At 40.5% G+C, this 121,896-nt stretch overlaps 2 protein-coding genes across 3 annotated transcripts; both read left to right on the plus strand.

Annotated features, from left to right (window-relative positions):
- The first annotated feature begins 13,147 nt into the window (after positions 1-13,147).
- On the plus strand, positions 13,148-45,935 carry SEL1L (SEL1L adaptor subunit of SYVN1 ubiquitin ligase). Its single transcript, XM_063160167.1, has 21 exons — positions 13,148-13,280; positions 20,339-20,376; positions 20,735-20,957; positions 24,114-24,281; positions 24,865-24,970; positions 26,677-26,839; positions 28,305-28,358; positions 28,440-28,499; positions 29,119-29,200; positions 29,508-29,662; positions 30,404-30,460; positions 31,447-31,515; positions 33,909-33,986; positions 35,127-35,189; positions 35,971-36,058; positions 36,308-36,456; positions 37,029-37,194; positions 38,569-38,643; positions 40,226-40,398; positions 40,651-40,779; positions 41,989-45,935. Exons 1-21 carry the CDS (start codon positions 13,169-13,171, stop codon positions 42,190-42,192), a joined length of 2,412 nt encoding a protein of 803 aa, XP_063016237.1. The 5' UTR covers positions 13,148-13,168; the 3' UTR covers positions 42,193-45,935.
- Positions 45,936-53,561: 7,626 nt separating this feature from the next.
- Positions 53,562-121,350, plus strand: STON2 (stonin 2). 2 transcript variants are annotated; one of them, XM_063160168.1, is made up of 7 exons: positions 53,562-53,632; positions 68,417-68,622; positions 69,070-69,315; positions 75,477-75,674; positions 107,529-109,364; positions 115,410-115,612; positions 116,881-121,350. In XM_063160168.1, the coding sequence occupies exons 2-7, from the start codon at positions 68,535-68,537 to the stop codon at positions 116,962-116,964; spliced, it is 2,655 nt and encodes an 884-aa protein (XP_063016238.1). In that variant the 5' UTR covers positions 53,562-53,632; positions 68,417-68,534; the 3' UTR covers positions 116,965-121,350. The 2 variants fall into 2 exon arrangements, with proteins under 2 accessions (XP_063016238.1, XP_063016239.1); XM_063160169.1 differs by lacking the exon at positions 53,562-53,632 and adding an exon at positions 54,006-54,103.
- The last annotated feature ends 546 nt before the right edge of the window (positions 121,351-121,896 follow it).

A 121,896-nucleotide genomic window follows, 5' to 3' on the forward strand; every position in this document is an offset into this window, starting at 1 on the left:
ACTATTTCAATGTAGTATGAGCCCAACCTCTCTGCCCAAACCCCTCAGACACCTGCTGATTGACTAGACTAAGCAGATTACATGAAGAATTAATACAAGTTTTACATTATTGCCATCACCTGTTCAAACTGAGGAGTGTAAGTGTCCATGTAGCCATTGCTATCTACATAAACCCTTACTCCCTGCAGCCCATGAGCATTACGGGCTATTGGATCCATGATATGATCACAATCTTTGCTTGGATATTAGATCTATGATATGACCACAATCTGTAAAGAGTCTTGTCTTCTGACTGTTCAGCTTTCCATCTCTGTGAAACCATAATAAATCCATGATTTGACAATGGTAGTGCTGAGTGATTGCTTCAGGTGACCTCAGAAATGTCACTTACATTTTTGGAAATCAGACGCTACTGTAAACACTTCTACCCACATTCTCATGAATAGCCTGGTAAATTGTCTATTCATATAAAAAGCAAAAAACAAAATAAATGACTGTCTTGACCAGGATTATTAAAGAAAATAAATGAGGGTAGCAAAAGTGATTTTCTTTATGCAACTCTTTCAGAAAGGAAAAAGACATTTTCAATTAAACTAAAAAGAAAAAAGTAAAGTACGATCTCTGTAGTGCATGGGTAGCTTGACACAAAGTAAGAGAAGGAAAAGGAAAGCAAAAGAATGTCAAGCACTACCCATTTGTATATTTTCTGTGGAAAGATGCATGCTGGTGATAAACATAATGGCATGTGAATGGAAGTGAGGCAGTGGCACAGTGCCAGGCTGGTTTGTTTTATTTGAGAAAGCACTGAACAGTGATGTAAGAGATCATTAACTAGAGAAGCTGGGAGAGCAACTCACAATAAACAATTTAGTCTCCAAATGTAGCTCTTTTACTATTCAAACTGTCCACAAAGACCGAGCTATTTTATAGATGTTTGCTGTTTCTACTTATCCAGACAAGTATTTCCTTCTAGTCCATACCAAAAACACAGGTCCTGGTAAGTAAAGGATTCAGCACTCACAATGACAGCACTGTGACTGCTCAGCAAGTCAGCTGGCATTGCTACTGCTCCAGTTTAGCTGCATATGCTAAATTCCTTTATACAGAACTAAAACTTCTGAAAGTTACATCTCAAGTTACATCTAAATGTCTGGGGTCATTTGTCCCAAAATTTATTATAAAAACCCCTGCTCTTTCTGTACGCTTCACAACGGATGTGAAGAACATGTCGCCACAGCATTTTATTGTAGGGTTAGCCATTTTTTACTTATTTCTGCAGCTCTGCTTTAAAGCACACAGAGAAAAAGAGAATTTAGTAGACAGTCTGAGAGACAAGACAGGTAGAATTAGTCCTTTTTGTTATATGTGCTCTGTCCCTTTCCTATATCCTTTGAAATTCAATTTCTTGTTTGCTGATTTAGCATCTCGTAAAAGCTTAACCAGAATACACATAAAACATTTCTTCTGTAAATCTGAGATTTATCTTTTCAGAAGGCAGGTGTAAGTGCAAGAGAATCATACAGCTACTTTTCTAAATGTAACTTGATTACAGACCTCATACAGCTCCCAAAATTATGGCATGGTGATATCACATATCAGGCAGGTAATTTTATATACATTCACTGTAGTTCACATGCATACTCTGTTTATTCATAATAAGCTGCAGCTGTTGAAGTACTTATGTATCAAAAAATAAAACCATCTGGGGTTATGCTCTGGGATTTTAGGAACCTGATGGAAAAGAAATGGATTTTCCCCCACAATGAATCTCAATGGAAATACAACCACTTTCCATGAAGACTGTGATTCTTTGGGATAGTACAATTCTACCTACATTACAAGTCACTGTTAGGCACAATGTTCCCTAATAAAATTGGACATACTGCTTCATAGTATCATACTTCTCTGCTTTCTGTAAGACATACAAAAGTAAAGGCACAAAATAGAAAATAAGGTTTAAACATTGTTCAAATCTTAGGTGCTGAAACAGAAAAAAAAACATTTGCTGTAATTTGGCACTGGAGAACAGATGAGATAAAAGTAATAGAAGATTAAAAGAAGACATCTGGAAGCGCTCAGGAAGGACTGTGCTACCTCAGAATTAGAATATTAGCAGTCATTAGACACCATGTATCCCCTGACCTAGAGAAAAAGAAAATCAGAGAGCACTGTACTCTGTACTTGCTTCTGGTCTAATAAATTTTTCCTCATAATGAGTTTCTTTTCATAAAATCTGACCCAGTAAAGCATTCACCAGACTTTGGTTTTAGGTACAAGTGATACCATGCATTTCTAGGACACTATTCACACCACATAAAAATTCACAGATTTCAAAGTTTGCTTCAGAACATCAAAATAATTAAGTTCCTTAATGATTAAACCCATTACTAAACCTCTAAGGCACATGATTTCACTGGCACAGTGCTAATCATCACGGTGCTTTCTAACATGATGCCTTCTGTCCTGGAAAACCTGTCTCATTAATTTAATCTTAATCTAAGTTTTTTTGCAGTCCTAATAGAAATTGTACAATTACTTTTAATTCACATTTTAAAAAATCAAAATCTCTTATTTTTTTTCTTATTCAAAAGTACAAATAAACACATTTGCAAGAAGAGAGAAAAATGTTTGACTGCAGCACCTACTTTTACAAAGCTATAAAGAGATTTTTAATGCATTAGAGGTTTTAGAATAATTATATTTCCAAGAGATTACTCAAGGATTACAAAGCTCTTTCATATATACTAATCGTAACCTAATAAATATTTCTAATTTTACAGATGGGATAATTGACATTACTGACATTTTCAAATTAAGTCTCCTATATTCAAATTACTTTAGTCACATGAAGAACTGAAGGAATGCAAGGATCTTTGAATGTCAAGACAATTTTTTTGGAACCTATGCATTGACTAAGCTAAGAATTATGAGAGTTAATTTTTGGGAATTGTGGTCAATATCATGAGACCATGGATATCATTGGGAAGAAATTAACATCTATGAAGATATTAATAACAAATAGTAGTTTGACTAGTGTCTGACTATAAAGCTAATAGCATTGTGGTCTGCAGGTTCAACTGAGAGGAGGGCTAGAAGTTTCTGCTCTAAAGAAGTTTCTCATTAGCTCATAACACCGAGCCCTGGAACATCGTTGCTGTGCATATGGGTAGTCAGTCACACCAAAGTAGAAAAGCCACTCTTGGACCAAGCGTGAAGTCAAGGCCCAGTTCAGTAACAAATCATGGAGCCTAATTGTTTCTCTGTGAACTTTGGGTAAATCTGAGTTTAAAGCAAGGAATCAGCAGGCTACACTGCTTTTCAGTCACAAACTTCCAGCATGGTAGAGGAAACAAACTCAAATGGCTCTAGTCCATTACATCCAGAAAGGTGTAGGACATGTTTGCAAAGCAGCAGTTACACCCACTTAACCACACAGCCTCAAATATCTAGGGCTGTCTCCAATCCCATTTTGCTTTATTTGAAATATGTGACAGTAATACTGATACACAAAGAAACTCTGACCTTTGAACTGCTCCTCCTCCTGAGTCACTAAGAAGATATTGGTATCGCTACCTTACTGTTTCACACAATAAAATATCCTAGACAATACATATCAAATAACAGTGCTGTCTTGATATTAATTTTATTTATTCTCTTTAAAGTCTCAGTGTCTTCTGCCAGTCCTCTGCACTAGTAAGTTTTCATCAGCAAGTACAGTATACATTAAATGCTGATCTATTTCTGCCCTCACAATACACTAGTTCACTTCAGCAGTCAATAAACAAAAAGAAACAAAGACATAAAATTTGGGATAAAAAAGCCCATTAAGTGTTACAAAACTGGAACTGGATGCACTTGGAATGTCAAGATTCAGCTATATCTCCAGCAATACTGAAAGACCAGTTTTAAATCAGACAGCAAGACTTAGCAACAGTTAGCTGGAATGTGTTACATAAAAACTACATCATTCGTGCTTCAATCTCAAATCAGAAAAGTGTGCTATTTCAAAATTAAATTGTTTTGAGTTATAAACTGCTTAAAATTCAAAAGTGAAAACAAAGTTACCTAGTGCATCCCCTTCAGAGAAAATAAACAAACAAAATTCTAAAAACTAAAAAAAGAACAAAACCCACCAAAAACTTACAAGCTAAAAAACACCAAAGTAAAAGTAAACATAAAAAAGAAAAGGATAGAAACCTGAACTGTTCCTCATGTTTTTGGATAAACATATGTCAAACATGTTTAGAGATTAAAATGTCTGTCTCTGAACACTTGTTTTCATGATGAGGAAATCAGCTATTATTTTACAACTTGGTGAGGCAGATTATGCACAATGATGCCATATGCTCTTTACTGTAATGAAGTCAATTTTGCCCTGCACTGGCTTTCTTTGTGGTGTTCACCCAGAGATTTAAACAGCTTTATTATTACAATACCACGATATCACTCCACAAGTTCTTGTTCAGTAGAGAAGTGGTGCATTACTAATACCATTTCACAGTTGAGCTATGTAAGTCTTGAGAGATTAAGGCAAGACTTCTGAAAAAGTGGACTCTGAACCAGAAAAGCTTTGGCTGTTATTTTTACAGAGTGACAGAATGGGGTTGAAAGGGATCTTTGGGAACCACGCCGTCCAACCCCTTTGCTAAAGCAGGTTCACCCAAGCAGGCTGCCAGGATCGCCTGCAGGCGGCTTTTGAACAGGAGGTTCCGCAGCCGCCCTGGCTTGCCTGTTCCAGAGCTCAGCCACCCTCCCATCAAAGGAACTTTTCCTCCAAAGGACGGAGCTTCGGTGTTTCAGCTGGCGCTTGCTGCGCTCGCCCTGGCGCTGGACACACGGTCCCTCGGGACAGTCAGCAGCAGTAGCCCCTTGGAACCCGGAGTTCCAGCAGTGTTCAGGGTGTTTTCAGACACTCAGAAGGAGACCCCTGGGTAAGTGTAATCGGCAGGGAAACCCTCGGACACCCAGTAAAGCCACCCTTCCAGCCTTCCTTCCTTCCTTCCCGCCTGCCTTCCCCGACCCCGCGCCGCCCGCACCGGGCCCAGCCTGGCGCCGCAGCGACACCTGGCGGCCCCCGCTGGCACGGCGGGCGGCGGGCGGGGAGCCCCCGCCACGGGCCGAGGTCGCGAACGTGCACAAATAAATGTACCCAAACAAGGGTACACAGGGCAGGCACGCGTATCTGTGGAACATGTAGATATGCATACATCTAAAATTTGCTAATAATATGTTAGCAACAACCTTAAAACACTTTCTGCGGCGTCCAACTGTCACAGCTTCCAGAAGATTCGAGGTACCTAAGTTAGTACTCAGCAGGAAATTACAGCAGAGAGGACCCCCAGATAATTCAGGACAAATCTAGCCTACATTGCAGGCACATTTCTTTAAATTGTTATTTTACTTCAGTGTTTAGAACAGGCACTGCTGAGAACAGCACCCAATTGCTAAACCAAATGTGGCATGTATGGCAGCAGCAGTAGCACAGACAGCTTTATGCTCAAGTCAAAATTATTCTTAAACCTGAATTCCTCCTGCACAACAAATTGATATTTGGATCTCTAATCTAGTCAGTTTATAGGCAAGGATGCTGAAGTTTGCAACATGAACACTGAGCTCCATCAGAACTGTTTGTATGCTGTGGCTTACAATCAGCTAAGCAGAAAAAAACCAAGATCACAACAGAAGTAAGCTGGTCACCAGTGGTCACCAGCTGGTCACCATTCCTCAGGGAACGTTAAGGAGTCAAAAACCACTAATATGCCAAACATTTAAAACTCACAATCACACTAGAGGAAAAGGAATCTGAAGTGCAGTTAGTACTCCTTCCCAATGTGAGAATCATCTGTCCTTCCATGGTGTGAACTGATGGATGCTTGCCCTGAGCAATCCATTGGAAAGCTCAGACTCCTGGAGCAGTAGATGAATAACCTGCCTTAAATCACATCTGACTGGCAAAACCTTAACCTGAGCACCATAACTCTGAAGCCATCTGTGACACCTGTGTGTCCTTTAACAAGGTACAAAATTTATGAGACACATAGCAATAAGAAAAATTAATTCCAATTTATTTCCCAGCCATTCTTACAGAATTGTCTTACATTCCTACAGACATTCTTACAACCATCTCACTTTGTAGCTTGCACTTTTAATTACAGTTAAACCATAAACAGAAGCAGCTAAAGCATTAGAGGAAACAGCCTTTTCACCAAAACAAATATTTGCAAAATAAAATAGGTTGGATACTTTTCCATTATTCTCTCTCTAGACATCTCATCACTTAACCGTTGTTAGAGCATCAGGGGCTGGACATGAGAAACACAATGAAACTGACAGCAGTGGAAACTTCATGGGAATCAGTGTGACAGTATCATTTGGTGGCAAGGTGCTGTTCCATTCCTGAGGAGCAGAGCCCAACTCATGCATTTCAGTCCTGGCTTTCTACTAGTCCCATTTTTTATATCCCAAGTTAGTTCTCTGATTATGTGCTTCAAAGAATCTTGCTGACATCTATTAGAATATCTGAATATTCTAATATCAAATATTACATTATTTTACACATAAATTATTTCTACATACATGTTTCTAAATGCACACAAGTAATAAGCATTACCATTCTCTGTTCCCAAATAATCTAATCTAAAAAAAAAATCCCCTAAACATATTCGTTATTTGAAAGTATTTGTTGAACCATTTTTCTGAATAAATTACACTCTGCATGAATGCCAAGATTGTTTATTTATGACTGACAGTTTAAACCTTGTGATTGTTTTGTTTTTTCTACCTGAATGACTCACATTTTCTAAGCAAACCATTACAAGTCCTAACTATTCACATTTAAGAGCTAACTCTGAAAAAGCCCAAGAAATAACAGTGTTGGCATACCGTAAACACAAATTAGATACCTGAGAGTTGACAGAAAGCTAGGGGATACTTAACATGGCAAAATATTATGTTTTCAGAGATGCACTTTTCTTCATCTGGTATTGTGTACCTCCCAGAATTACATGTCCCAGCTCTGGACATGTTTCCCAGTTAATACCCAGCCCTATTACCGTAATAAATATCCTGTTCCTTTCCTGATCACTAAGCAGAGCTCTGGCTTTGGTCTTAGGCCTGCAGTTTGCACAAAAACTTTCAAAAAAAAGGGCTTACAAGCTGGGAAGAAAAACATCAAAATCAGGTCCCACTTACCCTTGAACCATTTCCATGCTGTACTTGTTATCTTGTCCTATTTTCCCTTGAAAGCTTTCAGTCCCGTTGAGGTTTTCTTCCTTTTAAGTAATTCAGGCTACTCTAGAAATTGCCACTAAAATAACTGACACTGCTAAATCCATAACTGCAACTGAAGTGCAACATATATGAAAATTGTAGCTTGCAGGCAGCATTAGGTTTAATTTTCATCTGCACTGCAACTCGTACAACACTTCTCTGGAAATCATGTGATAAACACACTCATACACAAAAAATCACGTATGTGTGCATATTTTAACTTGTTTATCACTAGCCTGGACAAAGGGATACAAGTTTGCTGGTGATTTAAAACTGGGAGGAGCAGCTGGGGAGAGGAGGGGAGGGGCAATGCGTCATCAATGCCTATTAGTATCTCTAACATGGCTGTCAAGAGGATGGTGCCAGACTCTCTTCAGTGCTGCCCAGTGACAGGACAAGGAACAATGGCCATAAACTAAACCACGAGAAGTTCCATCTCAGCGTGAGGAAGAACTTTACAATGAGGGTGGCAGAGCAACAGCACAGCCCAGGGAGGTTGTCAGGTGCCCCTCTCTGGAGATACCTCAAACCCACCTGGACAAGTTCCTCTGTCACCTGTTTTACATGACCCTGCTTTGGCAGATGGGGTGGGCTAGATGATCCCCAGAGGTCCCTTCCAACACTAACAATTCTGTGATTCTGTTCAGTAGTACAGAAAGGGAACAGACCATCATTTGCAATTTCCAATTATAGACACTTAACAGTGAGGCTTTCTTCTTTTCTTCATTTTGTTCCATTTCTGAAAATTAGGGGCTAGAATAAAATTCTAAAGATTTTACACAGCCTTAAAACAATAATCCAATTTTTTCTAATTATAAATACTGTGTTTTCACCAGACTTGAACACAAGTCAGTCTGTTGTCACTGTATCTCCAGAGTGGGCTAGCATTTGTTTTGCTGTAACACCTGCAAACTCATTTGTGCTTGCTATTCACTGTCAGCTAAAGACAGGAGCTCAAGCACACAGACAACTGGATAACATTATTTTTAGTGCAAGCACACCAACTGTTCTTGCTGGAGGATTCCCACACTAGGCACCAAGCTGAAGCTCTCAGCACAATTTGTACACAGAAGAAATCTATATAAACAACTCAGTCATGCCTTTGGGACTCTAACATTACAATTGTGGTGAGCATCAATGTAATGTAATGTAATGTAAGCTCAGGTTTTGTTAAATCCTATAGGAAATCTCATTGAAGATAACTGGAGCTCTTCCCTTGAGAAAATGAACAGGAAAAAAAGCAAGTGATAGCAGTAATTCAATAACAGAGGTAAAACCAGAACGAATACAAAAGCAGCATGATTCCAGGACCTTAAATAAACAAGAGTATTTTTTCCTCTATGCAAGTGTAAGAGTACATGGACCGTAAGAGCATCTGGTTCATTAAGCTCTCTAGTTAAGGACCGTTCAGTGTAATAGAAGTAAGGAGTAACAAGGAAAACAATAAAGCAATAAAGGAAATGAATACACAAACCTTAATGAGCAGGTAATTAGGTAGACAAAGAGCAGGACGTTTCAGTCGCTGATTGATGGGCTGTTAGAAGCAACTACCTAGACACAGGCAGGGGCAAGAGGGAAGGGAGAGCAGAGGAGGGAACAGAGAAGAAATCAAGACTTCAAGACTATGATGGTATATTTGAAAGTCTTTGTGAGAGTGTACCAAAACCATGGAAAAGTAAAAAGAACTTGTGGGGCTTATGCAAAAATTATGGATTCATTATGAGAAGTGAAAAATGTAAGGAAAGTTAGAGATATGGATGGATAGCAGAGAAACAAACACTGGATGCTTGTCTGAGCCATATAATCAACATGTGATTAGCACGTGATCAACACAGTGTATTCTTTCTTCTTAATAAATTATATTACTGACTTTGCCTTTATAACCTCACTCTATCCTACCTGAGTGCTACGATGTCCAATTTCCAGCAGCTGGACAACACACCACAGCTCACCAGGTTTTAGATCCAGGTGACAACAGAAAGACTAGAATACAATTGAGATCTGAGTGTCAGCAACAGGGGAAGGGATCATTCCCCGCTGGGAATAGGGTGTGTATTGGTGGGGTCTAAATGTCAGCAACTGGAGCAGGGACTGTGGCTCACAGGGCCCCTATGTTTAAGTGCCAGCAGTTGGAGCCACCAGACTGTTTGTATTTCCCTAGGGAATTTAACTGTGCATACACCTGTGTGCATGCATGTCCATGTGTACACACACATACACTTTGCTAGCCAATCCTAAGCTGGAGTGGCCATGAAACAGAAGACCTGGAAAGACTCCAGCTCTTAGTCAGCAGCTATCTGAGGGACAGAGTGTGCATGCATGGACATTGGATCACCATCCAGAGAGAGATCTAATATCTGAGCAAGTGTTTGTTCTTGTGAGAACAGTGCATGAGTGTGTGCATCTGTTCTGTACTGAAGATCAAGCCAGACTCTCTTGAAAAGTAGGGGAGGCTCCAAATAATGGGTGAGGACCATGAGCCTAGGCATGGATGTTACAGCCCACACTGATATTACAGAGATCTGTGAATGCTGGTATATTTGGGAAGCTAGAAAGCAAGGGCTGATGTTTTCATTGATGAGCTTCAACCCTTACCATTTGGAGAGGAGAAACAGGCCTGAGCTATTTGCATTTCTGTCTCTGTGAATGCAGGTAGTTCACAGTGTTGCCTAAACCCTGCAATTTGTTACTGGTCCAGACTGGGTGACAGCTCTTCAAGCTACATCCTTCTTGTTCCTCTTGACTGGTGTCTTCACAAAAGCCTTGGCAACAACCTCTTTTCTAACATATACTGGAAGAGTCTTCTTTCCTCTCTTCATCACTGCTTCTCTCTCCCTCATTCCCTGTGACTGGGCACTTGATTTTACAGACCAGGTGATAGGAGCCATGTAAAAATGTTCACCTCTTCTCCCTTAGGTTCCTTAAATAACACCTGTGTTGTGTCTCTTACTTTGCATATAGGCCTTGCTGGAATCACAACCCTCCAGCTGCCATGAACACTGGAGATACAGAAGTATTGTGCTCCTTGTAATTGTTTTCTCAGAAACTAGTGTGCAAAAGCTTTAAAAAAGGCATAGTATTTTTTTTTATATCATTAAAAAGCTATGAAAATATATCTACCTAAAACTATAAATTTTGTACACTCATGTAGAAAACTAAACATTTTTTTTGCCAGAAACATCTGTCACAATGCCAATGTATTTTAGGACAGAAATCTTCCCTGAGAGGTGTCTGAAGCTTTCTCCTTTTAGTTTTTCTGAAGCAGGCTGAAAAACTTTATGAGAACATTCTGCAAAGAGAACTCTTGGGAAATTGCTGTTCAAAATCTACCAAGCTTCATACCTCTCCCACTTGTGCCATTTTTTATTAAAAAAAAAAAACACAAGAAAGTTTCTGCAATCAAAGTAAAAAGGAATGTTGGTACAACACAGATAGTTGTATGATCAAACTGCATAGAGAGAAGACAAGGGAGAGAATATGAGAAATAATCATAAAGAATACATATCACTAAAGTATTCCTAACTTTATTCCTGCACTTCCATTCTCCTATCTAGAGAACATCCAGTATTACATCATGCCACACAAGCTAGGCAGTACTTCACAGGTCAAATTTTAAAATCTCTTGAAAATTTATACCAGCTAATATTTGAGAAAACATACCTAAGAGTACCTGAAATGCAAAGGATGTAATTTGGGCCCTTATCATTTGTGTGGTCAGTTGGACTGCTGCATAAAAGACCACAACATTTTGGCACAGAATAGAGAGGAAGAACACTGCAAAAATACCTAAGACTCCATTCAAAGCTTCACAGAAGAAAATGCAAAATGGATTAAGAAAATTAATGGGAATTTTATGGCTGCTGCACACATAAATGGAAAGGCAGCAATAAATTTACCAGACCCTTAGAGTACAGAATATACTAAATTAATCAGAACCAACTCAGTCTGCAATATTATCTAATTTTTGTTGTTTGGAAGGTTATTCATTAATTCAGAAAAAGAAATCTGTTTCCTCCATTGAATTTTTCCTCTTGTTCCTCCAGTTCACTTAACCCCACACACAGAGCTTTAGATGTAGAATAAATTTGGTTAGAAGTGACCTCCAGAGGTCATCTAGTTCAATCCCTGCTTGCAGGAAGGCTGACTGGGTCAAGTTGAGGAGAGATTTGTTCAATGAAGTCTTGAACAGCTCATGGCCGGGAGTCCATAAGGGCTCTGGGCAGCTGTGATGGGTTGACCCTTGCTCATCACCAGGTGACCACCAAAGCCACTATATCACTCCTGTCCTCAGCTGGACAGAGGAGAGAAAATATAAGGAAAGGCCTCAGGGTCGAGATGAGGACACAGAGAGATCACTCACCAATTACTGTTAGACTGCCTGAGCAAAACAGACTTGACTTGGGAAAATTAATTATGAATCTAATCAGAGTAGGGTAATGTGAAGTAAAACCAAATATTAAGGACATGTTTTCCCCCACGCCATTCTTCTTCCCGGGCTTTATTCACAAATTCTCTACCTCTCCCTCCTAGTGGCCCAGCGGGACAGGGAAAGGGGGTTACAGTGAGTTCATCACTTTCTGCTGGACCCTTCACACGACTGCAGCTACAGCATGGGCTCCGTCACATGGGAGACAGTCCTGCACAAACTCCTCCACATGTCAAACTTGGGGCTGGTCTGAGCACAGACAAGCGCCCTGCTGAAACCCCTTCAGACCTATTTCAAAATGGCACTCCCACACCTGTGCGGCTTCGTTCTGCCGAACTCTTTAGCCGTGTGCGCTGTGCTGCAGCTAGAAAAAAATTGACTGGTATTTCAGTATTCTGCTACTTAGAAACACAACCACTCCTTAGCTCTATCCAGGGCGCTTATACGCTCTCTAGACACCTCCTGTCTGCAGGCGTTCCGTTGCCGGCGGACCCTGCTGTGGCAGGCAGAGACTCCCTCAGCCAGCGCAGGGTGGGACAGCACTCGCCACAGCTGCTGCCCCTGTGTGCCATGGGATAAACAGCGGCTGGCGGCCACTCTCCCTGCAGAGCTCCCAAGTGCAGCGCTGTAAGGCTGAGGCGGCTTGACACTACTGAGACAGAGTGGGGAAAACGCACTTTATAATTCAGCACAGCACTGTGTAACAGGACAGTCCTGTGACGCGGTGACATTTACTGTGTGACAGGTCAGTCCTGTGACGCGGTGACATTTACCACCCAGCCATGCTTCACTCCATTAAAGACTGGGTTCCTAGTTAGTTCCCTCGCTCGTTTGCTTTTTTTGGCCCACAGAGAGATGCAATCCCTATGAGAAGCGAACGCTTGCGTCCCACAGCTGCACTAAAACTCTTTATGTTTCACATACTCCATCTATACTGGTTTAGGAAGGCAATTTACTGCTGTTTCGAAACTCCTAGACAACGAGGCGTACCCCACACCCCGGAATTCTGCGTTCTGGAATGGGCGGGGTTCAGGACAGCGACGCCGCGCTCGCGCCCTGCGCCGGTCGGCGCGAGGAGTTGTGGGTGACGTAGTCCCTGCCCCGCCGCGGGCCCCGGGCGCACACGCTCCCAGGCGGCGCCGCGGCCCTCGCAAGGAACTGTGGGTGCTGTAGGACCGGCGCACGAGCCAATGGAAGGCGCCGTTTCGGAAGGAACCGCTGGCGCAACGGCCCTCGCGGAGACACGTGCGCCGCTATTTGCTAACGGGAGGGCGTGGCGCCTGAGCCGGGCCCCCGCCGAGCCAATCGGAGCGGGCCATGTAGAGCCGGCCGTTCCCCGGGGTTGCGTGTGCTGCTGCCAGCGGCCCGTAGTCGGCCTTCAGCGCGGCCGCTGATTGGTGGCGGCGGCGCGCTGGGCGGGGCGAGAGAGCCGGAGTCGGGGGCGCTCGGCGCGGCCCCTCAGAGCCCAGCGGGATGGGGCGGCGGGCGCGCCGGGTGGCCCTGCTGCTGTGCCTGGCCGCGCTGTCGGCCGGAGCGCTGCCCGCGGTCGCAGCGCTGCCCGCGGTCGGAGCGCTTCCCGCGGCCGGTGAGTACCGCGGCCCGCCTCCCTACGCCCCCCTGGGCCCGAGCGCTGACGGCGGCATTGCCCCCCGGGCCTGCGGCGGGGGACGGGGGCGCAGAGGTGTCTGTGCGGGTCCTGACGCCTGCAGCGGGGCGCGGGGGCGGCGGCAGCGGGGGAGGTGACCCGGTGCCCTCGCCGGGGCTTTGGGGTGCGTGGGGGCAGCGCCGACCTCGCCGGGGCGCTGAGGCGGCGGAGCGGAGCCGAGCGGGGGGAGCGGCGCTCCTGTCACCTGCGGGGCCGCGGGTGGCGGGACCGGGCAGGCTCGGGCTCGGCCTCGCCGGCGCTGCTCCGTAGGCCTGGTAGGGGTGGACGCATTGCTCACTGCGGTGTCTGCCTTTTAGCAGCTCGTTGGGAGCCCTCTTCGTAGTGCTTGTACTGCTTAGGACCGAAATGAGGCGTTTTTTCTCCCTAGAACGCATTTTCTCCCTGAGGCGCTGATAATGCTGATTTCACCCTTATTAGAACGGTTTTCTCGCCTCGATACGTAGAAAACATTTATGCGTCCTGTTTTATGTCCCCATAATATTTTTTTCCCGTCCCTGTTTTGTTGTTATGCAGCTCGGGTTTTGTCTTTTGTCTGATTCTCATGTGTTGTCATCTACTTCCTTTCCTGGGGTTTCTACCTCCCACACCCTGCTTTCCACCATGGGCTGGTGGGGGGATGTGCAGTGCATTTATTTATAAAGCCACAAGCCACTACCTTAACGACAGCCATATGCGGTGCTGCTGGGGATTTGCTTTTACACTGTTTCAGGAGAGTAACTTAACCTTTTCGCTAGAGGTAAGTTCAGTACTTTTGGGTTCATTTTCACGCGTGTCCAGTAGGAAGTTGAACTTTAAAGTAATATTAGTGTATTATATGAGCTTTGTAGGTTGCTCTTTAAGCTAGCAGGGCACTTGTGAAGTTATGGAAAGAATTCACACAAGTTCTGTGAAACCAGAGAGATGCAGCCAAACTTTTGAACTATATGCTCTCATTTATAATGTATGTGACGAAAAAACCTAAAGTGAGATGGGGCTGTGAGTGTCAGATGAACCATCTGTTGAGTACGTGGAAGTTAGGTGATAAGGGCTAGTCAAGTGTCCATCAGTGGCTGTACTTCCATGCAGCTCTCCTCCCTTGACTGTTAGTCCACTGTCACAAAGTTGTTTGGTGGGCATGAAGTTCTGATAGTTTAATTCAGCTTGTATGAGCAAAATATTTAGATTCAGTTGAACTAATACACTTAATAAGCCATAGAAAGCACAGTACACAGATGTAGGGTTAAGAGCTGTTTACAAACTAAAATTGCTACTGTGATGTCAGACTGTTTACTGATGTCCACAGTTAATTAGGATAGGATGTTGGGAGTCCATAATTTGGCAGAAAGCTGTGAGAGGAATACATTTCTTGCCCAGTTTTTGACAAGAATCGTGCTGAAAGTTGTCCTCATTTCATGCTTTGATTTCCCAGAGTAGCAGTGTGACTTTGTCTTTGAGACTGGTATAAGTCTTGGGACTGTGTATTAAATGTTTCCTTGAATGTTTAATTGTTTCTAGTGTCTGGTCTGCAAAGAGACATCTGGGATGTATGATGGGAGGAATTTTAAGAAGAATGAGTAAAATTGGTCTGACTATGACATTTCCTAACTTTAGGAAGAGTTTTTAATGAGGACTTTTTTTTTAGTAGTGAATATTTTAAATTTAACTTGCGTATTTTAAATATAACTCTATTGTAATAAACTTCATTTTAAATCAATTTATTGAGAACTTGAGTTGAATGCAAGAAAATTCAAGCCTAAGGGAAGGGGCACTGTATTTTTTTAAACATGATATTGCTGCAGATTATGAAGGCATTTAAAATGGGGACTGAGGAAAGACGTTAAGAAGCACTGGCAAAAGTAGCTAAAAAATGTTAAGCATGTGTGTGTTCTCCAGATGAAACTGGCTGTCTTCTGGTCACTGCAGGAGTGATGGCCTTCCCCTGCTGATCACTCATTAAGGACATTGAAAAAATCCTCTTTTTTGTGATTGCTGATGTTATTTGATTAGTGGGATTGTTTCCTCTTGTTCACTAAGGGGTAAAAATGTTCTCATTCTGCCTGAGGAGAGGAAGTGGTGCTTCCTCTGACTCCTACGTGTTCCGTGGCTAACTTCAGCAACAGGCAGATGTTTTTATGCTGTCCCATTGACTGGTGGGACAAATGAGTGCACTCATGTACCTGTAGGGAACTTCAGTACCTGTTCTTCCATAACACAGAGCTCAGTGGTTTTCCCTCACCTTTCTGTTTTTACTTACCTGATAGAAAAATATTCCCTAAACTCTTTGCTTTGTTGCCTGGTTGGGAATCTCAGTTCCTACTGAGTACCTCCTGGAGAGTAAGCTTTGTAACCAGTTAGCCAGCAATTGCAAGGACACTGGAAAAAAGATTTTTATTCAGGGTGAGCGCTGACCTATATCTCAATCTTGTAGTTGAACTAAAATGAATATGTTGCACAGATTGTGACTGGGAACAATTTACTTGCTGCCAAGGATACTTTGGAACTATTCTTGCTGAATAGGTGGCACTTAAGGATTTTACTTAACTCGCTGCATGTTTTAATGGGAATAGCATCTATGCTATTGAGTCTGTTTCTGTGCTGAATATATCAGTCGAAAAAATTGATGAGAAGCAGTTTGAGGTAATTTTTTCCTTTAGATTTCCTTCTTTCCTGCCAGAACTGGATAAACAGAATTTGCTTTCTCTTTCAATTTCTATCTAGTCACTTGCACAAAAACAACATTGAAGGAAATTGCCAGAAATGCTACAGAAAATCTCTCAGGGGTGCTCTAAAGCAGTCACTGCCAAACCATTTCTGTTCATGCACCCCTCTCTCCAGAGAAAGATTTTTGAGCATGCATTTTACATGTATTTTTTTGTAAGTTAAACATCCATATACTCTTGTCCTGACATGCTATGTGCCTCATAAGACATGCACAAAAACACAGATGGGAGAAGAATGAAAGAAAGGTGGAATGACGGCTGTATGAGAAAAGTTTTCTGTATGAACAGTCTGAAAGGTATGTTGTTCCTGCGGCCCCGTGGGTTGGCTGGCATACTCCCCGAGGTGAGCACACCACTGGGGAGATCCCTGCTCTCAGCAGAAGCCCCCTGTTTGCTTTGTTGTCACGGTGTTTGAGGCTTGAAGAGCTCGGCAAAAGCTAGAGGGAAACTGACAACGGTAATCAGTTAGGGATTGCTCAGAGCTGGGGGAGACTCCTTCATTACTGAATTGTTGGCTGCTTCCTGAGTGTGGTTGACCGGTTTAACATTGAAATTAGTGGTGTTTCTTGTCTGGCACTAGCAGCCCTTTAGGTTTGTGGGGTGTCAGTTATCTGTTCTTCTAGCACAGCAAAACTTTGGAACTGTTGCGCTCCCTGAAGCTAATGACGTTATTGCTGAATCACACTGCATAGCTCTGCTGGTTTCTACCCTTCTCCCCTTAGTGCTCTCTTGAAAGCAGTAATTCCCACAAAATGGTAGGAGCTGTATCCAGCATATGGTAGGAACTTTTTCTTTAGCATAGGCTGCCAGAGCACTTTTCCTATATTTACATAGCATGCTTGAACACTGGCCTTTCTAATTGAGGAAAAATTAATACTTCTTAAAGCTGATTTTAGTTATATATGAGCTGGTGGATGGTTGAAAAAAGATTTTGGTTGGGTGAAGTGCTTTAAAGTCGTAGCTGGGTGTGAGAGCACCCAGCAATGTCTACAGCTCATCACTGTTTATAAGGGAAGCATTCTGTACAACATTGTCAGCTGCACACTTGAGCCACAGGTATCTTTGCCTACCTTTTCCTTTTAATAGATCATTTTACTCCCTAACTTGTTTTACAAATTGTGAGATTAATTTCCACTAGGCCTTTTTAGAGGAGGTTTATGGAATTACACAGCCTTGGTAACAGAACCAAATGATAATAATAAAAAAAAAAGTTACTTTTTATAATTGAAGGGTGGAAAAACAAGCTAAACTATCAGCTTTAATCTCTGAAACAGGTGCATAAACATAACATCTGTGACTTCGTTCAATAGCTCAGCCTTGACTAATAAACTGTTCTTAGGCCCAGCTGTGACCTTTCATGGACCTTTCATTAACACTTTCAGAATAGTTTGAACAGTTTCATAGGAGTAAACACACTTCTGTAAGTGGGTGCGTGTTAGTCAGCACTTCTGTGAAACAACAAGGCTGTAAGTGATCTCTCCTTTAGTCATACTCTTCATTATCTCTGTAACCTCATCTGCCTACCTTAGAAAAAGTCTCAAAGCTAAGAAAAATTAATATTTTGGTTTTGCTTTAGTGCCTTTTGGAACCACTGTGTGAAAACAATCGTTCAACCACAACTTCTCAGTAACAAAGCTGGTTTCTTCAGAGAAAATTTAAATGATGCAATAGAATGGAAATAGGTTTATTTACTCTCAAAGAAGAAAGAGCAAACACTTACTGAGCTCTAGCTGATGTTGCTCAGGTGTCTCTTGACTTTCAGTTTAGTAAACCTTTTGCATATGAAGCTACAATAAAATTGTTCTTTTATATGTGTGCATAGACAATATAACCTATTTATATTTGTTTTTGTGTTGTCTTTTGACATAAAGTGAACCTACCACTGCAGATTGAAATCAGTTAGTGAAGCCTTTTCTGAAATGTTAGAAAGCTTTAGTGCTGTCAGGCGTATAGGCTGGTTTAGTACAGACAAAAACAATCAATCTAGCTGTATAGCTGTTCAAAAAACCCCAAATGTATTACCTACTGCAATAACAGGTACTTTATAAGTGCTTTGTATATATTAGAAGGAGCACACAGGCTACTGGGTAGGTTACCCTTAGTTTTCCTGCTCTCCAGAAGCATGTCTGGATATCTTGACAAGCTCTGAAGTTTGTAGGTAGCCTTTGGTCTAGATCAAAGTTATTTAGGATAATAGAATGTAATATGTGGGAAACATGGTAAATGACAACTTCATTCATAATTTCAAAATAGAAACACCACCAAGTATCCTAAATGTATGTGTACTTTTACTGAATTTAAAGACCAATTGTCATATCATGATCTGGAGTGTCAAAGTTCAGTGGCAGAACTACTTATGATTTATCACAATCACCCTTATCTGTTTGGTTCCTCAGGCTGCTAAGCCCTGAGGTCTCTACCAAAAATGCAGCTAGCCTTGTTTGTCCTTATGCCTCATAGTGTTTTTTTCCAAATTGGTGTTTGTTCTTATGCTGTCTTGATTTCTCCTTGCAGGGTGTGTTTCATCTGGAGTGCTCTGCTGTCTCCCCAAGTTTTTCTGAAGTGTTCTACACATTTTCATTTTCAGACCTGTAGAGTACAGCTGCTTACCCACATCAGCTGTTCTAGATCCTTTTTAATTCCATGACTGCTGGCAGTCAAACTCTTTGAGCTTTACATCCTCTTCACCATCCTCAACAGGCTGTTATTTATATGTCTCAGTTGTACTCATCTCATCACCATAGTTTTGCAGCTTCACTTACAAGTCTTCACATTTTTTCTTAATTTCTGTTACGCTGTTGCTGCCTAAAGTTGAATTCTCCCTCATCTTTTCACTTGTTCGAACCAAAGGTTGTACTTCTAGTAACAATATGGAATCCAGATTCCAGAAGGCAATTTCCAAGATTAACCCTTTCATTGCAAAGGTTATAGTAGTAGGCTTTGAAACATGACCAGATGACGTGTCATGTTTGGAATTTGTTGCTTCAGAGATGGTTTATCTCTGGTAAGTCACTTTACTTGCATGAGAATGAAAATTGTGCAAGTTTTGTTTGCTGCTAAGTGCTTGCAGGAGTCAGCAGAGTTCTGTAAACTGTTGGAAGTGTTTGTGCAGGTAGCCTTTCATGGCTAACTGTAACATACTGAATGTATCTCATGTACGCGGCATTCGTGTCTATCAGTTTAGACACCTTTTCCAGTCACAGTGCAGGTCTCCAGCCCATCTTTGCTTTGCCACTGCTACAGGGCATTGTGCACCCAGAGCCTCAAAAAGGAGGATTTCTAAGCCTAGGAGGAGTTAGTGGCAGCTTTGCTAAGTGGTCTCTTTGTTTTGAGCTTTGATTTAATGTGAGTTGGGTACCAGAGAGAGGGAGGCCTGTGGCATCTTGTTTCAAATATAGGGAGGTCTGTTTGCTGAAATGAGGTGGTGTCAGATACTGATGACTCTGAACAGTTACATCTCAGTGATGTTAATTTTATTCCCATCAAAATGGTAGCACAGACCAAGTTGTTTGAAGTCCATTTTAGTTAATGGAACAGAACAATTGCTGCAGAAAAAAATCAGGAAAACAATGATAAAGCTGTCATAAATAAGCTTTTCTAATTATCTTCACCTTTTCACATGTATTCCTTTAATGTCTGCCTAATAGCCTTTCTTGTTTATCATTTCTTCCCCTTCCAGTCTTCTAATCAAATATCAAATAGCTTTTAGACAAGAGGGATGACAGTTTAAACAAGACTTGCATTTCTTGAAGAGTATCTTAAAGACAAACTAATTCCACACAGTTTTGAAGAGAAACCTCTATATAAAGGTTTGAATATGCTGGTCAGGCAGAATGAATTGGAATTCTAAAAAGGACAATGTTTAATTATAAGCATGGGGGTATGAACACAACTTTCTGGTCACTACTGAAGCTGTTGGTGCTAAGGCTGATTTGGTGACTAAACACTTTATGTTCCACAGTCCTTTTTCACTAGATGAGCACCTTTTTAAGTAGTTTACTTGGACTTGAGCCATTCAGACTATGACTTGGGTTTAGAAAAACCACACTTTTTTTTCACTATGGAACACACTTGTGTTTGCATAATTTAAGGAAGAGAATCACCTCTGAAACATTTGATTCCTCCTCGTCACAGTTATAAGGCTTTTCTGAAGTGTATTAGTCAACTTAGTACACTAGAATATTTCAGAACTATGGTACAGCATTGTAAATAAAGCTTTTATTTTTGAGGTAGTTACTAATGGAAAAGCATTTTACTGACTTATAATGTCTCTTCTAGATGAAGAAGGAAATCAAGATGAATCACTGGAGTCAAAGGTGAGGAGATAAGTTTCTAGTCATTCTGATTTACCTGTGGAGTAAGAGCAAAGGTCTGAAATTCAGAACAATAATTTGACTTTAGATTTTAAGTTTTTCTGTAGTTCTTGCTGTCTCATTAATTTTTCTGTGCATCGGAGAAATTAATACTGGGTTACAAGTTGGAAACATTTTTTTTTTTAAGACCTGAAAGGGATACAGGCAATGAGAGCTGATAGAGGTAATAGAGGTAGCTCAGCTTAGTTTTGGTTTGACTGTTTAAATTATTAACTGTATATTTTAAGAAATTTTTCAATGGATTTTAAGCCAGCTGCTGCTTCTCTCTAATCTTCTAAATGATGTGGCTGCTTTCCTTCAGACTTTGTCTGCAGAGGACCAGGTAAAGGATCATTCCACAGGAACTCGAGTGGTCGCAGGTCAGATCTTCCTTGAATCTGGGAAATCAGACTCTCAATCAGAGAATGAAGAGAGCTTTCACAGTCAAGAAGAGGAAAAAGAGAATTCACTGGAAGAGTTGAACTCTCTAGAAATGTCAAATCTATTAAATAAGGATTTGGAGGAAGCAGAAGTACAGAGTCCAGGTAACTGCTCACTGACTTTTGAACAAGTGGCAGCATAGATGAGTCTGAGTAACTCCAGCATGTGGGTGAACATAAACAGTAATTTTGAACATATGAAATAACAAGTGTCTTAACCTCTCTGCAATGGAGTGGTAATTGCTACCTTTTTCATTAGAAATAGCATCAAAATGTTTGAAAGGTACTGTAATTGAAATGAATAGTTATTTTCAGATGCATTTGAAAGAATTTTCTGTTCTTCTTACTGTTTCTGTCTTGCTGGAAAGCTTTAACCATCAAATAGAGAAGGCCCTGATTTCTTCAAATAGAAGTCAATTACAGATTCTGTGCTCTGTATGTACACTAGCAATACAAAGAGGAATTTGCATCAGTCTTTTTCAATCCCATGGCTGTTTGCCTGGTGAGTCAGTTGACAGAAAAGGAACAAATAGTAATGTAAAGACAAGCTTCCTGGAACAGCATTGAGAGCCTTAGGGCAGCATCTGACCTGCATGTTAACTTCAGCAAGTTTTTAAATATAGGTATTGTATTGGACTAAAATTTCCAGGAAATTCTAATATGACTTTTTTATTACACGATTTTATGATTTTTTGATTTGCAATTGGTAGTTGATAATAACAAGATGGCACAGTTGAGTACCTTAACCTATGCAGCAAACTTTTCCTTTTTACTTGTCCATAAAAAGTAAATCTTCAATATTACTGAAAAATACAGTTGTGTTGTACTAATGATACTTATCTTCTCAATTCACATTGAAATGTCAAAGCAGAAGCTATGAAATGAGCTCTATCATGTTATGACTGAGTGTTTTCTAAGCTGTTTCCTTGTTAGAGCAGAACTAATATCAGTTTGTGGAAACTCAGTAATAGGCTTAACCATTGCTGTGTTGTTTGATGCTGTGTTGAACAGGAAAAAAAGTATGTAAAATCCACTAAATATCTTTCTGCCAGAAAACAGTGAGCTAAGCACCAGCTTTAGTCAGTGCAGTCTATTTCAAAAGTGAACTTTAAGATACTTTTAGTCTCATACAAAAATATATCCAACTGACTGGCTCCTCAGAACTAAGGTTTTTAACTACCTATCAAACATACTACAAGTGACTTTCAACAACCATAAGTTTAAGTCTTGCACAGTTCTTGGAACTTGTTAGGAATTAAATAAGCAGTGTGAATTGAGGAATTTTCATTTAAAAAAGCAATTCTAAAAGAAAAGTATATGATTTCTGTTAGGAGAGAGGAGTGCTAAAGGACAACTTTACAAACGCTTTAACTGAGCATCTATGTGAGGTACAGATGTTACACCTCCAGATGAGCTACTGGTGACAGGACTGCATTAAGGGACATAAAAGCTTTTCTAAAAACAGTTTAGCTACTGTGTGTGGTCACAACATTGCATGGAACAAAAGTATATCCTGAAAAGTTCCATATATGTTTTATAGGATATAGAACAAAATAATCACTTATTTAGAATTAGTGCTAGTAAAGGTTTGAAGTTTCTAAGAAGGCTATCCTGCTCTCTTCTGATGAGTGATGAGATCGTGTGTAAAGAAAATTATATTTCTTTAGTTATTGCTATTTTGTGTTTTAGGGTTTTATAACATCCAAGTTCCATACTAACAGTTTTTGCTGAAAATTGCTCACAAGTTTATAAAGAGCTGGCAATTCCTATTGCACTTACTTTCCTTATTTGGAAGAATCTTACAGTAATATTGCCAGTACTTATAAGTAATCTATAATTGGTTTCCTGCAGCTTAAAGTATGAAACAAGACATATGTAAATTAGGACAAATATAATTAAATACCATGTATTTTATTCAGAGATAGTAAAGAGGGAAATTGCTTCTGGAGCATTTGGATTGACAAAAACTAATTTATCCTCTGGGTAAATTGTTTGCCTCATTTAGTATTTATCAATATCTAAGCACATAAATAACTGTTGTGAACATTAACCTGTGGTTGCATTGCTGTGTTGCTCTTGGGATTAGTCTCTATTATTATTTGGGAACAAAAACAGCATTATGGTTGAATTTAGAATTTAAAAAAAATGCAAAGAGGGGAGCATTGGCACGGAGTAATTTCATAACTGTAGTATGCAGCTACATCTCATGCAGAGCCTCTGTAAAACTGCTTTCCACACAGGAGACAAGGTACAAAACAGTACAAATAAAACCAAGAGTTCTCAAGGAGTGCTCCTGGACTTGGAGCTTGTTCAAATGACAGTGGTGAGAGGTCCCATAAGTTGTAGTTACATGAGCCCTTAGCAGGAGCTTGTATATTACTTTGTAGGGAACAAATGTCTGAAATTATTCTGGGCTAGTTGCATATTAACACATGATTTTTGACTACAGTTACTGAAAATAACAGTTTCTCTTCTGATGTAATTGACTTGGAGTGATGTGGTAGAACCTGTGTCAAGTTAGGAAGAGCAGTTTGAACTGGTCCAGCTATACCTGAAGACTTTCTTTTGCTTCAAAAAATCAACATGAAATATTTGAATTAGTATAGTCTTTAGATCTTTCAATTATAAACCCTCAAAGAACTAATTTTCTCTGTAACTATAAAAATTAAGTTAATTTGAAAAAACTCTATAATTGACATTGTCAATTGCATGATTTTGCAAATGTTTTCAAATTAAGCTGAACCCAACTGTTGGATTTAGCTTAGTGAAAGAGGAAAGCTTTTATAAAAGTCTAACTGAAATAATTCCATCTTCAAAACCTAGAGAGAGAATTCTTAGTCTTCATAGAAGATTGATTTTATTTTAAAATATTGTGATACTGGAATCGGTAACATTTGAAGTTTTAGTGCATGAGAAATGATAAAGTGTGCTGTTCAAAGCCATTTTGAATGCAACTAAATATATTGGCAAAATGAAATAATGATTTTAATCTTAGTATTTTCAAGAGTAGAAAATTACCAAACTCATAGTGATGAGAATCCTTTCATCTACATCATAGTGATTTCACTTAAATATTTTCATATAGTTGTGTGTTCAAGTGTACTCCCTGCTGATACTCCAGTACTTTGAATATAGCATTTTGTCATGTGTGGTGTTGTGTCGTGATTGTGCCTAAAACCAACATAGGAGCACTTTTCTGTTTGTAATATATGATTTAAATTGAGAAATAAGGGAGAGTAATTGCTGGGTGTGTATTTTCAGTTTTGACAGCTATTGGAGGCACTGCAGATGGTGAACCTTGCCACTTTCCATTTTTGTTTATGGAGAAGGAATATGCAGAGTGCACTGCTGATGGGAGGGAAGATGGCAGGCTGTGGTGTGCAACAACCTATGATTACAAGAAAGATCAGAAGTGGGGCTTCTGTGAATGTAAGCAACCTTTTGGCTTGTTCTTGTTCAAGGAATTCTTTTTTAGGCTCGTGTTTCCAGTCCTCTTAATGCTCTTGATTTCAGCATGTAGAAGTCTCTGGCCACTTCATACCATAATAAACAGTAGTTATAAAGGCAAAGTTTTCATGATGGAAGAAGTTTTAAAAAATGCCAGTTCCCAGACCTGATTTGGAAATTGTGCAATGAAGGCATCTATAAAACTATTTCTGAGGCTGTAGGAGGATGGGGGTTTGACAGTGTTGCCCATTATACTTCCTGATTTGTTGCACAAAGGCAACCCTTCTCTAGGAAATGTCCTTCTGAAGGAGCAACCTGCACAGCTTGCTTTTGAGCAAGGAATAAAAAGAACATTTTATCAGCAAGCTTATGCATGAGACATCACACAAGAAGAAATCATCTGCTAATATGTCAAACACATCCATTAGAGAGCCTTTTGTAATCACTTTGTTTGTCTTCAAAAGCAAGTTTCTGGCTGTACTTACCCTTTAGAATGAGAAGGAATTTTGAGAGGATAGTCTTCAGTGGTATAATTTGAGCTCTTAATGTGCACTTTTTTTTTTAGCTGAAGAGCAGTCTAATAAGAGAAGGCAGATGCAAGAAGCTGAGGATGTATATCAGATTGGAATGAAAATCCTTAATGAAAGTAGTAAAAAGGCTCAGAAGAAAGTGTAAGTATACCTCATCTGCCACCACAGGAGAAGGATGATATGGCTGGTCACTTTTGCTTAACTGAAAAAGAACTTGAATGAGATGTCCTGAGATTTTGAGCTTTATTGGACTCAACATCAAACCATGCAGTGATAGAAGATAGATAGTAAATACAGGGTATTTAGAAAAAAAATTATGCCTGCATTCCTTTGAATGCAGTAAAAATTGTGTAAGATTAATTTCTGAAGAGTGGGTGTCATCAAAACATTGACTTAATGCAAGGTGATGATTCAGTTCTCTAGCTCCAGTTTATACATGGCAACTGGCCAGGAAAAAAACTGAGAATGGGTTATGAGATAATTGCCCTTTTCACATGCTTCTTGCAGTCTGGTTCTCATTCTGCTTCAAAGATGAAGTGGGAAAAATTGGCATCTCTTGTCCTGCTCTGTTTTTTCTCCTGCTTTCTGATGCTTTTGGTCACCATAAAAATAGTATTAAATTTAAAATTAGCAAATCATTATAATTCTAATCATTAATTTTCATAGAAAGAAGAGGGTAATGCTTGTAGACAAATAAAACAATTAGAAATTAGTGTTCTGTTCATTCTACTTCATTTTCTGAAGGCATCCAATTACTGATTAAATAGCTGTGGACTTATCACTGTAATTCAGAGTTGCTACGTTAATTTAGATCTTCCTCCTATTCATGTTGACAAGTTCCTCAGTAAGTGGTGACTTCTGCTTATTAATATGTGAGGACTATAACTATTTTAGATTCATTTGTGGAAATAAGGGAGTGTATTTCCACTTTGTCAGGGAAAGTGAGGAACATCTAAAGTTGTCTGCACCTTGGCAAAGACAAAGAGAGGCAATACCTGTTGGATTCTGAGTTATATTTTTTAGTATAAAATAGTGTAAGAATTCTAAAACAATATTAGGTGTTAGTTCTCTTGTGCACCTTACACTTTCTTAGAAGATGAACTTCTGTGAGGAACCAGGTATGCCTCAGTCTGTCCTAAAGAACAAGAACATGCCTGAGAATTGAAAGGAGGAGAGGTAAATGAAAATCTTGGAATGCTCTCAAGGGTCCCTGAGGCTAAGCTGAAGCAGCTTGCTGCTGCTGTGTAACCCTGTGTAAGGTTAGGAGGTTTTTAACTGCTGTGAAATTACTTGGAAGGGCTACCAGTTCTGAGAGTGGAATAGAAAGAGGAGTATCCAGAGATCCCCCTGTTTGTTAGCATGACTTTTTCAGCACAAAATTGATCACATATTCTGTTATCTTGGGCCCAAGGCTTGGTGTTTTCACTGGAGTGGTTTTGTACTCAGATTGTAGAGAATACATCATCTTTTTCAGGCTGCTTCTCTTTACTGTGATATACAAGACTGTTACGGGAGTGGTTCTACTGGACACCTAGTACAGAACTAAAAATTGTTGCTACAAAAATATCATTTCAGCTTACATTTCTTGTATGTCTTAGAGGAGAGGAAATGCATACTGCTTTGCCTATGGAGTAGAGCAAACATTAAAATTCAGCTTGTCCATTAACTAAATCATGTGTTGTTGCTTATGTTGATGATTTGTACCTAGAAGAAATGATTGTAGGTAGATGCATTTTTGGAAAATAAAGGCTAAAACAGAGGAACAAAACCCTCTCCAGAATCTTCAGGTTTATAAATGGAATTTGCTACATTGCTCCAAGTTGACAAAGAAATTGTTTTCTCTTAAGAGCATATCAGTATCTTCTGAAAGCAGCTGACATGAATCATACCAAGGCCATGGAGAAAGTGTCTTATGCTTTGTTGTTTGGGGATTACCTGAAGCAGAACATCCAGTCATCAAAAGAACTATTTGAAAAGCTAACGGAAGAGGGTTCTCCTAAAGGACAAATGGTATGTATATCCTTAGATCCTACAGGTGCTTCTATAGGTTTATAAATGAAATAATATAATCTATAAATACAGTGTTTTAGATTGTACTTCCTCTAGGGTGCTTTTATAGATGGCATCTGTACCCTCAAAGTAAGCACAAACACATCTTCTGTTGGAATTTTAAAATGCTTAACTACCAGTAATATGAGATGATGCTGGTCTTTTAAATTTTTTTCCCCTGTTACATGGCTGACAACATTGGATGTATAAGTCAAAAAAACAAGTATATGTAGGTGACTCCAGCCAACAAACCTTCTGAAACTGTATTTTTTATGTGGTTTTTTGTGCAGTGTTGTGACTTTTTATTTGCAGTTTTATCTGAGATGACACCAGTTTATAATCTAGGAAATAAAAACTCCTAGGAACCTTGACATGTATTTAGTAGATTGGGACTTGCTTTGTCTCTGTGGCTTTAAACACAGAATTATTCATGCTTACTGTTACAAAATGTCATAAAATATGAGTGTTAATGATTTTAATATCCCATACCTGCATATACTTATTGTTTAGTTATCACTTGTTTTGGAAATGTTAGCTTCTTAAGGAGCTATTAACTTTCTCTTCTCTTTGGCTGCCAAATCTACAGCTGTTCCCTGTTTAATGGTGGAGTATCTATTTACTATAGAAAGTAGGAGCATGTTTTCTCTACAGACTTGATCTCTCAGTGATGAACTTGACTTTTACTGATCTAAAATTCAATACTGTCTGCATGAGAATTTTTGTGTATGCTTTCAGATTGCCTAGAATACTTGTAGAACACTGAAACATAGACATCTTTACTTATACACTAGTTCTGTGCTACTAGTTTCTGTTCTGAGCTACCAGCTGTAACAGGTGTGATAGGTAGAGCAATAACTATGTAAATCTTAAGAACAAAAATAACTTCTGAAAGAACATCAGATAAATAGCTCAGAGCATTCTGATTGTGTATATTTATAGTTGCCAGTAACCAGTGGCAGAGCAGATGCAAAACTGTGGATTTATAAGAACTGTGAATCCAACAGTACGAGTCTTCTATGCAAGGCTTTGGTTCACAGATGTTTACACTGGTGTCTGAGGCAAGCTGGGTACATGAATGACCTGACAGATACTGCTCAGCTTCACTAGAGGGTCTTTAGACTGGGACACTTTGACTGTTTGGGACCTTTGGATCTACACTTGATATTCTGAGAAGTAGTAGTTTGCTTCTTACATTTGATTCACTTGTCTGAATTCTGGTGCAACACTTAATTTATGTTAGCATCCTAAGCAACTGAATGATTTTGAAATGTCATACTTGGAAAGGGGCAGGGAAGAGCATACATATAGGCAGCACCAAACTGAAGGTAGAGCTTGGCATACTCTTTGCAGCTTTGAATCTCTGTGCCCATGTATTCCAGGAGAATTGATCTGTGGTTTTTTGAAATGTGTGCTTTTGTATTTCTAGGCACTTGGATTTCTCTATGCGTCTGGCCTAGGAGTCAATTCGAGTCAAGCTAAGGTAATTTAGAAATTTTCAGTGTGTGGTCTTGTGTTTTCTCTTAGGGGCTGATGTTAAATAACCAATGATTTTTGTTTTAAGGCCCTGGTGTATTACACTTTTGGAGCTCTAGGAGGAAATCTGATTGCTCATATGATCTTGGTAAGTAACATGGTTAATAACTTTAAACATGCAAGAGTGTTTTTGTACTTCTGCGTTTTCAGTGTTATGATTTTCTTTCATATGAATACCCTGTCCAAATACTACATCATTTTGCATGCATTGAGTGGGCAGTAGTATCTTCCCCATTATTAATTTTTAATTCAAGGATGAGTCTGCTCATTTTAAGCTATGCACCACTATGAATTTAGATGGAATTTGGATGTTTAAATCTCTTGACTAAAATAAGAATTATCAGACTTAAAAATTTTGTAATCAAATGAGAACTATGAAAGAGATCATTATAGAAAATGCTGGTTTAGTCAGTATTATGGTATTTAAGACAAAGTGCAGTATGTAAATAAAAGGCTTTACAGGTTCACTCTTAAGCATCATTCTACTTATTTGCTTTTTCTTGAGTGATATCTGAACTATACTGGCCATGTTTAACCTTTAATAGTGTCAGTCATTGGTTTTTTATGTAACTACAAAGGACTCATGGCCTCTGTCCAGCCTATTGTCTTGTCAAATCTTGATCAAGTAATGTGAAAGAAGTTTGTAACATTGCAGGCAGTGTATTCTCAAGTAATTGATAGTCCCATATTTGTCATTTCCTTTCTAGGGTTACCGGTACTGGGCTGGGATTGGAGTCCTTCAGAGCTGTGAATCTGCTCTCACTCACTACCGACTTGTAGCTAATCACGGTAACAACTTTTTACTGGGGTAACATTCTTGACCTTCTTTGTCCTTCTTCATCATTCAACTAGAAGATACTAAAGTACTTCCAGAGCTAATAATATCAGAAATTCCCTATTTATACTAAACAAGTTATGTTTCTGCATTATGATATGCTATTTTTATCTGTATTGAAATGTCTTGGAGGGTACCAAAGTAATTAATTCTTTCTTGAGTAACAGCTTGAAGCTCTGTAGACATCTGGTTTTATTAAGTTATGGTGTAACTTTTGTATTGAAAAAAACTGTCTGAAAATTTATCTCATCTCTTTTCCAGTTGCTAGTGACATTTCCTTGACTGGTGGCACAGTGGTTCAGCGAATTCGCTTAGCAGATGAAGTAGAAAATCCAGGAATGGCAAGTGGTATGCTAGAAGAAGACTTGATCCAGTATTACCAGTTTTTAGCAGAGAAGGGAGATGTACAAGCACAGGTAAGATTAAGTCCACCTGATGACATTCAGACATTTTCAAGAATTACAGGAACAGCTTTATGGAATATGGAAAGACATTGGAGTTTGTGTTCTATTCATCCAGAATCAAGCTGTTTCCTGTTTCCCCCTTAGTTTTTATGTGAAGAGACTTATGTTTTAGTGTGTTTAAGGTAGAACTTGGACAGAAAATGCAAACTTTTTGAAAACAACTTTAGCATCTTAGGAATGAGATCTTGGCTTTCACTAGAAACCAGCAAGACTCTTTCAAGGATAGCTTCAGATGTTGTGCAGGAAGCTGGATAAAAGTACTGGCCTTGACAAGGAATTTCAATTTCTCACTGGTCCTGCTCTTGCATATCTTTTGCATGCTGCAGTCTGGATCTCTTCTACACACAGTCTAGGAGGGGAGGATGCTAACAGAGGCAAATTGTCGCAAGCCAACTTGGTCCTATATCATTTAAGACTTAGGTAGACAGGATTCAAATGAGCATTTGTTGCTTTACATCTAGGACAGTATGTTGCTTCTATCTAGGATAAATTTCCATTTAGGCTAGTGTGAAAAAGTAGGACTGTACTGTAGTTATTGAATCAAGTCTGTGCTTTCAAACTTTGTGGCATCTTAACTCTGATATTGTCTATCTTTGTGCGTGTAATTAGCTAATTAGCTCACCTGTATCTGTATTGCTAGAAGAAGTCCCAAGGGAAAAGTGACTTACTTTTGATGTAAAATTTTTTTTTTAGGTTGGCCTTGGACAGTTGCACTTGCATGGGGGAAGAGGAGTAGAGCAAAATCATCAGGTACCTTTTCTCTATATCTCTGATGCATATTATGCTAGGCAGAGGGGGAGAAAATACAACTGAGAAAGTGGTACAAAAGTGTGTAAGTACCATTGTATGGTATGTAACAATTTCAGTAGTCTTATTCAATAAAACTTAATCTTTATGTGACTAGAAGATGGAACTGATTTTTTTACGTAACTAGTTTAAGATTAACCACCTTAAAAATGAGAATGTCAAAAATAAAAACTTCTTATCAAGTAGTACTGGAGCTGGCTGAGCTGTTGTAAATGTGGTACAAACTTCATGATGCACTGGGCCTGCATTAGTGATGATAGTGTAGTTTGTGGCTTGCAAGAACATTTTGCTTCTGTAGACAAAACACTATAACTTTAAATACTAAAGATATTAAGTGGGCATAGAAAATAGAACTTCTGCAGATGTAAGACAAGCTAGCTACCTTGCTTATGGAAGTTAAAATAGCTAACCTCATCTTGAAGTATATATTGAAAAATTGAGAGCTAAGGATGTGTAGTCCTGAATACAGGAATTATTTATTAGTCATCATATTTAAAATACTTCCAGATGACTGTTTCAGGAGGGTTCAGAGATAATAGTGAGTGGTCAGAAGGAGTATAACCAATTTCTCTGTAAAAGTAGAATAGGAGTTGGCCAATCTCGTCTATTCTAAACAGGATTTGATGGTACCATAAGAAAGTAAGATTTAACTGTGTAGCTAGTAACATAGCATAGTAACAGTTACAGTTTGTTGGGTTTTTCCTCTTCTGTTTTTTGGAATACACTGGTTAGAGGGATTGCTGCTTAATATTGCAATTATGTAAGTGAAGAACCCTGTCACATATATTAAATTAAGTGGGATTGGTAACTTTACTCCCAGAAGAATGTGGTAACCTGGCAAACAAATCTACCTGCCTCTACTCCATTTGCAAGAAAAGTTGCTCAAATCATAGTGATGGTGATTAAAACACTTGCTTTCTTTTCTACAGCGAGCATTTGAATACTTCAATCAAGCAGCCAATGCTGGCAATTCCCATGCTATGGCTTTTCTAGGAAAGGTAAGATACAAATACTCTCAAAAGTAAGAAAACTGCCTTGCAGTGAAAAATAGAAAATGTTTCCTACTTTCTACTATCAGTCAATCTACAACGTGAATTCTGCAATTTAAGTATTGCAGTTTAGCTCCTATTTTGAATTTTTCTGCAAGATTTGACTGTTGTAGTGTCTTATGTCTTGTCTAAGTTTTCCTTTTCTTTAGGATTTTGGAGGTTTTTTTAATAGTGCCTGAACCAGGGTTTTGGTGTGTTTTGTTTTGTTTTAATCAAATAATTAAATATTTGAATGTCCTTTTTCTGTGGTGGAATTCAAAACTCTAAATAGGAAACTATTCTTTTCCACACAATGTGTAGGGGAAAACTAGGCTTCTCAAAACTTTGCCCATCAGGAAATGATAAGTTGTGAAGGAAATGGGAAGGAAATTCTTCCAGTTTCATTCTGTGTAGAGAATTGAGGCATCTGAGTCAGAAATGATAATAGGGCTGTACTTACTTTGCAGTAAAGCTTGAATCTCCCTGCAGGGTGGGCCTTTGTTTCAGTTATATCAGATTTAAGGGGTTTTTTGTCTAAGGGCAGATCTTACCTGACCAATTTGGTTGCCTTTTGTGATTGAGCGAAAACAATGGTCAGCAAGGGAAGAATGTCTGATATCAGCTATTTAGATTTCTGTAAGGCCTTTGGCATGGTCCTGTGCAACATCCTGGTCTTCAAATTGGAGAGACATGTATTGGAAGGGTGGAATATCTGGGAAATAAGGAATTGGCTGGATGGATACAGCCAGAGAGTTGTGATTATTGGCTCTATGTCCAGGTGGAGGCCAGTGACAAGTGGGGTCCCTCAGGGCTCTGTCCTGGGACCAGTGCTCTCTAGTATCTTCACCAGTGGCACACACAGTGAGATCAAGAACAGCCTCAGCAAGTTTGCGGATGCCACCAAGCTGAGTAGTGCAGTGACACAACAGAAGGATGGGAGGCCACCCAAAGGGACCTGGACAAACCTGAGATGTGGGTCCATGAGAACCTTGTGAGGCTCAATAAGTGCAAATGGGAGGGCTGCACCTGTACAAATACTGGTGCAGACTGGGAGATGAACTTACTGAGAGCAGCCTTATGAAGAAGGACTTGGGGGATCTCATGAGTGAAAAGCTGGACATGACCCAGCAGTGTGCACTTGCAGCCCAAAAGGCAGACATCCTCCTGGCCTGCATCAAAAGAGGAGTGGCCAACAGGCTGAGGGAGGCAATTCTCCCCCTCTACTCTGCCCTTGTGAGACCCCACCTGGAGTACTTGGTCCCGGTGTGTGATCCTCAGCACAGGAAAGACATGGACCTGTTGGAGTGAATACAGAGGATCAAGATGATCAGAGGAATGGAGCACTTTCCAGTGCAGACAGGCTGAGAAAGCTGGGGGTATTCAGCCTGGAGAAGAGAAGGCTCCAGGGAGACCTCACTGCAACCTTCCAGTACCTAAAGGGGTCTAACAAAAAAGAGGGAGAGCAACATTTTGCACAACAGGTAGTTATAGGACAAAGGGGAATAGTTTTAAACTAAATGAGGAGAGATTTAGGCTGAGTTAACATTCAGAGCCAAAGCTCTTTATTCAGAGGGTGGTGAGGCAGTGGAATGGGTTGCCCAGAGAAGTTGTGGGTGTCCCATCCCTGGAAGTGTTCAAGGTCAGAGTGGTTTGGGCCCTCAGCAACGTAGTCTAGTGGCTAGCATCCCTGCCCATGGCATGGTAGTTGGATCTAGATGATCTTTAACCCAGTCTGTTCTATGATTTTTAATTTAAAACACAATTTGCAGACTGCTGGCAGTGATTATAGTGCACTACTGCTTTGAGGGGTATTTAGGTCACTTGTCTGAGATCTGGGTTGCAGACTACCTTCAGCCTGCGAGGAGCTAAATCCTTATTACTCCATTTGAGTACTTTCTAAGGTTAGGCTACAGTAAGCACCAGCTCTAGGTCATCTTTTTCAGGCTGTCATTGTAGTAGAGGATTCAAAATTAATATCCTTAAAGCCTAAAAAAATAGCATAATATTCTGTTCAAGGCACCTGACAGAAGAGATTGCAATTCCTGCTTTCTCTATTGGTTGTTCTATCACTAGTTATTGTTGAAGTTAACTGTGTTTAGTAACCAATTTTTGCTTTGTTTTTGCAAAGTATTTTGACTGCCAATACAGTTTGATTTCTACTGGAATTTTAAACTGAATTTTACAGCAGAGAGATGTAGAGATGTATTTTCTGCTTCTGGACAAGTTTTAATGATTATTCAGTAGTGTGATACAATAATTTAAGTACAGTAACTCCCTCTCAATACGTAATGTGAGGATGCTTCATGGTCTTCATGCTAAACTGACTACTTTGGCTGTTCTTCAATAATGGCTTTCTCTTTCAGATGTATTCAGAAGGAAGTGATGTTGTACCTCAGAGCAATGAAACAGCCCTTCAGTATTTCAAGAAAGCTGCTGATATGGTATGATTACCTGTAAGGTGAAACTACAACATGTGCACTAAGTTGATAAGCTCTGAAATGCTGAAGATGCTTGATGTGCTCTTCCATGTGCAGACACCTATTCCCAGCTTCTGTCCCAGATGAATTAGCCCATAGTCTTGCTTGCCTAAGATGTCAAAAACAGCTCTGACCATGGTGCTTCATAAAGCTCTGTTCAGTATAAGGAGTCTAGCTCTCATGAATAGAGTCTGACTCATTTCATAATTATGAAATACTGTCCACCTAAATAGTTTGCAATTCTGTGAAGTGCTAGTGTTTGTTAATTTGAAGTTGTCTTGTCACAGGAATTTACAGTGCTTCTGTTAAGTGAATATATAATAGTTTTATACCTCTCGTCTCATTGGACTGTTTCCTCTTTGGGATGTTTTTTGATCATGTTAATCCCTTGTATCTGTCTTTGATATATCCCTTATGGTAGTGTTTGTACAATTAAAGCATTCCAGGAAAGGTGTTCAGCATATGAAACACAATAGATTAAGTTCTGAAGAAGCTGTTGGAGGATAACTGCCTTCACGGTTCTTATATTCCACACTCTGAATGCTGTTCCACAACTCTGTGCTAAAGTGAGGATCTCTCAATGTGCTCACCCTGCATTGACTGAAACTTTCTGATGGGTCCCATTGCCTGTCCTGGCACTGAAGTAGTGCCATAGTGCCTGCTTTTGCATGGGCAGTGGTTAGCAATGTAGCCCACAGGACAGCCACCATTTCACCCTTAACATGGGTTCTTAGAGTTCCTGGAGTTGTTTGGGGAACTTCTGTAGCACCCAAAACATTTTGAAGTTGGAAAAACTAAAGATAAGTAAACTATTAATGTCCATCTTTCTAAGGTTATGGGTTCTACATCTTGTATGACACTGTAAAAGTGCACAGTAAACTTCCATAAATAATAATGAAAGCTTTTCCCTGTTCATCTGCTGCGTAGTTACTGAATAAAAGTTACTGTAAATGCTGTTTCCTCCCTAAATAAGTATTACTAGGAGCAAAAACTTAAATTCTGTTGAGTACTGTATGTTTTTATGATGTTCAAGACATACCAGATTTGAAAAACATAGATGTAGGTTTTGCCTTTCTTTTCAGAAGTCTTTTTCTGTGTTTTCAGGGTAATCCAGTTGGACAGAGTGGATTAGGAATGGCTTACCTCTACGGAAGAGGTGTTCCAGTGGTAAGCTTTTGACAGTCGTCTTTCTAATCATAGGTGATTGTGTGACTTTTTGTTGTCAACAGATTTTTTTTTTTCTGGAGGGAAGTACTGTGGAAAGCTTAATTGTGAAGATTTCTGTTATGCTGAAAATTCCTTGAGGAAATCTCTGATGTAAAAAAATGCACTATGGAATTAGCAGCCATGAAAGAAACTGAAAAATCCTGACTTTGCTCTCAGAAGCTTGAAAATGTTGCTTAAGCTATTAGAAATTAATAGAAGTGTGCATTTTAACAGGAGATTTGAGCTTGTCTCTAATTTTCTTGTGAAATAAAACAAATCCTAACTGTCCCCATTTTGTGACTCTTGTGAGAGTGGAGGAACACAGAAACTTTTAATTAGTTAATTTGCTTTATTGCTTTTCCCACAGGAAGGTTTCTTGTCAAACATTTTATATTTAGCTATGCAGACAGATACTCAAAATTTGAAGTGGCCCAAAGTTGAGGAAATAAGTGTTCCAGAACCAGAACAGAGCTTCTATTCTGTTAAGCTTTACTGTTCATAGCAATGCTGTGTGTGGATGCCAGCTTTGAGGTAGCTGCAGAGTTACAACAGGCTAAATATCATTGTCGCCTATTTCATTTTTTGCTTCCAGATTTTGAACAGGGGAATATTTTCACTGGAAAATCTTGCTGTGATTTTTGTGTAAAACAGATATGTCCTTTCACATATGCACATGCATATTATCTCTCTTAAAATTTGGTGTATTGCAAGGCTCTAATGACTGGACCAAATCTTCCTGCAGAACTATGAGCTAGCACTGAAGTATTTCCAGAAGGCTGCAGAACAGGGATGGGTTGATGGACAGCTTCAACTGGGTTCCATGTATTACAGTAAGTGGCATCAAAACCATTTGCAGGTCTAAGCACCTGCCCTTTCAGTCACTGCTCACTAGGTGGCATTAGAAGTGTGTGCATACTCTGCGTGTAGAAGGGGCTTGCTACATTGAACTTGTATTTCATTCTGGTTTTTCCTGACTTTTTCCCAAAGCTTTTCTAGAGTAATTTTGAAGAGTAATAGCTGTTTCATATAATGCTGCTTTTCAAGAGGAATGAATAGCAGTGATTTAATCTTTCTTTTAGATGGCATTGGAGTCAAGAAGGACTATAAACAAGCTTTGAAGTATTTTAACTTGGCCTCCCAGGGTGGCCACATTCTGGCTTTTTATAATCTGGCTCAGATGCATGCTACTGGCACTGGAGTGATGCGGTCCTGTCATACTGCTGTTGAGGTAAGGTCAGCTGTTCATCATCATCAATAACACTGACTGGCAAGAGATTGCCTGTAACCACATCAGCCTGTATAGGATGTTTCCATTTCAGTGACTGCAGAGTCAAGGCTGTCAAAAAGGAAAGTGATATATTAGCAAACTTGTTTGTATTTCATGAGAGAAATCTTTGGCTTTTTTGTTATGTCAGGTTTGTATTCCATTACTAACTTCAGAGAAAATCAAAAGAATGCAATGCAAAGCAACAGTAACTTATAAGTACCAAAGTCTTCTTTTATACTTAGTTTAGTTACACTTAAACTAAGATACTAAATAATTCTGAGTAAGCATCTGAATTTTACGAGTTGCTATCTTTACTTACTAAGAATCTTACAAGTTGCTAAGCATCTATCTGCTTAGCAACTTGTGTCTTAAAGTAAGCCTGTCTTGAGCGGTGGAGTTTGCTTGTCATGTTTTCATGTGAAATAGAAATATTTTGAACAGGCATCAGAATGTTAAAGTGTTACTTCTTGCAAAACCTAAATTTTTGAAGCTCCTGACAACCAGTATCCTCCCCCTTCCTTTTTCCTCTGCAGTTGTTTAAGAATGTCTGTGAACGAGGGCGTTGGTCTGAAAGACTGATGACTGCCTACAACAGCTATAAAGATGGTGATTCAAACTCTGCTGTGGTTCAGTATCTTCTTCTGGCAGAACAAGGCTACGAAGTTGCACAAAGCAATGCTGCTTTCATACTTGATCAGAGTAAGAATCTGAATATATACTAAAAAGGATTTTTCTGGAGGTGGCATGTTAGAACTTTAATGAAGCTCTTGTCCTTTTTCCTCCTCTTCACACTGGAAAGCAATCAGTTTTCATTTTCACTTCTAAGGATGACTTCGTAGACTAAAAGTTAAAATACATCTAATTTCTGACTTGGGGATTTTAAAATGGCATAAGCAGAGAGTCTTTAGAATATTGCACAGTGCTAAAAATTCTCTGGATTTCTGAAGCATGGTTGTAAAAGCAGGGATTGTATTAGGTTTACTTTTGACCTGTACTATGCCTAGAAGTCTGTGTCCATTGTTCTTTCTCTTATAATGCATTTTCTCAGCACTTTCTTCTTTGGGTGACTTTACTGATGCTACTCGTGAAGCAGGGGTGAGGAACTGGGCAGCTGATTCTCTTAGATTTGAAAAAAAACTCGTCCCATGTGTCTTACTGGAACTATATGGCTCGAACTTGGATTTATTAGAGTTTCAAGTCATTGGTGGACAGTGGAAGTACAATGGTAAATCTTTGTACAAACTGCAAAACCTAGTATTTTAAACTTTCTCTTAACCAAATCTGGGTCTTCTTGCCAGCTTTATATCTTAGTGTTGAAATCACCTATTGGTTCAAGTTCATGTTTTTTTAAAGGTGTCTGAGTGAATCATCTTTAGATAAGATGGAAGTGCAAAGAAACAACTTTTTTCCCCAAGTTAAAACTCTGATTGTCTTTACTTGGAGATTGATTTAAAATGACTTGATGTTTTATACAAAATCTGTCAGCTGTGGGACAGTACAGCTGAAACCATAGTTATACTTGAAATTCAAGTTATAAATCCTTTGAATTGTCTGATAGTTCATGAACCTTCAAAGTGTGACAAGACAACTTCTGAAGTAGCTGAAGCACTGCCATGTAAGGGACTGCAGTGTGGCTGGTTAAGGAGTTTAAGCCTTTGTTTTACCTGACTAGTCCTGGGTTTCAGATGGCCAAAACTACAGCAGGTTATACTTCAACCGTGTATTTTTCAAAGTCCAAATTATGTGCTCTTAAAACTTGCATTTTCTGTCATTTCTCAAGTATGCATCAGAATCTCCTACAGCTGGGATGGGAAAGATGCTTAGTAAGCCATAGTTCGGTATGAAATGCTATAGTTTGTTCCTAGCTCTCTTATGTGGGCAGATAAATGGAACGGCTGTATAAATGAAATGGATTTTTATAAGTTTCAGATGCATTGAATCTTGTTTGTTCTATAATATGGATTGCTTCAAGTTTTTAACATATTTCAGCAGACTGAAGATAAGCAGGGGGTTTTTTGTGGTCATGTATGCATAGGCCATGGTTCTTTTTAACTGGGTTATTTTCTTCTTTAGAAGAAGCTAGCATAGTAGGAGAAAATGAAACCTATCCTCGAGCTTTGCTTCACTGGAATAGAGCAGCTTCTCAAGGTATGTCTGTACCTCACAATTCCAGTCTCTTTATGTTGAGGAGTACATTCAGTGTAGGTTTGCAGCTGCAGTGTGAGCTGCAGGTTGAGCTCTGGGTGAGTGGAGCCCAAGGCAAGGAGCCATACACTGCCAACCTTTTTCATAGCAAGGGGCCTGGGGACCTGTGGCCCAGGCAGGTGACAAGACACAGCAGGAGCCAAGGGCCCCAGATTTAAGTATGAACAGACTGTGAGGGTATAAAAGCCCAGAGATTCTTTTGTTTGGAGTTCCTCCTCGGAAATACAAGCTCAAGCTGTTTTTTTGTGTTACTGTGCCATTATTAAATTGTTTAAAAGATTCTGGCATCTGAGACTCTGCTCTTGGAACCCCAGGGTCAAACCATGAAGGGAAGCTTGTCTGACTGTGAGAGTGGCACAGGTAGGGAGTCAAGCACCCATCAGCCCTTGCAGCCAAGCACTGCGAAGGGGGAAGGAGCTTCAGTCCCTGCAGTGCCAGTCTGTATTGGTGGGAGTGTGATGGCCACAGTGCCTCCCAAATGATCAGACAGGAAGGTTTCCTTAATGTTTAGTAGAGCCAATAATGTCTGATTTCATCTGTTTTGCTATGAAATATGTAACGAGGGAAAGTTTACTTCCTCCTGTTAAGAGAAGTTGTATCCCAGATAGGATAGTTGGTGTTCTTTGGTCTATTTTTAGCTATAGTGTCATTACAATGTCCTCTGAGCCTTTCTGTGATTATAAAGACTAAAAGGACTAAAATACAAATGTACTTTGTGTTTCTTTTGTTGTTCCATAAGGAATTATAGAGCAGTGTTAAACAACATTAGCAATGTTTGCACTGACTTTTCTAAAAGTGTATATGCTTGGAAAAATAAATCGAAAATCCTTCAGAGTAATTTGTTGCTTTTCATCATTTATTAAGAAATGCAATTTCCTATTCAAAGTAAGCACTGATGAAGAATGCATCCTTGATGACCAAACAACACAAATTTAAACTCTGGTACTTGTTTACCTACCCTAAGATAACCAATGTGAACTTAATGATGAAATATCTTGAGATATCTAACTTGTAAAGGGATGCATCTACACTAATGTCTGTCTACTAGTTTTTAACTTTAGAGCAAGACTACCATGAAAATTCAGACTGTCAGGGCTTTTAGTTCAGAATTAAGAAATTGAGATGATGGCATTAATGATGAGACACTATTTTTCAAATTTCCAGTGTTACTGCTTTAAAAAGAAAGTTGAATCCTTTAAAGGCCATATAGCAAATGAAAAGCTTTTCTGTAGTAAGGGACTGATCATGAACATGTTGCAGATTTTCAGCTGATACCGCTATATATCAATAAAAATGTTGGTAGGGTTACTAGGAAGAGGTCTTACCTGCAGATAGAAATTTGCTGTGTTTTGGTTAGCTTAACCACATTGTTAAAATAAAAGCTGTGTATGTGAGGGGGTGGTGAAAGATGAACAGTTTGTACACACTGTCAAAAGTAATACTAATGCTCCTACTGCATCTTCATGGGAAGCCAAAAGGTTTACTTGCCTAGTTATTTTATCCTTTTTTGTTGTTTGATTTATAGGATATACTGTTGCAAGAATTAAACTTGGAGATTACCATTTTTATGGGTTTGGTACTGATGTTGACTACGAAACTGCATTTATTCACTATCGACTGGCATCAGAACAGCAGCACAGTGCTCAAGCAATGTTTAATCTGGGCTACATGCATGAAAAGGGGCTGGGCATCAAGCAGGTGAGTGAGCTGTACACTGAGAGTCTGCTTTGTTAGAGTACGTTTGCTGATACTCAGTTAAGTCCACAACTAGTGGAATGAGCATGTCTCCCAATACGTTCACCAATAGGCAGTGGACAAGTATATTGACTTAACTATGTGAAGTAATGATGCATAGACACCAAAGGTAAACATATCTTAGGAAAAAAAAAACAAACTATGGTTAATTATTCAAGTTCTTCAAAACCGTGCTTTGAATTTTCTTAACTTTAGGATATTCATCTTGCAAAGCGATTTTATGATATGGCAGCTGAAGCAAGCCCAGATGCTCAGGTTCCAGTCTTCCTAGCACTTTGCAAGCTTGGAGTGATTTATTCCTTGCAGTACATACGAGAAATCAATGTAAGTAATGCAGAGTTAAAAGAGAAGAGCAAATGTGTTTTCCATTTTTAAAAGTAGCTTAATTTGTAATTTTACTTAAGTAGAAGTATTGCTTGAACCTTCTGCAAACTTAGGATAGATTTGTTTTCTACTGTTGTATATTAAGAAAGTCAGTGAAGCTTTTGTTCCTATTTGTGCAACTCTGTGAATCTGAAATGTGCACAGGCAGTGCTCTTCTGCACTGTTCTTTCCTTGAAGAGAATTTCTCAAAACTGTTTAACTGTTCTTATCCATGACCATCTGCTATCAAAATGAAGCAGATTTAACTGACATAATTGCTTAGGGGAAAAAAAATTATCCCTGATTCTTATGCTATTTTATATTCAGCTGTAACAACCCCATTATACTTGTGTTTGATCTCTGTGGGGGAAAAATGTATTTGTATTAGATAGTTTAGGTATTTTGTATTGTTTTTCCTGAGTGGTGGACCTGAAAAAAAACCTGTCTGGAATTAAAGTGAAGTCTTTCCAATATTTCTCAGTGTTGTGACATCTTACTGCCTTTTTGGTTTTTAATGAATAAAAATGGTATGGAAGTTATTACTACTTAGAGCAAATGCAGTTTCAGACAATTCAGCAGTTTGACAAATTATAATAGTATTGAGGCTGAGGACAGTCAAAATACGTAAATCAATTGGGCAAATACCCACGTAGCACTCACAGAAGCTGGTATGCAGAGCGCAGATTTTCCCAGTTAAAAGTCTGCTGCTGCAGTTTTAAATTGGCAGTGACTGTATGGTCAGATACAGCGGTGAAGCATTGAAGTGTGTGTTAGCTAATCCTTATGCAAATGGGATCTTACAAAAAGGCTCTTCAATCAAAATTCCCTGTCCATTACCTGCACAAATCTCAGCATTGTACCCCACAAGTGTCCTGAGGCTTAATGCTCTGTCATTCATGGGAAAGCCACAAAACTCCATCGTGAAACTTTCATCTCTAAAATAGAAAGTAGAGTACCTCATTCTATATAGGATGCCTCTTAGTCTCAATGGTGTTTTAGTTCCTGGAAAATAAGAATGTTGCTGATGTGATACTATTTTTTCAGAGAGGAAAAGAGCCACTAAGTTTTAAAACTGATACTTGTACATGAAAAGTGTTACAAGTCAAATTTAAAATCAAAGTAATTTCCCATTTGTGTTCTTTGACATGATGTGGACTTTTTCTTTCTTAGATAAGAGAGGTATTCTCACACATTGATATGGACCAGCTGCTGGGGCCTGAGTGGGACCTCTACCTGATGACCATCATCGCCTTGCTCCTGGGAACAATTATAGCTTACAGACAAAGGCAGCACCAGGCAGTTCCCAGAGCAGCAGGACTGCGGCCAGCTGTGCCTCAACAGGAACCGCCCCCAGAGCACCAACCACCACAATAGCAACAAGAGCCTCAGTCAAAGAACTGGATTTTTCCAAAAGGAACAATTTTCATTGTGAATTAGGACTTTGGATCAACAGTCCCTCCCCCAAAAGAGGCACAAAGAAGTTTAAAAAAATCTTTGAAAGCTGCTTAGAATGATGCCTTTTTTCAGGGATAAGAAAATTATTTTGAAACTGATTTGAATGTTATTTCAGTGCCAATGGAATAACACTATGGCTTTTTTCATGGAAACACAAGAGTGCTACTACAAAAATGTTGCCTGCTGTATCTAGTTCCTCTTTATTCAGTCCTTTTCATCTCCCAGAGAGACAGAAGGCTAGCAGTGGAAGGTTTTTGCCTGCTTGATAGCAGTTGCCCTTTATAAAAGTAATAATTATAAATTTATGGCAAATTTAAGTCCAAGAAGCTGACCTATATTCAAATTCTGAAAAGACTAGGGCTGTTGGGAACTTAAATTCTGATCTACATCCCAAGTATTTCTATAGTCCTTATTTCATTTTTTTAGTATTTCTTAACACTTTGGTCCTTTAGGCTGTCTTGGATGGTTCAGCATAGATTATGGATAAACCCTGTAAAACTAAGCCAGCAAACATGCTACTCTCCATTTGTGCTTTTTTGGTTTGGGTGTTTTTCTCCGTTCCCCTTAGACAGTTCTCAGCAGTCAGTATGTAGCCCATAAGGTGGAGTGGGACAGATGGGGTCTGTAAAGTTTGTCAGTTGAAAACTGTCCACACAGCACCCAGATCTCACATACGCCTAAAACTTTTCAGGACCCTGTGTACTTTGCAGTCCTTCATGACATGAAAACATATTGGTAGAGTTCCTAAATTTAAATTTGTCTTGACTAAGAGGCTGAGTCTAGATAGCAGAAATCACCAGTATTACTGCACACACCGAAGAAAGGAGAGAGCCAGAAATCTCAGTGAGTTAGCTGACTTGCTTTTGGAGTTGGAAGTTCTGTGCTTGATTTTCAACAAACCTGTTAGTGATTTGCACTGCAAGAAAGAAATGTGTGTACCTCATGCATGCATCTGCTTAATGCATCTACAAAAAAAGAGCCACAAAAATGCATGCTCTCTACAAAAGGGCATGGGCTTATGCCTGTGATGCTACTCCAGAGCCACAGGGAGTGTTGCAGCTGTTGCCAGCCTCTCTTGTACCTGGCACAGAGGAAAGTCACAAGTAATGTCTTCTGGCTGGGCCATCTCGAGGGCCCTTTGTAACAAGAAAATCCAAAGAGAAAGAAGACTAGTGGCTTTTTGATGCCACCAGGTCAGTGTAAAGGCCTTTTAATGGGTGTAAAGACTGTGACCTGTGGACTGATTATTTAAGACTGCAAGAGGAATCTTCACTTTGTGACGAGTTTCATTGAACTATATTTTCTGGGGCTGGGTGTGGGAAGCAGTGGCAGAATAGTCTAGGAGCATGAAATGCATAAGTGTCTGTTCTTATTTTCCAATGGTAGTGAAATTTTGGTTTCTGTACTAGCATTAAACCCTCTGAATATGCTATCATAAAGCTGAATGAATACAAATGAGGAGGCTTTAGCTGCTTTCTGACAGAAGCTGTTGTGTTTAAGGGGTTAAGGGCTTCTTTTCATGCAAATGTTTTTCCAGTGTATTGGCAACAACATATCAATACACTTTATTTAGAGTTGAGAGTTTGGTATGGTTTCATACTTGGTACATGTGCAAGGAGATCATTGCACAATAGGCCTCTAGCTTGGGATGGAAGATAAACAATCCATTCATTTGTAAATGGAAATGTCATGGATGACTAGTATTAAAGGTACTAGTATTATAGGTAGAACTTCTCAGTACTTCACAATGTTTATGCTGGTCATATGAAGACAAATCTTTTTCATTGCAGTGTGGAGGGTTGCAGCATGTGGTAGAGGAATGCCTTGTTCAGTCTCAATCATCATTAGCAGATGAAACAGTATTGAACTTACATGTAGTGTCTTATATGTACAGCATTCCCCAGCTGCATTTCTAAGATATCTGTGACTTCTGAACACTCCCTCTGACATATTTTGCCACTCTCACTTAATAACTCGTTTTAGCTTGGCATGAGTAAATTAAAGATTATATGGAAAACATTTTTCAGTTAAATACCATTCATTCATTGGTATTGGTCTCTTAGGCAATTTAACAATTTTGTTACTGCTTTATTAAAATGTTTTGGTTGTTGATCTATTAGAACTAAATTCTAAAAGCTCTCTTTTACTTGCATGAGAATCTCTCATCACTGCTGCTATGTGACAGTCTTGTAGATGACTTTCAGTGAATCTGATGCATTTTTACATCCAAGAAATCAGCAGAAGAAAACAATTGAAGATGAGCAAGTTACTTCATTTAAAAAAATGCTTTTTTGAAGGAGCAATAAGGAAGTCTTTCTCCTGCTTTTTTCCCTTCCACCAAATTACTACCACTAACTTTTCAGATGACATTCATTTGAATGTGGTGGTAGAAGAAAAAGGTACTTACCATAAATAATGGCAAGTTAACTCAGGGATTAAAGATATGAATAAGTTTTCTAAATCAGTTATCTACACCATGACTTAAGTTTTTGTGACAATCCCTTACTACTCTGTTCTGAAACTTGCGTTTTGAGGAAAGTATATTTAACTCTTACTAGCAATATGTTCCTTGTTGTGTACTCAGTTAATCAAGCATCTTTTTCTTAAAGAAGCTGAGTTGCTCAGTTTACTGAAGTGAAGTACTTTTCCCTTTTGGTAGGACACAGGTTATCTTAGATGCAGGAGTATTTTAGAAGGGAAACTTGATTTAAGAGAAACCTTTCTGGGTGTGTTCAGCATGGTTTGAATGAAAAGTTGTATTCTTTGTGTGTAGTAACATAGGCCAGAGCCTGCCTATTTGACCTTCATAGACACATGCTCTTCTTTCCTTGCACAGAAAATGGAACTACAGAGCAGTAAGTGTTATTGGTGGGATTTTTATATGTAGGAAGACTGTGGGAAAATATGAAGAAACGCATTATTCTGCATCTCAAATTATTAATCAAAGACATTAGCTGTTCTTTCTAGTTAAAAGAAACACTGAACTGTTGAGAAAACAGGATTTTAGTTCATCACTGGTGAAACTTGTCCCAGAGCTATCTGTTGAAATAATTTTCTTGCTTTATATTGTCCATAATGGGACAGTGTAATAGAAGGTAAGGCCTTTGATACAAACGTCCTCATGAGACTCTTGCAAGATAGTTTTACTCACTTTTTAGTTATCTTCCGTAAGTCAGCTACTCTTACTAAAAAAAAAAAAGTTTTAATTTGGGGGGAAAACATTAGGATACAGCTTGTGAAAGGACTTTTTAAGACTATGCATTATCTAATTTCCACCTATTATATGCTAGTTTTGGCCTATAAAAGGGGATTAGACTCACCTTTGCAAGTTGCTTTCCTTTTAGATAGGCAACAGTGAACTGAAATTCTATTTTTTTGTTTCAGAGAATATTAAACTGAAAAGATTTAGTTTGATTTGAACTACTGCAAATGCATATGGCAAATAGGGACTATTTGGGGGGAACCCTTTGTTTTTATCAGCTACAGTTCTTTAAAAGGGTCTTGTAGGAGTTTTGTAAATTTATTTTGTATTTAAAATCAGTATAAAGGCTGGTCAAATGTAATATAATTGTGTAAACAAATTCTGTTAATAGAAAGATGTACAGATTCATTTTGTACTGTATCTTTAATCTTGTGAAATAAAGATACCACCTGTGTGGTCACCCTCAGTGTTCACAGTGGTTATGATGACAGAAGATGTGAATTGCAAGTCATATGCACTGGTATGTGCCACTGCTCAATGCATCCCTTCCTATAAGGATTCTCATACTTTCCCTTCCATTCCTTAGGAAGGGCACAGAGAGAGGGGGAATATCTCCAGTTGTGCTATAAACTTGTCCTCTATGTGTGTGTATGTGTGAGACAGTGTATGCAATATTAGTACCTTGGCTGGTAGGCACAGCCATGTGAACTGCTGTGTGATTCAAGAGTAGTGACCAGTAACTTCAGAATTACTGCTGCATTTTCAACACTGATCCAGGGATAATTCAGTCAGTTGGAATGGATACTGGGGGAGGGACTACTCCAAGCTGAGAGATTTGTTTGTTTTGCAGGTTGGTTTTGACCCAATCATCCCTTAGGCTCCACCTGTTGAGACCAAGTCCTCCCTTGTTAAATTCATTAAGTTGATGGGCTTTCCAGCATGCTTGTTCATTGGGGAGAAGGAAAATAAGGACAGTGGGGTAGCAGTAATACCTAGGAAAGGTATCAATAGGTAAGTGATCCTGAGCATCAGCCCAAATCACATAGTTTTCTGAAGTATTTGGAGGCTTTCCATGTTTTCTGCTCCTGCCAGTAGCACTTGTTGCAGGTAAAAGCAGAACTGCAGGTATTAAAAACCAGCTTGAGTTCAACTAACAAAGCTCAAGCTTAATGAGGTCATCCCTCACCTTCCAAAAAAGTCCACTATTTGAGATGTGAGTGCTGACATACTCGGCTGAGGTGGGGTCCAGTAGATACTTGATTTTATTTGTAGCCTGTAGTCAATGTGAAGCTGTGTTCTGTGGAGGGAACGGAGTACCAGGTAACTATATGGTGTGGTGTGGGGGAGTGTTTGGGATTTCTGTAGCTTGTTTGTCTTTAAGAGCTCCAGAATAATGTTCTTGAAAACTAGTATATGTGGTTTGGGTTTGGTTTTTATATTGCTGTATTTTCTATGTTTTAGTCTTGAGACTAAAGCAAATTAAAATATTATTAGAGAGTATCATTTCTAAACCTACAAGACCTGTTTGATTAGAATGTGTTATATCATGACAAAATGTTCTTCCTCTTCTCTAAACTATCATGATAGTATTGGAATAATGACTTTGATTCCCTTTTTTTATAAAGAATAATTGAGGAAAAAAGTCACTCTAGCCTACTTACTGTCAAAAATCTTCAGACAACTGTAATCAATTTCTTCTAAAGCCAAGAATGAGGGAGGGCAGTGTACCATATATCCAGATAATGAAAACTGTAACATATAGTGTTAAATTTTATTATCAGAAAGAAAAGTAAGTGGAGATGGAGTACCATTGTAGTTGCACTTCACGTAGTAAGAGAGATGGATGTCATTTACCTTCCACAGAGATGGGGTTGCTCACATTTTTATTTCTTTGGTATCCAACTTTTTGAGCTTTCCATATAACGTGTTACAGTTTCAGATTTTTGAAAATAACTTTGAAGAATATCAGATTTTTGTGTTGCAAAACTGAATTGTGTTGCAATACTGAAATTATAGCTCTTCAATTCTTCTGTCAATCATTTTCAGTATTTCCTTATTTTTATATGCTTGTTTTTCTTCATTCTTCCTCCTAAACATAGGCTGTTATTTATAAAATTAGTTGTTCCAGTTCCCATCTGTTATGTGGCTCCATTTCTGTACAGGATTCATACCAATGTTTTTATTGCTTCTAATCAACTACTTTTGCTGGGGGGAAAAAAATGTTGTACCTGGGGTGTGTGTTTGTAGCCACAAGGGGGTGTTAGACAATAACAGCAACTTGGACTTGTTAAATACTTGAGGTCTCAAAGATTGAGAATGGAGTAACTTCCACACTTTGAGTCACTGTCATATCTTGGGAGAATGTATGTGTGTATACACACACACACACACACAGAGATGTAAGAAGTCCTTGGTTGCAGGAGCTTTGGAAACTTAACAAAATTAATAAGTCATTACTCTTATTTTTCTTATTTGTGGAGCAAAAGTTCAAAATTAAAAATTATTGTAGCTTCTGGTAAGACCTGGTAAATAATTACCTTCCCGTGAAGGTAATTCCATACCTTCCCAACTCTTTTAGTATGTAAATCATTCTGAAATGTGCCAAACTGTCTTCCAACATTGCTTGGAATATTGTGGGCACAGCTTCCAGGAGAGTGGTCTCTCTTGCAGTTAAATCCATATTTTCTTAGAGTACAAAATCTTTCCCACTAAAACAAGTGAAAATGTTTAGTAACAGGTGATGAAGAAATTTTTAAAAATCATTTTTCATTGAGATTGTCTGGTGCAATATTTGAGCTATCCAAATAGCTTGAAGACTAATTAAAAATGTTACGTTGTTTGTTTCTGACCAATCTTACTTTAATGTTTGTTAGGCTCCAGGCTTTGCTATATTTGCAATATGTGAAATATTATATTGTATTTGCTATATAATGAGCTTCTATTAATTAATGGCATTTTATGTTTTGCCTTTTATATTGCTGTATTTTCTATATTTTAGTCTTATTTAGTATTCTAAATAATTTATTGTTATCACTACTACTATTTGGAAAATTTCCCAGATCTAGTCAACAGCAATTTTAAAGGAAAAGTCAGTTTGCATTGCTGATATTAAAAAGGGAGATGTGAAAAAGTCAAACACACTTCATGGACTTTGAAGTCATTCTGTTAGCCGATGTTAAAATGACTGAAGAAATATGTGGAATGTTCCAGTTTAAGGGTTCTAAATTTGCAATATAAAAAGGTACTCCTTGAACAATTGTCCAGCTTTGAATTCAAAGGGTGAAACCCTGACAATCTACATGTTGGTGAGTTTTCCAAAGTGATTTTGTTATCTTCATTACTGGGGCAGTGAGATCAGGAGGACTTGAGTTAATTCTCTTCAGGTTGTATTTAGTTTCATCTCTAGTTTTCATCCCTAACTAAAGATTTCATATTTTTTACAAATAATTCTGTGTTTGACTTGGTTGTTGAAATCTGGGAAACATTGCACAGAAGGGAGGTGACTCTAGTAAGAGAATTCAGACCCAGTGAGATAAATGTGATCTCACTGCACGCAGCTGTGTTGGCTTTTCCTGCCTCTTTGCTAAACTAAAAACTTACTGAGTTTCCTTCTAGGAGTATGATTTTTTGGAAGACAAAGGGTGCAAGTAGGTAGGAACTTCTCAAAACGGGCAAGAAAGAAGGATTTCTTCATTGATGTAATCTCTCAGCTAACAAACTGAACATTGTATATTAACTGTTTGCTTACTCTATCTTGCATATTCATTGAATAGCTCCATAGAGACACAAAAAATACTTCAGGTTTTTTGCACATGTAATTGCAAAAAATTGGCCTAATTGTTATGTTTGGGTTTACAAGTGCCAAAAAGTTCACTCTTCACTCCATTTGTCATTCTTAGTTCAGTTCCAAAAGGTAGGTTGATACAAAATATTTCTAAATGTTTCTGGTGATACTAGTTCAGCATCATAATCACAGCTCTCATGTTTAGAATAAACAGTTTGCAAATAATCCTTTGGCTGAAAACTGAAAAACTCTATGGTAAATACTACTAAAACTAATAGAAAAGTAAACTAAAAATAAAACCCCTTTAAGATTTCAGATCCAGTGTCTTATTAATTCCGTTTGGCACTGTGAAAGTTGCTAGAACAAACAATATTCTCTGTCATTTTAAAATAATATTCCTTATTTAAACACAGCAAATAAAATATTAATTTCCACTGTCTCCTTGGGATTTCTAAATACTAAATCATAAAGACTTTCTTGCAGCTCCAGAAAAGAAAGACTTCAAATTACATAAAATGAGTATGTTTGAGCCTTTAGCTCTCTCTATGCTTAATATAAGCATTCGATGCTTCCAAATTTCTCGACTAGCCATTACATTCCTGGCACTGCTATTCTGCAAACTCTTCAGTTGCTCAGATTGCAGGCAGAATGAGCTCTGCAGATACTGGTAATTTGGTTTGCTGTTAGATGGCAAAACAAGGGTGTTGGTCATTGAGAAATGCCCTTCTATGGGGAAAATATTGTCTGTGAAGGGGACGTGAGGGTGATGGCTTGCCATGCTGGAAATAGTGCATTTGTTCCAACAATAATTGTTTTAAACTAATCTTGCCATTACTGAGGTGTGCAGTTAAACAAATCTCTCCTGAAGGATGTGGTCTTCCAGGCTGGGCTGTGGCAGCTGGAGCAAAGACCCTGCAGGTGTGTGCAGGTGGTCTGAGGTAAGGGAGCAAACAATCTTTTGGCACCACACATTTATTTTCTTCTGCTGCTCTGTGTCAATATCAGCTCACTGGCTGAGAAGTAGCACTCCTGTGAGACTCCTTTGTGATACAGTATAAGGGAATATGAATTACAGACTAAATTGTGGAAGCAGGTCCAGATAGGTAAAGAAAATCTCAAAATGCTTCTGTGCACTTCTGAATGAAGCCTCTGTTGGCACACCACTAAGGGTTAAGTCACACTGCCTTATTCAGTACGATGAAATATATTGAATTCTGTTAACTGACAAATTTAATTAAATTTGCAGTAAAGCTTGCATGAGAATCATGGTTTTGTATTGGAATAAAATAGCATCATTTTCCAGGGTATAATGAATTATTAATATCTTTATAATGAAATATTAACATTAAAAATTCTAGTTAGCTGTCAAGTTGAAAGAACAAAAAGTCAGGTGATGTGTATATTCAAAATAAATTAGAACTGGGATCATTCTAGCCTTTAGTTATTCAGTACATGTGTTTAGAGTTATGATTTCACATGCTCTAACCCTGTAGAATTATGGAATTATATCATAAATACATATTCAACATCAGTCAGAATATCAAGAATAGAATGCTGTATTTTTATGGTTAATATTGTCATATTGTAGAAAATGGAAGAATATAATCTTTGTTCTTCAAACCCAAACTATTTCAAGTAGGCAAATCAGAAACTCCGGAGTAGGTTTAATTTTTTTTTTTTCTTTTTTTTTCCCCTATGTCTTTACTTTGGTGAGGATAAACAAGTGTATTCTAACTTCTCTTTTAATTGTAGGAAAAGCAATGTTCAACCAGAAATTGAATATACTTATTTAAATAGGATAACTTTGGGTTTGACGCTCTGATGTAATAGAATGTTTCAGTGGAAAAAAGGACCTGTAATGACCATTAAGTTCAACTGCCTGACCATTGCAGGGCTGACCAAAAGTGTTTTCTGTGGTTTTGATTCTGAGAAGACTCAAGAAAATCTAAGAACTCGTATCAGGTGTGTTATCTGCTACTCCTTCCATTCCAGATCTTACTAGTAAAAGAACTTCAGAAATATAAAGCAAAAATTTCTTTCAAGTCCAAACAGAATAGTACTAAACAGAGTTGTCTGATGTTGTGGTAATGATGTTCCTAATTTGGATGGAATAGAGAGTGTAAGAGAATTAAATGTTGTAAAAACATGTTTTTGCTCTGCCCCCACCTCTGTCCCATTCCTCCTTTTTAAAAGGATGCTTAACACAGGGACTTCAATTTACCTAATATCAGAAAAATTGATGCTAGAGCAAATTTAAGCCTGGTAATCTGCGTAAAAGAGGACAAAGTGCTAAAAAAAAAAAAAATTATATGCAAGCCTTTTTCCTTTAATGACTACTTAAATGAGGAAACATCCCTTTCCTCAGCTCTTAAACCATCTAAAGGCTATCAGTAAATATGCTCTGGAGTGAAAAGAAAGCAAAGACGGAAAATGTATTTCTGGTGATTACAGCCTGACCGCTGACATTTCATGCTTTGTGCTTTAGCAATGAGAGATACAGCAACCACTGCAACTGTTGAACTGTTTGTGACAGTATTGGTAGCTGTCACGAGCCTTTGTGATTATAAGTTCAAATACTGTTGTGAAAAGTTACTCTGTATTAGCTTTTGCTTTTATTCAGAAAACAAAGAGGAAAAGGCGGAAGAAGCAATGGGGTTCAGAACTTGATCAAAACCAGGGAAGGACTGATGGCCTTCAAGTCTTTTCTAGCCAGGATTTTTCATAGTACAGTACGCTAGAGGTCAATAATGTAATTCTGGATCCTGGATTTATTAAAGATGGGGAAGATAAAGGGCAACAATTGGAAAACTAATCTGTAGTTCTTTTGGCTCATAAAACAATCCTGAGAAGAAACAAAGACACCAGTTGTACCTGAGTAGAACTATCCGTGTCCTTGTTGAATTTGCCCTGTACACATGTAAATGAGTCTGACAGCCAGCCTAAACCCATTTGGGCAGATTATTCAACTAAACATCTTCCAGGTGACTGGCTTTGTCTGGGCAATCAACATCTTCTACTGCAGGATGAACAGAGTCAGCAAGTCCCGTTGGGGAATGTGCTAGCCGTGTGCTATTTTCCCCCGGCCGCCTCTAGCTGGCACTCGTGTCGGCGCTTTGGGACGCGCCGTGTCCCCCGCTTGTGCCGCGGGGGCTTCGGGTCGAGTGTTCTCCGGAATGTGTGTCCCCGCACTGCTCTGCACCAGGACCCTTTAGAAAGCCCCTTCGAAACAATCAGGTGAACCAGACATGCCAAACTGCTGAGTGGAACATCACTTGTAATCCCATGGTTGTCTTGCACTTTGCATTTGAGATTTTCCCAGTGGTTTTGCACTTTTTAAAACTCTTTAGTTCACTCAGAGAAAAATAAAACTGCCATTTTCCTTTTTTTTTTTTTCTTTTTACAGTCAGTCCCCATTCCTAATTAAGGCTGTTATTATCATGTTTATTGCAAATGGTCAATAACATTTGTCAGCTTGCAAGGTTCAATTTTCTAGGAAGCTCTTTGGTGACTTGCTACTCCCTCAGCTCTCCAGAGTCGTTCTGTGAACCTGCTAATGGCTGTAAATGTACACACCTGCGCTCACGTTTGGGCTAATGGTACACATGTTCATTTTGCATAAGCTTCCTTTCAGCTGAAGTCTCGGAATGGTACTGGGGTTGCAAGTTAATTTCTCCATAAAGACATTTTCATATGCAGATTGCTCTCTGAACTATTTAAAGGCAGAAATAAGATTAATATTACCATACAATTTATATTATTAGGTTTGTAATACTCTTACAGTTTAACAGCTTAAGCACAATTTGGTTAATAGGCATTGTATTAACTTTCTTATACTTGCATTATCCATAATCTGCGAAATTCATCAGGGTCCAACAGAAGAAGTGAGGTTAATTTGTGTTAAAAGCGTGCACGCGAATTCACCAGTTACAAAAAAATAGCGCTGTATTTAAGCATGCCCGCTGAATAACCCCGAGCAGAAGGATATTTTGTTTGCATTATCGATTGTTATTTGCACATTGCTATTTATTTTTGCCCGTGGGCGAACAGAAACGCCGAAGTCCGTTGCCTTTGAATCGTACTTAGAAGCGGGCCCTAAGGAACTTGGAAGGGATCAGCGCCGGGCGTGTGCGGGACGAGGCGGCCGCTCCGCCGCCACCTGTGCGCGGTGCGGGCGCTGCGGGGCGGGCGGGCAGCGGGGCCGGGGCCGGGGCTGGGGCTGGGGCTGGGGCCGGCTCCGTGCGGGGCGGGGCGGGCCCGGCCAATGCGGCGCCGCCGCCTCCGGGGAGCGCCCAATGGCGGCGGCGCGGGCGGGCCGGGCCGGGGATGATCGCGCTGGGAGGGCGATCGCAGCGCCCGCGGAGCAGCGGCCGGCGGTAGGTGCGGGGAGCAGGGGGGTCCGTACTCTGCCTTCGGAGCCCCAGGGAGGGGGGGCCGCGGCTCGGGGCTGGCGGGCAGCGCTGGCGCGGTCGGAGCACTTCAGAAACTGGAGCCGAGGAGCCCTAAAGCGAAGGCAGGTGGCCCTGCCGGCGGAGCCGGGGCCGCCGCCTGCCCCTCGGTGCTTGCGGAGCGGGGCCGCCTGCGGTTCCCCTCCGCGCTCCGGCCCTTTCCCCGGCCGGGGTCGCGGCACCGCTCCCGGCCGCGACCCTGCGTACCGAGTGCGGACCCGTTCCCCTCGGTGCCGGGCTCCCTCAGGGCCTCTCTCCGCGGACCCTGCCGGGCTCCCTCGGTTTGCGCGGCTGTGCGCCTGCGAGCGGGCCGCTGCTCCTCGGCTGCGGAAGGGTTAACGCTCATTAGCAGCAGCGCGGAGAAGCTGCTCGTATCCACCTACCCCTCAGCTGCTCCATGTAATTACTCATGGTTTGGATTTTTTTCTTGCTTGTGTCCGCTGAATTATGCTGCTTTTGAAACGCTTTTCTGCGGTTCAGATATTGCAAGGCAAACAAAGATCTGTCTCTCATCTTTCTGTTGTCGTGTTTGAATATGCTATGTTAAATTGTAGGTTTAAAATGCTCAAATTACACATTTCCATGCAAAGTGGATTTTTTCTGTTGATATACGATCAGACAGCCTTCTCTCTGCCCATTTGCTTAGTTCATGTGTTAAGTATTCTTTTTGTGCTGCATCTCCACTTTTCTCTATTGATTTTTGTTAATTGTTTTGTGGATTAATTTATTGTAATCAGCCTCAGCTTTTCTCATTTTTTCTTTCCTATGGCTTAATCTGTTTGAGACTTCAGGTTTCCAGAGACACAAAAGTTTTTAAAATGCTCGACTGCTTGAGTAGATCGGGTGATGCTTTGCAGCTCGTGTCTTCTCATACTGTAGTTGTGCCTTTTGCTGGGAATATCCGTAGGATAATATTGCAGTATTGGTTTGAGGGCACTTTTAGTATTGTCAAGGCAAAAATTTGGCAAACATTGACATTTCTTGTGAATCATTCTTGTCTCCTGTGAAATGTGTATTTTGCAAATTACCAGTCTGGGCAAGTAAATTTCAAACTACAGGTTGCTTGGAAAATGATTGTGTTCACTAATTCTGGCATGTGACTCTGTTTTTGTTTCTGCTCTGCCAAGGGGATGGAAACATACCTTGCATTACACAGACAAGTGAGATCTGGACTTTGCCTTAATATTGTCCAGATAAACAGGTTTATTTTAATAAAGTTTGTGTTATCACCAAAAAGCTTAAAGAGCAGCTTCCCACATCTCTATGAGATGTATTATGCAAGATTATACAACACATTGGACTTTCCTAAGTACTTCATTTCTTAATTCAATTCTTCTAAGTTGTCTCTTCACCAAGATTTTTCAGATTTGATTGATTATAATTTAAAGCAGTGTTCCCTATGAATTACTTTGTTATGTGATGCTTTTTTCAGGTAAATCTTTGACCTTTTCTGTATATTATTCATGGCTTTTCATTATATTCCTATGATGCTTTAAAGTACAAAGTGAGTAGCAGTAACTTCCTAGCAGATCTAACATACAGATTTCCTTATATGTAGGAATACAGCTGGCAACTCTGCTCTTTTATAGTTTTGGTTTTTAAATTATTTTTAAAATATCAGTGTCATCAGGAGCATAACCATTAAACTTTCCAGTAAGAAAAAAGGGTCAGATGTTTTTTCTGCCACATGATGCAGTGTATCTCAGTTCTGACTAGTTGTACGCTCATATAATTTGTGTCCTTCGTTATCATTAGGAACAGAACAGCGTCCCTTGGTTTTTAACTGCAGAGCTTTCCTTGAGTTCCTTGTATCCCTCACTACCTCAGTGGCACAATTAATACTCTGTGGGGTTGATTTAGATTACAGTCCAAGGGATGCAAGGTAAAAAGGTAACAGCAACATCTCAGTAGTGGCCAACTCCCCATGTCGAGTCCTTGTTTGTGCTGCCTTGCCACCTATCTTGTGAAGAACTAGCAGCTGGTACAGTTCCCTGGTTGGGCAACCCAGACTGTGTGTGGGTTACAACCATATTGTGAGTGGGCTAAATACACCATGTTTATAGAGTCCATAATTTTCAGCTATCTCAAGTCTGGCATCAGCAAGTGAAGATGAGAATTGGTATCTAAGTGTGTTACAAACCTCTCAAGGTGTTTGGCTCTGCAAGGCTTCTGTTGCCCCTGAAGCAGTGACTTTTCCAGTCTGTGAGACAGTTTCCAAGGTGGCATCAGCTGTAAGGTCATGGCTTGTGGGCTCTCCTGCTCTGACACTTGGCTCCTGGTAGTACCCTTTCTTCATGCAGCTTTCAACCAGGTACTGCACTGAGGCTTTGTGCAGTAAGCTAACAGAATCAATTTTGAGTTGCTGAAGCCCTGTTAAAGGCTGTCTTTGCAACACCATCAGCTTTCTCTGGAAGCTGGAAAACCAAACAGGTATGAGGAACTAAGCTATAGAACTATAAGGATTCATGTGGTGGTGGCAGTCTTCTAACATAATCTTTGCCATCTAAAAGTTGTGTTTAACAAAGACAATCACTTAAACTCAGCTAGGAAAGGACAACCTTCAAAAGGCAATTCTTGGCCAGTTTATCTGAGCTATTGGTTGCATTACCCAAAAAAAAAAAAGTATTCAACTGCAAAACCAGGTTATTTTGTCCTCAGATGTCTTAGTGCATTTCTTTTGAGTCCATCATGACAGATGTTCTCTTACAGGATTGTGAACTCTGCTAATGGATGTAATAACTTCACAAGTGGTTAACCTCAAGGAAGGAATGCCTGTCATTGTGTGTGTTGGGTATGAGCATGTGTTCTGTTCAAGACTATAGCTGTAATTATGACCACAAGAATTTGAGTCCTAGGAAATTAGAAGCCTTACAACTCAGCTTGTACATCTGGAAACTTCAGGGATTAAATCTTTACTCCTTGTAGGTGTGAAAGATTCACCAGGACCTTAAACAGGCCCAGAAATCCATCTACATGTGTCTGTGTGGGTGAGACTGCTTCCCAGGAAGGGATTATGTATCCCCTATTGACTTATGCCATCAATTTTCACTGTCTTCTGAATGTTCAAATAAGGTGAATGGTGTGGAACATCCTATTTTTTTCAAAACTGAAAAGGGAGTAAAATGTCAGAAATTATGATTGAAAAAATTTAAAAGACGCAGTCCTGTGAAAATACCAGGGAACACCCAGCAGTGTTCCAGATTTCTCTTCTTTTCTGAAAAAACTATAGGTGAAAATACATGAGTACATTATTTAAAGTAGGAATACCCTTTTAAAAATAATGTCCTGATCACCTGCATTTCTGCATCTAAACAAAGATGCACATAAACTGATTCTGTTTGGGATAAAACTGAGCAGAAAGAGGAGTTCATTTAATGTACTCCAAGTGCTAATGCAAATTCAGTCTACAGGATCATTTTGGAGATAATTGTTAGTAAAAACCACAAAAAAGGTAGTGTGAAAGTTGTGCCCTTAAAGCTAAGTATTTCACTCTACCACTCAGCTCCTATTGTTAAAGTTTTATGCTGTTTACTAGTGTAAACTTAGGATATAGTCTCTTGACCAACTTGACAACTCAGTTTTAAATTTGGTATAATCATTATTATATATTGACAGAAAAAAAAATACAAGAAAAAGAATTAACATCTTAGAACAATACTGAAAGACTTAATAGCAGACATCAATGCTAGGACAATGTGTGTCCCTTAGATAAACATAGAAACAAACACTGCTTTTTAAATAGGAAGGTATCTTAAAAGAAGTTGGTTACTGGAATGTATAGCTTTCTTATACATCAGTTCTATAGAGATAGAGTTTCTGAAGTGAAACTATAAAATTAAAGCGCTTTTGCTCTCATCAATCATGAGAATTCTTCAATAGGTGGTTTTTTGACAGGAAATACTTCCCATAATGCTGAAAATATTTTTTAGCAGTGATAATGTAAGGTTTGTCAGTCACCTTCAGTGAAATGTCTAGAAATGTGTGTAAGACTTCCTTGAAGTTTACACCCTTAGATGTGAAAAAGACATGCAAGTCTCAGTTAGTTACCATATTCTTCTTGGAGGGGGATTCACCTCGTTGGATCAGGCAAAGGACCTTCTGGAGATGTTGTGCTCCTTCTCCTGACTATAAGCAGAGCCTCAGATGTCTGACTGGGTGGCTGGAGTTAAAGGAGGTGTGATTCATCTTGCTTTATTAAGGTAACCGAACTAAATGTCTCAGCACAACTCCTTCAGCTTGAAACAGAGGGCAGAACTGACCAGTGTGCTTCAGGAGCCTACAGAGGTGCTCTAGTAGTTAAAAACTATGATGATATTCAAAGAGCAGTCAGTGTGCTCCAGAGCTGAGATTCAAAGTGGATCTCCTGGTCCAAAGGCCAGCAGACCTGCCCGGTGAGCTAGAGAAAAAGGATGTCTTTTTGCTGAGCTGTTTCTTAATTCATTATGCTCTTTTAGGCCAAGTTTTAGTTGGCACTTATAGACATGAATATTTATAGAAACCAGTTCTCTCTGTGGGCTCTTGGGTTTGCCAGCTGTGAAATGAAATGAATGAATTATCTTCAATTTACTTTTGAAATAGGGGGTGGCTATAGGATACAGTAATTTTGCTATCTGAATCAGGGGCGTCTGGTGAGCAGAAGGTACTATTTTGCAGAACTTCATGGTGGTTTTGTGGTTATGTGGGTGATGGAAATGCATGAAAAAACATCTACTAAGCATTTTTGAAGAGAAAAGTATTACTAGCTGCAAAGCTGAAATTAGAGCTCGTCAAGCTCCACAGCACAAGGCCTGTTTATTTTCTAAGAGAGCAGTTTCAATTGAATAGCTGTAAGGAAGAATTTGGCCCATGAAGTTTAATGATTAGTTGCTGTTTAGTTGCCAGCTGCTCCTAATGACAGAAACTTGCCAACAGAATGCTCCTTTCTCTCTGATCCTTGCTAGGTTGTTTCAAGTTCACCACAGTTCAAGTATTTACCTGGCTAAAGCTTACATTCTATATGTAAAAATTATACATGGTGGAAGCATCAGGTGCATGCTCCCAAATTTATCCTAAATTATCCAGTACATGAGTTTAGCATGAGGAATGCTCAGTTGATCTGTGCATGGATTACTTTGGGGGCATTCACAGCCGGAATCTCAAGTGTCACTGAAGAGGATAAAACTGAGGTAGAATAGACTTGGCAGATCTGGGCTTTCCTCTCCTAAATAACACAACTCTGACCTCTGCAATTGAATTGTCCAGTCTCTCTGAATGGAGGCAGCTATTTTAGCTTACCACACTACATACAGGCTCAGAGCTTGACACCAGCATTCAACTCTTTTTTTTCCCAGAAAAGTTTGCCGATTCTCCCTGTATCCAGTCCCGGCTATTGATGTGAATGTGCTTGGAGCTGACCATTAAAAGATGATCTCCTGGAAGCCATGCAATAATGTTGGTATTAATTATTTGATGTCTTAGCATGAGGTGCAACCAGTCCTCCTTCCTGCAGTTGGTATCAGACTTGCATTGTCTCCCTGTTGCAGCTTCCTCAGCAAAACACTGAGTGTAATAAAATACCAGTGCCTTGCTGCCTCCATATGCAAGAGGGGCCTGCATCTCTCACCCCATGTACCTCTGCATCACTTAAAAGATCTCACCTAGATAGCTGGCCCTGTGTCTTGGATTCCTCTTTTGGAATGCAAAAGGCTGCCTGCTGTCTCAGAGGCACTATCATTGGGGTGCTACCATAGACTACCGCTTATTAGTGTGTGTTAGTAAAAACAAAACAGCCCAAAACCTCAATAAAACTGAACAACAAAAAGTGAAGGATTTTCTCCTACCCTCTGTTCTACATCAGGCTAGTATACTGTGCTTATGTTTTGACTTTCTATGTTTTGTTCAAAAGTTCAAAACTTTCTTATGTTTTGACAACTAAACAAATACAATTAGGCACAAATGCATTAGACAGTACCATTGCAAACACTTTTTGTACTGTGTATGAACTTAACTTGTCAGGAACTTTGTTTCTACTTCAGATATATTTTTGGTAATATTTTATTAAAAACTGGGTACCTTTAAATTCAATCTTTGCACAAGCTTTTTTTTTTTTTTTTTTTTTTTTTTTTTTTCCCTAGGGCTGTTTTTTCATTCTCTTGAAACAGGAGTAGCCTTGCTAAAGGAATAGAACCATCATGTCTAATGGGCCTATATTTAGGCTGTCTGAAATAGAGAGTGACAACAAACATGATATTTGTGGGTTGCCCTGAAGGATTGCAGTGTCCTGGTATCACATTAAGTTGCATTTGACTCTTCAGACACTGGAAATGAGGAAAGACCGGTTGGATCATTGAAAGAATTTTCTGCTAGGGCAAACTTGTTCCCTGTTCTATCTCCTCCAGAGTGTTGTTTTTTGTCTGGCTTTAGATAGTCAAGCAGGGTTTCCTTAAACTGGGAGACAAGTTCACGTTTTAATGTTGCCTTTATCTATAACAATCAAGAAGGATCTCCTTTATAACAAAAACCCCTTTTTAAACTCTTCATTGGAAGGGTGCTGCTGATACAGATTAGAAGTTATAAAAGATGTCACATAGAAATACTATTATAGATAAATTTATGTAATTAGTTGTTAGCTACATGGATATACAGAGAAGGCATGAACAGAAAATGACTTTCTCGCTCAGTGTTCCTAATCACCCTTTTGAGCCAACATTCAACTCAAGAAAACTTCTTTGCTTTCATTCAGGGCTGCATCACTTCCTCAACAGTCCTTGTCTTCCTGATGCTTGCACAGTTGGATTCTGTGTTTTTCTCTCACTCTGAATCTGTTCTCCCATTCTGTGCATACTCACAGCTCAGACGGATCAATGCCCATCCTCTCTGCAGGCATACAGCCTCCAGTGAAGCATCTCTCTACAGAATTCAGTTCCTCCCTTGCTTGAATGTGGCTAGTGTTTGAGGCCTTGACTTCTTTCTTTCTTGGAGATTTTTTTTTTCTTTGGGGTTTCTTTTTTCCTCTTCCCCCAGCTTAGTCAAAATGAGAGTTTAACTGATACTGATTGATGGCAAATAATTGTACCTACCATCTTCACTGAAGATGTTTTTACCCATCTTCTAGCATTTAACTTACTTGTAATCAGAAAATAAAGCCCTGATTTCATTTGTGCAGGTGAAACACTCCACAATGGAATTACCATCCTTACTGATGGAAGCAGGATCAGCTTTTGAGTTGTACATGAATATTTGAAATGCAGTAATTTGTTGCAATGCATATAAGCAGTGCTGGAAAGTTAATATCTGTCACAACAGGAGGGCATTTCATACAAGCCAGGCTGTGTGTTTTCTGAAAGACTGTTGTTCATCCAGCATGATATTCCAGTAAACTTATGATAGCTTCCTCCCTTCCCTGTTTATTTTGTTATTAGTCCCAGCACAGAAGGAGGAGAGTAGATAGGATTTTATGAGCTGTGTTCACTTCTTGATGGCTGTCTTCAGTGATGTCAGGTTGCGATGGCACAGTTGGCTCTACAGTGATTAGTTGTAGAACATTGTGCTTTTTGTTTTACTGAGATAACTTTAAAAAACACTTTTATCATCATCACAACAGCAAATAAAATACAGGAGCTTTTGGAGGGTTTGGTAATGGAATACATCTGGCTAGCTTGTCTGCAGAATTTGAACGAGAACATATGAAAGCGTCAATGTCAGATGTGCAAACCAGGTCACTCAGTGAGAATTTTCTTTTGAAACGCACATTCCTTGTATTACTCACTTCTTGAGGTTTGAAAGAAGAAATAAATTCTTAAACACAGTTCCCTGCACATACTGTGGACTGGAGCATCAATTTTATAGTATTGTGTTGTGCAATAGTTGTGACCACTCCCAAGTCACCATCTTGAAGCAGAGAAGAATCTGTGGCACACACAGTGGGCAGGTGTTGAAGTCTGGGATCTGGGTGCTGCTTTGGACTTCTGCCCTGTGAAGGCCTTGAGAAAACAAGAGTAGCAAGGACCCTGAACCCACCCTTTCCTAAGGGGATGTTAGCAACTTCTCCTCCCTTACTGCGTTTACATTTCCTGTTGTCTATTATGATTACCAGGAGAATTTTGCTGAACAAAGTAAAACCTGAGCTATTCTAGTCTTTGGGAGGAAAAATCTTAAATTTGTGGGTTTTTCTTCTGTTTTTTCTCCTGTTTATAAAGTATTGACTGGGGGGGAAGGGGGGGGGGGGGAAGAAGTGCCAGATTTTAGAGATGCAGATGTTCTGCTAAGCAAATTGACACATTGCCTTTTTCCTGTGATCTTGTCCCAGTCTAGTTTTATTGCGCTGTTGCTCTGTATGGTTAGAGAAGCATTTTTCTGATTGTTGCCTTAGATTCTAGTTTGAGTTGAAAGCTTGGCAGTTTGGGAAGTTGTCCTTCAAGTTCCCATGCAATTACATGGCTTCAGTTACGCTTTGAATGAATCATATACCCAGAGTGAGCTATACTGAAAGTCCTGAGATGCAGAACTTCTCTTTTCCTGCTGTGACTGGTGATGTGAACTATCACTGTCAAACATTTTGTCTTACATCCTCCCTTGGTTTTAGCCTGCTTTATATTTCTTCTAATAGTAAAAATAAATAAAAATACATAAAAATTCCTATTTTGGTTTGCACTGCTGGTCTTCTACAGTGTCTTTCTACATTTCTCATACTTTTAGGAGTACAAGTAATAGAGGAGGTTGTACAATTTATCTCCAGCATCAGACTTTGAATCTCTGTCTCTCATTATGAGGCATCCAGAATCCATGAACTATTTCTGAGGCATGCCCTTGGCAGGAGAGACATTATTGCCTTCTGAACTGCCTAAATATGCTGGTTTTGCCTGCAGGAGAGCATTTTAGGTGTCCTCTCTCTGTGGAAAACAGAGGAGCCTCTGTGGCAGATAGATTTTGGTGCAGAGAAAACAGCAGCTGTTGACCTTCCAGATATTAGCCTTGACACAAATATTCCTGGGGGAGACGCTTGTGACTTTCTTACCAATGCATCCTGTACAGATTCTCCTCTCTTACTGTCACTGAGTTAGGAGTTTCCAGGAAACCTGGCATGTGTGTTTGTGGCATATGCTTTTATGTGTGCTGGTTGTGCTGGAGAAAATAAGGTCATTCCAGGTCATCTCAGCTTTAACACTGCTTCTGCCATGGACTTGCAGTGTGGATTTAGGCAGATCACTTTGTATCTGCTGGAATAATTGGGAATGGGTTGGCCACAGTGGGTCCTGGGCTCAGGCAGACCACCAGTCTGCTTATGTGTCATTCAGAGTGCCAGATAGCTCTAGTCACCTTCAGTACCTCACTCCACCTTGCCCCATCTCTGTCCCAAATCAGCAGGAGACAGCACTACTGACCTACCTTGTAATGGCACAGGGGGGATTTGCTCTGGCTCTGCAGACACAGCAGGCTCTTGTGACCATTCACTCAGGTGTAGCCCATAATGGGAAAAGCCATGCTTTCTCCCAGAGAGGCTGGAGGAGGTCCATGAGGCACATCCATTTGTCTCCCTTTGGGCCCTAATGCTTCCTTTCATATTGTGAGTTTTTGTTTGTTCTGCTGTTGTGTGTGTGTTACACGCGCCAGGTAACGACTGAGTTTTGTAAGCTGCATCTGAAGTCATGGAGCTCATATAAGAGCATGTATCAGAGTAAGTAAAACTGGTCTAAGATCTAAGACAGAGTTTTATTAGAGACTCTCTCAGGGCAATTTACAAGCTGCAGAGCTGTGTATGTGGAGAAAATATTGTCAATATTACAAATACCATAATCAACCAAATGTAACTTTATTCCTGTCATCATCTAGGTCATTCATAAGGTAAACTTACCTCAGGCATTTAGGCAGAGGTTGATAAAATGATTTTTTTCAGTAAGAATGATATCTAAATCCACTTCCTTTATTTCATTTGGTTTCTCAAGTTCATTGTTTTGGTTTATTTTCCTGTTGTTTAGCACTGTGTTTTGTTTATGCTGTTGCACCTTGAAGTACTTGGGACTGCCTTTTGATGCTGGAGAACAGAGTTGCAATTTGGAGTTTGTTTATTATTCAGCTCATGATGTGCTGATGGTCAGTGTTTATTTACAGGCCAAGCTGAGAGGAAGAACCATGAGCTCTCTCTCACTTGGAAATTTTCCCAAGGCAGCAATCATTCCTCACTTCGTGCTACCAGAATAGTTTCATCTGTACAGGTTTGCCAAACACATGGTCAAGATAAAATTACTTATTTTTCCTTGAGGCTTTCCTTGTGGGAGTGAAGCTTGTTTGTTACAAGAAAAGCCCTGCTCAGAGTCTTTCCTTTTCTTACGGTCCCATTGGCTTAGTTTCTTTTTTTTTCTAAGTGAAATTTAACAGCTTGTCTACTTATTTTCCCACAATGGTCTCCTACAAAACCAAATGCAAGCCACTGTAACCAGTCAATATTTCAGTTCCTGGAACTGTAAGGGAAGGTATAAGCAAGAAAAACAGAATCACTGCATGGATTACAGGATTTTTTTCAATAGTATCGCCATGTAAGGCAATAGAGACTATGCACTTAGCACAAGCTTGCTATTGATATATAATTGGAAAACAAGAAAGCAAACTACTGAATTTCATTCTCATATTTTTATTCTGACTTTTTTCTCCTGTTTTCCCATATAACTGTAACCTAGTAACTCTAGGTAGTGATCAGAAAGCCAACTGCAGCCTGCATCATATGGATGTAACTTGAAGCAATTGGAGAAATGACCTTAGTGCTTAAAATTATTAACTGTGCCAAGCTGTTTCTTCTCAGCAGAGTTGAAATCTACTGAGAAACTGTTTGAGTTTGCTGTCCAAACACGAGGAATTAAATACTTGGAATGGTATGTTTGCAAAAACACCGTGCAATTACAGATACTTCTGAAATCCATTACAGATACTTCTAAGCATCAATAGTGGCACAAACATTTCTACATACCAACATCAGTACTGTTGGTGTTTGTACTCACAAAGTGTGTAAAGGTCCCTCCTAAAGTGAGGGCTCATTGTACAAGGTGCTGGGTGACAGACTTCTGGATAATTATGTGTGTCCTTCTCAAATACATGATTTTGGTTTACCAAGATAAAGGTAGAAGGACAATGCTATTCCTTTCATTTGTTGCTGGAGTGGAGTTGTTCAAAAGGATAGATGTGTAATCACATCACAAGAAGGAATGGCTGTAGTCTGTGAATTCACATAGTTTTGAAATAAGAGGTTTCTAGTTATCAAAGCAGTTCTGTCATTTTAGAATAAACCTTCATCAGTTTTCAGAAGGGCTTGTATAATCAAAACACTGAGGGGACTAAAGAGACACAGAGTTTTGTTCCAGCTCTATGATCTCTGCCTCCTGGAGACCTGGAAATAACTGTCACCTGCTTGTCACTCATATTTACATGCACCACTGTGAAACTGTAATGTGAAAAAGGGACACCTGAAGCAGAAATTTCAGCTTCTTAGAGAGGTTTTTTTCCTCATGGTCAGGTCACTGCCTTGGAATTGATGGTAAGGATCATTGGGGTGAATAAGTAAAACGTTGTATTTACTGTGTAATAGTAGGAAACAAACAAAGTTCTGATTCACTTCTTTTTTTTTTATACCAAAAATCTGATAAATTAGCTTACTTTTTTTAACCACTTCAGCACTAAATGCTTAGTGCACATAATAACACAAATCCAGAAGTAACAATCTAAACAATCCTGTTAGTGTAGACAGAAAAAGGTTGCTGGTCTGGCCTGGTAATATCTTTTTCCAAGAAATGTGTTTCCGTCTGCTCTTATTTGGGCTGTGCAGCATAAACTTTTGCTTTAATTGTAGCTCACTTAGAGTTTAGAAGATCCATTTGTTCTTAGTCCTAGTAGGCTCCAAAGTTCATTCCTCTAGGAATAGCCAGAGATGTTTGAGATCTCTGAAGAACAGGAAGGAACACTCTGAAATTCACTTGCAGAGTACTCACTGCAGTGTTTAAATAGTGGTGCTGGCTGCTTTGGTACAGAGAGGATTCAGGGTTACCCACAATTCAAATGGTTCCTCTGCAGAGATTTACCTCTGTGGTGGTTCTGCAGATTGCAGCATCGTTGTGTTAACTGAATGCACAGTGGCGCTGGTGTTGTGCTGGCTGAGGCCCGTTGGTTCACACTGGGATGGGCTTAGGTCTTTCTTGAAGGAGGATTTTGGAGAGTGAATGAGAGGTGAAGTTTGTGGATGAAGTATTTTTTCCACATAGTCTGCACAGGTGTTAGCTATACACAATTCATAATTCTGTACAGGCATTTAGGTCAAGGGGTGGGATTGAGGATCTTTGAATGTTGAAAGAATGCAAAATTCTATCTTTTTCTTTTTCTTTTTTAACCTAACATATGCATCCTCAAAATGCCTCTATTCTGAATATTTTTGAAGTTATTAGTTACTCAGACTACCTTTCTTATCTTTCAGGCTGCTTGTCTAAAGGGCGTGATAACCCTGATAAGTCAACACAATCTCTTTTATTTACCAAACTGGGAAGTCTCTAGAAAATTCCTGTCATGGGAAAGTTGTGTAACCCTCAATGCACAGTGTTCTGATGCTTTTCTGGGCTTATAATGATTACTGTCCATTTTAAAGTGCTAGTTTTGCTGTCTGGTACTAAATGGATTTTAAGAATTATATTTGTCACAGGGCAGTAGTGTACTAGAGGAAATCCATCTTAAAATAATGGTGTAATTCTCCCACGTATCTGTACTGCTGAAACAGTCCATTTTCTTGCCTTCTTTCATATCTTTCTTCCCCTTGAAATTAAAAAGAAAAAGAAATTTTAAAATGAGCTCTGCTGAAGTCTCTGTGCATACAGGGCAGGGTAAACTGTTTTCTTTTTTCATTTCCTGCCACTTCATGCTTCTGTCAGGACTTTTCCAGGAGAAAGGGCAGGTCAGTATCCAGTTGTCTGGGAAAAGAAAACTTAGTTACAGATATTTAAACAAGACCAAAACAAACAGCTTAATTGGTCACATGAGGAAAACAAGACACCAAGGTCATCCTCTCCTTCCCTTTTATGGCCTCCAGATGACCCTAAACATCTGATTTTTTTTTCCCTTAGCTTGCTTCTATGTTTAGCTTTGTAGTTCCTATTAACAGCACCCAGAATAGATATTATTCAGGGTAGGCAGGTGTACCTGCCCACACTGCATGGAGACAGGGGTCCTGCCATGGCAGTGGAGGAAAAGGGGCTCAAGTGCTGCTGTTCCTTGCAGGAGGGAATTGGTTGTGTAACAAGGGTGAGATGTGCAGGGTGACTGGTCAGGGGTTCATAGCCCTGGAAAGTCTATGGCAAGGGGGGATCAGTCTTATGGCAAATTGCACTTGACCATCAGGATTATCTCTGGGGATCCTTTTTTGTTTTTGCAGGAAATGGTACATTTTGCATTCTATTCTGCTCAAAAAGATTCATCTTCTGACAGGAATTCTAGTTGTCAGGCAGGTTTGTGACTTCTGAACTTTTGACCTTTTCAGCTCTTTCTTGACTGCTGATCTGCCTTCAGCTGACAAAGGACTTCGTGGCCCTGAGGAGAATAATAATATTGGAAGCTATTTCATGATCTGCCTCCTTCAGAAATGCTTGAAGATTGAATGCATTTAAATATGTCTGCTTTTTAGGCCCAAATTTTGTTAATATGGGATAAAGAGTAGTCTCGGTGAAGTATCTGTTCTTGTACACTAATATGAAGTTTCACCCTGAAAAACCCTTTAGTTAGGTGAGAGACAGGAGGCCAAGAAACGCTGCTTAAAGCTCTTTCAAATAGGTCTGAGTTTCAGTATGTTCAAGTACTTCAACACCATGGCAACAAGAGCTTCAGTGCTTGAGATAATTGGGGACAGAATTAGCATATTTCCCTAGGAAGAGTCTTCTGAGAGTTTTGAAGTTTTGCAAAACTGGGGTGGTCGTGGTTTCCAGTCAGAGAGAATTTCACTGCCTGGACCTGACTCTCCTGGTTACTAGCTAACAACCAGAGCACTTTCCAGTGCTCCACTCCATCTAGCAGATTCACAGATCTGTGTGAGGTGCATACTGTTGAAGGGCCTACTAAATTCAGTTTTCACATCTGTGAAAACATTTGCTGAGCTACAGCAAAATCATGCTTAACTCTGGACAAGGTCTAAGATGGTTTTTAAAATTAAATGTGAAGTGCCAGTCAAGCAGCAGAGTGGAAGGTGCATCTAGATGAGAAGGCAGCTCTCTATACCCAGACCATGATGAGAGTCATTGGCCACTCATCTTCATTCTAAAATCAGCTACATAAATGTTATTGATAATGAAACATGCAGCTTATTGCTTGCTCTGCCAAGGGATTAGACATTGTAAGCAGCAAGGTGGGCAAAGACATGCTAATAGCTTGGAGTGGGGATTAAGTTACATCATCAAAATTTGCTAAACCTGGGAGAATCTCCTCATCTGCTCTTGCTGGGATCATGAGAGGCATGGCTCCTTGAGTAAGGACTAAAACATTGGTTTTGGTGATGGACTGTTTTAACATGAAGATGATTGCTTTATATGAAGGAGTTGCTCAAGTGTAACCCTCCTTTAGACACAAGTGACATTCCTGTCTCAAAGGTGGTAGTGCTTTGACAGTTCTGTGACTGTGGTACATAAATTGCTTTAACTTTCTGTAATGGTGGCACTAGTTCCTCCCATTTAATTTTCTAAAAAAAAATCATCTAATTTCTTGTCTTAACAGCAGTTGAAAAGAAAGTGCAAAGGAGTTTCCCTCTACTGTCTCATCTCCACTGTACCTCTCCCATTCTGCTTCCTCCTCCTTCTGATCCCCGAGTGAAGATGAGTGACCGGCTGCGAATATGACATCTCTGACAGGTGTCATTGCCTCCCACCAGTCCGAGTGGGTGTCCTTCCCTGACGAGCTGCTCCTCCCTGTTCCCCCACCAGGTAAGCTCTGATTTTCTCTGGAACTGCTGAGACTTCCTTGTTTGATTTAGACCAAGTACTGGCATAAATCTAGCATATATATGTGATATATGTGGGACAGCTTGCCTTCTAAGTGGAAGCAGTTTGTGCAGAGATTGAATTATCTCCTGCTACCCCTATGTAATAGGAGAATTTGGGCCAAAAAGGCAAATCACTCTTCTTGTGTGATGTAATGTAGATCTACTACAGGTTTTGGATCTGTGCTTCGAAATTCAAGGCAGTATCCAACCAGCCATAGAGGACATCTCGCCTATTAAAATCAAGTGCAAGACTGCCCAGTGTTAATCCAAAAACTGCATTAGGTGAAGGAAAAATTCCTACATTTAGTGGCAAATTTTAGGTGTTTCAATAAAAAACAATGAAATAATGATCAATCCTGTAAATCTTTCTATGTTACCTCTATTTTAGGTAGCACTGAGGCTCCTCCAGTGAAATGTTTTAATTCCTCTGACACATCTTCAGAAGAGAACCACAATGCAAATGGAGGATTTCAAGACCTTTTCTGCTCAGAGCTGGAGGAGGCAGCTGAGCAGCCCAGGGTGGATTCTGGTAACCATGTGTCTCCCAGCACTGATCTGTCATCGTCCATCAGTGCTTGGGTTCAGTTTGAAGATGCACCGTGGACAAGTGCTTCATCAACCCACCCACAAACAGGTAAGGCAAAAGCAATGAGAAAGTCTGTTCCAGTAAGATAACAAAGTACAATGAGAGCATACCAGATTTTTGCCTTGCTCTTTGGCTTCTCAAAGGTTTGAGTAGTTTGCACTGTATTTTAACACAATTGATGTTATCAGAGTTTCAAAAAGGGCCTTCTGGATTGAACAAGAAATATTTTCTTTTTGTAAAGAAAACGAAAGCCTTTTGTGATTCACTCCACCTGTGTCTTGACTAAGTCTTGGAGATTGCCGAAATGCATTCATGGGGAAAGAGCACAGAGGTGTTTTCAGCAGTGACATTTCTTACATAGAGATAGGAAAAGCCATTGAAAGAGTCTGAGCCATATTTGCCTTTGTATTCTGGAACGCAAAGAGTGGTAATCACCTCTGTGATCCTAGCCTTTGCCTGATCTTAGTCCCCATATGCTTTTTGCCAGCAGTTCATTGATACCAGCAACTAATGTGCCAGTGCTCATCAGTACTTCCTGCTCTCTTTTGATACTTCCTGATGTCTTGTGATTTAGCAGCTGGAGAATGACAAAGACAACAGGTGTTTACCTTAGTTCCAGCACTGCATGCACTTTTCTTCAAATATAGCAGTTCTTTCTGGCATGCTTTGAACATGCATGCAAATCCTCTGCCTTGCCTCATCAGCTCATGGTAACTGGTGTGGCTGTATGAGCTTCTAGCTTTTCTGCATGAACAGACTTCTGTCCTTCCTTGCAGGAGGTTGTGGAGTAATTGCCAAAGTAAACAACAGTTTACTTTTTCAAGTTTCAATTGAGATTCTCTCTTATTAATTCAACTTTATGACTGCTATTTATTAAAGCAGTTTAAAGAGTTATAGCTTTCCTCTGCTCACTGAGTCCATCAGATATTCCCTGTAACACATGAATAGTACTTCTGTCAGAAAACTTGGATTGTCAGCTTTGGATTGGGTTTTGGATAAACCCCATCTGGTTTTCCATCTGCTATTTTGATGGATGCTACAGACTAGTCCTTTTGAGACAGTATGGTTGGACCTTTGTGCACAAGTAAGGGAACCTTTAGAATCTCTTCTGAAAGAGATTTCTCTGATCTTCTTTATATTTATTTGTTGGTTCTTAGTTGTAAATACTTATTTATCCTTGTGGTGTGGAGAGAAGGAAGAATACCCATGAAGTGTAAATATGTAAAACTGAGATACTCTACCTCTCTCTCTAGTTTCATGGCTATGTGATCCTTATGCTTACTCACACAGCCACGTACTTTTTCAAATGGGGCTCTTGGTTGCTCTGACTAGGTATTTCCATCCTAATGTTGTTATGTTCTTGTTAACTGAAAAACCTATAAATACACCTTCTTAATTAAAAAAATCTTTTAATTACATTAAAAATCTTTGCTCAACCTTAATAAAGCTAATCATAAGAAAAAGACTTCAATAAACCAAATTTTATGGTATATTACCTGATGTCCTACCCTTGGAGGGATGTGGCCTGGCCTTAAGGTATATGATTAGCAAAAGCACTGCCTGTTGGTGGGTGTTTTCAGTCACAGGGGACACTAGTCTGTAGGCAGAGGTCTAGGACATCCAGATGAGGGGAGTAGAGTAGACTTTCCAAAAGCATTGCAGTTTTGTAGGAGACACTCATTTGTGCCCCTGTAGAGCTTTGTCCTGTATGATCCATGTCACTGAGGGAGGATATTTGCATGCTGACTTTGGCATCTGAGATTCGTGGAGGAGGGTGGTTCCCCTAACAGTCAGACCAGGATGTACTCCATGTAATTCTTGCATGGGAAACTATTATTCTATGAACTATATAGGAACCCTAGGGAAGTGTTTCCTAAGGGTATTTTAAAATCCTTGCTTATGAGCTGGTCCCACTCCTTTTCTGAACCCTGTATGATAAAGGGCCAGACCAGTGCAGCTGACAGCCTCTAAAGAGAAGCAGAAATGACAGGTCTTTGTTTCTGGTCCTTTACTTTGACACTTGACAGCAAGAGGTAGGATAAAGTCCAGCCTAGTTGTTCTCCATTATTGTGCAGATCACGATTTAATTCTATGGGCGGCAGCAAAGCTGGAGAGCTGCGCTCGCTCGCTAACACCCGGAGTGGAAAGCCCGAGGTGACAGCAATTACTCATTTCCAGTAGAAAACACTCTGCATAGGAACAATGGCAAGTACCCAGCCGGGGGAGGGAGGAGTGTAAAGGCTAAGTGCAAACAGAAGGATTGGTGTGAGAAGGATGGCCACATTTGAAATCTGTTTCCTGTGCAGGCAGCTGTGAAGAGCAACGTCCTGGAGGCTCAGCACCCCTGTCCGGGCTCCAGCGCTGTTAGGAAATCGTCTGTCTGTCTGTCTGTCTGAATATGCTTGAACTGCTGCTCAGCTGACCAGATAATTACCCAGGCTGATGGCCAGGCTGCCTGGAAACATTTTGAAAAGGGATTGCAAAGTGGGATTTCCAGAGTACCATGAGAGCAAAGAGGATCAATCCTCGGAGAGAGAGATTCTGTACATTGGGGCTACAGTATTTTGGCACAGGTTCCCCCAAAAGCAAATATTTCTCTCAAAATACTCAGAGTCTAAAAAAATAGCAATTTAAATACAGTTGGAATGTAGTGGTTATTCTATAGGAAGTACATTTTAAACAAAACCCAGGCTAATGCTGAATCCTTTTTGTTCTGGGAAAACTGAAGGCATTGTTGGGGCTGCAGAGGTTGAGGGACTGATGGCAAGAAACAGGGCTGAACAAACCGGTAAAGAATTTGGAAGATGAAAAGAAAGGTCAAAATCTGAGGTACAGAAATGAAAAGCACCCATAATAAGCCTCACAGTGAAAACTATTTTATTTAGTATGGTCTTGTAAACCCTTCCTTCTGCCAGGTTCAGGTAGAGTAAATGCTAAGCAAAATGTTTGACTCAAAATATTTCAGCATTTGAGATTTATGTATAGTTAACTGAGAGCTGCCATATCATGTGGATTTCTCCTCAAGAAGCAAAAACTCTTGAGTGAGGCCATAGAAATATTAAGAGAAATTATGTATTGTGGTGTCCCATTCTCTTTTTTCCTTTTGTGGAGAAAAGGAGAAATTTGAATTTTGTTATGATTATTATCAGCCTAGTCAAACTGTTACTGCCAAAGTGAAAAATGAGATTTTAAAGCTGACCCAAATGTTCCTATCACAAATGCTACACAATCTGTAAATGATCACAGCCAGCAGGTGACAAAACATTTGCATTTGTTACACAATGGGCCTCCAGCTCACAGTCTCATATTCTATCAGTGTTAGCTGCACTCTTCAATTCAATGAGGTATTCTTACTCACCGTAATTAGAGTAAGGCAAGATCTATTACATCATCCATCCTGCTCAGCCACGCCCACTTCTTCCCAAGAGCTTTGTCGGGTTTTAAATGGCTCAGATTACTTGGACTCTTACCATGACCCTTGAGAGGCTATCCAACAGCATATCTGGGCTTAACTACTTTGTGCTGTCCTCTCTGAAAGTAGGCAATACTTGCAACACAAGATCAGCAGCTGGAAACTACACCTGTCACTAGAAACTGTGATGCTGTGTTAAAATGAGAAAAATCTGAAGTCCTATGTAATAAGAAAATAAATTATGCTAACATGGTTTATTATAATACAGTGTAGGGATCAAGGAACACATCCTCAAAACACCAAAAAGGAATTAATGATTCAAGGTAAATTTGCATATTAAAAGCCAATCCATTGTTTTAAGCATAGATATGTCAAGAAAATTAAAGTGCATGTTGAAGGAAACGTTTTTTGTTTTGGGAATCAGTGAGTTGAGTTTCAGTATCCAATGCATGCTACAGAATTTGCAATTTAGGGATACTTCTGGCACCGGTCTTTCAACATAAACAGATTTCTGAGAAATTCCTACAGCAGAAAGGCTGTGACTCTCTGTCTATTGGCATTAGAGACTGAATTCAAAATTTCTACAAGAGCCCTGCCTCATTTAGGAATTTGGCTGCAGCACTTCCAGGAATCTGAAGAGCAGCAAGCAGAAGCATCTGAAGAGAGATCTTAAACAAACATGTGTAGATGTTTACTTTTGCTTGTCTTGCTTTTTGAGGTTGCTAGATGGTCTTTTGGCTCAGCATAGGGGAAAATGCCCTTTTGCTAGTTTTAATAATTAGTGTTGAGGAACCTAGAACAGTCACAGGTAGAAGGTGACTGTAGTAAGAATTTAAAGAACAGCTGTTGCAGAAAAAGCTCCCTGTGGTTTTGGTTTTCCAAAGTACAAGACTCTTTTAAGGAAAAAAGCAAACAATTCTGTTCTTTCAAGATGGCCCAACTTGCCTGGAATAAAATTAATATGCCCTTACATAGAAATATTTGGCAATGCTAGTCCAGTCAGATGCCTTCTTAGATAAAAAATGAGTTTGGAAAGCACAAAACTAGTTGGCAGTATTTGAGTTCTTAGATCTTACATGTTTCTAAAGTAGCCTGTTTTTTCATATTGCTGTGACTGACTTAAAAAAAACACTGGAAATCTACGATTTTTTAAAATTAAATAATTCCACAGTTTCTAGGATATAAAGCACACTTTTAAAAAAACACTTGGCTCCTGTTAGTGATCCACATACAGAGTTCAGCTTTTCCCTTTGTCCTCTATGTCCAAATAAAGTGCTTTGTCTGTCAGAGCAATTTCAGCTGAAGTTTTAAGGATGGCTTTGCAGGTGCTGTGTTTAACAAAAGGACTGAGAGAGGCGCTGACAGATTACAGTCATACACTCATCATTCTTTCTCTACAGGCACTGAGCACCACACAGTGTGCAGTTATGCAGGGAGGAGGGGTGGGCTTTGGTTCTGTGTCTGCCACAACAGCTGTCAGCCTGTGCAATAAGGAGGCAGATCTGCCTTATATCTCCTCATCCTCAGGGATGACTCCTTGGAAGGCACTCAGAGTCAGTAGCCTCACAGCTGTACACTCATAAAAATACCACTGCCTGCTTACCTGAGGCTATCAGTGCAGATATACAAAATAAATTCACACTTCTCAAGAGGCAAGGCAGAGAGCACTGTTTGGATGTTCTATGTGGAATAATGTCCCATCACATCGCTTGGATGGAGAGAGAGAAATCTTCTTTAACTAAATTTGTCATTTTTTTCCAAAGTATCTGTCAACACAGTAAGAGTTGCTTGTTTATTACATACTGAGAAAAGAATCTCTGTGTCAGTAGTTGTTCACTGTAACTGCAAGATTTGAGGAGCATCAAGATCTTTCTTGGTTTAATAGCTAAATACAGATGTACCAATTTAGAAAACAGTTACTAAGCTGATATTAAATTAGAATGAGTCTCTACCTGTACACTTTTCCTTAGTTCAGGAAGACTTTTTTACCATAGCTTTCTTTTTTATTACTATTATTTCCTCACTCCAGCCGCCCATTGTTGCTAGCATTCAAGTGATGATGTGGGCAAAGAGCATGCAATGCAAACAGTACAGAATACAAACTCATAGCAGTGGATGTGTGTGATTGTGTTCCGAGCTCTGGGTGATGGTTAGGCAGGTCTGAACTGTTTGACATGCAAGTCTGGCAAATGAGAACAGGATTTTTGGTCTACACTGAGCAAAAATGTTATGTAGTATATTCAGACTGGGGCTCTACATTCTGCATGTTCACAAACAAAAGTTATTCCTAGTGCACATTAATTTCAGGTCAATTTCAGGTAATTTTTATACTCCCCCTCCATGCAGAGCATTCCTGAGATGATGACTGCATTTGAGTGGGTGTTACAGATAGGGAATGCTTAATTAAATTAAATAAAACCACTTTAAAAAAATCTGTGGTGCTGTAAAAACTCCACAGAGTTGCACAACAAACATATTCAGGTCTTGTCAGCAGTGTCAGAAACGTGAAATCTTGTTCTGAAAAGTCACAGCTTCTCCAGTACTTGAGCAACAGGAAAGCATATGGCTGCCTGCAGCATGGAATCTAAGGCAGACAGCTGAGTAGTGCTGGAGGTGACAGTGCCAGGCACTAGCTAAGTTGTTCTGCATTTGTTACAAAATAACTGTGTTGCTGTGCATGTTGGAATTTGTATTTACAGAGCCCCAGTACGCTGATCTAGCATGCCTTTGGAATAGTTGTGATCTCTGGGTAGACTGCCCTGCATGTCTCTAACCAATACCTGTTTTTTGCGACCAGTGTCTGCTTCAAAAGCACCCAGCTGGACTTCTCCCTCTTCCAACTCTTCTGAGAGGCAGGCCCGTGCCTCAGAGAGCAGCTGGACAACCAACTCGGAGGACACCAGCAGCCCAAGCATTGCTCCCTCCTACACAGATCTGCAGTCGCTGAATACCGAGGACTTGACCAGTGGCAGAACATCTGCAGCAGATTCAGCTGGTAAGAGGGAAGCCTTCAAGCTTCCATCTCAATCTTTTTGATGCTGCTCAAACTCACTGTTCAGAATTTAGCCACAGGGAATGGATCCAAAGCAGAATAAACTCAAGGATTAGGCAGACTAACATTTTGTTCTACTCTAATTCCAAAAAAATCACACTTGGCCTTTACACAGCACTGACATGTGCAGGCTCCTGAAGTTAGAGCCAAATGCAACTGTGTACCTGTTGATAGACTTGGAGCATTTCTGCTTTTGACATGCCACATCAGCTTAAGCTGATCTAGGAACTAATATGTTGTGGGAGAGGCTAGATGCCTTTCCTGAATTTCCATGCAGAAGTTTTCTCAGCAGTGTATTCAGCTGAGGCAGGCCCAGTTCTGCTTGCTCCTCTCTGTTCCAGTGAGTGCCAAGACACAGCTCCAGTTTGCTGGAGGCATTCTTTGCATAGTGCTTTGCACTGTTACTGAACAGTAAATGCAGAGAGAGTTTAAGACATGACATAAGATGGTTCAGGAGCAGATTTTAACCATTTAAGGATCTTGTATCTGACCTTGTTGGGCTCTATTCAGACACAATCCTGATTATGGAAAAATGTGCTGCATGGCATTGTAGCTCTTTGCTCCTCAGTTGTACTCTGGGTAATCTGAAGTGAGAGAAATAGAGCAGAGTAGTGCCAGTCATGTCATGGAGGATGGGAACTGCTGAATGACAAAGCTTTCACAGTGCATAAAAAAGCTGACATGTCAGGACACAGAAAAAAATACACAGCTCCAGGAGGAAGCACCTGCACTATGCTGAAAGCTGTTCAACCCAAACTGAGGAAGGTCAGTAGGTACACAGTTTGGTGATGAAAATCAATTCCCTGGTGTCGTGATAGCTCAGACCTGGGAGATATTTAATGTGTTTTCTCTCAGGAGGTGAATGTAAAAATATGTGGGAAATAAGATCTGTTTTGTGAGAATGGGCTTCCCAAGCCTTGCTGAGGTCATATGTCCCTTCCTTAAGAAACATATACATACATCACTTACAAAGAGTATTATTTGGTGGTTCAGTGAAGCTGGGTTAGACTTCTAGCAGATTTATAAACAGCAGCGTGGTAGGTCCTGGCTCAGCACTTTAGACAAAGGATTTGTGGAGAAGTAGTAGTTACTTTGGATAAGTAGAGCTGTTTCTTTTTTCAAATAATGAAGTTACCACAAATCTGTCTGACCATTTTTATTTCAGAATACTCTACTTTCCTGTACCTCTGAGTTTGGAAACCACTTTTTGGTAGAAAGGTAGAATAGGCAAGTTGGAATATGTGCTGGATATTGCTATTTTGTGATTTGGTATAGGCTGCTGTCACTGGGGCTGTCTCCATCTGAGCAAAGGGAATGAGGGATGCCCAGTGCATATATAACTTCACATTATATAGGCAAGTCAAAGACAAAGGGCTGCTGTATATGCCTGTCATACTCATGGGATTATATCCTACATATGGCCCAAAGTGAAGCTGATACTTCAGTAAAAGCTTTGTGTGCAACTTTCTTATCTCAGTCAGTCCCAAACTGACATATTTATTATCAAGATGAGTACAAAAGCTCACTCCAGTCACCTAAGAATTTTACAAGTAAAAAAGGAGGTAATACAAGCAAAGCTGTGCTCTTAGTTAAAACATAAGGTACACTAATCATGAACATAAAATACATAAAACATAAGATACACTTACACTTCCAGTACCTTAGTGATACTGGAACTTGAAGTGAGAAATACAGGGAGCCTTTGTGTCACCAGGTGTAGAGTTTGCAAAAGAGCAGCATGAACAAAGTGCGTCTGTTTGTGCTGTTCCTGGGATGCCTCACAGTCCACTCCCTGAGGTGGCTGCTGGCATCAGGAAGGTTTGTGGAAGTGGAGAAGCTGAGGACCTAGTTGCCATGGAATTGTTGTACAGTTCTGGCTGCTCTTCTGTTGTTCAGCCCACTGTCATCCCATCATAACAGTGCATAAGTGGACAAAAAATGTATGATCATTTTCTTCTCTCCATCCTCTCTGCCCCTCTCCAGAAATTCAGTTCTTTAAACCTGACTTGAATCATGCATTTGATTTGCATTTCTCCCCTCAAAGGACTGGCTGCCTCAGTCTGTAGTAAAGTTTGAAGGCTCCACCAAGACAATGAAATGGCGTGTATTTTGCCATGAAGGCAAAGAGAGGAATCCTCATGCTCTGTGTGATGATGAAGTTACATTGACTGCTAACCAAGATGTTGACTCCAAGGTCAAGCTTGCTGGAGGGAAAAAAAAATCAGACTAATTTCACTGCTAAAAGCCTTGTGGAAATAATAAATCAATGTTTGATCTACTTAGTGATGGTAAAGAATCAGGTCTATGAAATAATCTGGGTTTAATACTATTTCAAGTGAGAAAATCCTGGTGATGAGAAAAGCATGAAAAATTCTACTCTAAGTAAAATAACTATTTCAGCCATGGTGAATTTTTATTGCCTGAACAGGATAAAAGGACACTCTATTCCATAATTTCACCACTTGTCTTGAATTAATCCTGCATGCAAAATGCTTAAACACCAGCTGCCTGTGGTAGTTCAGGGCACAGGGCTTTGTGTGGGAGCAGATGAAAGCCTGAGGTAGGTCTGACTGCAGGCATACACAGAGACAAGTCCCAGCCATAAAAATGTGCATCTTGGTGTCCAGGGCTGGTGGGCTCTAAGCAGGTAGAATTGGCTGGGAATTAACTTTCTCACAACTGACACAAAATGTGAGTGTAAAACTTAAGGGGTTGAGCTTATATAATGCATGTGTTTATGCAAGATGTAGCCTAGGAAGATATCTGAAGGAGGAAGATGCTAGAGACCTGAGTGATGCAACCTGAAAAGTTACCCTTGCTACAGGGGACAGCAGAAAACCTCCTGACTGATGGAGTTGGGATAAGCAGACTGATGTCCTGTAAAGGCAGCAATGTTGCAGGAGCAGAGCTGAAAATATGTGCTTTTCTATCAAAGTGCAGCTAAAAGATGCTGCACTTCATTGCCTATGCTTGTTTGAAATCTGGCGCCAAGAAGCCTTTAATATTATCCTCAGCTTTGCCAGCACAAGGGACTCTTTAGCCTGCAGCGGCTAGCCAAGAAATGTGGGTCAGGTGATAGCAGACTGCCCATTTACCAGGGGCATGTTTACGTGGTTCTAACAGCAAGCACTTTGCAACAGCTGGGCTTTCACAGTGTGTGTGAAGCTGTGTTTGGTGCTGCTGAAGTGCCCTTGCCTCAGAGTTCTTACCATGCCTCGCCACATCGCCCAGCTTGGATCAATGAGCATGAAAAGAAGTAGGAACTTTTGGCCTTTGTGCTGTGCTCTGCAAGATAAGTAACACAGGACATCTCTGTTACTGATACAATACAAGTATTTGTTCCTTCTGTAGCAGATGCCTGTCTCAGCTTTCAAAAAAGGCCAAATATCTGCGAGACAGAGGAGCAACGGAGAGGACTTCTTGTAACTGTGGTTATGGATCTGTTCTGAGGTTGTGACCGAATACCTCACAGCTTGATTTAGATTTCTGCATTTCACCATTCTTCTTTAAAATAATTTTATCTATATAAATTAAAATTATATTGTACACAAAATATAGTTATATATGGTCAGTATGCATGTAATAAAGAAGATATATATATTTACATAGCTCATAAACTATATTCTATTATAAACTTCATAGATTATATAATAGAGTCTCTCTGTATCAGATAATAAAGCTGTGTATGTCTGTGTGTAGGCATAATTTTCTTCATAGCAATTTTAGGTGCATTGTTGGTAGTTGTGTTGCTTCTGTTGTGATTTGTATCTTAGCAAAGCTGCAGCTATGCCATGTTTGATGTTAACGGTTCAATTTGCTGACCAGTTGTTCTCTTTGGCACTTTCTTGTATCTCTGGGACTACTGGGATACTGAGGAAATTGTTGTGTTATTATTTTCTGAGAACATCTGCATGTTTGGAGATAGAAGGTTGCATGTGTGACCCCTAACTTCCAAAAATCCAGACAGTTCATAAATAGCACAAGGAATTAACTCTGAGAATGTTGTTATTTTCAACATCATTTAATGGGGCTCTGGTGCTTCTCTTCCAAAACTTGGAAATGGCAATTCTGACAAGCTCAGCTCCAGCTATCTCTTGACGGTAACAGAGGGCAAGTAATAACTTTTCAAACCTTTTCCTAATGCTTTTCTGCAGTGTTTCTGTTACACTTCTTCTGTAACTGTAGCCAGCTACTGAATCCTGATACAATGACTGCAAGAATGGTGTTCAGTGAGTTTCAAACAAGCAGCTTCGAACAGATTATATGGCTGTGCAATGTGGTTGCACTGAATGCCATGAACAGGGTACAAGCTCTGAAATTATTCCATGTTAATTACCACGGCAAGAGGGAGAATAGTACATGCTGATGATTACCACCTTCAATCCAGAGCTGCATTTCAGTTGTGCTGTGTAACTATTAACTAGCTTGTGCTGGGTCCCAGTCCCAGACACGTGAAAACTTGTGCGTGAGAGCCTGCCAAAGCCAGCTGGAGAGGCTGCAGAGAGGAACAACCAACCCTTGCTTCAAGGAGGAGGGGACTCCAGAATACCATGAACAAATAGCACCTAAAATATACTCCTAAACAACTCCAAACTATAAGGGCTAGATTCAGCACCAGAGGCGGGGTTCTTTATTTTTCATGTCAATACCAACCACCAATTCAGGAGTTTTATATCCTTCTTGTCATCCCATTTTTAGCTTCTTGGAGAGTAATGAATTAATGGGGCAGATCTGAGAAGCTAGGTCTGGATAATTCTTGGCAGTAGAAGTGCTGTGATCCCAAGATAGACCTGTGTACTGGAAATTAGCTCATCTTCAAGGCTTCCTGGCTGCAGTGTCCCAATGACCTCTGCAGCAGAGTTCAGTCCTCTTCCTTGTGTTGCAGTGAGGAAGCCTGCAGCTTGGTTGTGCAAACTGGACCTAGGTGAAGTAGAAATAGCTTTTGCCATATAGACTGACAACCTTGCTCTTTGATGAAGAGTGCAGGTAAAAGTAGTGGGCCAGAGTCACTGTCTCAGTCCTGCCTTGTGGCAGGAAGGAAGGCTCAGAAAATCTGCCAGGAGGATGGGGGAACTATTAGAATGAGGAAAGAACAGGTACAACAATAAACAAATGTTTATTTCTATCTATTCAGTAGAGAGAAATAGAAAATAATCTTGGTGTGCAGGCATCTGGTTCATAGGCTTTAAGGCCAGAAAGGAGGGCTGTGTTGTCATTATTATTGTCCAGTCTGGCCTCCTGCATGTCTCAGGCCAAAGAACCTCACCTGACCAAACCCTTCAGTTTGAAATAACAGCACAGCTGCAGGCTGTGCAGGGAATGCACTGGGAACAGCCCTGAGGAAAAAGGTGTGGGGCTGTTGGTGGATGAAAAGCTCAACATGAGCTGGCAATGTGGAAGAAACTCTTTACTGTGAGGTGGTAAGGCACTGGAGGAGATTGCCCAGAGAAGTTGTGGATGCCTCATCCCTAGAAGTGTTCAGTGCCAGGCTGGATGGGGCTTGGAGCAAGCTGGTCTAGTGGAAGTCCCTGCTCAAGGCAGGGTGGTTGAAACAAGATGATTTTTAAGGTTGCTTCCAACCTAAGCCATTCTATAACACTACCATATCCTGAGCAAATATTTGCATAATATCTTTCTGATTAACATCAGCTGCAGCAAAGTTAGTCCCTGATCAGCCATTTCCATCCCTTCAAAACTTAATTTTTAAAAAGGACTGTCCTAGTGATAACATTTAAAGCAAGCTGAGATGTCAATGAGCTCAGCTCTGCCAGCTCTTGTGGGCCTAAATGTAGTCTGCTAACTTCCAAAGGTCCAATACCTGCCTCCCCTACACACCAGAAAATAACACTGGTTATTTATCTTCTCTGTTACCTTGCCTCACAAGGAAGAGTGGTTGATGCTACTGTAGGACTATCAGATTCTTGCTTTTTCTTCAGGAACAATGAGAAATATCAGGGTGTAGGAGGACAAGATTTAACATTGCTCTTATAGTAAGAAAGGAGTTAGAAGAAAGCTCAGAAGTGTCTGCTCCTACTAATGCCTAAAAGGCTGAGTCTTATGGTGCTTACTCCTGTGAATTAATTAGGCTTTCCCTGCTCCTCTGCATTGTAAGAAAACCAAGTCTAAGACAAGGAGGAGGCAAAGTGAGAGAAGAGAAAAGTGACAGCATTTCACTGAGTCTAATTTTCATTATTGCTCGGAAATGTTACAATTAAAAACTTTAAAAACTTTATAACATTATGTGTGTATGTATTTTATATATATATATATATATATATATATAACTTTGTTGTAATTTAGTGGGTTTTTGTCTGCTTGCTAGCATAGAATCAGTTCTGATCTTGTGCCATGTCATTGGCCCTGTGCTGCAAACAGCTAAATGAGCATCTCCTAGTTCAGGTGCTGAGTTTTCTTCTCATGACTATTCAGAAGTGGAAGGTACAGTAACTGTGGATTTGTAGCTGAATTATCTTTATTATAGAAGAGCTAAATGCTGAGCCTACATATATACTTGATGTAGTTCACTCTTTTCACACCTATTTACCAATGTTTTTACATAGATCAGCTCAAAGGACAGCAGAGAGAAGTCCAGGGCAAGTCACAGGACTGACCTTCTCATCTGCCTTTATATAGGCAATATCTCAAGAAAACAGATATGAGTAGGTGCTTTGTAGTTTGTCTCAGTGAGGCAGACTAGGTGGTGTGAAGCCCTTTATTTCTGTTTGTAAGGCTGTGATTCCTCAGCCACAGTGTTTATGTTGGCCCCAGTTGGTCCCTAATGCAGAATGCCACATGCTGATATGATAAGCCTGAGGAGTTCAGCAGGAGATTTTGCAGCTGGACAGGACATTTCAGTGTAAAGCTTGATTGGAGATGGGATGCTTGAGTGCAGCAGCTATCTGTGATTGCTGTGTTCACAGAGGAACAGCTTGGTTTATTTGGATCAATTCTGCAGCATGCTAAGCGGCTTCCAAGCTTAAAGCTGCTGGGAGAGAAGAACACCAAGATATCTCCCCTGTCTCTTTCTAAGTAGAAAACATCGCTGGCAGTTTTCAGCGATATCATCTCGCCTGTTGCACTCAGTTCCTGGCAGCATGCTGCTGTAGTGCTGACAGGAGGCAGGAATGGCACTGTAGCCATGGAGTAGCTCTGGAGAAGCACTGTCCCAGCTTCATGCTGCTGCCCTACAGCACTGGCTGCCCCCCAGGGAACACAGTTCTGCCGCTCCAGAACCACAGCGGGATTCACCGCAGGAAGGAGTCACCCACCTGAGAAGTGGCATTTCCACCCCGATTCTGTGTGGAGGAGAAGCAAGCAAGGCTTCACCAATTAACAAGAGTTGTAAATTATTGCATGTGCTCTTGATTAGAGATCCCAGTTCTGTGTGGAATTTCCTGTCTGATTATGAAGGGGCTGACTGAATGGAGCTGGCAGAGTAAAACAGCCAGTGAAAAAGCTGGCAGCAGCAGACAGCAAGTAAGAAGGAGAAATTTCACAACACCCAAATGCATGGATTTGCTTGTTTGTCTCTTGCTGTGACATCATCCAAAACCTAGAAAGGCAGACTACGCATCACAGGAATTGGAAAAGTGATGATGAACACCTATAGGGGATCAGTTATAGAGTCATCTCCTCAAAGAACAGTGTGGGATAAAATGGGAAGCGGATTTGTCAAAAACATGAATAGTGAACAGAATAATTTAAGCAAAACCTTCAACTTCTATGTTCACAACTTATTTTCTTGTGCCCACTTAGAAACTTGTGATAAATGTACATTTTTATCAGGACTTCTGCCTCCCTTTTTCTTTTATTCCACCCCAGTGTTAGGGACAAAATGTAACACTTTCTGTTATTCCAAGGCAGAAATGAGCAGAGTTGGATGACAGTACCCTAGGGAAACTGCTGATTTATGTCTTTGCTTCAATATCTCTGGTTTTCACCTCATGTAGCCTTGATCAAGCCATATAATACTGGAGCACAGATATGACATGAATCTTAATAACCATGTTCATCTGTTATTAGAGCAATTTGGTCTTAATTGTCCTCATGTTTGACAGATGAAACCAAAATTGTCTGCCTATATAAACTGGTATTTGCATTGTGACTGTGTGTGTTACATGAGAGGAAGAGGAGACTTCATGCTATTTCTTCATTCTGATCTTGCTTAGCAAGAATGAGAATTGTGATTCTGGGTTTTGTCACATGGATGCCAGTCCAATTTACTTGTCAGTACCCTTGTGGTACTGCAGTATATTTCATGGACACTGATTTGAACTAATCACTTAGGACTCAGTTTTTTAAAACTATTAAGAGTGCTCAATACTTTTTGTGAAGAAGTCCAAATCTGGGTTTCGCACCTAAAACTTTCCAAGATTCTCCTGTCCCAGCTATTCTTGTTACAGTTGAACAAAATTTTCAGTGTGCTCCTCTCCAAATCTAGCCATTTAATTTAGTGTCTAAAAGGGGATTAGAGATCCTGCCAACATATGTCCTGCAGCTCTGTGTTCTCAAGCCCATTACAGGCTTTGTAGAAATTATTTCATTTAAGTGGATACTTTAGTCAACAGTTTACTGAAGCTGCTGCATTTTCACGTGTAGACATTTTATTTAAACATGATTCACTTAAGATCATAGGAATGGAATCTATTTCCCAGGACTCTGATGTAAATGTATTCATGACCATTTCCTATCCATGTGTTCCTGTGCCAATATTGTCTTTCAAATAGCTTTTTGCCCTCTCCAGTGTAAGCAGTTTAATATATTTATACAGGGTAATTATCTCTCTTTCTGTGTTCATTTGCTGAACTGAATGAGACAAGCTCTTTAGTGTTCTGGTTCTCCATTCTCCTCTTCTTCCTAGAAAGCTTTTCTCAGCTCATGTCGCTGTTTGAATTAATCTTTCGGGTATGTGGTGTTCAAAACTGTGCAAGACTGAGGTCTCACCACAGCCTGATATCAAGATATTTGTTTTTCCATCTTCAGGAATTGTCTCCTTGATACATCCCAGGATGTTATTTCCTTTTGAGCCAGTGCATCAGGCAGATACCCTTGCAGTATATTCAAACTGATAGTGTATATGTGCTTGCTGTGTCCTGCCTCTGCTACACGTGCACTTGTATGCTTGGTGGTGGGCATGAGTCTTCAGAGGGGCTGGGTGGAAAGGGAGCACATGGCACACAGAGGGAACAGAGAGGCACATGGTGCTCCTGGCAGAGCACACAACTGGAGGGTGTTAGTGCATTTGTCTCACCAGCCACAGCACCAGTGTCATCTCTCCCCGTGCCTCGGGGCTGCACAGGGCTGCCTCCAGCACAGGCAGCTGGCTCCAGAGTGGGACACAATTCACTGCACTGCCTCTGCAGCAGGCCCTTCACCAGCCAGCCAGCATTAGGATCTGGGTGGGAAAGTTTACATAAAAGGAGTTAGGGGGGCTTTCCTGGTGGCTTTGCTTTCATGAACCCACCACTCCTCCTCCCCTAGACTGATCTGTTTGTTCAGGCTTGGTTGCCTCCAGCAACACATTATTAGTGCGAACTATGGTGTATCCTGGGAGACCTGCAGGATTCCTCGCAAATCTTTTGAGTTTTTCGTCTCCAAGGAGGAAGAGACACAAAGGCATTTCACTCTGTTGGTGCAGTTGCATGTGCATTGTTCCCCTTCTTTGAGTGTTGGTGTGTCTCTTCAGCAAATGCTGTAATTGGCCTGCTGCACAGTCTTCATCTTGCATCTTCGTCTCAGTGAGTAGATTAGGCTTTTCTTGGTAAAGCCACCAAGCTGCACTGCTTTGAAGGCTGTATTTGAAAACATGCTTAGCTGAAGAGCAGAGTTGTGTGCTTATTGTTGCACACACAGATCTGTCCTTGCTGATGGTAGACCTCAGGCTTTCAGGGTAAATCTGGCCTTAAGATAAATACAGATTGTATTACACATGAGCAATTTTCCTTGATTTAGCATGGCTGCAAAGGCAGTGAAGACACAGTGGCAATGGATTAACAACATGGGCATGTTCTCAGGGCGCTGCTGAGACCATACATCTCTGCTAAAATCAATGCCACTGCAAATTCTTTAGATATAGCAAGTGTAATGAGAGCTTCCCCACAATGTGATCAAACTCTGCAGGTATGCTTTTGATCTCTGCTTGGTTTGAAATTACAGGACTCAGCTTCAGCTCCTTTGGCTGTTCTGTGTCCCAGGCTTGCAGGAACCAGTCTGTGTGTCACAGCACAATTCAAACATGATGAACAGCACTTGATTTCCTGATTAGTCACGTATGTGTCCAGAGATGGACAGCATCAGATGAACTGATCTCCCATAAAGGTCAAGGCAGCTTAGCTAACAGAGGTCGGTGCTGCAGTAGAACAGATGGCATCTCAGTAACAGAGCAGTCTGAGGCAATGGACATGAGGGTTCTCATAAGGGAGTGATGCTGTCAGTAATGGGGGCTATTAGAGGGCAAAGGAGTTAGGGAAATGCAGAGAAGGTGTTTTGAATGCATTCTGCTTTCATCAGGGGATTCAGTTGCCAAGAGACTTAGATGTTAAAAAGTGGTGACTGGAGCTTCAGCCCTGTCTTCTGTCCTTCTGCCAAGGTGATCCAGGTCTGCCAGAGGGTGGGGGACTGCTGGGGCAAAAGGGTGAGCTGTGCTCTGCTGAGATTGACAGTCCAGCTGCATCCACAGAACAAAACCAGTTTGTCTCACGTTTCTGAACAACCTAAACCTGAACTAATGGAACAAACTGGGGTGAAAGGAGAAGGGTTTTGCCAGACCCAGTAGCTCCTTGTCTACTGGATAAAATGAGAAACAGGTTCAGTAGAAATCAACTCATCCCTCACCATATGGCAGGGAGAAGAGTCACTCTTCAATGAGCAAAGGCATTTGAGAATAACCTGATAATTCCTGGATCATTCTCAAGGCAAACAGCATGGGACCAGGACCCAGGAGGCTTCTCCTGCTACACCTGGAAATCCAGCTCATGTGCCTCTTGATATCTTTCTCCAGGGAAAAAGTAAGGGGGAAGAAAATACAACAATGGATGACTGGGCTGTACTTTTTCTGCATTTCAGTTATTTCTCAGTGAACAGCTTTAAACAGCTTCAACCCATCTCCTGCTTTACAGAAAAGTTTCAAGGTGTCTCTTGAACCATTGCTCTAAGAAATGCTCTTTAACCCACACGGTTCCTTTTCCCTTTCTTCACCATGGGATCTTCTCTCTTCCTGCCCAATTTTTTTCTTCTGGGTGCTGTTCTACTTCTATTTCTTTCCAATTCAAAATAACTTAAATGCTTAAAAGCTTTGATGCCAATGGCATCACCTTGTTTCTAGTGGGTGACCTGCTGCATCCTGCATTCCCTTCTGGCAGAGAAGAGAAAATGAGTAAAGGGACTGTCATTCCCCTTTACTTGGCAGAAGACCCTTCTGCATGCAAAAGAATTTCTTCATAATCTAGTTCCGAACTTAAATTTCTCTTTGTTGACTGGATAATTGAAGTAGCACTGTTGCAAAGTAGTGAAGTAAAAATAGTCCTTGAGAAAATACATACCAATTCTAGCAGTAGCTAATGCTTTACTGGAGTGCCCTGAAGTGTCATTTAAATTCCATCAGTGACTGTAATTTCTGCACCTTATAGGAATCTGAAGATACAGTATTTCCCTAGACATTTTCTATTTTGTATGGTGCTGTAGGATTTCTTATACCTAGATTTCTACCATCAAATTAAAAACAAATGTGTGTTATCTTTAAAACTCAATTTTATGGATGAAAATTTTGTGGATATTTTCATTTTTCTAACTTGATTCATTAAATCATTCTCCCACCTCTCAAAAAAAAAGCTTTATTTTCTATACTCAAACACTATGAGTAGTGTTTGAGTATAGAAGTCTTTGCTTAAATTAGCATAAATTGGGAAAATGCTGCTCAAGTTGATGAAGTTTTGGAGGCAATGCTTAACATCACAACCACACAGAGTCCCCATGCAGTAGTCTAGACAGACATGTAACACAGCCAGGTTGCTACAGTCACACCGAGCCTGTCACCTCCCTGAAATGAAAGTGTAAAATATGTTCTTGTGCTGTTTTTAATCTAATTGCCTAGTAATCATCAGGAGGTAAATATTCCTCACTATCTTTCCTGAAAAGTTTAGCAACTTAACACTCCCTATATATTTATTTACTTTTTTTTGTTTCAAAGGCCTTCAATCCCAGTTCGCTTTGGCAAATTCAGTGTTTTGTATTTTTTCCATGTAAGTGGAGCTGGCTTTGCAATGTATTTAATAAAGTCAGTTTCCACATTGACTGTGTGCAACCAAAAGGGAAGATATTTAAAAAGAGGACAACACTATGATGAATATACAGTAATGGTCTCCAAACTGTATGCTGCATCTGCCAGTACAGTTTACTTTAAAAGTTACTTTAAAATTTTTTAAATTACTTTAAAGTAATTTTCAAGTCAACACCTGTAAAAAACAGTAAACAAATGGTAAAAATGGTGAAAATACAACTTCTGTTAAAAAATAGCTGCTAGACTCACTAAGGCAATGAACTATGGCCATGGCATGTTTTTTGATATCTCGGTCTTCTGTTATGAATGGCAGGACTGTTGAGCACTATAAGCATAAAGTAATTTTTAATTCCTGTGATGAGGTAAGATAGTGGGAAGAGTGAAGATCCTCCAAGATAATTTTTTACTCTATGTTTTCTCCCACAGAAATTTGAATACAAAAGCTGCCTTTATCAACTGCATGGGGTTTTTTCCCCTCAGTTTCTCATACTTTATAATTTGGCTATGAATTTTAAAGAATGGAGCCGAGATTAGAAATTAGCACCCTTTGTGTCCTTTTGAAGGCATATCAACCCCTCCTCCTTAGACACTGCAAAATTCCTTGCTAATAAGGCTGACTGAACAAGTCTTCATTAAACTGCATGTTGCTGGCCTGGAGAATTTGTCTCCATCAGCCATTCAGACCATGACCTGGACAAATCAACCGTGATGCCTCAGATGTGAAAAGCCTTTGTTTGGCTTCTCACGTTCTGAACACAATTAGTAGCTCTGCAGCTCATCCCCTTGGCCAAGGTAGAGTCACTCTGTCCCTTGCTGTAACCACTGGTCTTGAGGAAAGTCCTCTGAGCATTCCTCAAGTGATTCAGTAGAATGTGATTTTAACCATGTAACTCCCAGTCCATGGAAATGAGTGGCAGGTGAGAATAAAGCTGGTTACACCCAGTTAGCATAGTCATTCTGTACTGTCTGTGCTGGCAGTGTAATAGGAAATGCAATTGGGCAAAATTTTTCACTAAACTGAGGTAAAGAAACTGACTTATGCAATATATCTGTCGTTAAGGTGACTGAGGCTTCTCTCAGCTTCCAGACACTGTGGTCCAGATGTTTACCACCTCTTCTTTCAACCAGGAGTTAGTACAATAGATGTGACTTTTGTGTAACATAGCAGAATACACAAGTCTTTCATTAAAAAGCATCTTCCACTTGAAGATAAAGTTTTTATAAATTATATAAATAAAGGAGGCAGCTTTTTGTAACAGTTATTTAAAGGCTTAGGAGCTGTTTCACAAATATGTAATTCCTTGAGCATGTCAGAGTTTGCTTTGCTCCAGAAGAATGAAAGGCCAGAGTTTTAAGCTTTATTTCCTCCTCATAAATCCTGAGGATCGTGCATTTACTTTAGCACTGGTTTTTCTGCTTCTTCTGATTATGTCTCTGTTACCTTCAGTGTTACTGCACTGGAGAAGTGGTACACCTTCTACTCATTATGGTCAGGAGTTAAGATTTCAGATTTTTTTGCCTCAGGCAGTGTTTGAAGCCTTTCTCTGTTACGTGCCTGCATGTCGCAAGGCAGCAGAAGCATGCAGCAGGTGAGCCAGGGTACTCTCTCTTTCTGTCTATGCATATAATTATCTGTATTTCTATATATGGGGGGGGGTGCATGGACACATACTCTCATTTGTAAATTCTTGAAAGACTTCAAACAAAAATCTCAGTTGCATTTTTTGTTGGAAGGGATGGCTGAACATCAGACCAACCCAACCAAGTGGCTCTTCAACCAGACAGGTCTTAACAGTGCCTTGTGTTCCCCCTCGCTCCTCACCCACCCATCCCTCTCTATGCACACAGGTCCTGGTCTCCTCAGCCACAGCACAGATTGCTTCACAGCAGCAGGAGAAATGTTTTCTGTCAGCTGGAATCCAACCAGGATGTGAGGAAAATAGCATTCTCAGACACTTCTGAACCAGCCTTGTCATTGGGGCAGAGAGCTGCTGCCTACAGCTCAGAGGCCAGGAAGGGCTTGGTCACTTGTGATAGGAGGTGCATCTGAAGGGATCCATTTCAAATGGATTTAAATGGCAGGCATGGTTAGGACACTCTTAGGGTTGAAGGAGGCATCTCTCAGGGTTCTCAGCATGAGAACTGGACCAGCTGGACAGTGATCTGTCACCTGTGAACTTCTCTACACACTTTTCTTCTCACAGACCTTAAACGCTTATTGGCAAAAGGCTGCTTCAGGCATGTGGATTTATGTAACAAGCAGAAGCTTGTCAGAGACTATGTCTCAGATTTCCCACGTATCAGTGGGTTTGGGTATTCATATTTTCAGTCATGACAAGTTGTATTTAGCTCTGACTAGAGCCTGGATTATGCCATGTGTTATATAGCTGAGGAGTATCTGGCTTTCAGTTAACCTTTTCTCCTAATGTATTTTGATGCCTTTCATTTTCTATGTTTGTTTCTCTTTTTTTTTTTTCTTTTTTTTTTTGCTTTAATTGTATCCTGGCCTAAACCATCTTGTCCTGCTAGGATGATACCACAGAAACCCATTCTGGACTACTGAGCTTTAATTTTGCCAAATTTTCCTCCCAGGGAAAGGATCCTGGAAAAGCAACTGTTCAGAATTCAGTGGTTGCAAAATAATTGATAAACACAAGCCAAATGCTGCTGACTGAGGATTATGTTCAGCCTGGGCTTGGTTTATTCTCTCTTTCTCAACTGCTGCAGGATGAATACAGGCCAGCAGTGACAAGATACTGCTCAACAGCAAGTCCTTATCTGTTATCTATGCTTCAAATGCCTCAGGCAACAGAGTTAAAAAAGACTTTCATACAGCTTTCATATTTTGTAAGGATGAATAGAAATAAAAAAATATGAATGTGAGGTGTGACGAAAATTGCACCTTCTCAAGGGTAGCTGGGAGAATGTAGAGACCCCTCAGTGATTTGCTCTGCAGTGAGATCCATTAGGCTGACAAGCAGGCCCCAGCAGTAAAAGCTCTATTGGTTTGCTATCTACAACACTACCTGCAAGAGAGGTGTCAAACATCCACAGGACAATCTTACAAGTGCAGAACTGGACACACTGTATTTATCAGCTGGCTTTAGTTTTTCTGTAGGGGTTGTTGGAAAGGCATTGTGGCCACACTGGATTTTGACTGAGCTTCCATCAAAGTCCAAGGTGGGGTTTTGACAGACTGGACCCAAACTGGCAATATCAGGGTGGGGAGGATCCTTCTCTAGGATGAGAAACGTGAAGTTCAGGTTGAGCTCTTGTGTAAGGAAAAATAGAGTTAATTTAGGTTTCCCACAGCCAAGCACAGGCTGAGTTACCAACTTAACAGGCATTTTGGAGTGAAGTTATCCTTTAGATTTTTTACAAAAGATGTTGACAGTTTTGGAGACATTGTGGTTAGAGATAATAACAGCTCTATAATGCATGTATTTTTTGGAAGGCAGATTTTATTTCTTTCCTCACAAATCTGATTCTTTCTGTAATCTGAGTTAATTAATGTGCACATTTTAAAAATTTTTTTGTATTAGACAAAAGGTCAAGGGACTGCCACCTTGTGAGGAAAAAACCTGTTTCCTGAGAAACAAGCTTGCTTCAGTATGTCTGTGACATCCCAGCACCCCATGCAGTGCTCTGTCATGGTGGCCAGATTAATTATGGACCCTAATTGGGAACAAGAAACAAAAGAGGGAGTCTAGGGAAAGATGACTTCATCTCCCTGCTCATCTTACATTACTGTTCTACACAAAAAGATTGAGGCAACAGACAGAACAGCAAACAAAACTATCTACATAGAGTTTTCCCTTGGCTGAGGAGAGAAAGGATAAAATGAGAAAAGGAACACTATTCACCTGGAAAGTCACAAGAGCAGGTCTGAGTTTTCATCTTTTCCAGCCAGAATGTTTGTTTAAGCCCACACCTTTAAAAGTACTTGTTCAAGCAGTTTGTCCTTGGGCTAATTTCTCCATCTCATTCTGCTTTAGCCTCAACTTGCTATAAGCCTGGGAATTTTTAGGCTCTGTGAAAGAAGCTTTTTCTTACACTGACAGAGAACGCCTTGTCTGCTACATGAAGTTGTTACAACAAGGTGTGGGAGGGAAGTGAGGCATGACGGTGTTGCATAAGGGACAGTTTCACGGTTGGCAGACCGGGGGATTACAAAACAAATGTTCCGCTTCTTCCATTAATTGTTTCATTTCAGTGGAGTAGTATAGGCTAAAATTTGCAATGGCCTAGACTGATGGGTTGCCACAAGTAAGGACAGCATGTGGCCATTCCTGATTAACAAGTTGTTTTGGGTTTTTTCTTGGGAAAGGCATCTAACCCCTGATTCTGACTCCTTGCCTATCAACACAAGCGTATCCCTCTAGTAAGGCAGCCCTGTCTCTTCTGCAGGCTGGCAGGCACCAGCTTTGCTGCATGCTGTACAGCACTTTTCCCACAGGAAAGACTCACACAGTTGTCCCTGCAGTCCCTGACCACATTCATTCCATCACCTACCCTCACCCCCTTTCATCATTTGATTCACAATCACCATTGTACCAACACCCAGAAGTCATAGATTGGCCTCTTGTTTTTGGTTCTGCATGCTGCCGGACTCCACCATTCAAACCATAAAGCCATTTACCTTCTGTGAGTAATTTCATGTACTTAAAATTATTTTCATACTGATACAATTTAATGAGTAAATGGCAAATGAATTCTTTTTCTGTAGGCTAGGTACTTTTTGGCATTACTTCCCAAGTATCCAGACAACTTTGCCTTCACACAATCTGTTTTCCCCAGTGTGTCAAAATATCACATATGTTATGTTTTTGTTCTACAAAGTAATCAATATGGAGAAATGAGGAAAACCTGAATAACCCAAGGAATGTCACAGAGGAGCAAAAGGATGTTAGCTGTTTCTCAGAGGCACTGACAGATTGTTCCAGTGGTTTTCAGTCTTACACCTGAACTGCTTGTGGCAGAGGTAAGGGCAAGGAAAGAAAAAGTACAGGCTAAAACCAGGGCATTTGGGAACACCTAGAAGTGTATTTGGCAGGTGGAACACTCTGTGTTGGTGGACCTGGCTATTTGGTATGTAGGTTGGGTCTCCTTCTCCTTCCTTTTATGGCAAGAGCTGGCAAGAACTTCCTGGATCATTAAGTCTAATTCCTGCTATCAGAAATGGACATATCCTGTTATTGATGTCATAAATTTGTCTTGCTTGGTGTTTAAAAACAGGTGGTTCATTCCTTCCGTTTTCCATCTGTAAGATTGCACTGGAATCTCATATCCTTCCAATGATCAAAAACCACCCTCAAATTTCGGTCTCTTAGTTTGAGAGAGACTCATGTCTATGACTGAAAAACATAGGGAAATGTTTCCAAGGAGATTAGAAATGACTGGCTGACTGAGTTCTTTAAAATGTGATATGTGCTTTGCATTTGAAAGTTATCTCTATCTTTACCCAGCCTGGAGTAAATCCAAAACAGTTTCACCTGAGAGGACAAAAGGAAATCCCAATCCTAAAGCCAGCTGGTGACGGAAGAGTTAACGGGACACAATGGTTCCGCTGCTGACACGGGGAGCAGCCTGCTGCATTTCTGCAAGGTGATGAGCTGAAATGTTTGGCAGTTTGGTTTAGTTTCGGGGGAAAAAAAAAAAAAAAAGGCAGCTTTATTACTGAAGCAAACCCAAAACTTCGGGGGTTTTGTTGGGCGGAGTTTAACGTGAAGTTTCGCTCCCGTTTTGCCGGCTGATCCCCGTCCGTCTCCCACCTCCGGCTTTTCGGGGTGTGCCAGACCTGCCCCCAACCTGCACATTCCCCACCTCCCCGCCCTGCCCAGCGGGCGGGCCGGCGCGGGGCGCGCTGAGCCGAGCCGAGCCGGGGCGGGCAGGGCGCGGGCGCCTTCCTCCGCTGCACGGCGGGGACCGCCAGCCTCCGAGCGACCCGAGCCCGCCGAGTGCAGCCACCAGCACCGAGCCCTTCTTCTCGGCCGCCTCGGGTTAGTGCTTTTGCTTCGGTGGGAGCAGGAGGAGGAGCGGCGCATAAACTTCTTTTAGAAGGAAGGTACTGCAGCGGCGCGGCCGGTGCGCGCCTGGGCAGGCGGAGGGATGGCTGATACTGCAGAGAAAAGAGACTGGGGAAACATCTCCAGCCCATGAAGTCCAAGGGAACCTCCAACACGGTGTTATTGACTTGGGAAAGTTTTATTTCCAGGCAGAGTTTGGTGCTGGGAGCACTACTGATAGGATGAGGCAGAGAGTTGACGTTTCGTCCCTTATCAACGAGTGATTAAAGAGAGAATTGTATGTTTTATGTATGCAGCTAAATCGGCATTTGATTTCCCCCCGTGCCGTATTCACAGCGCGCACTGCGCTGGTAGGAGCGCACCGTGTTGTAGAGCCGGGGAGGATGTGGGGGAGGAGGGTGTTTGGTTCGTGAACTTTCGTGGGATGTTATTTCTCTTCTGATCAGACGGAGGAAAAGTTGGCTGTTTCTCTGTAGTAGAAGATAAAATGAAACATACGAAAAGAGCTATATTTTCTCCAAATATTGTTGAAATTATCATGGAAATTTGTGTCTGTGCCCACTGAGATGTTCCAGAAAGGGAAGGTTTGGAAGCAGGTTTTGCTGTGAGCTTAACAGCTCTGGGTTGTTCTGTATAGAATTTCAGTGGGTGAGTGAGCAATTCAGATTCGTCAAGGCTGCATTGTTAGGGGATTTCAGTGCCTCGGTATTTGTTGAAAGCACAAGCAACGCATTGCCCTCATGCATGCAGGAGTAAGCAGCTGGATTTACACAAATGTGTACATCAGGAACCGAGTTTTGAAGTGCAAAAAAGCAAATTTCAGCTAAGTTGTACTCTATAAGAAAGGACAGTCACATGTAAACCATTTTATTTCTTCTGTTATTTTCAACATCATTTAGTACTACAGTGTCATGTGTAGGATCATGTATGTCTTGAGCACTTTGGAAGCAGGTTGTGTGAGGACATCCTCACAGATGTTTCTATTTGGCCTTCTGAATATTGGTCTGGCTTTCTTTGTAACTTGAATTTTTCACTCTTCACTGCCAGTTCCAAGCTCAATTTGACACCAGCTCTCCACATCTAATTTAGTTTTATTAATATTTTTCTGTGAGGGAGCAGCACTAAAATTCATTCAGCTGGTTTGAAATTGATCACACAACAGGGGAGTGAGATGGAGGTGCTTAAATAACCATTGCTATATTTTTTCCCATGCAGATTAAAAGGTCAAGAAGCTTTAAAGTGATCATCTAGCTGGAGCTTTTGCATATCAGAAACCATAGCACATCCCTGACTTAGTTCCTGTGAGAACTAGAATAATCTCACCTGCCTAAAGCACTCCTGTGACTTCACTGAAGAGGCTTTTTTGTAAATCAGTTCTGTGGTTAATTGCCTCTGCATGGTTTTTAATCTCAGTTTCTCCATGTTGCCTACCAACTACCACATATCACTTATTAGATCACAGCAGTTTTTCTTTTATCATTTTCTGTGTAGGTGCTTACAGACTGATTGTTCCTGAATCTCCTGTAGAGCCAATTAAATAGGTTGAGCTTTTGTCTTTTGGTGTGTGGTAGGGTTTTTATTCCTTTATATTGTTGTGAATCTTTTCTGAACAGTTCTCAATTTTTCTGTCTTCTGAATTCTAGACAAAAGATCAGGTTCCACCAGGAATCATACAAGTGAAATTATTTCCCATCCCCTTCATGTTTTTCTCTTCCTAAATCCTATTATATTGGTTCTTTTAGTCTCAAGATCACATCAGAGATCATCATCATCCACATCTTCTCCAGAATCACTGCTTCCAAAGGTGCCATCCATCCCATGATGTTGCCTACTTCTCTCTGACCTTCTTTACCTGAGGGAAACCCACGCACATTACCCCTAAGTACATACTACTGAACACACCATTTATGGTAAAACACCTTTACAGTCAGCATTAAATGAGGTGTACAAAATTACTTCCATCTAAAAGTGTCTCCTACTGGCTCAGTGTAGCAAGAAAGGCTCCCTTTTGCCATTTCAGCAGAATTGCTGCTTGCAGAATATAGGAGGTCTGCTTTACATATCTTTTATCTGCTGCATCGTGCAAGTGCAGACATCTGAGGAATATATTCACTCAGCAGTGTAATCTGTTGGCATCTGGCCATCCATGGGCAGACAGGGCAATACCCCTTTCCAGGTGGTCCCTTGTTAGGAAATGAATGAAGGAATGTAAATGAAAAGAACCAACCTGAACTTTCTCCTTCCCAAATTTAAGCTGAACTCCAGAGCTCTACTGAAGCTGGAAGCTGTTCAGTTGAGCTTATTGTCTGTCTTGCAGCTGCCTCAGCATGTACAGGTTCCAGCTGGGACCAAGAGAGAATCACTGAAATGCTGTCAGGAATGCTGATCCAGGAGACTCTGTCCTGACCTGAAGTTCATACACTCTTGTGAGAGCTCCTGTTCTCAAGAGATTTTCTGCCCGCTTTGCAGGTCAAAAAGACAATGAAGAAACACTCAGACTTTTGTGTACTTACATAAAACGTATAGTTTACAAACTGCTGGAGTGGATAGCTGCTGCAGGCAGGATCCTTGTTCTTCCAACCAAATCAAAAGTAAAGCTGGTCTTGGCTGAAAAGGGAATTGCGCTGTCTGCTTGACATTGTTTCCTCAATGTCTGTACCCAAGCATGAGAGTAAATAAGAAGGGAAATAAGAAGGTAAGAAATGAAATAGGATAACAATAGATCTTTTTTTCTTTTTTTTCCCCATCAAAGATCATTGAGAAAAGGGTCTTACCTATCACAAAAGCAACCAGAACTTTTCAGTTTGGACAGTGAGACTCAGGTGTGGATTATAAAAATCTGCGTACTCTAGAGCTGCATGTACATACCGAGACTCAATGCTGAGAGCCAAAAGTTGGGGAAAGCATATAGAATTCCAGTAGCTGCTGTCTTGTTCAACTATACCCTGCCTTTACAGAGGATAATGTGACCAATCCTATCTGTATTTATTCTTTGTGTTGGGAAAGTGTTGCCACTTCCATTTAATGACTTTCTAATGGTTCCCACTGTTGCCTGCTTTGCTGGAGAAGCAGATAAAATATGTAAAATTGGTTGAAATTGCAAACTGTCTACTCAACATCCTTGATCAGCCAGGGCTTCCTATGAAATTACTATAGCCATGGACCTCCTGTGTTTTCCCAACACGGAGATTTCTGGTGGACCCTGAAGGATGCCAGTTCCAGGCACGCAATGCTGTTAACATGTTTGGTGCATGTTATTTTGATCTAGTTCAAATTCTGTAATCAGCGCCCAGGCTTGTCTGTACAAGCCGGTCCTGTGGAGCAGGCTGTGGCGAAGACCAGCCCGCAGTGAGCGCCGCGCACCCCGGTACTGCCCAGCCCTGCCCTCCGCGGGACCCGGCAAGGACACCCAGCCCCGGCCTTGCCCTGCCCTCAGCGGGACCCGCACGGACACCCAGCCCCGGGCTCCCCGCACGGGCCCGGCTTGGGCACCCAGCCCCGGGCTCCAGCCCTGCCCTCCGTGGGCCCGGCACCGACACCCAGCCCCGGGCTCCAGCCCTGCCCTCCGCGGGCCCGGCACCGACACCCAGCCCCGGGCTCCTGCCCTGCCCTCCGCGGGCCCGGCACCGACACCCAGCCCCGGGCTCCTGCCCTGCCCTCCGCGGGCCCGGCACCGACACCCAGCCCCGGGCTCCTGCCCTGCCCTCCGCGGGCCCGGCACCGACACCCAGCCCCGGGCTCCTGCCCTGCCCTCCGCGGGCCCGGCACCGACACCCAGCCCCGGGCTCCCCGCAGGCCGGCGGGAGGGCAGGCCGCTCGCCCCGCTGCTATGGCAACAGGCCGGGAATGCCTCTGGCTCAGGCGCCCCGCTCTCCGCTCCGAAGCGCCTGCTCTGCAGACAGCTCCATTGTCTGCCGGACAGTGGTCTTTCCATCGGCTTCCAGCGAAATAGCCTCTCCCCGAAGACAAAAGGCTCGGCACAAAGAGATGGAGCAGGGCTGAAAGTTTAAAGGGAAAAAAGAAAATCCCCTTAATTTGTGTTTTAACTGTAGGGGAGAGAGGAGAAAAATAATTCTGGCTTCTCTAAGTGATAGTTGGTGATGAGGGAAAGGGGTCACAAGTAGGTTTTGTTGGGATTTGGTAATTGCTTCCTGATGCATCCTGAAACTATTCACAAGGAGACTGGCTCACCCACGGGACTGTGGCATGGTTTTTACCCCTGCACAGTCAGGCTGCTGCCAGCTGACAACTGTTCAGATCATCTAATGACAGATCTGGGTTTCAGTTTGCTTTATGGGTAAACCACTTTTCATATCCAAAATTATGAGAGTTAATCCCAAGAAATAGTTTTGTTTAGATCCAGCTCAGAGAACTCAAGTGCAGATTTGCCAAGTGTCAATAGATACCTTGTTTTCTAGAGTTTCCCCCTTATGTTGTGGTGTGGTGTTGATGGAGAAATTTAGGGGGGAGGATACTGCTGAGTTAGTAAATACAGGATTTAATCTTGCAAGTTGTTAGCATTTCTAGAGCATTAAAATTGTGGTTCAAATAAACACACTCCCAGTACATTCTCTTTTCTTGTCTCAAGCAGAAACATGCTTCCCTGAAGCCAGTGGGAAGGCAGAATTCTCCTTCATGACTTCAAGTGCTCATATGTGTGTTTCTGAACAAAGCTTACAAGAAATGCCATTCCATGTGAGAAGTTAAATTCAAACCTTTCCATGGGCTGCCTGTCCTTGTCCACATGACTGGCCTTTTTGTTTCTGCCATTTGACCTTGATGTGACCTAGATGAGTGGTACAAATCTGCAAACTGAAGAGATGCAGTGCAAAAGATCAGAATACATTACATTCCTAAATGAATTTAGATATTTCTTCCAGACTTGTTAACCTAGTGGAAGTCTGCTGGTGATACTTTCTCATCTGACAGCTATTTCTGGCATTTTATAGAAGTCCCTTATTCAGATAGACCAGTGGATGAAAAAAATTTCTCTCACCCCCATTTTCATAACATACTGAAACAATTTTGCAGCATTATCTCATGACGAAAAAAAATCTCTTCTCCTACAACATGATTAGTTCTTGAAATGGTAGAATAGAATGCTCATCAGTGAACCGAGCAGTCATTCTTCTCCACAGCAATAATGTTGTTCTTCTTAGATAGCTCCTGTCAATTTCCTCCATGAGTCAGTGCCACTGTGTAAGATACTGCTTTTGGGTATTTTGGTTACACATTAAGTGTTGCCCATTTATTTCTTGAATGTTCATTTGATCTTTTTGTAGGAGTACATTAAAATACATATTTTGTAACCTGAGTACCTTTTGTTTAAGCTAAGTGAAGTCCTCATCTTATTATCCCATGTTCCTCGTTTCTCTAATCCCTGTTTTTTCCTTTGGGCAGACCTCAGTTTTTTCAGGACTCTTCTGCAAAATCTCACATGGCCCTTCAGAAAGCTGAGCTTTGTTTACAGGGCACAGCAGCTGTGGGGGCCCTGTTGTTTTCCTTCACATTGGTCACATTCTGTGCTCAGCTCTTGTCTCTCCAGCGCCGCCACCAAACCAGCCACGCAGTTTGGTGATAGAGGCAGTGAGGCTTCCTGTCACACTGTCCATACCTTTTTTTTTTCCCTCCCTAATCTTGTCCTGTACCCTGCAGAGATCTGTTAGGTCCCTTCCACATTTCCAGAATGTAGAAGTCTATTTCCATTTAGCTTTCTGTGGTGTGTTTTGTACAGGGATTGTCCTGACACCGAGAGCTCCACCCTATCCAGTCCTAGTACCCTGCCTAATTCCTGCTTCTGGTGCCTCAGGACAAAAATTTTCAGGATTCTCTGTTCCTTTCCTCCCCTCTCTGCATTCCCAACAAATGAATGGTGAGCATCATTTGGGGATGAAATAGGGCACATAGCTAAGACTAGGTAGTGATGAGTGTTGCTAAAACTTAAAAATTATAAAATAAATCAGTTGTCTGAGAAGTTATATGGGACTAGCATTTAGAAATTTGCACCTTGTGTTTTGCCTCCAGCCAGAATTATAGCTTGGATTGAAGATGCCTTTTAAAGATGGAAAGATGGGAATTTAAAATCAGCACAGAGGACTGAAATATAGGTTTCTTCTTCACTTTTCCCCACAGTGCTGTGATAACATAATGAGTTACATCTTTCCATTCTTCTTGTGTGGGTCATTTTTGCTCAAACTTTTACACTTAACAGAGTCCCATGCCTTTCTGTTCTCTGTAATCACACCAACATGGTCCAAGGGAGGGAGGAAGAAATTGCTTGTTGGATCATTTCTGTTTGGCTGCCTCTGTGGAGTGACCCTGAATAATCCTGTGTACCATGGCAGCTACACACATACATAAAAAAAGGAAAAACAAAACTCCAAATGACATAAGATAGGCAACAGCCCAGTATTAGGTTCTGTTGATTTCCTGCAATTGTGAATAGCTCCACAACAGCTGGGGTTTTATGGTGGGAGCCTGGACTGGTTGTGCTAAGGGAGTCTCAGGCCTGGAGCAGATGAGTGAAGGAAAGGGGGAATGGCCTCATCAATCACAGCAATATATCGTAAAACGAGCCAGTCTGTCATAGCAGCCTCCCAGGCTGGTGGACAGCTGCCTGAGGCTGGAGATGGCATGCTGATAACACCAGAGCATGATAACAAGACTCTCAGACTTGGGTAAAGGGCTGTATAGCAGGACAATTAATTAAAATGTATTTGGATGAACAAGCTAGAAAGTTTTCTGTCTTCTACCCTCTTTGGGAGTCCTTTTGTTATATGTATACAATGGGTGAGCTGGGTCAACTCTGTTATTTTCCAGAGTTGGCTGAAGTTGTTGTGCTCATCAGACTGGCAGGGCAAGCACAAACTGTGACAGTGCAGCTGTGCTTTTCATAACACTCTCCAAGACAACCCCTGCAGCATCACTTTTTTTTGAATGGGTAAAAACTGAGATCAGTGTCACTATAAAGGAGGCTGGAGTTAGGTTACCACCAGTGGGAATATTTCCTCCTACTGTGTTCTGTCTCTGAATTGTCGTGCTCAACATATATCCAAAACACATCTTTAAAAGGCCTCAAGAGGTGAAAACCGGCAGTGCAGCATCCTGACTCAACCCTGTAACCACCTTAGCAACAGCCCAATATGAATTTTGAAGACAATAACAGAGCAATAACCAAATAAAGTAGTGCCTATCTCACTGTAAGAAGCATGTTTCACAATCTATTACTGCAAGCATTTTCTTTCCAAGGTCTTGGTAAACCTTTTTCACTTGCCTCCACTATTTTTTGGTAGAATCCTCCTTACCTCTTAATAGTGTGGACAGTATCCTGTTTCTTAGCCTGTGGGAGGGGCAAACAGGATGAAGCAAAAGCCCAGCATTTCTCCTTGCAGTTCACAGCCAGTGCAGTATGTAAGCATTGAGCCTGAGCTGTTTACTCCAGTCTCTCCACCTTTCTCTTTGTTTTCATCCAGATACACTTGCTTGCAATGGCCAGTGCACAAAGAGCTTGACACACATAACTTTTGCTCAGCCAAGGGCCACATCTTCTACTCTCTAAAATTGTTTTACTCCCTGCAGGAGCTTCCTTGCTTGTTCCCTTTATCCTTTATGGTTTCTAGAAAACCCACAGGCTTTCACATGACTTATGATAGCCTATTTATTAAACACACATGACAAGAACCATTAACACTTCCCGTTACATCAGTATTTTTGCTTTGCTACAGAGAGAAAACTTGTGGAGCAGAGGCTGTAAACTGCTAGCTGATGGTCACTTAGACAGTCACATGGTTCAAATTAGCGCCTAAGACTTTTGCTGCCCATTCCTGTGTCATATTCTTTGTATCATCCTGCTTCTCAGCCACCTTTAATTACTATTTTTTATTGAGGGTGTGGATGGGTGTTGAACTGGCAGGTTCATCTTCAGTGATATCTATGTGGGTCAGGCATTGCATGTAGATCATGTCCTTTTTGTTTTATCACACTATTTCTCGCCAGTTACCTTCAGTCCTTTGTGTTATGTGTCAAAAATCCCTCAAAAAAAAAAAAAAAAAAAAAACCAAAAAAAAAAAACAAAAAAAAAAACCAACAAATTCAGACACACGTGGCTTTGTTACAGCTCTTCTCACCTTTTCACTGAGCACCTCACCTGTTAGCTCATACAACTTCCCTGTAGCCTGGAGCTCACATCTGCCTTGAGGCAAGAAGAACTGGCCAAACTGTCTACTCTCATGCAGTTACATGGCCTTGTCTGCATTTTAAACAGAAAATGTTTGCATAACAAGCTACAGGCATGAAAAGTATTCACATTAGGCAAAAGTTGAGCACTGCTATCTTCTGTAATTTATAGCTATATGTCACCTATGTTGTCTATGAAACACATTTTTCTCCACAGTTCACCAGGCAACTGAATTATTAAAATACATGACTGAAATTGAAGTTTCCACAGAATCTTCCATTAGAAATTTCTAAATGGGTCTTCGGGTTTGTTTTAAATATCAGCAGTGACAAACTTGTAAATCATTTTGATAGTGCTCTGGGTGAAGGTAGTGTATAAATATGAGATTACCTCTTGACCACATGACCTGAGATATGCAGACAAATCTGGCAGACAGGATGTGAGCTGCTGACTTGATATGATATAAAACTTGATCCTGGGAAATGCCTTGGGCATAGGCATGAGGAAGTTATTGCTACTATTTTTAAATGTTGTGAGGAGCCAGTAGTGTTTGCAGTAGTGTTTTTGAAGATGTAAAATATCTCGTGTCTTTCTAAATGATATGCAGTGTTTATTTTTGTGAGCAGTGGATGGAGCAGTGGTACAGGCTTATTCAACATCCCTGTGTATTGACTTGTCTTTTTATGCTAAAGAATCAGCACAAGACTGAGCAGAAAGCTGGGGTGACACTGGTTTCAGCCATGCATGAAGTGTCCACCTAGGAATCAGAGAACCAGTTATTTTGCATTGACTACCAAGTTGTCATCAGCTGATGTTACCATTTGTGGTCACTGCCAGTACAGTTTCTGAACTGATGGACTGGCAATAGCAAACCCAGAGTGCTTCAGCCACTTAACACACACGATGGTCTCCTGCCTTGGATTTTCCTATAGCTATGGGAACATTTCTCACATTTATTCAGCAGGGCCAGACCCCACACCTGTGCAGTACTGCAGCAGCCATTTGAATCCATAACTCAAGGCATGAGGCCATAGTGTGTTGCTTTGCTGTCAAAGGTTATGCTGCTCAGTGGGACTCCAGATTCTGAGGAGATGCAGTAGCTGGCACGTTTCCACTGCAAATGAGAGACTTGTTCCCTGTGGTATTACCTCAGGTACCCAAGACAAAACTAACAAGGTCTGCAAACCTTTGTATTTTGTTACTGGTTCACCATATATTGCTTGAAAAGTTTTGGCATAATGAAGTAATGTGTTGTCTGTGTGTGAGAGGTTTAAGTGATTGCCTTTTGCAAAATAGAGCTTGATCAATGGATGGTAGCATCAGCTCTTCCAAGATGGAGTGGGATTATCTTTGCATCTATAGGGCTGGCTGCAGATTTATCCTTCTTGCCAGATACCAATTTCATGAAGCATCCTGGGCTTGCAGACACATTTCTGTTTCCTTATTCACTCTAATTTCTTCATGAGGTCAATAGTCTCATCTCAGTGGCAGCTCCACTATTGAAGGATATGTTGTACGTACTGTGGATTAAAATCAGAGAGGGAGGCAGACATCTGTGGAGAGAAGCAAAGTCCAAAGTACATTGAGGAAAACTACCTTCATTTATCTTTGCCAAAGTACCTTTAAAGGAACCGCTTTTGAAAAATGTTGTGCATGTCTTCTTCTTCTTTGCTCCTTGAAAGATGAAGTAGTGTGATTCATTCTTCTGCAGAATTCTCTTATTGATCTCTCTGCTGAAACAGGTTCATTTGGTGTTTTCCATCTCTGCTCTGCCCCTTCACACACAGGCTTTGCCTTGCCTACCCAGACTGGGAGTGTAAGTATTCCCGTGGCAGTAGCAATGACTAAGTCTAGGGTGTAGTCACTGTCTTGGTAATCTCTGGGCTGAGCACACCTTGCTGAGAGCTCAGTTAGATGACATAGTGGGAAAAATATGTCAGTCGTATCTGTGCCATGTCTTCAGGGGTAGAAATGAAGGTGCTTTGTGATGAATCATGGAGGCATGTTTACTTGCTAAGACAATTACTTTATGAATATACCTGTTTGTTTAATAGAAATAAGTTCTCAGGTAGAAGGAGGTTTGATCTTTTCTCCACCACTTAGGTGAGATCTGTTCACAACTTGGATTTAATTATAAGCAAATAGTATGATGTCACATGGAGCGTGTGAATTCTTTGAACAGGAATAGTGTTGTCTAAATCTTGTAAAAATCTTGAACACTTCTTACAATTATATTAGTGTTAATGTACCACCTTCTGGCCAGCTAATGGAAACACATGAACTGATCTTCAGGAGCTTTCCTGATCTGTGGCTCTCAAATGGGCTAAATCAAACAACCTCTTTTTCTATAGTAGCTCTGGGACCCATTCACTACCATTGTGTTATATGAGAGAAGAACTCCACTCTTTCAATATGTAAAGAGAACAAAAAGTGTTTACCTCAATTTCTTTTCAGAGTAGCCATACTTACTGGAAAAAAAAAAAACAACAAAGAAATCTATGTTTAAGTGATAAGCAGTGCTTTTACTTGGAGTATGAAATGTTTCTAGCTATGAGTAGGAGAATTTTATTCCCTTTAAAAGTAACTGCCTCTTACATGTAATTACTGCTTGATGTAAAGATGTAACAGTTTATTCAAGACACTAACAACGTTGTGCATTATTTTCATGAGCTGCTGGAGTACACTTACATGAATTTGGAGTCTACTGTTCAAATGATAAATTGGTATGAATTGGAGACACAGGCACTTACACTTCAAAGCTGTATATCTCTCTTTGCTGGTGATTTTTGGATAGGCTGTGTGCTTGTTCTTGACTGTAATTCTGTCTAAGAATATTAGTACACTAACTTCTAAGTGTTTGCAGGCTAAAAAGCAAGCAGTGATCCATATTCAGAAAAGCATTTTCTGAATATGGATATTTTCTGCACAAATCTAATTTATCAGTTTTGTACACAATATGTTACAGATGCTTGGGGTTTTTTAAGACTAGCCAGACACATTCTGATTTCTTAGGGCACTGCATAGTACACACTGCAGAACACGTAAGGAACTTCTATAAAACTGTAGTTGCAGCCAAGATCTGTACAAGAGAAAGGGGAGTTCACTGTACACAGACTATGAATTGTTGAAATATTTTTTCAGTTATTCTATACCATATCTGACGCGCTGGTGGTACTGAATTTTTTTTATGAACCAGAGTTCTAACTACTCAATAAACATAACACAATAAAAATACTGAGTGTTTTTAAATTAAATCACTCAAGAAAGTTCGTTACAAACTAATTTCGTTCTCTTGAACATTTTCTTTATTCAAGGAAGAGTGAAAAGGCTCTGATTTAATTAATTAGTTTCTCCAGTTGAATAAAGATAAACAGAGAAGAGGAAAATGATTGATAGCTTCCTGCATAGTGCAGTGAGGCTTACAACTGCAACTACTGCTGTTCTGGTGCTATGAAAACTAATGGTTAGTTCAGTCTTGTTTGTTGGGAAGATGCTCTTTTCCTTCTCCAAGCAGCAAGGGGTGGTGTGACTGGAGGGGACACCAGGTGAATAATTCTGGGCAGTGAAGCGCTGTAAGCACAAACGCCTGAAATGCAGTAGTCCTTCTTTCCCATAAACACAGACTTCTGTGTAGAAAGATAATTGATAGAAAAAGTCAAAACATCAATGGAAAAAGTCAACAAAAGCTTCTAGGGTCCTTAAAGGTAGTATGTCGAAGACTGTCCTTTTCAACAGTTTTGCAGTGCATGGGTAGTCTTTAAAAGCTGTCTGTTCTTGTCATTGCTTTGTATTGCTGTGGCTTGAAAAATAAATTGGTATCATTCACCTTCGTATATAATTTTCAATTGTTATAACCCTTAGAACTTGGTTGATGTGTTTTGTCCTTAGATCAGTTGGGTAAACTTACTGGAATGAGAGGACTAGAATATCAAGTTAGCCAAGAGATTATAATGAGCTCATGGCAGCACTTCAGCTAGCATGATTATTCCCTATTTCATATTCTAAATTGTAGCTGAAATAAAAATTCAAATTGTCTGTTATGGTTGAGGCAGAATGGAAATCAAGCTCACCTTTTTTGGGAACTGGTGGCAATTTAAATAATTACTTAAAATAGTTTGGTGGTGTTGTTGCTGTAAATTACACTCAAATCACAGGTGTACAGCTATATCACAGTGCTACATTTTACATTTACTTCTTGCTTGTACTGAAGAACAGTGACTTGTGTAAAACATGGGATTTATGGGAGAAGCAAAAAGCACAAATGCCAGCACTGCTGTGTCATGTAGAACAAATGTGGTGCAGTTACAGAGTTTAATTTCATGCTGGCAGCTCATTTTTTAGAGCATTCTGATTCATTAGCTCAGTAGGAAAAAAATGGGAAGAAGATCATTACATTTCTTAACACTGAGAATTTGTGCTCATTTTGGAAAACACCTTATTACCACTACAACAATCCTGGAAAGAGCTGGGACTGAAATAGTGCACTGTGGTACAGTTTTCTAGGAAGTGTATTGGCAGAGCCTGAGACTAAGAAAATAGCACTCAAAGGTGCCCTGTCCTGAGAGAGGATGAGGACAGCTTCCACAACACAAGTTAAAACCATGTTTTTCCTTGTCCTAACATAAATCCCTAGATCACAGCTTCGCCAAGAGCTGTTTCAGAGGCATCCAAGGACTGTCAGAGTCTTGCACACTGGGTACAACAAAGAGTCTCTTTGCTGAACACATCCTGGGGAAAATCACACATGGGCACCTTTTGTAGTTCCATCACCATACCCCATGTGCTTTTGTGGTAATGGCAAATGCACAGACAGGTATGTGGGGACAGATTGCAGATGTGCTCTTCCTCGATGTTCATTCCTCTTCCTACTGGATTATTCTCTGGAGCAAAGGGTATGGGGAGAGAAAAGGGAGTAAAATTGTAACAAGACTGAGGGAACATTCCAGGCAAATAACAGAAGATAACAGTAGAAAAGAAATTCATCCTGAAAGTTTAGAGAGGGAAGTTGTAAAAAAATCACTGTGACATGTGGTTTCTCCTTTAGGTCATAATGTTGGGATGAGATCAGTATAATCATTGCTGTCATTCCTTTAATATATCTTTCTGGATTCCTTTTCTGTGTTCAACTGTGTATCTTTTAATTAATTCTTGTCAGACTCCTCAGCATTTTAGCCAAGTCTTTTGAATATCTTATTCTTGCCCAACATATGAATAGGCCTTCCTTGAGTGAGCAGACTCTGAGGGTTTTTTTGAGGATTGAACTAGATAATTCCAGAATAATTAGCTGAAATTTCCTCCCCTCCCCTCTTTTTTTAAAGACAACTCCTCGTCTCTCCAGGAAGATGAAGAGATAGATATGGAGGCTGTCAACTGGCAGCTGAACAACACCTCCATGAATGGCCATTCATCTACCCCAACCACAGTTCGCTTTCCCAGCTGGGTGACTTTTGATGACAATGAAGTCAGTTTTACACCACAGAGCCTTTCTCCCTTGAAAACAGATACCCCACCTGCAGAAACACAGGCTCCAGATGTTAACTTTAATCTCACTACGTCTTTAAAGAAAAGAGAGCGTCCCAAAAGTACACTGGGAGACCTCTCCAAAATTCAAAAACTAGATCTCTCTTCTTTAACCAAGTTGCCTTCTGTTGAAACACCACCATGGAGTGCTACTAATCCCTTTCTGGATGAATCTCTTCGAGATGTCCAACCCTCACCCATCAATCCATTCAGCTCATTCTTTGAGGAGCAAGAGAGGCGTTCCAAAAGCTCTTCTGTCTCCAGTGCTCCAGGCAAAAGCCAAAGAGACTCTCTCATTATTCTCCATCAAGAGCCTGATACCGTCAGTTTCCATGAGGCAAACAAGACTGTAACGCACACAGATGCTGTAGAGCAGCTCAAACAGCTCCAGATTGGAGACCCAGATGGTGTGAGCAGTCCTACCTTGCCTGATGATGACCCCATGATGCCATATGATCTGGATGCAGCTTTATTTAACCTGGCACCGGCTCAGCCAAAGGATGGATGGCCAATGATGCTGAGGATCCCAGAGAAGAAGAACATTATGTCATCGAGGCACTGGGGACCCATATACGTCAAGCTGACTAACAGTGGATGTATACAGCTTTTTTATGAGAAGGGACTCGAGAAGCCTTTTCGGGAGCTCAAACTTGAAATCAATCATGAGATTTCAGAGCGCAAGCTGCAGAACTACGATGAGAATGGAAGGATACACAGCGTGCGGTTGGATCGCACAACATACAAGGAGAAAAAGAAGTATCAGCCTAAGCCAGCCATTGCACACACTGCAGAGAGAGAGCAAATTATCAAGCTTGGGACTACAGATTATGAAGACTTCCTTAGCTTCATCACTGCTGTGCAAGACACACTGATGAACTTGCCAGCTTCATCAACAGATCTGAGCACAGTGGGACTGAATTATCAAGAAGAAGAAATCACTGTGGATGTCAGGGATGAGTTTCATGGCATCTTGGCCAAGGGAGACAGTGGGATTCTCCAGCACAGTGTGCTGACTCATATCTATGTTCTCAGCTTCCTTTCTGGCCTGGCAGAATGCAGACTGGGCCTTAATGATATCCTGATCAAAGGGAATGAAATAGTTGCAAGGCAGGATATTATGCCCACTACTACCACTAAGTGGATTAAATTATACAGCTGCCGCTTCCATTCATGTGTGGATGAGGATGTGTTTAATAACTCCCGTATTATCCTGTTCAACCCCTTGGATGCCTGTCGGTTTGAACTGATGAGATTCAGGACTGTCTTTGCTGAGAAAACTTTGCCTTTTACTCTGAGGACAGCTGCCATCATCACTGGTGCTGAGGTGGAGGTGCAGAGCTGGCTGATGATGTCCACGGGGTTCTCTTCCAACCATGACCCTTTAACTCAGGTCCCTTGTGAAAACGTGATGATCCGCTACCCCGTGCCAAGTGAGTGGGTGAAGAACTTCCGCAGGGAGAGTGTCCTGGGGGAGAAATCTTTGAAAGCCAAGGTGAACAAGGGAGCCACTTTTGGATCAACCAGTCTGTCTGGTTCTGAGCCAGTAATGAGAGTAACTTTGGGAACTGCCAAATACGAGCATGCCTTTAATTCCATCGTATGGAGGATAAACCGACTGCCTGACAAAAACTCAGGTGAGTGCCATATACCATCTCTGCAGGAATAAACTAAAACAAATTACGTATTTTGAAAGATAAAAAATACTGAGTTTAAATGGTGAGAGATATATCATCCTCTGTAGTGTACCAATGGCATGAAGTATTTGTCTGACCCTTCATTGTAATAGTTTTATGTATACTACAAATACAGCTAATGATAAAATCAGTTTTAGGTTTTCTAGATGCAAAAATATATGTTCTGTCTCTTCTTGGAGGTATTTAAAAGAGGTAGTACTTAGGGACATGGTTTAGTGGTAGACTAGATTTGTGCTAGGTTAATGGTTGGACTTGATAATCCGAAAGATATTTTCTAGTAAATGGTTCTATGATTCTCTGATTGTGAAACCTAGGCATCAAACATCTGTGTGCTCAGTACTATGATTGGTAGCAATGCTTTTTCATGTAACTTGCAGAAGCAAGATTCTATACTGTGGGGCTGAATGACAGGATCAGATATATTGCTGTAGCTCCAGCACTATGTGTTATCTTTTCCAAGCATACTGGGACAGTGCTACGTGTTTCAATGCATATGCCACAGTTAATGCCTCTGAATTGTCTGATGTGGGGACTGTAGGAGAACAGAAGACATTGCTCAGCCATTAAAAAAAAAAACAAAAACGTTTCCAAACACCATTTTGTGGCTATGTTTGTGTCATCAGTACAGACAGGGAATTACAGCTTAAACCTGAAGAGAGAATACCAGCATGAAACCCGTTTTGTATTTCTATCCCAAGTCTTTGTATTTCTAGTAGCATGGTCATAATTAAACATGAAAATGATGTAGGCAAGCTACTGTTCCCTTTGGCCATTTCTGGTAGTCGTTCTATTTGCTGTCTGGCATCCATAGTGCACAATAAAGCTGGACAAGTCAGGCTTATTCTTAGGTGTAGTGAATTCTGCTTCTTGACCTATCTGATCTAGAATTTTACAAATGATACGGACTTTTCAGTATTAATGCTGTAGTAATGCATCTGGGTCACTGGGAGGGTTTCAGTGTTCCCTGAAGGAAAGCTCATTGTCATACCACATTTGGCACTCTCTATATGTTTTTCCTGAGTTTGAGTTATAGTGTCAGCAAAACAGTGATCCGGATATCCTAGTCTTTTGGGTCACATTTCAGCCCAAGGACACCAGTTTACACCACGTGTTACCAATTTGGAGGGGTATCACTGGCAAAAGGGAAGGCTCCTGGTTTGCTGTAGACTGAGGTGGAGGAAGACAGAGCTTGGAAGCTTGAGAGAAATACAGCAATGAAAAATTCACCCCAGGCTGTTTATGAGCAATAACATGCTTATGAAGAAAATCTCAATATGCCATCTGCACAGGCTCTGGGAATGGTATGCTGTGAAATTGGGCCTTCTGTGGTATGTTCTCTGCAAAGATCTCAGTGTGCCATACAGACATCACAGCTGAGGAAATGAAAGCCCTCATACTGTAACACAATGACAGAACATGCCAGTAGCAAACCAGGAGAAGAGGCAAACCCCTGTCTCTGCTGCCTCCTGCAAGGTGATGCTGCCTTACTCATTGCTACTCTGAGGGAGATACTGATCTGTGCCTCTTGTTTCCTTCTCTCCCATCGTGACTCTTTATTGTATATACACTGTGACAGGGGGAAGGAAATACATTACAGAGTTGTTGCTGCTGTTGGACCCCTGCCACAGAGCATCTATCCATCAGTGTCATCATGCAAAACGCAGGGCACTTGGTATTTGTTTACATCCTGAGAGGAAGAGAGTGTCCTCACCCCTCCGGTCAGATCAGATGTTATTTCAGGGAAAGGAAGAGCCTTGGAAGCACTGTCTTGGCCAAGACACATGAGGTATGTGAGAGGGAGGGAATCCCAAAGTGATGACAGGGCAGGCCAAGTAGTTTAAATCTGACCTTGCCCTTCAGGAACGATTTCTGTTTATTGGTGGTACTTCATCCCATGGTTCTCCTTTCTTAAAGCAAATGGCAAACAAAGGTATATTAAGTGGTACTCAGAGGGATTCATTCTCACTCCCTCTTAGATTTGCCTGATGGACAACATATGCTTTTGTCCAGGTGATAGTCATGTGGGATCTAACTACCAGCCTTGTGCACGTTTGGCTGTATTCAGCCCCATCCACAAGTCATGTAATAACTCCATGTATTTGCAAAGTTGTCATAAATGATGCAGTTCTCAAGCACTAAACACAAAACTATGAGTCCACTGACTCACACTTTATGCTGTCTTACTGTGATATCTGTTACTCACCTCTAAGAGCGCTCTGGGTCTTCCATAAATATCTGGCTTGGTAATGACCTGCTTTGATGCCTGGGACTCCAGAGCCGGGGAAGAGTTGTGGCATCACATTGGAACTGAGGGAAGTGCTGCAGGTGGTCACAGCCTGCAGCTCCACCTGCCTCCAGAGGCCACACAACAGGCCCACTGCACTTGGGGCATATGCATTGCATGTGTGCTCCAGCACATGTGCCTGCCTGCCAGACATGCTCACAGAAGTATGTATGTAGGCACACGTTTTGGGACTTGCTGTTCATCCACAGTGTGTGCTCTGACACACAGTCCCTTGCAAACACAATCCCAGAACTCCAGAGGTCTCCAGATAGCCAGCTGGGCCTCCTGTGCTTCACTCCATTCCCTGAATGTGGGCTGGTGCAGTCTCTCTGTAGTGTGAAGAGCATGACCCCCAAACCTGCCGTCCCCAGGAGAGCGTGTCCTGCCATAACTCACTGCTTGTATGCAGGTTGTAGCATCCTAAGCTCCCAGATTGTTAAGAATTTATTTCAGCAGCTTTGCACTCTTATCTAAATTTTTTCTTTCTGTGCTTTCTAATGGGATGGGGCCCTTTGCACTCTCACTCTAGAAGACAGTGTTATCAGCACTGTCTGTATTATTTTGTAGCCAAAGTATCTGCTTATGACTAAACATTGAAAAGCATGTGACAAGTGAAGGACAGTGCATACTCTGACTGTGATTTGACCTAAAGAAAAAAATTGGGACTGGATTCTACTGAGCACATTGCTGAAATCCACATAGCAAATATTTGCCCATTTTTACAGTTTGGTAAACTTTATTTCGTGTGACAAATTTAGAATTATTATGAACAAAAAACAAAAGAGCTGAGGAAGGATAGCTATTTGCAGGCTATTTACAGATCCAGTTGCTGCTGGCTGGGCTTCACATGTTCTTTTTTTTTTTTTTTTTAATCCACCAGTAGAATACTAGGGAAATATCCAAACAGTCTTTGATCAGGGGAAAAGGCTCTTTCTGTGAAGCAGGGATGTAACATGTATGCAGAGCCTTGGATCTGGATTTGAACTTTCTCTAGTTTGGCTGTGGATCCCAGGCATGCTGCCTGAAATACTTTCTGTAGTAGATTATATCTTTTAATCCAAACATGTTGGGACATTTGGAGTGTCATGAGTCATTTGGAGCACATTCTCTCCAATCACAGTTACACTTGCATATATATTAATTATCAGATCCTTGATTGTCAGAACAAACTGGTAGTAGCTCAAGGAAACAAGAGGTGCAAAACAAAAGCAGTGTGTTGATTCCTACTGATTTTACTAAGAAGGGTACCTCTTTCTAGAGAAAGAGCTCTGAATGAGCCTGTTGAGCAGTCTATGGAGGTGGTGCCCTGTAAGCCTCATGCCCAGAACAGTAATGAACACTGATGGGCTAGGTAATTTTGCAGTAGATTCAGTGGATCAGTTGCTTTCTTAATCTGTTCACCTTATCTACCAAAATGAGCTGGTTTTAATTAATAACATTCATAATTTTTATGCAATTGGTGGGGGGGGAGGAGATGTTACCAAGTATCCAGTTGAAATTGTGAAAATTATGAAGAGTTGAAAAGCTCAGCTCTCCAAAGCACCTGGCCTGCAGTGTGCTCAAGCCCAGTTGAACACTTCCCAGTGATACCTTCGCACACATCCCCCCAAAAGCAGCTGAGCACGTGCCAGCTCAGGAGTGTCGCAGCACAAGCTGAACGTTCTGCAGCTGTGGATGTGGCCCGTACCAGGAACAGAGCCACTCCTCCTGGGTTGCTGGCATTCTCCAGCTGGAGGAGGGAGCAACCCACAGCAAACTAGAGAGGAAAAGCATATCAGAGCAGATGAGCGGGAAGGATTACAATGCTGAAAGGGGTACAGTGTGAGGAAAGAGCCATGAAAGGATGGGGGAGCCTGAGACTGGGGGTTGGTTGCCAGTACTGGGTGCTGAACACAGATTTTTGGAGCCAGTTTTAGGCATCTTCATAATGCAGTACCAGAGAGCAGGGCTGTGTCACCCACGGGCCCCGTGTCAGATCCTGAACTGCGTTGCCACCATGGCTGTGCTCACCACAGCCACGCTCAAGAACTGGCCAGGAGCAAAAGCACTGCAGTGCTGGAGGGCACAGTGACCTCCCTGAGAGCCCCTGAGAGCTCCTGGGGCTGCTGCTCTCCTGTGGTGGGCAGGACCAGCAGCAAGGCCTGCTGTGTACCACACAAAGAAAAAGAATGACCATCTATGAAAAGCCAGGCAGGGCTGTCAAACAGAGATCCTGGCTCGCTCTAGAACCAGGGCAAATGAGTCAGTACTCTGCTTGGGATAATTAATCCTGATAAAAGGCAGATGTATTTTTAATGCTTGCAAGAACTTGGGCTTCTATATCTGCTGGATAACTGCAACCATTCATTCATAACTTGTCTGCAGCTATGGTGCTGCATATCCTTGGTCTCTGCTGAACTGCACAGCCTCTCACTGCATTTGCTGCACACACATTATTTTACAAACCTTCCAGTGGTGCGGGAACTTTGGCTAGACCATTTTGAAATAGGAGGCTGACTCTAGATGAAATTCTTACCCAGACTTATGCTGAGTAGAGTTTTTTTCCCAGTTCTATTTCAGAAGTCAGGTGGGATGCTGCAATGCCTAAGCCCTATAAAGACTGCCTAATTTCATCCTATTGAGACAAGTCATACTTCAAAAATCCTACATCTTGCTTTTCAGGCTTCAGTTTAACAAGGCTGACTTTGGGCTAAGCAGGTGTATTCCATCTTTTCCCAGTGGGAGCTTCTGGGCTTTCCCCACCCAGTTCTCTTTACTTGCGTTCCTCCTTCCTTTTCTCTGTCCTGTACATCTTGCTGACCTGCATGGAGAAGAATTTTCCTAGTGAACAAGTGTTCAGGAATCCTAAAGCCTATAATAAAGGCAGGCAAAGATTCCATTCATTTACTTATACATTCATTTACACATACATAGATTATGGGATCCTTTCAATCAGAAAGCCCTGTGTTGCTGTGAAGGCTTTCATCCTCATTTTGCAAACAGAGAAACTGAGGCAGAGACATTAAATTATTTGCTCAAGAGCTTAAGTAGTTGGCAGCAGTCAGAGAAAAAGCAACTTAGTTTGACTAGAAGTCCCTGCTTTAATTTTTAAACATCACTGCTGTCCAGGAAAACAAAGAAGAAAGGTTATTTACATATGACAGAGCTAAACATTACCTCCTCTCCTTGCCATCCTTAATGACTAGCCACCTTGCCATGGGTTCCAGTGAGGAACAAATTGTTGTTTTGAAGCTTTGCAGAAATCTGCTTTTTGAACACAAGAAAGTTATTTAACCTTATCCAGTATATTTTCTTCTGTTAAAAAGGGGGAAAACAATTTCAAATAAACATCAAATATTTCCAAATTCTGTCTTTCCTTACTGTCGTTTCACAGCATTTCAGAAGGATGTGCCACAATGTACTTAGCATGTGACAGACACTGAGGGAATCAAGAGGACAAATACTTTCACCCTACTGTGCTTGACTTACTTCTTGTATTTTCACCCACTAAAAGCAAACTAGAGTGATTAGCAATCCTTTTGCATTTTGTTTAATTCCTTTGTTAACTTCAGCCACAGTGAAGCAGGTAAGACACTTGCTATGAACTAATTCACCTAGGGAGATTCTCGGTTTCCTGCAGCTTCATGATGCTGCTTTCTCCTGGGCATTGTGTTTTGATTCATCTGACACAACTCTCATGACTGTTTACTCTCTTTTTCCAGCTTCTGGCCATCCTCACTGCTTCTTCTGTCACCTAGAGCTTGGCTCTGACCGGGAAGTGCCTTCCAGTTTTGTCCGCTATGTAGATGTGGAGTTTGACATGCCCACCACTTCTGCGTCCAAAGCCGCTGTCCGCTCCATCTCTGTCGAGGACAAGACCGATGTCAGGAAGTGGGTCAACTATTCAGCACACTACAGCTACAAGGTAAAACTGAGCAGTGCTGATCACCATGGTTACTTTGCATGCTTCATTGTCTTGAAAGAGTGGGCAGACAGGGAAAATACCATGGACAATAGAGGTGGGAATTTCGTTCATGCCAGGCTGTGTGCAGTAGCTACCCATGTGCAGCTATTGATTCATGGCAAATAAGCAGTGGATTATCTCAGCAAAGATGGAATAAATTTGCTTGCAGTTGTCTGTGGAAGAGCGTGCACACAGCCAGCTCCTGGAGATTAGCTGATACGGAGAGTTTAGACAGGAGTTCTGCTGCTCTTCCCTAGTGGGAGTGCTACCGTGGGAGTCCTACTGCAGACAAAAGAATCACAGTATTTCTCTGCCTAAATACTTCTTTCTTCTGCCTGCCCTAAGGAGAGGAGCAGATAGGAAAGAGCACTATGTATGTACCTGCCAAAATATCTCAGTAAATTTGCATGTTAGCTGAATACTCAGCAGAGAATTTGGCATCCTACATTGCCTTCTTTGAGAGCAATGATAAAGATATTCTGAAAAGATTCTCATGGCAAATATTTTTACTGGTAATTGTAATTATATTTTTAGTAGTTTCTTAAATTCACTGGAGATAATATTTCCTAAGTATCTCTTTTTAGAATTAAAACATTGGATTATTCCCAAGTTTTTGGAGATGTGGAAATTTAGAACCCAAACATAGATCCCCTTGGCCCTATCCCAATCCAAACTGGTATTTGTAGGCCAAAGCACCTCTGAGCCTGAGGACAGCAGGGAATGTGCTGAGATTTGGGGTAATGTTAGGCACTGCTTCAAGAAGCAGGGAGTTGGATTTCATGATCCTTATGGGTCTCTTCAAACTCAAGATCATTTAAAAACTCTTTTTGCTTTATACATCAGCCTTCTCAGAATTTATAATTAAGGCTGATTTTCTGCTGTCACGTAGGAAGCCACCTATCGTCTGCAGATTTGGTTCTGAGCTTGAATTCAGAGTACAACTGGGAATGGTAATGAATATAAAGTCATGTGAGTTCTCTGCATGACATTATCTCTTTTGGAAATTATTTCATGACACTGCTGAATTGTAGAACTGCTTAGATTAGGCTGAAAATCCTTATAGTAAATAAAATCCAATTTTCCCTGATCCTCAGTCTATTTTTCCTCGCAGCCCTCTCAGGTCACCAAGAGTTTCTTCGCCTGAGCACAAGAACACCACAGAGAAGGATTTGTGAACCTTTTGTTTTCCTTTCTCATTACAAATATTCTTCCTCTTTTTCTTCTACCAGGTCGAAATAGAGCAGAAAAAACGCTTGAATGAGGATCTGAAGGGAGAAAGGACTGCAGATGTCAATGAATGTGCTACACAGTAAAGGAAGATCAGTCTGCAAGTCCCAAGAGGGTTGGTCAAATTAAAGACCTGGAAGAAAGGACTTGCAGGGCTTGGGTATTTTTCTTTTAAAAAATTAGGGACTACTACTTTTAAAATAATGCTCTGAAGAGTATAATTTTTTATAATTCCATACTTTGAGAAGAATGTGGTCAGGGTTTGTTTGGAGGGGATCCATGGGCTTTTGCTGGACCAGTACAGTTGTACAGTCAAGCCTGCCTTTTCTGCCTTTTCACCATTTAGGTTCTGCACTCAAGTATGGTCTGGCAACCATCTCAGCCACACAAGAAAACAGCCTTTATCTCACAATCTTGCCCTCCCACATTAAGCATATTGTTTCAATGCCTTTTGGTTTGGCCTTTGACTGAATTGCTTCCTTCTGAACTGCCAAATAAAATTCAGGGAGGATCGAGTGAAAAATTATATAAAGTCTCCTTTCTGAAATGGTCCACAGAGTGAAAACCCTGAGCATCATTCTGAAGAATCAACACGCTCTGCATCTTAAACAAAGAGAATGGTCTCTGTGTTGAAGGAGATGAACTACGGACAGGACAGCTGTTCACAGAGCTGTCCCTCTGTTCAGCCCTTCCTGTCATCCCTGGAGTGACATGTCACTGTGCACATTTTCACAGGGTTTGCACAAGTTGCAAGAAAGCCTCTGCGATTTCTTAAAATTTTTACTTTGTAGTCTGAGCTGTTCTGGTACCTTGACTGAACATGGTCGTGGCTGCTAGTAATAGGGAATGTGTGTTACAGTAGTGGAGGTACCAGAGGGACTTTGCTAAGATTAGATCATTCCTGCCTAGAAAGATATTTAAGGGAAAAACATGAGGGTTTAGTTTTGGGCTTGGGGGTTTTTTGTATGTTTTCTTGGATGGGTAAAATGGGTGGTTATTGAAAATGTCAGAACACAATTACTTTAACAGAAAATATTTGTTTTCTTGAAAATCCTTGGAAGTCTGTCTAGCACAATATTATTTTCATGTTCTATCTTGAACCAATAATATGAGTAACTTGTATCTTTATAATACTCCCATTAACTGGGCTCCAAAATCTCTTTCCAAAAATTAACAAGCTTCTGTCATGGAGATTTTTTTATCCCCACTTACCTGGAAATAATAGCAAGTCTTAAAACTTCTTTCTAAATAAAAATTCAGAAGATAAAAATCACTCATTCACACATCTTTTCAGAGAAAACAGTGTTAAAAGTACCCATTTTTAGTTGTTTCTATGGCTTGTGTAATATTTTGTCTCGTAATGTTAAATGTAAAGTAAGTAATTTATTTTATCTTTTGAAAGGTTACTACTGACTATAAAATACACATTTGGAAAACTTTGGCAATGTAATTTAAAATCATAATGAATTAAAATGAAAGCTTTTTTATAAACTTATTTCATTTTACATTTAATATAAAAAAATTAATACACTCTTGATTTACCACTTTCACTGTGACTCCTATAAAAATTACTGCAATGTTAAAATCACAAATAAATAATGAAATTAATTTAATTGAGCCTGAAACTGGTAGTCGTAGAATTTAAAATAAATTGTAGGGAACTTTAAATGCCTTTTTTATATGCACCTACATTTCAAGCCTGCATCACCCTAGTGACATATACTTGGACAAGTACACCACTGTAAATGGTGTACATGTAAATGGTGTAAATATGTAAAGTCTCAATTCTTGTAGGACTTACTGACAAGCCTGTAATACTCCACTGCAGGTAGCCCTCTGGGCCCAGGATGCTCCATGGAGCACACCAGGTAACACTAAGCATTTGCAACATCTCTCTGTAAATGTAAGAATGCTATTAACTTTTATTAAGGATTTTGAGATCAATGGATTAAAATTTCTGGTATTATTCATGATAACTTGTATACTTTGTGAAATACTTGGGAGCACAGGGCTGAATTTGTGACTGATTCTCAGCTCTGGCACAGGCTGGCTGTGATAAGTTGCATGGCAACTCCTCTTCAAAATTCACTCCTGTTCAAAGGCAGTCGAAGAATTTCTGGGTGGTCTTCTTGCTTTTCACTGCAGCTCCTAATGTACAGTTTCTGAAATCTCACCATCAAGAAATAAAAAAATATAAAAAAAAACAAACAAAAACCAAGCTGAAGCAGTGCTGAGATGTTACTGAGGAAACATGAGAATGTTTTGTGAAAGAAATGGAGATATTTCTACTCTGACCTGCAGGCTCAGTGTCTGATTTTTTTGCCTATTGCCCCATAGCTCATGGAAACACAAATAAGTAAGACAAGTTAGCAAAGTTATGTTGTACACCTTAAGAGGGGAGAAAATAAAAGGAATATAATTTTCCATCACTGTTGAATTGTTAAACTACTCAGCCTCTGTCATACTTGTGCCACAGAATATTCTGTGTTCCAGTAACTGAATTTACTTAATTTCTCTACCACTTCATCACTGGTTTTTGGTTTCTTTCAAATTCAGAATCAATGGATGAAAAACCTGACTCTCATCTTTCTTGTGTAGTTGTACACAGAAGTATTTCTTCCAGTCATCATGAATTTATGCAGGCAAAACTGGATAAGTGTTGTGATTTATATGAAAGTTATTTTAATCCATTCTTATCTCTGGAGAGATTTTTACATGTACCTGCCACTGAGTTCTCAAATGTTAAGGATGAATAACCCAGCCAGAATCTCAAAAGATCTTAATTTCCTTATTTCCTAAGGACTGGACTAAATAGTTTGATTTTTCAAAAGAGTGCTAATAACCAAAGTTTTTAAGAAGTCTATTGTTGGTGTCACCAGGTGTCTCAACTGAATTATTTTTTGAGTCCGGCACCATTACAAGCATTGAGAATTTGAACACTGGGATCCTAAGTGCCCTTACTGAGGTCTCCACTGTTTTTCATTGATTAAATAGTGCCAATTTTTCACTGTTACATACTGTCATATATGTACTTTATGTACATATACTCTTCACCCATGGGAGTATAGTAGTAATTTGAACAGACTTGATTGGAGTGAAGGGAAAAGATCTGAAAAGAATTTGAAAAGAGCAGAAGTTATTTAGATACAAGCAGTGCGTGTAGTGGGAATTTTTATTTGTTTTTTAATCATGCAGAAAAATCTCTCTGACTAGTTTCAGATTACTGCTTCTTTTGAGAAAGATGCAGTCACTGTCCTTTGGTATATTTGAAAGCTTTGTAGTACTCAAACACTCCATGCAGGAAATGTGCCTTCAAGGTAAGCATGCCTTTACTCCCTGAAGTGATTACCACTTTCAGTCCTCTTTCTATTTCTCATTAGGGTTTTAATATTTGTACTGTGGTAAGACTAGAGGTATTGTATAGAATTTTGCCTAGAAACATGAAGTGTCTTTGATCACAAGGGGTAAAGATGAACAATATCTCCAGGCAGCTGAGGTTATTTTAGTTAATATCTCTTTCATTTATTAACTATGGACACTCTGCTAGAAAAGGAAAATGGGTGAATTAATCTGAGAAATACTAAAACTGACTGATGTTATTTTGGTTCTTTTATTTACATCTAAATTTAGTCATCCTATGAAGGAGTCAGATAGAGCAGTAACATTATAAACACTACAGAAATAATCTTCCTGCTCTGGTGGGTTGCTGGCTGACAGTTACTTGATAGGATGTCCACCATCTGTCCACATTATTTGGTAGCTGCTAAAACTCCCTCTTGAACTGTCACCTCCCAAGATAGACAGCAATTGCACGAGAAAGGGCATGAAAGCAACTGGAAAAGGTGAATGAAGTTCAGCCTGGAGGTGCTTGCTCTTTTGCTTGCACAAAATTCTCAGTCATTTCCTTGGCCCTTCAGTGCACTGATCAAATCCTTGATAGGTCACCTTTGTTCCAGTTGGTGAAAAATTTCTTTCAGTTACTCTTAGCAGCTCATGTGCATAGCTGTATTAATCTCTAGAACTGACCAGCACAAGAATTTACAGCACACAGAGATCACCTAGTGGATGAAGTACTTACCCTCTTCTGCCACTAAAGTTAAATCTACATCATGACATGTCTAAGATACAAAATTCTGTGTGATAACCTGCATAGCTCTTCCTAATGTTCCTGTTTTGTTCAGTCAGCCAGCCACCCATCACACATTCAGCCATCCATCCTCCCATCCGTCCTACCCTCCTTCCCTGTCTCTCTCATACTTGCAATTTATTCTTTGCACTATTGACATTGATTGGTTTGATTGTTATTTTGTAACATGTTCCTACCTTCTTATTTTGTAAAATAAGTAAGTCTATACACTGGCTAACTTCGTAGAAGTGGTTTATTTTATTTCTTTATATCAGTTGAAACGGGATGTTATGTTTTTGTTTAAACTACATGAAAATTTAAATAAATGTTAAGATGAAACAGCATATCCACACTTTCACTGTGAAATTGAAGTCATATGTGCTGAATATTCTGACAAAACAGAGATCTTGAATTCAGAAGAGGAAAAGGAATATTTTGAATGGTATAAAGGACAACATAAATTAGAAGTTTAGGGACTACATACAGAAAAGAGAGAACATCATTTGATCAAGCAGTTTGAACAATAGACTGCAAGGGAAATGGAGCAGCCTAGAGCCTGAGCCATGTAACAGTTTGAAGTAGTACCAACATAATATGAAAGATGGTCCAGCATTTGGAAACAAAGTAATTGAGGATTGTAGCTTCTGCTCAGTGGTCTCTTCTTTGACCACTAAAACCAGGAGTACATGAAAGAGCGAGCAGAACATGTTTGCAAAACAAGTATCAGGTCTAAAGTCCATAGAGTCCTCTGCTACGATTCTCTGAGTTCTTTCAAAGTTCCATAAGCCATGTGCCATTTCATACATCTTTCCACTTCACTCAGAGTCACTGAGACCCACTTCAGTCTATTGTTTTTCTCAAAAAGCATTCCTTGTATCAGACTGAAGAGCTG

Source organism: Melospiza melodia, chromosome 6 (genome assembly GCF_035770615.1).
Source record: "Melospiza melodia melodia isolate bMelMel2 chromosome 6, bMelMel2.pri, whole genome shotgun sequence".
Lineage (NCBI taxonomy): Eukaryota > Metazoa > Chordata > Aves > Passeriformes > Passerellidae > Melospiza > Melospiza melodia.

Coding starts and splice junctions, on each gene's coding strand:
- SEL1L (XM_063160167.1), top strand. CDS start 13,169: ATGGGGCGGCGGGCGCGCCGGGTGGCCCTGCTGCTGTGCCTGGCCGCG. Junction 35,190..35,970: donor ACGGAAGAGGTGTTCCAGTG/GTAAGCTTTTGA, acceptor ATCTTCCTGCAG/AACTATGAGCTAGCACTGAA. Junction 36,059..36,307: donor ACTGGGTTCCATGTATTACA/GTAAGTGGCATC, acceptor TCTTTCTTTTAG/ATGGCATTGGAGTCAAGAAG.
- STON2 (XM_063160168.1), top strand. CDS start 68,535: ATGACATCTCTGACAGGTGTCATTGCCTCCCACCAGTCCGAGTGGGTG. Junction 68,623..69,069: donor CCTCCCTGTTCCCCCACCAG/GTAAGCTCTGAT, acceptor CCTCTATTTTAG/GTAGCACTGAGGCTCCTCCA. Junction 109,365..115,409: donor ACTGCCTGACAAAAACTCAG/GTGAGTGCCATA, acceptor CTCTTTTTCCAG/CTTCTGGCCATCCTCACTGC.